This window comes from Lissotriton vulgaris, chromosome 2_1, assembly GCF_964263255.1.
Source record: "Lissotriton vulgaris chromosome 2_1, aLisVul1.2, whole genome shotgun sequence".
NCBI classification, from domain to species: domain Eukaryota; kingdom Metazoa; phylum Chordata; class Amphibia; order Caudata; family Salamandridae; genus Lissotriton; species Lissotriton vulgaris.
In genome coordinates this window covers 165,390,281-165,534,459 of record NC_141687.1, presented here as the reverse complement: position 1 = coordinate 165,534,459, position 144,179 = coordinate 165,390,281, and positions in this window count along the sequence as shown.

The following is a 144,179-nucleotide window of genomic DNA, read 5'->3' as shown; positions in this document are numbered from 1 at the left end:
GGAACAAGCAACGGCCTGGGAGGTAATGGTACAAGGCCTCAGGGATAGTGAGATAGAGGATGACGGGGAGGACCTAGACGTGGCAGGGGTCAGCATAGTACAATAATCTGGTGTTAAAAGGACCGATGGAGGTGAAAGCCTGGAACCCGAGGTTAGAGTTACACAACGGGAGATTCCCGAGCGGATGGTAGGGGGGGAGGGGGGAACAGCGGGGGGGGGTAAGGGGGTTTGGGGACTGAGGGGAAAGTTGGGGGGGGGAGTTCGGGGTTTCATTAAGGCGAGGACGGAAAAGTAGGCACACACACGAATCCGAGTCCATACTCCTAAGGATGAACAACCAGGCATGGGGGTGCGAATTTACTGCCGCCGCCCGGCCCCCGGGATGTGGGCCTGCAGGCTGTGTACACGAGAAATGGATGAACCTGACTATAGCACTGTGAATGATGCTGAATATGTGCAACTATTGGCCTGTGTAAAGTGTGTCTACAATAAAAATTACTTTAAAAAAAAAAAAAAAAGAGTCTCCCGATTACCTTAAATAATCATACGTGAACAAATCAAATGATTCATATGTATTAAAGGCATAATATGTACACACACATAAACAGAAATATATTTACACAATCAATACAAAAAACACATTACAAATGCAGTGCATAAATGATTACATATATAAATCACAGCACATTGACATAGACACAAAATAATCACATATTAAAATTATTAGGTTGTACAACGTCATATTCCTATAAGGCAGTCTTGTGTCAAATATAACAATTACATTCCACAATCTCCTATTCAACACTGACTACGAAGTTTCGTTTTTCATATACGTCGACGTTTCGACCCCTCCTGGTCACGCAAAATATTGATTTGTCAATATGGGGTCTTCATCAGGACTATACAAAGTGTGTGTAACCGTAGAATATCGATGTAGCATCTTGGATTGCCGATAAACCAAGGGACAGGGTCTAATAAATGAACTCCACGTTCAGTAACCTCCTGCGTCAATATGTCAGGCATCCAATTATTCATATACGGGGGCTCCAAGGAGACACACCTCCGTTATGTAAAGTCACTATCAAAATCTGGAAGGGAGCCTCCTTCCAGGCCACTAATTCCCAAAAACGTATAGGGATCCAGTGGTCAAGTCATTTCTAAACCTTCAATCCATCAAATTGCAGAAAACTCCAAAAACTGCGCAAAAGGAGCAGAGTTCACTGCCCAGACTTAATAAATAGGATATCCAAAAAGGCATTTGACACAAACTCGCATTACAATATTCAGATGCATTTATGCTACATCTCCAGGTAAATTATTGATTACCAAGTTAGGATTTTTTCAGGTGTTTGACTATGGATTATTATGATCATAATGGAACGTTTTAATATATTTATTTTAGATACCATAAATATGGGACAGGGGAAAATATTTATTAGAAGATAAGCGATTTTAACATTACAGTGGAATTTGTTTAACTGTGAAGTGTTTACTATAAAAGTATTATTAAGTGATTAACATTTTTTTGAACACAGAAATGAAAGTGTTAACATTGAATATTTTGGAACCAAACAAGTTTTCCAAAAAAATGTTACTCCACATTTTTAGAACTCCTGTTATGAGGAATCATAAAAGAGAAGGTGTTAATTTTAAATGAAATACTTGAAACTTTTAAACATGAGATGATATATGAAAATGATATATTAGGATATAATATTGGAACAATATTTGGATCGGATACCAATGTGATGATCATACTGAAATTTATAATGAGAAATGTTGGATAATGTATATTGTGATGCTTCAATTACACAAGTGTTCAATGTAAATTATGATTGACTTGGGGAATGGTCCTTATAAATATTTGTGAGTTACTTTTATTTATTTTTTTAGACTAGATTACAATGGTGGCATTTCCAGCTGTTGGTCCTGCTGTCGCACTTGTGCTGCCCTGTTACCTCAAATTTAGAACAGAATTTAAATTATGATTTCTTTTATTATAACATATGCTTTTAAGAAGCTCCAGTTCTGTTCCGGTTGGTGTGACCTCTTTGCAGGACACTGCCCATCAGCCAGACAATCTATATTTATGGAGCTTGAAGGAATACTTGTATCCTTTGCTTGCTGAGACACCAACTGTTGCAAAGTTATTTGAAGGAAACGACCTTTTTTTTACCAGTTCTTTAGGTATGGTTACTTTCTGTCTCGATGTATCTCAGTCATCTCCTATGAGAACTACTCAATGTGGGGTGCCAAAAGTTTATTTTGACTTAGAATAGCACAGGTAGCTGGCAGAGTAATTAACATGCATCAATATTGCCAAGTGACTGGCACACATTCAATCGCACTTGGAATGAAACCTGAGACTTGTCAGTCTCACATCCAGAAATTAAGTGCGCTAACCCACTATGCTCAATATTCCGACACCTTTACGTGTGTGGCCTCAAATAAATATATGTTGCAACAGCTTGATGAGTACACAGGAACCGTAGCTTTAGTCAACAGCTGGGGGCATCTTTCTGAAGATGTAATTTAAAAAATATTTCATAAACTGATTGTCATTTCTCAGAAAGAGTTTTCAGAGAATTGGTAAAAAGAGTACTTTCACGTCCTGACATAACTTTGCGCAAACTGGTTCTAAAGTGCTTTGCACTAAAATCTGTAGAAGCGGCTTTTAATTGAAAAATCACCCACTCCCCCTTTTTTAAAGATCTTTGTCAGTAGACTATAATTATTGTCAAAATCACTAAAGCATGTTTGTTCAATTATATAGAGTTTGGCCACTGTGTTTAAAATGCACCAGTTATGACACTCTTTTCTTATATTGGCTCTAAGGCAGTGCTTCCCAAACATTTTAGAACCAGGACCCAATTTATAGAAGGACAAACTTTTGTGACCCACCTAGCTTTAAGAGACATGAGGCAGGTTATTTTTCAATGTAAATAAGCATTGTGTGGTAGGACACTATCATTTATAGAAAGCACATTTTCCATTGTAGTGGCCACTAATATTTCACAATCACAAAGTTTTAGTGATAAAAACTATATTGCACACAGGCCCGGACTGGCCGTTGCGGGCGTCGGGCAATCCCCCGGTGCGCCGCAAAGGTGGGGCAGGTTTTGGGCCCCTGGGGGCCGTTTTTGTTAAAGTGACGTTTTTTCAGCATAGCTGCAAAATCGGCCCTGTAACAAAATCGTCCAAAAAGCGGCCCTGGCAAAGAGCTCAGTCGCTCCCCCAACACCCCCACCCCTTTGCCCACCCGGGGGGGCCAGCCGAGCACTTTGCCAGGGCCGGTTTTGGTTCACAGTCCGGCCCTGATTGCACACAAATGATAATGTATGGAAATCGGGTTTCAGTGAATATTTATCAGTCGTGCATCACCAAGTAAAGTGTCTTGATTTGTTTAGATACTATAAATATCTTTGTTTCCATCACACTTCCGAAATACAAAAAAATGTACTTCATTTGTGCCTCCCTAACTACTTAGGTGCTTATTTACAAGCCCATTGCTCTGCAGGTGCGTCACTGTTTTTTGACGTACCTGCGGCGCAGTGTGCCGGCCCATATTTACAATGCCACGTAAAGACACCCTGCGTGGCTTTTCATGACCTTGTAACTATGGCTCATATTTACGCCTTGCTGTGCATGAAAGGGGTGTACATGGGTTTTGCTAAGGGTGTTCCCACGCAACCTCCATGGAACCTGACGCATTTTCATATTTAAAAGGTTTTGTAAATCTGGAAATGCATAACATTCCCATGCTTCCCCAGGGGAGCCATAAGGGAGGTGCAATGAAGAGAAATACCTTTCTTTATCTTTGTTTTTCATTTTTCATGTGTGCTGCATTCTGCAACACACACAGAAAGAGGAAACACCTTTTGTGATTGTTTTGTGCAGGAAGGTGCTCCTTCCTGCACAAAAATAATCACCCCTACAAATCAGAAACCCTTGCACCCTGTCGCAAGGGTGCCTTCGTTGGCGCATGGCAGCCCATTGTGCATCAGCGTAGGGAAAAGGACAGGATATGCGCCATATCTTGTAGATACAGCGCATGCCTGCCCTTTTTTTTGTAGCGCAGCAGGAAGGCTTGCTGCGCTGCCGTGTGTCAAAATATTGTAAATTAGGCCCTGAGTGCATACAGTTATTTTACAGGTATTTACACTTTGTTATATGTTACAAAAATGACATCCTACAGCCTTTCCATTCACACATTCCCTGAATACTCTCAAGATTGTCACATAAATCCCTTTACTTTTTTTTCTGACTGCAAAGGGAGAGGAATTTGTAAAACACCAATTGCCTTGTTAAAAACATAAAGCAGTAATTTGTCTGAAGACATACCCTGACATTTGACCTCTGTGACAAGATAAATACATAATTTAAAGGCATCTTTATTCATTGCTTGGACTTTAACGATTCACCATAAATCAGCTCGCGACCGACGATTGCGACCCCCAGTTTGGTTAACACTGGTGTAATGATAGTTCTGCCCCATAGTGCCAATATCGGCCCCACTGACGAGCCCTACCGCAGCAACATACATGTAGCATAAATAAGCAGACAAGACAACTTTTTTGGTGGAGAAAGTAGCTGCAGGTCTATTAGCATACAACATGCCAACATGGTGGGTTATCTTACAGGCGATCCAAAGGCAAGCCGCCCCTCGCGGCCTACCACCTGATGGGCCAAACTTGCACCGTGGCCTTAGCCAATTGGTGCTTAGCGGTTGAGGTGAGGGGATAGCCACTTCCACTTCCGGTGAACCATCGGTCCACCCTCTTGCTCATGCCCCCCCTACGAGCGGCAGAGTGTTCAAGCGACCCCCGGTTGTACAGGTTTCCAACCGCCCGTAGGATAGACGGGGCGCCGTCGGACCCCAGGGTCCACCACATAGACTTCCTGGGGATATTAGGCCTCAGCACCCTTTGTGCTCCTGAAGAGGGTACCCCTGAGTACCTTTCCGCCTCTGGATCGCCCTGTAACTCTGCCTCACCTCCCCCAACAGAGCTCCATGCCAAGGGAGCAGGGGGTGAATTTCGATCACTAAGGTTCACCTGTCCCCAACTGTTTGCCAATTGCACCTTGTGGTCTTCTTCTAGGGTGCATTACTTTGCCCCATTGACCAGACAAGTCCACAGTTCTTGTCAACTGATCCCTGGCGAACATAGCATGGTGTCACAACTTGTTGGAGGTAATGAGTGTAAGGTGCCTGTTTATTAGACACTGCAATCTTTCGTGAAAAGCCAGCTTACGCAGCCTACCCTGCTTGCTGAACCTTCGACCGGTCACTGATGCCCGGTCCCTGCTATCCACCTGTGAGTGCCTTGATACTTCAACCAGAAAGGTGTCGAACTACCACATTCTGTGTCACCCGTTTCTCTGTAGTCCATTTTGTGGATCCGCTGGGATCCTTCTGTATCCCTGAAAATACTGCATCACGCACTATGGCCCTTTAATGCCCTTCCCCGTCCCTCAAGACATCTGACAGCCTGATGCACCCTCGCAGCTTTGGTGAAAGGCTTTGGGACCAGCACACCCAGTCAGTGTTTGTAACATTTATCTTCCTTAGAGTTACCTTATTGCCTGCAACCCACAAAAGCCTGGCTATAGGGCGGGTCTTTTGTCTGTCTTTGATGATCTCGAGGATCCATCTTTTGGCGCATGCTTGCTATCCTTAACATATTACATTGGTTGGACAGCCCACTGTCTGGTCGCAAGCTTCTCCATCATGAGTGTAAGGCCAGTTTGAGTTTTTCTTAGGCACCATCCCTTCTTACACTGGGTAGCATATCTCTTCGTGTTTAACACTTGTACAAGTCGTCCCTCTTTGCCTGGCACTCGTTGGACCCTATGAAGCTTTTAACACGCACCCTATACATCTGTATATACCTGTTGTGCAACTAAGGGAATTGGTACTTCATCACTTGTACTTCCTGGCGTCTGCAAACTGCAAAAGGAGACCCTACTTTAGTACCTGAATAACCATCAAATAAAATACTGTCTAGTTGAAAGCTTACCAGTGGACTTAGCCAAGGGCCCTCCACTGCATGTCGACCCAAATTGTTGACTTTTAAAATTTGCCTGTCCACCTCCGGATCCTTCAAGTAATCAGCCAAATCAATCGCTTACATGGCCATGAATGCACCAACCTGGTCCAGAGAGAATAGACAAGGTAGAGGCTTTATAGTTTCAGCCAGACCCGAGGCAGAGCCAGACTAAAAGGTCCTAGTGGGTCAGACTGGAGGAGGTATGTGTGGCTAAAGCAGGCCCAATAATTCTGTGCAAATGTATCACGCATCACCATAGTGCCAATGGGCCTGAGAATAAGAAACTAGTGTTGCTGTGATGCAACTTATGTGAATGTCTCAGCGTGGGCCAGAATGTAAGATGTATAAGTGTGGCTTACGCTGGCCCAACTAGTCCACAGGGCTACCCCGCGTGCTCAGGCAAAGTGCTGAAAATTGGCTTGTATTTCCCCACTCTAACATTGCCTCCCTTTACTTACTACCAAAGGAGCACTCCATCTACAACCAGCCCATCTGTTGGCTTATTCCATGCTTCTTAGTTGCATAACTTAAATAAGCTACCATCTAGCTTTCTTGCCTAGCCAATCGAGAGCTAGCCGCCCCCATTCATGGCTGCCAAGGTTTCAACTGCCATGTGTTACTTTTCATCCTTTCGGTGCACTATGAGTGACATTTAAGACTATGAATGACACTTTATTGCTCGCCATGAAACAATGAAGCTGAGGGAGACCCTTTTCCAGTAATTACGCCTATTTGACCCGCAAGAAACTCTAAGAAGTCCGCGGTTTAAGGCAGCTTTTATGAGATATTCCCGAGATTGGAGTGTGCATGTATGAGACAGACATATATATACGATATTTAGGGAGTCAAAGTGCCTGGTATGGTATGAGACTGACGTAGCTCAGGTGGAGCAGAGTATCACAAATAAACAGTCAGTCTGAACAGCCTGGTACCGTAAGTACAAGAGATGAGTGTGAGAAGTTGGCCTGATATATGATGCTCACTAGTTCTAGTGATCACCTTGTATCAGTCCAAACCACCCTTATGGTGATTGGTTGTAAGTCAACCTTATAGACCAGCAATCCTAATGGTAGCATGGACAAAGCAGGCTTAGGCTAAACTCTTTTGGCATGTGAAGCCAGCTGTTTTACCACATATAACCCCTTGAATACCAAATGAAAGGACACCACACAGGTTGTTATGAAAATAAACAATATATTTATTACTAACAAACACCTCTGAACTCTTTATGAGATCAGAGGGCTAAGCACATGACAAGACTCTTAAGAAAAATACGTTAAGTTCTACAAATTACAATGGTGCCCTAGGGGCACGACAAACCATATACTAAGTAAATGGTATAAGGAAATCGATAGAAGGAATGGAGCTGTCCAGAGGCTGTAGGATCGCTGGGACTACACTACCCTAACTTTAGGTAAGTAGCAGGAGGCCCACGGGACGCGTGTGCAGAGCGTGAACTCACACGCGAGATGCGGGACAAAGTCAATGGACAGTACAAATTATGAAAAGGTAAGTAATAGACAGTTCTGACTAGTTAGGACTAAAATGACTGGATACCTGGACACTAGGAGAGTCAATCTACCCTTGAGCACCGAAATGCTCTTGTTACCTCACCCACGGGCTGCGGGTGCATAGGTGTGAAAGTGTGTCGGGTTTCCGCGTTGAAGTCTATGGAGCCTTGAAGAAAGATGCTGAAGGCGACCAGGCGGAAGATGTCCAGAGTGATCCAAGGGTGGATCGAGGAAGATGAAGACCTGAAAGCAGAGGGGACAATGTTCACAATCACTAGCCAGTGACCGGAGTGGAACCAGGAAGAAACTGTTGCCGCGATCAGGTGAAGAGTGGACGCTTGACTCTGCAGCCACGTGGACCAGGTGGTGTCTTCGGCGACCAGGATGGAAGCATGAGCTTTTCCACACAGGCTCTCGCTGTCGGCAGTGTTGGTTCCGGATTCGGTGTCAACAAGCCTTGGCAAAGGCTACCCACACGGTGAGTAGAAAAGGCGTCTGGTGCGGACCAGGAGGGTCCGGGGTGCTTCTCCTTTGCAGGGAAGCAAAGGCCAGTCTGGAGCAACCAGACCAGCGATGTAGATTTCGTGTATCGTCGTCTAGGAGGTCACTAGCCAGCGGGCAAGTGACCAGACAATGCGTCTAGCAGCAATCAAGCAAAAGGGCCCCACGCAGATCTCGTGGATGCTGGAGGGCTGATCTTCTGTGCAGTAGCAGCTCGGGGCTGGGGCTTCTCAATCCCCAAAGCACTTTCTCGAGGATGCCTCTGAGGTTGTGCTGGAAGCGAAGTGCAGTTTCTCCAAGATGGCCGGTCCCACGTGTCTCGTCACACCCACTGATCTCAGCTGTGCTGCAGATGTAGGTAGAGGTCGAAGAGGTCTGGAAGCCCGGATCTCGTCGGGCTCTGAAGTCTGGTTCCAGCAAGAAGGACAACAAAGTGAACTGCTAGGATGCTTGATGGTGCCTGCTTGTGCAGGGTGGTCACTCCTCGGCCACAAGGGAGATTTCTTCAGTCTTCTGTGGAGCAGAACGTCGAAGTCCAGAGTTTCTTCTTGTAGATTCAATTCAGGATAATCTAATTTGGAATGGGACCAGCTTCTACCTTTATTCTCCTAAAGGGGGCTGTACTATGACTAGGTCCCTCCTATGGGTGGGACCAGGAAGGGGGGTGGTTACAACCCCTATCCTTTGTCTGGTTTCGCTCCAGAGCTGGGGCTGGAGTGCCCCAGCAACTGGTTTGAACCGGGGTATGCACAGGGACACCTTGTTTGCCCCAGGCATGTCTCATTCCTTTCAGCCTGTCCTACCTCAATACACAAAATCCTGTCTGGGGTGGTGCTAGCACCTCTCAAGGCAGGAAACCCTTTGTCCAAGCCTCCCTCGCTGGAAGGACTCCCAGCAGCAGGAGGTCAGACTTGTGTCTGTGGTGGCAGCATCCATTTTGTGATGCTGAGACTTGAGTTAACTTTAACCGGGGTTCACAGTTACATACATGTCGTGTCCCTCTAAAAGGGTGGAATGCTACCCCCGTCGCCAGAATTGGCGAGGGGGTAGTATTCCAATTCGTATGACACCTTACTCGACATGTTTTGATAATGCTATGCCAAAGTTAGCAATAACCGCAAGGATTATAATGCACTTTAGAGTATATGGTATAGCTTTATCATGGAAAAAGCTAAAGGACTTGGTTCCGAAAGCTGCAGACAGGCTCAGCTCATGCTAGAGTACCATCTCACATAATTCCAAGCACTCTGCCTCCAGGATTGTTAAGGCCTGCCATAGAAGTGACTTATAGGAGGATATGTGTCCATTTTAGGGTTAGATATAGGTATAGCTATAGGTTAGCGCCAAGAAACCTCTGGTGTTAGTGCGCTTAAAAAATTTCATTTAACATAGCATAACGTATACTATATCTAAAGCAAAGGGTGATTACACCACCTTGTCCCAGCTGTGTTACCAGCCAGTTGTGTCAGTTTTGGATGGCCAGCTAGGGGTGGCATAATACATGCTGCAGCCCCTGGTAGGCCTCGGGTGCACTTATGCCCTGGGTACCTATGGTACACTGTACAAGGACTTACAAGAGTGACCCAATACCAATTAGATATGTACCTAAGGTACATGGAGTCCATTTTAACAGAGAGAGCAGGAATCCTGGGGTCCTGGATAGCAGGATCCCAGGCCAACTATGTCGAAAACCAGCAAAACACTAGGCAAAAAGTTGGGGGTAACCAGAGTCAGTCACTCAGTCTGTCAAAACCACTTCATTCGATTAGTTAAAATCATAAAAGTATTCTAGACATTTGTAAAACTGTTAAAACATTTTTAAAAAATCAATTAATACAGTATTAAACATGGCAAAAGTTAAAACACAGTTTAAAAGGGTAATTACACAATTTCATTTCCGTTTGAGCCCAACAGTACATTAATCAAATACCTAATACAGAAATGGTTATCTTTCAACATTAAAAATCCAATCTTAATCTCAATCTCTTACTTCTTACAGATGCAGCCAGGAAACTGGCGGTACAATACATAGTTACAGGAGAATCCATCATTTGTAAATATAACAATGCGGGCTTATACTGCGTAAATCTCATCTCCTTGCATGGGGTCGACTCCTCAAGCCTACACCAATCTTTCTCGTCCCAAAGGACCATGTAGATTTGATTGAAACGGAACTTGGTCAGTAGCCATCTATGGAAGAAATTTGTAACCACTGACAAATAAGGAGCCAGCTCAAGGGATGTAGTTATCATTACATGCACCCTCACGGATGGTTTGCATAGCTCGACCGTTTCACGCTCAGCAGTACAAAGCCTAATAAAGTTAGTCTTCACCCACACTAGATCTACTTTACACAGGGATTCTGGACTGTCAAAAATCTCAGGGCGTCCTAGCTTCACAGCCAAGGACTCTACATAGGACAGCCACTGGATATCCCTCCTGTGGTCTAATTTAAGACAATCTTTTATGATCTTGTGGTTAAGGCTAAGATTCCGATTTAGCCAGAGCTTGATCCACATCAGGAGCGGGGCTAGATTTAACGTGTCTATGATATAACCAAGACCTAGCTCAAGGTGTAGGGAATAAGTTGCAGTTGACTGAGGTAGGCCCAGCAACGACCGCAGGAATTTGTTTTTCTCTGTTTGGATGCGGTCAGATTTTACAAAACCCCAAATTGCAGCCCCATATCTAGCAATAGCGGCTGTCTTGGCTTTGTAAATGGCCAAGATAGCCTCTATGGGTTTCCCCCCTAATCTTTTTGCGAATCCCAAAACTGTGGAGGCTGAACTTCTCACCGCGTTTGCTTTAGATGTTAACTGTGGTGTCCAAGTACCCCTATGGTCAAAAATTACACCCAAGTAGGTGAAAACCTTAACGCTAGAGATAACCTCTCCGTCACAGAAGAAGGTTTTTTCTTTATTTTTAGAGCAGCCCACTGACATTGTATGGGATTTACTGCTATTGATCACCAGGTCTAGACTGGACATGAAATTTCCAAAAGAATCAAGCAGCTTTTGCAGGGCAATTGGGGTCCTGGCTATCAACACCGCATCATCGGCATAGAGGAGCACCGGGATTGGTGCCCCCCCCATGCACGGGATATCCTGAGTGACAGCTGTTAAGTCATCCTCCAAAGAATTCACGTATAACGTGAATAACATTGGGGCCAGGATGCAGCCCTGGCGAACCCCTCTACTTGATCTAAAATTTGCCGTACATTTCCCCTCTGTTGTCATCCTAATGCAGGCTTTCAGATCTTTATGGAGCTCCGCTATGAAATGTACCAAGGAACAGTCAAGGCCCAACTTCAGGAGCATAGTCCACAGCCTTGATCTATTGACTAGATCAAAGGCTGTGGATAGGTCCATGAAGCCTAAAAATATCGATCCCCCTTTTGCCCTCGTATATTTGGAAATTATAAGGTGAAGATTGAGGCATTGGTCCTCTGTACTCCTCCCCAACCTGAAGCCATATTGTGCCTCGGACAGAATATTATTCCCTTTGGCCCAAGATGCTATTCTCTCCAGGACAACCTTCCCTAGAATTTTAACCGAGGAGTCCAACAGTGATATAGGCCTATAGCATCTAGGGTCTCCCCTCTGACCTTTTTTGAACACTGGGATTATAGTAGCTGAGGACCAGGAATTAGGGAATCCTACAGCTGCTGATGCATTAAAGACTTTGGTTAAAATGTTAGCCCAATACAACGGGTTAGCCTTGAACATATCAGCTGGGACCCCATCAGGGCCCGGGTTTTTTCGGCCCGCAGTGCCCTCGATTGCCCTGATCACTTCGGCTATATCAAAACTAACAGGCGCCAAGGGGAGTTCGGACGCAGGTACTACAAAGGGTTCCTGCTCCATGTTGCTACCGTAGATTTTTTCAAAATGGCTAAGCCAATCTACCTCGGATATGTTAAGTTCCAGCACAGTATTTTGGTCACAGGAGAACAGAGGGGTATTGATAATTGACCAAAACTTAGCACTGTTTTTTAAGGTGGCTTTATCCATGAGCTCGGCCCAGGCTTCACTCTTTAATTCATTTTTACGCGTTTTAATTGCCTAGTATAATCCTTTCTAAGCTGCACCACTAGGGCTTTGTCCCTCGGACGGGTATTAAGTGCTTTTTTAAGGAGGTTATGGGCTTTACTACAGTTGTTATCAAACCAGCCCGTCACCGGTTTATTTTTACCTCCCTGGCCTTTAGCTGTTAAATTTATGGCCACTGTCCGACAGACACCTTCAAAGGAAGATAAAACCTCCTCGCTCCTAGAGTGGGGATTGGCACAAACATTCAAATCTCCAGCAGCCGTAGATGTTAAGTTTAGGAAAAAGTCATCAGGAACTACCTTTCCCCATTTGATCCTTCTCCCCTGGTCTTTAACCTTGAGTGGCATTGTAGACTGGGGGGTGACAGATGATTTTAGCAGCGAAAAAACGTTTGCTAGCTCCATCCCCACGGGGTTATGATCACTCAACGGCATAGCAACAGCATTGTAGGAGATCACATATTTAAGGAGACCTGATGATAAAAAAAATAAAATCAATTATCGAATCACAGTCCCTTCCCGTGTATGTGGCAACCTGTGAACTATTATCATAAAACTCCGCCTCATACAGATCATTTCCAATTAATAGATTTTCAAGAACCTGTCCCTTCTGAGTATGTTCGAGATGAGGGGGGGAAACACTATCCGGCCCATCTGCGTCCGTTATAGCACAATTTAAACATAAGAGTACATCAAAATCACCCATCAAAATAAAATGACAATAAGTGGTTTGCTTTTCCTTATATGAAATTAAAAAATCTGTTAACCATAGTAAGTGCACATTTGCAGGGTAGCCTTGCGGTGAATTGTAACAGTTTACAAGAAGCATTTTACAACCATCATCCAAGGTTATCTCTACGACAAGAAAATTATGCGTGGCACCATCAACCTTTGTAATTTTTCCCTTTACATTCACAGAGACCAACGTCAGGAGGCCCCCTCTATTCCGACCTGCTGGGGAGGGCAGGGCAGGTACAAAAAAAGAAGTAAAGCCATCCAACCAATATTCACATTCCTTGTACCAAGTCTCTTGCATGGCGACAATGTCATAAGGCTTTACAAAATTTGTCCAGTTGGGGTCTCCCTTCTTTGACCGTAAACCGGCAATGTTCCAGCTTAACATCCTAACAGTGTCCCCTTTGCCAGGAATAACCACTACCGGTTTATAACCATCAACAGCAGAAGAAGGTACAGGAGCCATAGGGGTAAATTCCACTATAACTTCGTCAACTATACCCTCTCCGGCCCCCCGTCAGTCGCACAACTCGAGTCCTGAGAGTGCGTCAAACCTATTATGTGTTACAATGGGGGGTCCAAATCTGAAAAGATTCTCCCTTCCTGGTCCCTGACTTTCACACGTAGACCTAGGCCCAAATGGAGTAAAGGGACTCAATCCATGTCTAGGAGTAGACGCTACAGTAAGATGATTGAAGAAATATCCCAAAGGGCGCACTTGGATGCTGTTACCGTCATTCATCATCGATGCTGCCCGTAATAGGACTGTGGCCACGTGTTGTGGATAATTAAAATTTACTACCACGAAGTCCCCTCTACAGTTTTTAGGTCTCGCCTGTTGCCGATGCGCATGCGCATCGAGCAAAGCGAGACTATTGCGAGTTATCCACACTTTATCTGCACTGCAAGGAATCGTGGCGATTCCTTGCAGTGCCCGTGAGTTTTAAGGTCAATGCGCATGCGCATTAAGCTTATGCGCATGCGCATTGACCTTAAAAGTCAAATGCGCGTGCACGTCCGTCTCCTAACACACACACACACCCTCTCCCCCGCTCCGCCCCCTTCCCGCCGTGTCTGCCCCCTTCCCGCCGTCTCGCATTTCTCCTCCCCCCTCCCCTCTCTTCCCTCCGTCTTCCTGCCGTGTCGCACCTCTCCCCTCTCCGCCCCCTCCCCTGCCCGCCCCCTCCCCTGCCCGCCGTGTTACGGTGAAAGGCTTGTTTTTTAAAGTGTTGAGCTGTACAACAGAAGTTCAACAAAAATCTGCATTATATAAAAAGAAGTTGACAGAACATCGATCCAAGAAAGTCTGTGTTGGAGAATAAGAAAAATGCATTTATATTCTTGTTAGTATCCTCAGCACTACACACTTGTATTGGAATTTCCAAGTCCATTTTACGATGGGGCCACATGTGATCATGCAGTGGGGGCATACAAGTTCCAATTCGAACTGCTCTCGACATCTTCAGGTGTTTCCAAATGAGCTCACAGAAGAGTGATTAAATGCATCTGATAACAAGGCACACATTGCTGAAATTACTTACCGCCTCATTTTATGATTAATTAAACATGTAGATTAAAGTTGCAAAAGAATTTAGATTCATGAGCAAGTTAAGTCTTGCTGATATAAGTGAATTGGGAATTGGATGCTCCGTGGAACTTTATAAACATGCATTTTATAATGAGGAAGACAAGGCTACATGTTGAATCCTAGCCACTAGGGCCTTCGACGATGCAGTCTTTTTTAACATGGTTTGACAGCTTTCAAATAACATTGGAAGACTGCAGGCTTTAAACTTGGAGCAGCCCGGGAGTGCGCCCGACTGCAGGAGTGCATGTGTCGGGAGACAGACAATAGCCCGCCTCTCCCGGCTAATGACCCCGCTGCAGCAGCTGTTTGCAATAATTACCGGCTCAATTGTTCTATTAATCAGAGGGGGTGCTGTATTACAAATGGTTACGCAACTTGTAAAATGATATGATGGAACAATGCAAGTTCCATTGCGCAACTGTGCCCCGCTAATGCCGTAGAACAAGCAAAGCTGATAGGACGCTTTAGCCTGAGTCCAACAGCATAGAGGCAATGGCTTCATGACCACAGATACAGCCCATACCTTTGCTCCTCCTCCACAGGATCTGACTGCCTTCACCTCCCTCCAGTCCTCCAACGCCAGTGATTCTCACTCCGACCATTCCTCCTGCACATGCTGGTTGTGCTCATCACTTAGCTGCTAGGACCATTGGCATGACTGGGATCCATCTTCCAATGCTACCTCTATCTCAGGTTCTGAAGGCTTCTTGGCTTAGGTCCTAGCATGTTGGTAGCACCCCCCACCCCGATATGTCTTCTACTGTTACCAGATGTTACCCCTTCTGGAAGCTCCTGCCCCTGCCTGCACGACAAGCTCACCGATGTAAGAAAAGCTGATCCGGAGGTTGCAAAACACGCTGTTTGCTCGACATTTGTGGTGTCTGTTAACGAGGAGTTTTAACATGCAGGCTCAAAGCGCACAACTGCTCCTCATTACAGCTGGCCGCGTGCCTCCCCTACTCTCCTCCCCCCCCCTCCTCCTCCTCCAACTCTCCTCCCCCCCCCTCCTCCTCCAACTCTCCTCCCCTGCCTGCCTGCCTGCCGTGTCGCACCTCTCCCCTCTCCGCCCCCTCCCCGCCGTGTTACGGTGAAAGGCTTGTTAGATATAAGGAGACATTTGGGAACTTTCTGTGTTGATGATAATGTTTATGATTTACTGTTGTTTTTCTCACTTTAATTATTCAGTTGCGATGTGGTGTTCATTGAGTATTACAACCTGCAGTTTGGAATAAGTTAGCTTGGCTTTGTCCATTTTTAAAGGAAAACTGAAGACTTGCACGTTTTTTCTTTTAAATATTTTTTTCATGTTGGCAGGTTAATGTGCACTTAAAGCAAATGGCTTGGCTTCCAAATATGAACGGAAAAGGGTCTATTTATGATTGTGTTTGTGGCGTTCACAAATTGAGTGCACTCTCCTTGACTTGGCTGCCGACTGAGGAATGCTTTTACATTTCAAAGGTGTTTGTACGCTGCCTTGAAGTATGCTGGGCTGAAGAGCGGCAGCAACATAAAGATGGCATTGCCACTTATCCAGGCACATTGTACTGCAATTGAATAGAAAATAGAGTTCGTTTTCAATTTTTTGGATTTCTTAACAATATTTGACATTTTTTTTCTTCTTTTCCACCGGAGGTAGGTTAAAAAAATAAAGCATTGGCAAAACCATTATACCTCTCACCCAGCAGTTTTGTCATCCTTATTGTGAGTATTAACAAAGGGTGCGGCTTCTGATCCGTAGTGCAGGCTATTATCCTTAAGCGTTGAGGGATCTGTCTCTCCTAAGCGAAGGTATCTGTTTCTCCTCCCCCCCTCCCCTCTCTTCCCTCCGTCACTGTCGTCTCCCTCCCCTTGATCTTAGGGATCTGCCCCTGGGAGTTACGTCCTCGGCCCTCTAGTGCTGGTTGCCTCCCGTCCGTCTTTGTTTACCCGCTCCGCCCCCTCCCCTTCCCGCCGTGTCGCATTTCTCCTCCCCCCTCCCCTCTCTTCCCTCCGTCACTGTCGTCTCCCTCCCCTTGATTTTAGGGATCTGCCCCTGGGAGTTACGTCCTCGACCCTCTAGTGCTGGTTGCCTCCCCCTAATATTACGGATCTGTTCTCAAGTGTTGCTATTTTGTTGAAATGTGCATTGCATTTTACATGCATTGACTCACAGCTGCATTCTTTCAACAACTATCGTCCCTTCTTAATGTCAGGGATCTGCTCCTGCGTTTTATGTCTTCTGCCTCTAGGCACTAGCTGTGTCCTCTTAATGTTAGGGACCTGCCCATAAGTGTCACACCACCTGCCTTCGAGTGCTGACTGTCTTCCCTTAGTGTCGGGGCTCTGCCCTTAAATGTCACGTCATGTGCCCCATTGTGACGGCTGTCTCCCCTTATTGTGAGGAGTCTGCTCTTAAGCCTTGCTAACATTTCACTTGTGCATTGCAATTTCTATGCATTAACTCACAGCTGTAATCGTTGATTGATTGAAAATTGATTGTAATCGTTGTATCTCCGCTTCATGTTAGGAATCTGCCCCTACGTGTTACTGACTGTTCTTTGGAGCACCATGTCCCTCAGTGCTAAGACCTCATCGCCTTAGAAAGGCCTTCACACCTCTCTCCCACACTCTCTCCCATCCTGCCTGCTCTCTCCCATCGGGCCACCACCCTCACCCTCACTCACCCTCAACCCCTCACCCCCTCAACCCCTCAACCCCTCACCCTCTCACCCCCTCACCCTCAACCCCTCACCCTCACTCACCCTCAACCCCTCACCCTCACTCACTCACCCTCAACTCCTCACCCTCACTCACCCTCACTCACCCTCACTCTCACTCACCCTCACTCACTCTCACTCACCCTCACTCACCCTCAACCCCTCACCCTCACTCACCCTCAACCCCTCACCCTCACCCCCTCAACCCCTCACCCTCTCACCCCCTCACCCTCAACCCCTCACCCTCACTCACCCTCAACCCCTCACCCTCACTCACTCACCCTCAACTCCTCACCCTCACTCACCCTCACTCTCACTCACCCTCACTCTCACTCACCCTCACTCTCACTCACCCTCACTCTCACTCACCCTCACTCTCACTCACCCTCACTCTCACTCACCCTCACTCACCCTCACCCTCACTCTCACTCACCCTCACTCACCCTCACTCACCCTCACTCACCCTCACTCACCCTCAACTCATCCTCACTCACCCTCAACCCTCACCCACCCTCAACCCCTCACCCTCACTCACCCTCAACCCCTCACTCACCCTCACTCACCCTCAACCCCTCACTCACCCTCACTCACCCTCAACCCCTCACTCACCCTCAACCCCTCACTCACCCTCACTCACCCTCACTCACCCTCACCCTCAACACCTCACTCACCCTCACCCTCACTCACCCTCAACCCCTCACCCTCACCCACCCTCAACCCCTCACCCACCCTCAACCCCTCACCCTCACTCACCCTCAACCCCTCACTCACCCTCACTCACCCTCAACCCCTCACTCACCCTCAACCCCTCACTCACCCTCAACCCCTCACTCACCCTCACTCACCCTCACCCTCAACCCCTCACCCTCACTCACCCTCAACCTCATGCTAAAGATTTACAAAAAAACCCATAAACAATTCCAAAAGCACTAACTCTAATGCTGCGAGACCTATTGCATTTCTAATGCTTGTTTCGCATGGGACCAATCCAGTTTACCCTCCTGGTCGTGATAATTTCTCCGGCAAATTTTGTAGGGAAACCACAGTTTGAACTCAGCCAAGATACCACTTTATTTTTAAGAGAATCATGTGATTCCTCGTGTGACTCGGCTACATCCAGGTTTTGAGTCGGGACATTAGCCAGTACGATTACATAGGGGGCACAATCCGGGGGTAAGTTAATAAAATTGCTTCTCCTACTTGGGACGGCAATTGGGTCTTGAGCAGGCCCTGGCTTAGGGTGTACTATTGAGGTAACTAATGGCAAGGGGAATAGGGCTGAGTGAGCGGGGAAGTCAGTATCGACTCTATTAGCCTGTTGGGAGGTATAAGTTGGTTTGGCCACCTTGGTTACGTTTTTTTCAACAGACTCTGGGTGAACCGTACTAGTTAGAGGGGGGGTCGGAGGGTTAACCTTATCTAGGTGGGCTAGCTGTTGCTCTATCAGGCCTCCTAATCTTTTTATCTCTGCAGTAGCAGTATCCAGTTTGGCCACTAGAGATTTAAGGGATTCCTCGAATTTTAATTCAAGTTTGGCTTCTAGAGTTCGAATTAGCATGCCAAACTGCTCAAGGCTCAGGGTTATATTTGCCTCTTTATTACCCTCCAAGATTGAAGTTACCTCCGGGGAGGTATGGCTGTCAGGCAGATGGGTATCTACCCTTCTTTTGTGAACATTCCTACCTCCCCTTTTACTTTGCTGCTTTCTGCAGGTTCTGACGGGTCTAGTGTTTTTATGCACTGGTACCACCTCTTCCTCCGAGTCCGAAAGCGACTTGTCAAGAGTTACTATGTCCGGGGCCCGGTGGGTCAGTGCTTCTACTGCATTGACTACCTCCGACCCAGAATCAATGCCATTTTCGGTCTCTGGAGGAGCCTCCATTGGGGAAGACCCACTAAGGTTAGGTCATGATCTGATAGATTACCTTTACCCAGTGAGGCCCTTCTGTCATTGTTGATCTTATTAACCATTTTTACTCAAAAGTTGTCAATGGGACCTGCCCCCACAGAAGCCTTATCCTTCTTTGATCCCGACATGAGTGTAATTTATGCTTTAATCAGGGTTAACCGGATCACAAGTAAGCCAAAATACTCAGCTCCCAATGTTACAGTACATCACAATAGACCCTCAGCCCTTTCAGTCACTTTACCGTGCAGATGTTGTTCACCGAAAAGTTTGCACAGGGTCTCTGGCCCAGCCCAGCCTCTTCCTGCCTCTGACGGCCACAGACAGCCCCGCCCTTGTCCCGGGCTTCTCCCGGTCGCTCCCGCGCGCGACTCGCGGGGCGAGAGGGGGGTCAGCCTTTTTCTAGCCCCTCCGGGCGCTCCTGGCGCGTCACGGGCGCGCTGCCCCAGAGGCTGCTGGGGGCTGTGGTCCGGTAAGCCTCCCGACGTCCTTGTGCCTGCCAAGATCCGCCGTTTACCTCACGGCACCGACCGTTGGCGTCTCGGTAAGTTTTCAGTGCTCCTGGTGTTCCCCCACTGGGCTCACGGGGGGTCAGCCTTTTTCTAGCGCCTCCGGGCGCTCCTGGCACGTCACGGGCGCGCTGCCCCAGAGGCTGCTGGGGGCTGTGGTCCGGTAAACCTCCCGGCGTCCGTGTGCCTGCCAAGATCCGCCGTTCACCTCACGGCACCGCCCGTTGGCGTCTCGGTAAGTTTTCAGTGCTCCTGGTGTTCCCCCACTGGGCTCACGGGGGGTCAGCCTTTTTCTAGCGCCTCCGGGCGCTCCTGGCGCATCACGGGCGCGCTGCCCCAGAGGCTGCTGGGGGCTGTGGTCCGGTAAGCCTCCCGGCATCCGTGTGCCTGCCAAGATCCGCCGTTCACCTCACGGCACCGCCCGTTGGCGTCTCGGTAAGTTTTCAGTGCTCCTGGTGTTCCCATAGTCAGATATCCACCTTCCTACACAGAGCGCCTGCAAACTACACCTTGCGCGATGCACCACCCTTCTCTGACGGGGGAGCGGTCTCGTTCCGGCTTCACCTCATTCTGCGCCCGCCACTCACAGACCCATGTTTCATCAAAAGTTGCACCCCAAAGGTCCCCCAAGCAGCAACTGTACCTAGAGAGAGCCGTGCCCTACCCTACCCGGGGACGGTATGCCCGGAACTGGCCCTCATGCGCACAAGACACCATCCAGACGAACAGCCCCAATATGGCAAGGTGTAGTAGTAAACTGAAAACACAACGGATCTGGGGTGGTGGCACAACTGCATACGAAGAACCCAGTCCCTTATCACATTGGCGCCCCAAGTCCAATTCTCTAATTCTTCTTCTTAACCTGTTAAAGCAAAATTAACATCCATGGTTGCACCAACTGTAGGAAGGTGGCTACCTGACTATGGTTACCCTAGATTTTTTGCCTTGTGTTTAGCTGGTTTTCGACTTAGTTGGCCTGGTTCCCTGCTAATCAGGGCCCCAGGCTATCTGCTCTCTCTGTAAAATGGATTCCATGTACCCTAGGTGCATAACTAGATTGGCTTGGGTCACCTTATCAGCCCCTGTAGAGAGCACTATAGGTGCCCAGGGCACAGGTGCATCCAAGGCCTACCAGGGGCTGCAGCATATCTTTTGCCACCCCTGGCTGGCTATCTAAAATTGACACAACTGGCTGATCACTCAGCTGGGGCAAGGTGGTGTAATCACCCCTTGCTTAGATATAGTATGCCTATATCTAAACCTAACTGGACACATATATATCTATCAGTCACTCCTATGGCAGGCCTTAACAATCCTGGAGGCAGAGTGCTTGGTTTTATGTGAGATGGTGCTCTAGCATGAGCTGAGCCTGTCTGCAGCTCTCGGGACCAATTCCTAAGCTGTTCCGGGATAATGCCATACCATATACTATTAATTGCATTATAATCCTTGCGGTTATATGTTAACTTTGGTTTGGCTTTATCAAAACATGTCGTGTAAGGTGTCATACGATTTGGAATACTACCCCCTCGCCAGTCCTGGCGATGGGGGTAGCATTCCACCCCTCTAGAGGGAGACGACATGTTACTTTGCTAAAACGCAGTTGATTTTAAAAGAGCCTCAGATCCACAAAATGGATGCATCTGCCACAGACACGAGTCTGACCTCCTGCTGCTGACCGAAACTCAGCAGAGGAGGCCTGGACAAAGGCTTTTCTGTCGCAGGGCGGTGTTACACTACCCCAGACAGGAGATAGTGGATTGTAGCAGGGAGGTTTGAAGGAAATCAGACACTGCCTGGGGAGCACAAGGCTGCCCCTTGCATAATCCGGCCAAACTGGTTCTGGGGCACACCAGCCCCTGTCCCAGCACGGCCTGGATCAAAGGAAAGGGGTGTATCCACCCCCTTCCTGGGTCCCACCCATAGGAGGGGACCTAGCAGGTAATCCAGCCCCCTAGATTGGTATAAGAATGGGAGCAGTGCCAACGCACTCAGATTATCCTGATGAAACATTTGAAACGAAACTCTGGACCCTTCGACATCCTACTCAACCTAGAAGACTGAAGAATCTCCCTTGTGGTGAAGGAGTGACCACCCTGTGCAAATAGGCACCATCCAGCACCTCGACGTCTGCTTTGTTGCAGTTCCCACTGGAACTCGAGCAACAGAGATTGACGAGATCAAGCTTGCCTGCCTTCTTACAGCCCGATCCACAGTCCCTGTAGAGCTGAGACCCATGGAGGCGACCGGAAGCGTGGGGCACGCCATCTTGAAAAGACAACGAGACGCTGACCGTGCAGCCCACGAGTGACGCTCAAAGCTGTACACCGAGGTCTGAGAAGCCCCAACCCTGAGCCACTCTTGCATCGAAGCTCACCCCTCTACACTTGACGAGTGCTGCGTGGGGCCCTTCTGCTTTCTTTGGCTCAACGGGTTGGCCTGGTCACTTACCAGCTGGCTTGTGGCCCCTGTGCCGGCGCAAACCTAAATACGACTTGCGATTCTGGTTGCTCCAGACTTCCATCAGCTCCTCTGAAATGGAGCCCCCGCTCTGACCCTCCTGGTCCGAGTGAGAAGCAATCTTCCAGTCCTGCGTGGATTGCTCTTGCCAAGTGTTGTTTGCTCCGATCTTGAAGCCGACAGCGCCGACGGTGAGAGCCTGCGTGGGACAGCTCGTGACCCGCTCCTGGACATCGCAGATGCCCCAGAGCCCACGTGGCAGCGGAGAGAAGCTCCTCGACAACCACCTGATTGCGCCCGACATTGCCTGGTTCCGTCCTGGTTCCACCCTGGTCACTGCTGAGTGACCCAGACTCTGTCACCTCTGCTTTCAGGTACTTTACGACTCTGATCCACCCTTGGATCACACCGGACACTTCTCCTTCACATCGTCTGCAGCATCTTCAGCTTCAAGCACCAAGAACCTGCGTGACGAAACCCGACGCCACTTCGACCCTATGCACCCGCTTCCTGTGGGTCAGGTAACATTGCAACGCCGGTGTTCCCACACTGGTACACACCTCTAGGGCCTGTGTCTAAAGTTTTGTCCTTCTAGGTTCAGCGGAAGTGTCCTTAAACTCTATTTGTGTAACTTTTACGCACCATTGACTTAACATTGGTGCATGCGTGTGCTTTAAGCGCTGCACCCGAATCCCGCGGGCATTTCCCGACTTCAGCATTGCTTGTCCCGACTGCTCCCAGCTATTCCCTAGGCCCTAGGCTTAACCACTGTTCAATTGGTATCTCTTATACCACTTTCTTAATATATGGTTTGAGTGGCCACCCGCCCTCATCCATAATTGTGCAACTTTGTATGTTATACTGTGCTTTTGATTTAACGCTTGTGCCCCTTTGCTCATAAACAGTACTGGGGATTATTTTAGAAATAAATACATATATTTTTATAATATATACTTGTGTGGTGTCCTTTCATTTGATATTACAGGATTGTGATTGGTAAAACAGCTCGCATAACACTACCTCTTGAGTTTAGCCTTTAAGGCTGCTTAGTCTATGCTACCATTAAGATAGCTTGTCTATAAGGTTGACTTACAACCAGACACCATAAGGGATTGTTTGGACTGATACAAGGTGGTTCCAGAATTGGAAACATCATATACCAGGCCAACTTCTCACATTGGTGTGCCGCAGTGCGGATTTGAGCTTGCTGTTGTTTTACCATTGCAATCTTTTTATCAAATTGAAAGATCACATCAAGTACCTTAGGTACATATAAATCAAAAGCTTAGCATATTTAAGTTCTACTGAACTTAGTAGTTGTAGATGAAAGGGATTAGCACACCCTGACTACAACTCACTAGCAAGGTACAGAAGGAAAACACTTAGTGTAGGTAAGTGCACCACTTGCACCTCACTAGCAGTCATGTCTGACGCAGGTGGAGCCTCAGGCTCTGCTCCTGTGACAGTTGACCTTGCCAAGGCAACTTCCAGCTATGACAAACGTAGCCACAAAGACTTGAGTGCCTTGTGCATTGCAAGAGGGCTAAAAAGGGGCAGACACCCCACCATTCCTATCCTGATAGCCATCCTGGAAAAGGATGACTTAGATAAGGCGAGTGCAGCTCCCTTAGAGTTAGGAGATGGAGTGACCCACCCTGAGAATGAGACCACTCCAGAAGAGGAAGAAGAGGAGGAGGAGGAGGGCTCAGAAGTAGATGAACCTGAGGATCAGGATCAGCAGGGTAACCAGGTACATGTTGGCAGGCTTAACCAGACCAACTTAGACCTACATGGGAATGGAGAGGGCCAGCACCTCCACAGATCCGGCGGGGCAGGTTTCTGGACCAGGGTCAGCGGACTCGATAATTCTCTCGCCTCGGTGCCCACTCTGATCAGCGATCACACTCGGCAACTCTGGGCATTAGCTTGTCTCATCTTCACTAACGGCCCCACCAGACTGCCGGGGATGCCTGGTCTCACCCTGGAGATACCCATTAAGGGACCATCTCTCAGGGAAGCCAGGAAGGGTTTCGCAGCGGTCGAAGCGCCTTGGGACCCTCTGGGTAAGTAGTGCGCTATATAAATGCCTATACATACATACATACATACATACAGGCAATAGAAGGGTGAGATCTCCCTCAGGGGATTCTCACATTTCTAGTGTCTCCAGAAACTCTCAAAGGGGAATGACTTCCCCCCCAGAGAAGAGAGCATAAGGCCAGGATGAGAGCTGTAGAACTCCAGATAGAGAGGGAAGAGTTAGCCCTGGCCCAAGCTAAACTTGCTTTAGCAAGGGAACAGAAAATGTGTGGCTTAGATGCCACTGGTGGCAGCAATAATATTCTTAGAGAGAAAGACAGGTCCTATAATACTAGAAACCTGACAAAGATTGTGCCCCCTACACAGAAGGGGATGACATCCACAAGTGGATAACTGCTCTTGAGAGAGCCTGCATGGTACAGCAGGTTCCTGAGGAACAGTGGGCAGTAATCTTATGGTACACCTTGTCAGAGAAAGGGAGAGATAAGCTCCTCACTGTCAGACATGAGGATGCTAAAAACTACAAAGTCCTGAAGAGTGCTCTAATAGATGGGTTTGGCTTAACCACTGAACAGTACAGGTTGAAGTTCAGAGATACCCAGAAGACACAGACACAGGACTGGACTGATTTTGTAGATTGTGCTACTAAGGCTATGGAGGGTTGGCAACATGGCAGCAAAGTACATGACTTCACAGGATTGTATCATTTGATTATGAGGGAGCAGATCCTAAGTAATTGTCAGAACCAGCTCTTACACCAGCACCTGGTGGACTCAGATTTGACCTCTCCCCAAGAATTGGGAAAGAGGGCAGATAAATGGGTCAGAACCAGGATTAGGCCTAAGAATCAGGACAGTAACTAGAAGAAGGAGTCTACCAAGCCTCAAGAAAAGGGTGGGGATAAAAGTAAGGAAAAGACTTCCCCAGGGCCCCAAAACTCCAAGAATGGGGGTGGGTCCCAAGACACTTCTTCAACTCAGAAAAAGCCTTATTGCCATGCCTGTAAACAGGTTGGGCATTACAAAACAGACAACTGTTGTCCCAAGAATGGCAATAAAGAGAATATACCTCCAAAGCCAGCACCAACACCTCCTGTTACTGTCAGCAGTAATCCCCCAGGAAGTGGGAGCACACCCAGGAATCTGGGTGGGTTTACTTTTGGAGCACAGGTGGACCCTGGCCTATCCAGGTCCCCATCCCCAAATGATCTTGTTTATGAGACTGGCATGGGGTTTGCCAGCTTCTCTGATTGCCCAAATACCTTGAGCAAATATAGACAAGAACCCATCATCAATGGTTTGAAAGTTGAAGCCTTTAGAGACACAGGGGCTAGCATCACCATGGTGGCTGACTGTATAGTCCCCTCTAAGCAACTTTTACCAGGTGCCACATACCAGGTAACAAACATTGATGGAATCCAAACAAATCATCCCATGGCAGTAGTAAGTCTCAGCTGGGGAGGTGTCACTGGCCCAAAGAGAGTGGCAGTGTCATCAAACTTGCCTGTAGACTGCCTACTTGGTAATGATTTAGAAATCTCAGCCTGGGCCGAGGTTGAACAGGAAATCCATTCTAGAATGGTAAACTCCAATGGAAAGGTTAGTGGGGCTGTAATGGCTACAGTCCCAACTCAAGATGTCCTTCCTGAAAAGGTTGGTAGGGCTGAGCAACTCTTTGCCCCATCTTTAGCAGAAGCTCTTCCTAAACAGAATAGCAAAGCTGTTATGATAACAGCAGATACCCAAACTGAGTCTCCTCCTGAAAAGGTTGGTGGGGCTGTGATGGCCACAGCCCAAACTCAAACAGATATGTGTGTTGTGAAGCCTGAAATGATGGATCACTCCACCCAAACTGAGAGCATGGAGGAGGAAGAGAAGTCTTCCCCATCACCAGACATTAGGACAGTATCAGCCTCCTCAGGGAACTGATCTTACCCCTGATGAAGGAACTGCCCCAGAGGTTGTTAGGCCTGGCCTGACAGAGCCTCTGATGGCAGTGGACCCTTCTCAGGTGGGAAACAGTCTGGGACAGGTAACCTGCCCCTCTCTACCTTGCCTTAGTCAGCCCAGGGCTGCAGAGGACAAGAAGGACAGTGAGACCCAGAGGGCCCCCTGTCAAATAAAGCACCCCCATCAACAGATTAGGGGCACCAAATCTAGTAGCCCTAGTAAGGTGAACATTTTAAAAACTCCTGAGGGATCCCCCTTAAAAATAGTTAGGGACCTCCCACAGATGGATTCTGTTGGGCACAGCCAAACCTGGGACCAAAAGGGCCCAAACCTGAACTGTCCCTCCAGCAAGCCAAACAGAGGGACCCCAGCCTCCAGCTTTAGGTAGCCAGAGGTTGACCCTGAGAGCACAGTGCAACTCAGTTGAAGAAAGAAAGGCACACATGGTGGAAGATAATTGGAGGAAGCTGAGCCCTAAATTAGTGGAGTCTCACTTCAATACTCCATATCCAAACCAGCCTTTAACTTTGCATAAACACACCTAAGGTAGTGATTCCCTATGGTGCAGACCCTCTAATACCCCAAGGGTGAGGGACTGCTTAGTGGACCATGAGACAGGGGTTACCCATGCTAGTGCAGGTACTTCCTTATATGGCCACTGAGGCAATATAGGCTTACCTGGCCAAGGATAGCCTTACCTCCTTTCGTTTGGGGGGGGGGGGGGGGTTGGGTAGGAAGGTGGCTACCTGACTATGGTTACCCAAGATTTTTTGCCTTGTGTTTAGCTGGTTTTCGACTTAGTTGGCCTGGTTCCCTGCTAATCAGGGCCCCAGGCTATCTGCTCTCTCTGTAAAATGGATTCCATGTACCCTAGGTGCATAACTAGATTGGCTTGGGTCACCTTATCAGCCCCTGTACAGAGCACTATAAGTGCCCAGGGCATAGGTGCATCCAAGGCCTACCAGGGGCTACAGCATATCTTTTGCCACCCGTGGCTGGCTATCTAAAATTGACACAACTGGCTGATCACTCAGCTGGGGCAAGGTGTTGTAATCACCCCTTGCTTAGATATAGTATGCCTATATCTAAACCTAACTGGACACATATATACCTATCAGTCACTCCTATGGCAGGCCTTAACAATCCTGGAGGCAGAGTGCCTGGTTTTATGTGAGATGGTGCTATAGCATGAGCTGAGCCTGTCTGCAGCTGTCGGGACCAATTCCCTAAACTGTTTCGGGATAATGCCATACCATATACTATTAAGTGCATTATAATCCTCGCGGTTATATGTTAACTTTGGTTTGGCTTTATCAAAACATGTCGTGTAAGGTGTCATACAATTTGGAATACTACCCCCTCGCCAGTCCTGGCAATGGGGGTAGCATTCCACCCCTCTAGAGGGAGACGACATGTTACTTTGCTAAAACGCGGTTGATTTTAAAAGAGCCTCAGATCCACAAAATGGATGCTTCTGCCACAGACACGAGTCTGACCTCCTGCTGCTGACCGAAACTCAGCAGAGGAGGCCTGGACAAAGGCTTTTCTGTCGCAGGGCGGTGTTACACCACCCCAAACAGGAGATAGTGGATTGTAGCAGGGAGGTTTGAAAGAAACCAGGCACTGCCTGGGGAGCACAAGGCTGCCCCTTACATAATCCGGCCAAACCGGTTCTGGGGCACACCAGCCCCTGTCCCAGCGCGGCCTGGATCAAAGAAAAGGGGTGTATCCACCCCCTTCCTGGGTCCCACCCATAGGAGGGGACCTAGCAGGTAATCCAGCCCCCTAGATTGGTATAAGAATGGGAGCAGTGCCAACGCACTCAGATTATCCTGATTAAACATTTGAAACAAAACTCTGGACCCTTCGACATCCTACTCAATGTAGAAGACTGAAGAATCTCCCTTGTGGTCGAGGAGTGACCACCCTGTGCAAACAGGCACCATCCAGTACCTCGACGTCTGCTTTGTTGCAGTTCTTGCCGGAACTCGAGCGACAGAGATCGACGAGATCAAGCTTGCCTGCCTTCTTACAGCCCGATCCACAGTCCCTGCAGAGCTGAGACCCGTGGAGGCGACCGGAAGCGTGGGGCACGCCATCTTGAAAAGACCACGAGACGCTGACCGTGCAGCCCACGAGTGACCCTCGAAGCTGTACACCGGGGTCTGAGAAGCCTCAACCCTGACCCACTCTTGCACCGAAGCTCACCCCTCTACACTCGACGAGTGCTGCGTGGGGCCCTTCTGCTTTCTTTGGCTCAACGCGTAGGCCTGGTCACTTGCCAGCTGGCTTGTGGCCCCTGTGCCGGCGCAAACCTAAATACGACTTGCGATTCTGGTTGCTCCAGACTTGCACCAGCTCCTCTGAAAAGGAGCCCCCGCTCTGACCCTCCTGGTCCGAGTGAAAAGCAATCTTCCAGTCCTGCGTGGATTGCTCTTGCCAAGTGTTGTTTGCTCCGATCTTGAAGCCGACAGCGCTGACGGTGAGAGCCTGCGTGGGACAGCTCGTGACCCGCTCCTGGACGTCGCAAATGCCCCAGAGCCCACGTGGCAGCGGAGAGAAACTCCTCGACAACCACCTGATTGCGCCCGACATTGCCTGGTTCCGTCCTGGTTCCACCCTGGTCACTGCTGAGTGACCCAGACTCTGTCCCCTCTGCTTTCAGGTACTTTACGACTCTGATCCACCCTTGGATCACACCGGACACTTCTCCTTCTCATCGTCTGCAGCATCTTCAGCTTCAAGCACCAAGAACCTACGTGACGAAACCCGACGCCACTTCGACCCTATGCACCCGCTTCCTGTGGGTGAGGTAACATTGCAACGCCGGTGTTCCCACACTGGTACACACCTCTAGGGCCTGTGGCTAAAGTTTTGTCCTTCTAGGTTCAGCGGAAGTGTCCTTAAACTCTATTTGTGTAACTTTTACGCACCATTGACTTAACATTGGTGCATGCGTGTGCTTTAAGCGCTGCACCCGAATCCCGCGGGCTTTTCCCGACTTCAGCATTGCTTGTCCCGACTGCTCCCAGCGATTCCCTAGGCCCTAGGCCTAACCACTGTTCGATTGGTATCTCTTATACCACTTTCTTAATATATGGTTTGAGTGGCCACCCGCCCTCATCCATAATTGTGCAACTTTGTATGTTATACTGTGCTTTTGATTTAACGCTTGTGCCCCTTTGCTCATAAAGAGTACTGGGGATTATTTTAGAAATAAATACATATATTTTTATAATATATACTTGTGTGGTGTCCTTTCATTTGATATTACAGGATTGTGATTGGTAAAACAGCTCGCATAACACGACCTCTTGAGTTTAGCCTTTAAGGCTGCTTAGTCTATGCTACCATTAAGATAGCTTGTCTATAAGGTTGACTTACAACCAGACACCATAAGGGATTGTTTGGACTGATACAAGGTGGTTCCAGAATTGGAAACATCATATATCAGGCCAACTTCTCACACCAACGACCCACAGTGGTTTACCGGTAGATGCATCAACGTTTTAATGTGCGATTCCTTATTTGCGAAAAATAAGGAATCGCATATAAGGAATCGCAAATGGCTATGCATCATTTTTTTCGCAAAATTTTTGCGTTTCGGTAAAATTTGCATTTTTCACAAAATCGCATTATTTATGCGATTCCTTATTTGCGAAATCGCATTTTGCGATATCGCAAAATGCGATTTCACACACATGATGCATCTCATTGACTGCTCAACTGCCTAAAAGCCAGTACAGCAATTAGGCGCAGCTGCCCCTCAGTTTGAAGGTGTGGTGAGGCCGTTAACAGTGTGAGCTGTTCGTGGAGGTTGCTGTTGAGTCTGGGACTTGCCTTTGAAAATGGAAAATGAGAATCCCGTTGCAGAGGGGCCTGCTCGAAAACGCAAAATCAAGTTCTCTGATCAAGAACTGGAAATACTCATAGAGGAGGTGACTGCAAGACATGAGCAGCTGTTTGGAAAGCTGTCTCTTAAGGTTCCTGAGGCTGTGAAAAGGAACCTATGGATTGCAATACAATCGAAAGTAAATGCAGTCGGAGTGGCACATCGTGATATCAATAATCTCCAGAAAAGGTGGTATGACCTGCGCAGCCGTGCAAAAGAGAAGCTTGCCAAAAGAATGAAATCTTCAAATCTTACCGGAGGCGGAACACCCAGGGATACAGCAAACACTCCCCTAGAAGAAATGGTGGAAGCCACACTTTTGCCGGAGACTGTAGTCGGAGTTACAAACATCGACACATCGGAGATTCCAACTCCTACTGAAGGTAAGTGATTGCTATGTGGGTCAAAAAGTGTGACTTGAGTCCATGAATTACCAAGTAATGATGTGTGTGCTGCATTTTGATTAAAAACTGATGTGCCTGAGTCCCAAAGTGTCTCCCAGTCATGTTCAGAAAGACTTTGAAACAGTGCATTGTGGTAGTTGTAGGTCTTTTGTCGGAGTACACAATGATTAACATTTGCATCACATATAAACATAGCCACAAGCAAATAGTAAGTAAGACACAACATCATTTATAGTCAATGTATTCTTACACTTTAATATATCTTGTAATGTTAGTGCAAACCAAAAGTAACAAATGTCTTCTCATTTCTTTGATTCATAGAGCAATTACAAGATCTCATTGAGCATGACTTAAGGGATTTGCACCACCCAGAAGTGCTTGAAAATCAAAATGAAAATGCTGCCAGTACTTCTACTGCAAATTCACTGCCAAGTGAGAGAGAGAGAGTGCGTCAACTGCTCCAGACTGATTCAGAAACAGAGCAGAATGTAAATGTGACACCAAGCCAGCCACAAACCACTCCTGCAGTGTCAAATACAACGATGAGCAGGCGTAGGAGACTGCAACACTTCAGAATGAGTCGAAGTGCAGCGCGTGAAAGTGGTCAGGATGTTGATGGTACCTTCACAGGCAATCTTGTGGAGGACAAAATTTTAAAGGTGCAGCGTCTGCAAGGAAAAGACATTCGGATAATAAAAGGCAAAATGGGGCACATAAGCGAACAAATGGGCACTTTAGCAAGCAGTATGAATGCTATGATCAATGTGATGAAAACTGGCCATGAATCAACAGCATTGAAGCTTGACCGGATTGCAAACTCTTTGGAAATAATGTGCAATTTGATGCAGAAACAACAAAAGATTAGTGCCAAAAAACAGGAGAAACTCCTGAACAGCATGCAGACACATAACAAGGAAATAACTTCCCTTACTAATTGTACCCGCGCCCTCTGCAAGCAAACACTATCAACACAGGTACTTTTGATGAAAACTTTCAGACACATACAAAAAGGTGTGGGGGCATCCCTAGAGACATCTGCCGAAACACAGTCCAAGGCATCCACTGTAAATGTTATGGAAAATGAGGAGCGGGGTAACACCAGTGCTGAGAGTGGCACATCTCAGCATACCTTGTGTGGCACACGGAGAAGTATAAGGAAGCAGAGTGATGCCACTCATGCCAACATGCACACTGTGAAAAGTCCTGGAAAGGCATTAGGAGTGCGTGGCCACAAAAAATGACATGTCAAAGCATCTTGCAGGGTATGCATGTGTTCCATTTTTGATCAAGTACAGTTGTTCATTTGAACCTGCCTGGTTATTAGGGCCTCAATTTAATTTTCATTTCATGTTGAGTACAAGTAATGTAGCTATTCATTTTATTTAACCATTAAAATGCAAACAATTATCTAAACATATACTTTTCGGAGTTTTTCTTACCTCATTTAAAAATAATGCTGTGTAATCTCTGCCCTTCTCCTCCTGCCCTCTGCTGCCTCTGGTCCATGTGCTCTTGGTTGAGGTTGTGGAGGCTGAATTATGTTTGGAGGTAAAACATCGTCCTCATCAAGTTCGATTCCTCTTTCCGTTGCTAGATTATGTAGCATTGCACATGCAGCGACAATTTTGCAACAAATGTCTGGTTGGTACTGCAATGCTCCTCCAGTTTTATGTAGAATCCTGAAGCGTGATTTCATGACTCCAAAGGTCCGCTCTATGACATTCCTTGTTGATATGTGTGCCTGGTTGTAGTGCTGCTCTTTCCTTGTAGTTGGGTTTAGGTATGGAGTTAATATGTAAGACCTCACTGCATAGGCACTATCTCCTGAAATGAAAAGCAATGTCAATGTAATGTAAGCATACATGTGTGGAATTGAAAACTGAGTTTGTTGAGTCTAATGAAATTTTTAACTAGTAGGTATCCATCTCCAAATTCGCCGGAAAGCAATCTAGCATGAATGGCACTATGTCTAAATATGAATGAGTCATGGGCACTTCCAGGGTAACTAGCAACTAGGTCTGTAACTATGGTTTTTGCATTACAGATAGCTTGAATATTAAGGGAATGGAAGCATTTCCTATTGCGATAAATATATTCATTTTCAGAGGGAGGACAGATGGGGACATGTGTACCATCTACACAACCAATTACATGAGGAAATTGTGCCATGTTGTAGAAATCCAGTTTGGTCTTCATTAAATCCTGGGGTGTGGTTGGGAATTGGATATGTAACCTTATTCGTTGCAACATGGCATTTAAAAAGGAATTGAAAAATCTGGAAAGGGAACTCTGGGACACGCCACCAGCAATGGCCACTACCCCCTGAAATGACCCAGATGCAAGGAGGTGCAACGAACACAATACCTGCACATGGGTAGGTATGGCTTGTGTCCTGCGTGTTTGCCTCTGCAGGATTGGGTCCAATTCCTGGATTAAATCTAATATTAAAGTGGCATTCAGCCTATATTTCTTAAATATCTCTGCCTCAGTCTGCCCCAATAACGTTATGCGCACTCTGAAGATTCTCTCCTCTATGAGCCTTCTCCTCCAACCTGCAGCTGCTCTCAGCCTCTGTCTGCGTGCCAAAAAGTAAAGTGCAGCCATCTTGAAAGGCTGGGTCATGGTCTGAGAGGTCCTTATATGCAGTACAGGTGATTGACAGATCCAGTTCTGCCACTTGCTGAAATTAGCACCACGTTCAAGTTCTTCTAATTTTTGCAATTCCTAATAGCGATTTTTGACAAAATCGCAAATTGCTAATTTTGATGCATTGCATTTTTTCGCAAATTGACAAGGAATCGCAATTTTAGTGAACTTTTTAGAGAATCGCACTTGAAAATGCGATTCCAAAATATGCGAAACACTGCCAAATAATGATGCATTCCGATGACATGCATTGCATTCGCAAACGGCCGTATATAGCGATTCGCACCGTTTGCGAATGCAAATATCGTTGATGCATCTGGGCATTTGTTACAGAGCCCAGTAAACCTTCCTGCAACGCTTCATCCTGCGCCACGTGTTCCACCCCTACAACTTCTAAAAAGGTTTCTTTTTAGATCAAAAGAGGACCTCTTATATTCTAGATGGTAGAGCGCCTACTAATTACATTACCATTGAGGGCTGCTGCTGTGTTAACGTATTGCCAACACGTCACCATCCCTGAATCTTGAATGGAAAATATTTTAGAAATTGGAAGTAATGACCGTGCACAGTCTGTAACCCTTCCCAAAGTGGGCATGAAAGAGTTGGGCTCTATCAAATTGAAAGCTGTTCCACACCATGTCCCCAAGTCAGTTCCTACCAAGGGTAACAGATATTACTAGTGCATGTGCAGATGTGCGCGTAGTGTCAGTCACCGGCTACAAGCTTAGGCCCAAGTACATGATCCAAAAGTGGTGACAGCAAAATCAGCGTCCCTACAAGTACACCAACACCATCAAACAGCGCCACCCCGCGACACCGACCAAGGCGCACGTGCCCATTGCCCAGCACTAGAAAAACCATCGGCCCAACTTAAGCGATGTGAAAAACCGTTGCGGAAAATTGGATCTTTGTCTATCGTAGCTACAAAGCATATTCAAGAGGGGGCACTGACCACCGCTGGCCCCCTGTCACCCCAATAGCTTATGAGGGAAGGTCAAATGGCTGAGTCAGCAACAGGGACGGTCACTGCCAAATTCCACTGCAAACTCTGATAGGTTATGCACCCTTTGCATTTTCCTCGCCCTACACGACTAGCAGTATTACATTACCGACTGTCAATCAGAACTGACCCCAGAGGGTCTCAGGGTGCTGAAACCATGCAGATAAAAATTGGTGGACATCCTTTACTTGCCCCCGCTGCTCACTGTTTACTAATATCGACCATAGGGGGCGCACCGGCGCCCCCCAATGGTCCCGTTGGAAGTTCCAGTTGGAAGTCCAGTGTTGCTTTTACACCTTGTGTATTTCACCTAACAAGTCTGGAACTTAATGCCAGGTTCAGATCTGCACAGGGTGTATCCCTGTGCTTATATTGGCTGGGCTGACAGTGTTTAGAGTCCCTCCACTGCCATATACAAACCAATTGATACTACTTATATTGGACTGTAAATAAATGAAAGAAATAGTCATCCTAGTACCTCACAATGTACTCCATTTCAGAGGCCAGCGACATAGTTTCACTATATACCTTTATAATACTCTGAGTTATTGGTTTCTTGTTTTGTTTTTGCGTCGCTACGCGTACGGCATCCACATGCGTGCTAGTCTCAGCATTTTTGTCCACCACACTAGATGACCAGAGTCTATCACCAATTGACCTATTTGGTGAAACATTCTAATGAATTCATTATTGTTGGTTGCCCCATTGCACATTCTAAGCTGAGGAAATGTAGTAACAGTATGAAGTATATTCAGGATATCTGAAATATTCCCATTAACCTCTTTTGTGCTACTGCAGTGAAGAAGCAAGGGGCATATTATCAAGCCTGTGCGCTAAAATTATCGCCGCTTTATCGGCCGAAAACGGCCGATAAAGCGGCGATAATGGGCTTGATAATATGCTCTGTGGAATTCCAATCGAAGCCCATGTTAGATGTCTTCACATCTAACATGTGCTTCGATTGGAATTCGATAGAGCATATTATCAAGCCCATTATCGCCGCTTTATCGGCCGTTTTCGGCCGATAAAGCGGCGATAATTTTAGCGCACAGGCTTGATAATATGCCCCCAAGTTCTTCCTCAGTACCAGTCATACTGCCTGCGATACTCAATTTCTCTTTAAGCACTGGCTAGGGCAACACACCTAAAATGCATACCTTCACTGTGTGCCGTTTAAGCGCCGCGCCCTGTCAGCATTACCCCCGCCAAGTTATTATTCCCTCATTGTTCGGAAGACCGACCTTGTCCTTCCAACAATCCTGTGCATCAAAAGGCACCGAACATGATACAATGGCATCAAGTGGGGCCATAATTCCCTCACCTAACGCGCGCGGCTAAGATCTCAAGGAACAAGGTCGCACACGAGCCAGCGTTCTGCCGTTAAGACGATAGGATAACCTGACAAGATTGCAACAGTATTTTCCCAAGACCTTGGTACTATATTGGCGATAATGAGGGGGGCATACTTGCAAAGACCGCGCCTCGTAATATCCAATAAAGCTGTGCTGCGCAGCAAGGATTTTTTTTTTTATCAAACCGTTTTTATTGCAGATCCAATCACATAACATAACAATCAGGAGAAATATCATTCGCGTGTGATCCCCTTTTCCGTTACCATGTTCCCAGCTATTGCACACAGCCGTTCAGCCCACAACCCGGAGGTCGGGCGGCAAAAATCGCATCTCGGTGCAGTCCACTCAATCGGCAGTCACTATACGGTGCATGTAGGGGGATCCACTGTCTGCTTTTAATTTTTACCCCTGCCCACTCCCCTCCCTGTAATATCTATAAATGAAACATCTCGACTATACTACTGGTAAAAGAGTCCCTCTGCACCCCACCCCAACTTCCCCCACCCCCCCCCCCCAAGTGTCACCAATCGCTCTTGGTCAGAATTGTGGGTCTGTAAGGCTGCAAGCAGGAGTCAGTAATAGTTTACTGTGTGATTGTGTCTGGTACTGACGCTGTCACCCCATGGTCGCTGGTATCCGCCTCCGCCGAGTCCCTTTCATCCTCCTCCCCATCTAATGTACTATCTCGCAGTGCTTGTACCAAGAGTTCCCATTCCATAGCCGCCTCCAAGGCCCGCTCATCTGCTCTTCTTCGTGCTAATTGGTACCTAACCGTGCTCTCGCTTGTCGCCCATTTCAAAAACTCAGTCAGCCACCTCCGATGTGTTGGGCCCGTTTTCGATTTCCACCCTTTCGTCAGTTCCTGTTTAGCCAAGAGGAGGCCCATATCGATGAACCTGCTCGATATCTTATTTTTGGGTGTGTGCAGAAACCAGTGTAAAACGCTGATGGCCGTGGTATATTGAAGGTCTCTGTCTGCAGCTTCGTTCAGGGTGTTACCAATGTCCCTCCAGTATTCCTGCAGATGGGGGCATTCTCTGAGCATGTGTGTCAGATCCGCTCCTAAGGTATTACAGCGTGGGCAGGCGGCCTCCTCCGCCCCAAAGTATTTCTGTATTTTACTCGGAGTAAGATAGGCCCTGTGGAGAATATAAAAATGGATTAACTGGAAGCGTGCGTTCCTCGTACTCTTCCTAGCCCGTCCTACCAGTTGCATCCATGTGGCGTCAGGGATATCCAACTGTAGGTCTAATTCCCATTTGGCCTTCAAAGCAGTCAGCGGTTGTAGTGTCTCTCTTAGCATCCTCGAATAGAGGCATGTAACTGCCTTAAAGGTATCCGCCGACATCATAGTGTACTGGCAGGCCTGGGCTGTCGGTGGTTCCTCGAGCCCCGTACCCCAATGCTTCTGTACGGCTCGCACTACTGCCGCATGAAGTAAATAATCGCCTCGTGGGAGGTCAAAACGCTCTTGCAGCGCCTGAAACGGGATCAACCCTCCGTCTTCGAACAGGTCTCCCACCACCTGCAATCCTGCGTCCTCCCAGTTCTGTAGGTGCGACCAATCTCCTCCATGCGGGAGGGCCGTCACCATGCCCAGAGGGATCTCGAGCGCGTATGGGTGTTTAATCCCCGCCCGCCTCGATGAGCGGTTCCAGCACAGGGGGAGAGTCCTCTCTTCTAAGGATAGATCCCTGAGTGGCAATCTCTGTTGCAGGGCTATAAAGGCCAACACATGTCAGGGGATGCCGCTGTCCCGGTCTTGCTCCGGCCCGCGGTACACTCTCGCAATTTCTAGCGTCAGGGTCTGGAGCTGGGCCGCCAGGTAGTAGAGTTCAAAATCAGGGACAGCCAGACCTCCCTCGTCCTTCGGGCGGGTCAGCGTGTTCAGCGCGACTCTTCGTCTGCCTGTGCCCCACAAAAAGGAGATAACCATTGACCGTAGTTGTCGAAAAGTCGCAGCTGAGACCCAAACAGGCAAGGTCCGAAAGTAGTACAGCAACCGAGGTAAGGCTATCATCTTGAGCAGAGATATGCGGCCTGTTACTGATAACGGTAGAGTGGCCCAGAAGGACATATTGCCTTTAAAAGCACGGATACAGCGTCCGACGTTTCCCCCTAGCATGTCTGCCTCATCATGATAGATATGCACCCCTAGGTATTCCAGGCAGTCAGGCTCCCATCGGAGTAAGGGTCGGAGGAAGGGCTGGATCTCACGTTTACGTAGGGGAATAAAGGCAGGTCTTGGCCCAATTAACCCTCAGGCCAGACAACTCTCTGAAGCGCGCAAGGAGTCCTTCCGCTCCCGACACTGCCTCGTCAGCGTCTTCCAGGAAAAGGAGGAGGTCATCCGCGTATAGCGAAATAAAATGGCGAATTCCATTATGAGCCAGGCCTCCATAGTAAACGCCCCTCCTTGCCATTGCCGCAAGAGGTTCCACCGCTAAGGCGAGCAACAGCGGGGAGAGCGCGCAACCCTGCCTAGTGCCACTGAGCACTTCGAATTGGTCCGATATCAGAGTACCTACTCGCACTCTTGCTTTCGCCTCAGTATATAGCACTTTCGTCCATCGTATGTAGCCTTCTCCGAGCCCAAAACACCGCAGCACTCTATAGAGGTATTCCCATTCCAGGCTATCAAAAGCCTTCTCTATGTCCACTGCCAATACCAGGGGTGCTTTTGCCTCTGGTGGCGGGTTGCCCATTAGGCGGGTCAATCTCCTGATGTTATGGCTGATATTGCGCTTGGGAATGAACCCGGATTGGTCCTTATGGACCAGTGATTGCATGTGTTGCAATAATCTGTTTGCTAGCACCGTGCTCAGAATCTTATAGTCTGTGGTCAACATCGACAGCGGACGGTAGGACGCGGTGTCAGTACTCTTTCTCCGTGGTTTCAGTAGGTGAATCATTAAGGCTTCGCGCATGGAGCTTGGTAGCCGGCCCTTAATCTTAGCCTCAGCATAAACGGTTTGAAGCCGCGGGGCTAGTTGATCAATGTATCGGCAATAAAACTCAATCCGTAGTCCGTCCAGACCTGGGGTCTTATTACGGGCCATTTGCTTCACTGCACCTCTAATTTCCATTAGCTCTATCGGGCCACCCAAGGCTTTTGCCTGAGTCTGGTCCAGTCGCGGCAGCTGTAGGTCCTCTAGGAAGGCGGCTATATCCCCCTCTCTGTCACCGAGTGCGCTCTTATATAGTTGTTCATAGTAGGACCTGAAGCTATCTAGAATCGCCGACTGTGTGGTGTGCATGCGGCCTTCCCCCTCCGAAATGGCCAGAATCGGATGACTGCGTCTGGTGAGGTTGGCAAGCCAAGCCAATAGGGTCCCCGCTTTGTCCCCCTCGGCATGTGTTTTCACCAGGTAAGACTTATAATCATAACTGCGGAGGCATTCCAGCTCTACCGCCATCGCCTCTCTCGCCGCGCAGAGATCTCCCTGAAGGTCAGGACGGTCCGGGCGCGCTACTTCAGCTTCCCGCAGCTTGCGTTCCACTCTATCCAAGTCCTCTATCAACGTTTTGCGGGCTCCCGCGAATTTTCCGATGCAGTGCCCTCGTATCACCACCTTAAGGGCGTCCCATTCTGTGGCTCTGGAGTCAGTGGACCCTTCATTCTCCGTAAAGTATTGCTCAATTCTATCCCTTAGAGCCTCGCGGAATGGCGGGTCGTCTAATGTGTCTGGTCGGAGCTGCCATGTCGGGATTTTGAAGAGTTCAGTCATCCAGTCCAGCGATAATAGTAGGGGGTTATGATCCGAAATCGTGCGGGCCAGGTATTCGGTGTGCGCTACTGCGGAGAGCACAAGCGATGAGCACAAGAAGGCGTCTATACGAACGTGGAGGTCATGGAGGCTGGAGTGGAATGAGTAATCTCGCCCCAAAGGGTGCTGTGTATGCCAGGCATCAGTTAACCCCCATTGTTCCTGCCATTCCAATCTGCACTTCGCTAGTCTGCGTATTGGGGACGAGTGTAATGGAGGGTGTGACCTATCTAGGTCAACATCTGCCACCGAGTTAAAGTCACCCCCCAACAGAACAGGGCCTGCAAAATAGCTAGCCAGGTCCCCAGAAAGCCGCGCAAAGTATGCAGCCTGGTCTATATTGGGTGCGTATGCGCTGCAAAGCACTATGTGGCGCCCTCTGAGGGTTCCTTCTACTGCCAAAAACCTCCCTTCCGGCTCCACCACTTGCCACGTGATTTGGAACGGGGTACCCGCCCGTACCCAGATTAAGGTCCCCCTAGCGAAGGCCAAGTATGTAGTGTTAAACAAGTGTCCCCTCCATCTGCGCTGCAACGCTAGTCCCTCCCGCTTCGTCAGGTGCGTCTCCTGCAGCAGCGCTATATGAATCCCCCTACGAACTAGGTAAGCGTGTATTTTGTGACGTCTGGTCATGGTGTGCATCCCTCTCACATTCCAGGTCACACACTTTATCATTCCTGTTAGCCATTATCCCATGAAGTGTGGTATTGTACAACATAACTGAGTCCTCGGTCGCTCATGGTGACACATTCCCTCAATCCCGCAGAAACTACCTCCCTCCCCCCACCCTCAACTGTGCCTCGGGCTGCCCCAACTGCCTCAGGCCCCCCTTCCTCCCCCAGAACAGGACCTAACTGTGCTAGAGTCACTCCCATCCAAACCATATGCGGCAACTGTGCCCTGTTCCCCACTTAATCCGCAGTCTGCACTGCGGAGGCCTTATGGGCCCTAAGAGGCAAGAACTGGCTACGGGTACTTATACCTCAGTCCCGTTCCCCCGCCCCCAAAACAGTGTTACTCACAACATTATCGTCCAGGATCTGTCCGCTCCGGCCGCTACGTCGGCCAAGTCCTATCAGCAAGGGGTAGTCCTGGGTCGGCAGAGCACTCTCAGCCTTCGACAATTTCGAAGTTTGCGGCGTAATCTCCGGGCCTTTCGTGCTACCAAATTCTGACAGTTCTGTTTCTGAGTCCGTTGCCCGGGCCTCTGAGCCCGAGACCCGCTCCGATTGAGTTAGGACAGCGCCCGATAAGTCAATAACTGCTTGTAGTGCGGCCTTCCGTTCGCTCTCCGTCTGCGAGACCGTAGGTTTCCCAGTTTTGCGTTTCCGTCCTCGCACTCTCCGAGATCTTCTCAACGGTTGCTGCAGCCACTCTTTTTCCTCCCTCATCCGTGCCCCATCTGTTCCAGCTTTGTATGTGTCCCACCAGGCCCAGGCGTCCTCCGAGGTAGTAAAGAACAGGGATTTCTCATCCACGATCACCCTCAGCCTGGCCGGAAAGAGTAACGAGTACTGCAGGCCCTCCCTCCTCAGTTCCTTCTTGATGGATAAGAAAGAGGCTCGTAATTTCTGGGTCTCGTAGGTATAATCCGGGAATAACGTCACTCTACAATTGTCCACTTGGAAGGGGCCTGCCACTCTCGCTCTTTGTAGCAGCCAGTCCCTGTCCTTGTAGTGTAGCAGTTTGATTACTACTGGTCGAGGTGACTGTCCCGGACTGGGTGGCTTAGCTGGTACCCGGTGCGACCTCTCAATGGTGAAGAAAGGAGAAAATCCCTCCGGTGCCACTTCCGTCTGCAGCCAGGTGGTCAGATAGTCCACAATGTCAGGGCCCTCTTTTTTTCCGGAAGGCCCACGAGGCGTACATTGTTGCGTCTGCTGTGGTTTTCCGCATCCTCCGCCCGCCGCTCGAGGGTTTGTATTCGATCTAGTGCGTCCGTCAATCGGCCTTCCACGGATTTTTGCGCAGGAACCAGCTCTTTCAGGGTTGCTTCCGTAGTCTTGACCCTGCCCGACAATTTACTATGGTCCGCTCGCAGTAGACCCAGGCTCGTGGCCACTTGAGCTATGTCCTGGTGTAGGGCGTCTTTTGTGGTGGCGATAGCTTCCAGGATTCGGTCCTGCATTTGTTGTAGGTCTGGTGGGTTCTGTAGCGTATCGTCAGGAGCTTCCGAGCTAGTGCCACCTTCCCCCTTCGGACCTTTGGGTTTCCCCATTTTGCACTGTGACTCACAGTCCCGTGTCTGTTCCACATCAACGGCGGCAGTCGGCCTGCGTTCCTACAAGGTAAGCAGTTCGCAGCTAGCAGGGGGCGATAAGTCAGCGCACTTAGGAGTGGCGCAGTTTCCCGCTCAGGGCCCGACCCTATCGCAGTTCCTAGCTAACCAGGCCTCGGCGTCTTGACACTCTCCTCTTGGCTACGCCCAGCCCTCTCCTAATGCCTCGGCCCCTGGGCCCCTGGGGTCGCCAGGTGGTGTCTCCTCCATACCCCCACCAATGATGCGTGTCCAAGGCGGTAGTCGCGGGGGCAAGGCCGCGTTCCTGGTGTGTACGCAAATGCTCCCTTCGCGGTGGCCGCCGCGTGCAAGCACCGGGTGTCTGGGCCCGGAGGGGTCACCAGTTAGTCACTCACCGGTTGCGCCTCACCGCCAGTTCTGCCAGTCAGGGTTGGGCTCCTTCAGAAGCGGCCAAAGGAAACAGTGGTATCTGCGGGGGGCCCCGGCGCTTTACTGTTCGCAGTTCCCAAGCCGGGCCATCACTCAGGGCAATACTCCCCCCGGTGCCAGCCTGTCAGACGGGCGTCCTCTCTTCCATGCGGAGATGCGGGGGGCCCCCTCGCCCTGTGTGCGTCCTTTGTAGCGGAGCTCGCACTCGCTCGGTGGGGTCGTTAGGCCGGGGTCCACGCCATTTCCAGCCCCAAGTCACAGCAATGGGCAAGTAGATTTGAGGCCGCCCGTCCTCGCAGGTCTCTGTCCCAGAGGCCCGCGCCGGTGTCTCACTCCGCTGGGCCCGTTTTGAGGCCCCCCCACGGCCTCTCCCGCCTCTGGCCACCTCAGGCCTCTGGAAGCCGGGGGGTCAAGTCATTGGATGCCCGGGTAGTGAGGAGCAGTGTTGGCGCGTCCAGGGGGCGCGGCGCCCCGCTTCGGAACTGGAGCGTCGTCACAGGCGGGGGCCGCCACTTGCAGTCGGTGCCCCCGCAGCCCTTGCAGTACAGTGCTCCCCAGGCAGCCTGCGGACACAGGTAGAGCGGCCCCGCCCGATCCCCGGTACCTCCGGTCGTTGTAGGCCCTCCGAAGCCGGGATGTCGATTTATCCTCCTCCGAGTGGGGTGGAGCCTCACAAGAGCCGCAAAGCGGCGATGTGTTCAGGTCCGGGTCGGGGCTCCAGGGGCAGTCGCTTGCGCCTCCGGTCGTTGTTTAGTGCCGGATCAGCGCTCGTAGGCAGGGCTCAGGGGCGGACAGGCCAGCGGGGCAGCGAACATCGCAGTGCAGTCTTCGGGATCGCCGCCATTTCGCAATCCGGCGATCCGAGGCTCCGTCGCTGTTCTGACCCTTTCCAGCGATGGATGTAGTGCGCCGGCTCGACCAGAGCAGGCACCAGGGAAACTTCTGGGCTCCCCCCGATTTTGGCGGGGATCCCAGTGCCGTAACAGGATAAATGGACGGATTATCGGGCGGGGGGTCGGGAGCCTTGTTAGGCTGCGGCCATCTTCGCCAGCTGCAAGCCCCGCCTCTCGTGCAGCAACGATTTATACGGTAAAATTCAAAGATGTGCTATGGAGTGGAAAAAAGTGTAATGGAGCAATTAGTACAAACTTTTAACCCGTAAAACACCAGAAGCGAAAGAACAATACTGAAGAGCCTAGGCAAACCCTTTCCATGTAGGCCATATCTTATTACCGGTCCTATGGAAACCTCCTGTACTTCAATTCTCATACTTTGGCCTGAAGACTAGGACGAACAAAGCCTCATCGCGAAACAAGCTCCTTGGCCACCTCTGAACTCCCTTTCACGGACCCGGCCTATATTGCGACATCGCTGTAGGGACTACAGTGCACAGCCCGACTGCTCGAGAAATGTTCACTGGGCACCGCACAAGCCCTCAACAGACTCAGAATAATGTATCTGCCGAGATGCCAAGCAACTACAACGATATCAAGCCATCTCGGCTCCCTTTCACCATTACAAGTCCTCCCAGCAGCACCCCCCAGAGCCGAGTAATTAACACCAGCTGGTATGTAAACCACGCTTTGTGGCAAGGAGAAAAGTGTATTTTGTTTTATTTTCCACGTTTCTAAGCGTGTTGGGGGTGAATATTTGGACAATGAACGGCTTCTGCCGAACCCAGGATAGAACCGGGAACCTCTAGATCTTTAATCTAACGCTCTCCGAAAGGAGCTATCTCGGGCCTCTAATTAGCTTCCAAATATTGAGTAATTATATAGCACGAGCTCGACCCGAATGTCTTGACGCGCTTACATGGGCACCGGTTGCTTATACCAAAAGGCACAGGGGTATTACGATATTTACATACAGTTAATTCCCGATTTAAATGGCGCAAACAGGGGAGGCCTAAGGCATGTGCAAGCTGTGCACCTGCACAGGGCCACCAAACCCCAGGGGCCACCACGCCAATATATATCCTTAATATAATAATCCTCTGAGATTGGATATATATTTGCGTGGCGGCCCCTGGCAGGGATTTGGCGGGCTCCTGGTCTGTTCCACTTCCAAACACCCTGACCCCCCCCTCTTCACTGGCCTCCAAGCTCCGCCCCGCCCGGACCCCCTCTTTCGGGGCCCCCTACATACGCTCCCTGCCCAGGGCCGCCATGAGCCTAGAGCCGCCCATGGCGCGAAGTAGACAGGAAGTCCTTGGAGCGCTTTACATGAGCACCCGTTGCCTGCACCTTCAGGCGCGGGGGAAAAGTGTAGTTTTGATTGATTAATCACGCTTTCTCTTGTTTTATTATTCACGCTTTCTAAGCGTGTTAGGGATGAATATTAGCCCCCAAACTGCTACTGCCTACACCCGGGAACGAACCGGGAACCTTTAGTCATTAGGTTAACCCTCTCCTACTGAGCTTTTTTGGGCACTAAATTAGCATCCCAAGATTGTGTATAGCGCGAACTCACCTGAAGTTCTTGGAGCGCATTACATGCGCCTCTGTTGTTTCTACATTCATCTCTCACAGTATTGCAAGCAGCTATGAGTCCCCGTAATTCAGCCTGTGACCTCGTCCTTCATGAGGCAGCGGCGCTCATTACCCAGACTCTCGTCCTCGGTCAAACCCATGACCGCATCAGCCCTGCCCCCTGAACGCATGCTAATTTCCTAGGAATACAGGCGATTGGGGCCCGGGGCCTCCCACATGCTAAGTGCCTCTTCAGGCGTACCCCCCAAAAGTCAGCAACGCCGCTTATTCATGGCACAACTACCACCCTCCATTTGGGGGGGGTGGTAGTTGTGTACCCTCACCCACATATTACCCAATTTCAACCACTTAACACAAATTTTGTGGCACCACAACACAAATAAATGACGCGAGAAACGTAAGCGTCCCAACTATTCACATCCACAAACCACCGAAACAGCCTGCCTCTGCTCCTCTTGCACCTGGAGCCGAAACAAGGGCAGTAGTCCCGCGACCACCCCCACCCCGAGCTATGCCAGAAGCTGAAATTCTTTAACCTCCAGCGGTCCCACATGCCTCAAATCACTCCTGGGACCACTAGCGTGGGGACCTCAATGGGGGGATGCCGGGGCTTTGCGCATGCGACCCTGATTGTGGAGTGGTGTGGCTCACTGGTTAGAGGCGGCAGACCCGGAAGCAGAGAATGGCCCGGGACCTGGGTTCAATTCCCGACGCCGCAGGGTCGTGGACCAGGGTCAGCGGACTCGATAATTCTCGCCTCAATGCCTACTCTAACCAGGGATCACACTCGGCAACTCTGGGCATTGGCTTGCCTCATCTCTACAACGGCCCCCCACATTCGCCGGGGATGCCTGGTTTCACCTTGGAGATACCCAGTAGGGACCATCTCACAGGGATAGCCAGGACGGGTTCCCCAGCGGTCTACAGCGCCACGACGCCTCAGGGCAGCAGTGCGCTTTACAAGACACATACATTACATTACATTACATTGCCTGTGCTCTCACATCCACGGCCTCTCCGAGGAACCAAGACCATAAAGGCCCCCAGTACAACAAAGGTGGATCGACTTGTGCGACCCCACTTGCCCCCGAACATTACCGAGGTCGTGGCAGGGGCTTAGCGCACGCGACTATGCCTCTGCACCCCCACTGTCCCCTCCCCGAAAACGGCGATGAAATCAGAACCCATCCCCGAGAGGGGACGACTCACCGCAAGAGAAACCACCCGGCGACCGGAGGAAAAACAGCACACCGACGCCAGACCAGGCCTCTGGATGGAGCGACCAGGGGGCATACAAACGGCATCAGGGTGAGGGGACAAAGAGGCCGCCAGGTGGGCAGGGGAGGAAATTATACTTCTCCCTGCCCCCCACCCCGGCCGGAAGTGACGAGCAGGACCCTACAGGGGTCTCGGAACACTAGGCTGCTCCGTGTGCCATCCTGTGGCACTAAGGGCGCCGCCCTCTTATGAGGGTCCCCTGCGGGGACGAGTCGGTCAGCCTGCATTGTTTGAAGCGTTAACCCTGCCTTCATTGGTTGACCTGTTAACTGCCGATACCCGCTGTTCACCTCTCCCCCACCGAAGAGCATATGTAGCCACTGTTTGCAAAGGCTAGACACCCTTGTGATGCGTGAAACGGTTACTGAGTAAGATACCTGCTAGTAATGGAAATTTAGCCCGAGCGATGTGCTGCATTGGAAGCTGTTTTCCAAAATAAACCGGCTCATCTGGATTAGTACGGGTCAGTGATCACTAGCAGTGATGTAGCGAAACTTGAGGGTGTCTCCCTGCAAAGTACATGGAGGGGCCCCCATCCAAACTCACTCAGGAGCTCTCAGCCCAGGTTAGCTCGATCCCCCCTCCCCTCCCCTCCCCCGCATTGCGGGCCATGGGGGCCTTTGTTACGCCACTGTTCCTCAAGCCATTGTTGGGGTTGACCCTGGATGAAACCCAAGTCATTAAGGCTTATGATGGGGTGCCCAAGAACTGGGCTGTAATGGCAGTGATGGGAGTGTGGGGAGTGTCCCCTGAGGGTGTAATATCGAGAGATTCAGGCTGTATTTACAGTGAAGCATGAGAGAGACCCCATTGGTACTGTACAAGGGAAGGTCCCAAAGGAGTAGGCAGTGGGTAGTGCATGAGGGTTTGAGCCGCAGTGCTGCCCTCGCCAGGGCACTGGGTGTTATTGGAACTTCAGGAATGGCCTCGCTGGCATGGTTTGGCAATGCCACTTCAGCAGCATCCACAAATGGCGCACTGTGGGCCTTATTTATGAAGGCCTTGCGCCACCGGTGCGTGTCTTTTTCCCATTTTAAAAGTCACGTAAAAGTGGCGCAAGTGCTTCATAAATAAGGCCCTGTGGGCCTTATTTATGAAGGACTTGCGCCGCCGGTGCGTCACTTTTAACATGGGAAAAAGTGACGCATCGGCGGCGCAAGTCCTTCATAAATAAGGCCCTGTGTCTTTAAGGGTGCCCAGGCTCAAAGCCGGATTCACTGTCTCCCTTTTGCACTGAGCGAGTGCAGGCTGGGAGGGGAAGTGGCTGGGGGGCGAGATAAGAAGTATCTGACTGTGTCCCTGTGAATGCAGAAGTACATGATACAGCACTGGCAGGCGCCCGCCCCATAGGCACCCCGGCGGCCTCCTTAATTAAGATAGGAGGAGGGCAGAACACTGCCTGGGCGGCCCCCCGTTCACAGCGGGGAGTCTGTGAGTATGCACATACATCTAGCACTCACACACAACTGGGAGGCACGAAGTAACTAACTGCACTCCGGTGACAGCACACAAATACTTAGCTTTACCTTCAAATGTTGCTGCACCCTATAGTTGAATATTTCACAAATTAACAGGGGGATTGATAAAATGCGCCTGCTTACTTACACCTGACAGACACTAAGCCCGCTTCCGGCCGCGAGGCCGGCCAGGACAGTGTATTCTCTATACCCTTGCCCTTTCACTTGGTTGGAAATTCAACATCGGTAAATCCTCCACGAACCTAGACTGACTCCTTTCAGGCCCATGACCCACAGTATGTTCCCTTGTAGCAATGGGTGACCCTTGACTTTTAAACTTTGAACTAAACCCTTATGATTTTACTTGGGAAAGCTCACAGCGCCTGCGTCATTCAGCAGGATTAAAAGTCCCTGCCGGCGCCGGGTGGGCCTCTTTGTTGACGCGGCGGAAGGCTTTGAAACTTACTGAAGTATGTCTTTGGTGCTCATTCTGGCATTCATGTGGTCTCTTCCACCGCAGCGTGATGACGCCATCACCTAGTCCATGGAAGGAGCGGCGGCCAGGCGCGTCACTACCCTCACAGCTCCATGCACACTTCCCCAGCAGTTCAGCACCCAGACCAGCTTCTACATGTATTAACCTCTCTGGAGTATGCAGCACAGGCTTCTTGTAATGGTACCGCGCAGCATGCTTCGCGCAATAAATCCACTCCACGCTGTATGATTAGCGTAAAAGACCATTTATTAGGACAAGGTTATCAACACAATATTTAACCAAATATCCTTAAACTTATAACAATCCCAAACCTCGAACCTTGTATCCCCCATCCATTCCAACGCTCCTGTTACTCTCTCCCGTTTCACTCTGCGACCTCCTCCCTCATTCCATTCACTTCCTCTCTTATCTTTCAACCTCCTCTCCAGCATCTCCAGCCGTCGCACTCTTGCATCCTGCACCCCCATCGTGCACCTGTATCCACCGCCCCAGAAGGGTGAGTATGCCCGTCATTGACTCCCCACCCCTCCTAAGTACTGCTAACACATCCTAGCTACCTGTCCTAAACTGGCACGCCATAGCTGGGACGAAACCCCGTTACCCAACTCTTGAAACTTGCAGGGTGGGTGGGTGGGCCAACATTCTCTTCAGACCCTTCCCCAATGGTGCTGGGTGCAGAAAGAGGATGAAACCTCCTCCCCTGCACCCTATGACCCCTCGCCCTAAACCCCACCCCTAGCCCAACCCCCTGACCCCACCACACCTTGTCCTTCCTGTTACGCGCAAACACCCCGGGGGAAGACTGGTCTGTCGACCCTATATCCCCCGGGGCCGGCATTCCACATTCTGCAGCGGTGTACTGCAGGACCCTCAGGGATTCCACGGTCTGGCTTCACGCTCCAACATAGTCCTTCACGTGACAATTCAAATGTGCCTTTTATACACTGCAACACGTGGCCTTCAGGAGTACCATGCCCACCTTTCACACTTTGCAGCACAGGACACTTGGAAAGCTTATTGCTTCTACACTTCACAGCACAGGATTAACAGGCTTTTCTACACTGTGTCTGAAAGAGCCCTCCAAGAAGTCTATTTTCAATCATTGCAGAACTTAATCTTCCAGGCGTCTAATAACCAACCTCTCGCTTTCTGCACCTCAGAATTCCCTTAGCCCAGTTCCACAGCCTGTACCACGCAGCCACTGGAGCCCTAATGACACCCTTTAGCACTCTGCAGCAGAACACGTTTGAGTATACACAGGACACAAGTCCTCTAAAAAGAAGTGGGGGGACTGACCAAGTTAGGCAGTATGCAAGTGACATCATGACGTGTGCCAACGCAGCACGTGACATCACAACGCGTTACATCCCACATGTCATCACAGGAAGTGACCTCACTGGAAGAATCTGCATTAGGATGATTAGCGCTATAAAAGAAATAAAATAGCGCTATTTATAATGTTATTTGTGTAAATACTGAGACAGACCACCCCATATGACATTCTCACAGTGCGCGCACTTCTATACAGGGACTGAAAAAAGTAAATAGCATGCATCTCTTAAGTATCTGTGAAGAGATAACAAGCTGTGTGCTTTTTCCCTCTCCTGTGCATTTGCATGTAAGTGTGAGGTTCCAGGCCACCTCCCATCCGATACTCGATCAAAAGAAGGTCTGATGGCCCCTTAACTTCTGCCTTTATCTTTGGCACAGCTGAAGGTGTATAAAAAAGCCTCCTCGCTGCCTGCACGTTGCTGCTGAGAATGAAAAGCAGACAACGTGCAGGTGCTGCTGAACATGTCCTGGTGTCTGAAAATGACACTGGGACAAGTTCTTCTGTGGGGCCCAACTTCTTGGCAGAGGGGACGGCGTCCACCCTGTGAAAATAGTAGGTGGATGCCGTGTACCACCGACTATTGCCCTGCGTACACAAACTCTCACGTTCCAAACTCTATGTCCCAGGGCACAGGGGGTCCTATAACACACATTTCACAATCTATAACACTCTGCTACTTATGGAGCCCACAGCCATCTTCCCACAGTCTGTGGCACAACTGCCATGGGTCCACTAGCCTTTCACCCACACTTTGCAGCACAGACCTTCCCAGGGCCCTTAAGCTCGCCACCCAAACCCTGCAGCACCAGGCCTAGGGTGCCTAGATTTTGAGAGGCAAAAACTGGGACAGGTCAGGCATAAAGGTGTTACTAAAGCCTTTACTTTTTTTAATGCATATTTATATAGCGCTTATTCGACCCAAAGGTATTGGAGGGCTTCACATAAGCAGCAGTTACGTAGTGCCAATATTGGCCCGCACACCAACACCAACTCCCCAAATAAACATGTTGCACATAAATACATAAATAAACAGACAAGACAGCTTGTTGTTGGGAAAAAGTAGCTGCAGGTTTATTAGCATAACTTATGCCAAAACATGGTGGGTTATCTTACAGACGATCCAAAGGCAAGCCGCCCCTCGCAGCTTGTCACCTGATAGGCCAAGTAGCCCGCGGCCTAGGCCAGACAGTGCTTAGCTGTTGTGGTGAGAGGATAGCCTCTCCCATGTCCGGTGAACCATTGGTCCACCCTCTTGCTCAAACCCCCCCCCCCTACGAGTGGCGGAGCGTTCAAGCGACCCCCGGTTGTCCAGGTTACCAACCGCCCGTAGGATAACGGGGCGCCGTCGCACCCAGGGTCCACCGCACAGATCTCCCGGGGATATTGGGCCTCAGCACCCTTTGTGCTTCTGCATAGTGTACTCCTGAGTACCTTTCGCCTCTGGATCGTCCTGTAACTCCTCCTGCAACATAAATAATAAATATTACAAACATAGCTCCGCCCCGCCCCCTGAGATGTAGGGTAAGCGTCAGGGAGGGCAACATCGAGGGAAGAAGGCAACAAAGAGGCCACCTAGAAAGGAGGGGGAAGCCTAAATACCACAACCCCCCTCCCCATCCGCCGGAAGTGACGCGCCTGCAGCTGGCTGCACCCAGCTGGTACCTGAAAAGCTGGTGCACCTGCCATCAAACCCGTTGGAATCTGACTCCGGCTTCTACACACTCAGCCATAGCAACATCACCAATGCCCGAAGTCCTATCCGCAGAGAAGATAAAACAAGGGAGGGGGGTGGGGGGGTGGTGGCAAGCAACCCCTAGTCGCCAAGAATAAACTATGCATGGGCGGAAAATCCATTCCGCTTGCGGATTTTGTGGATTTTAGGTAAATTCGCAATCCGCGAGATTCGTGAATTTCCCGCAAAATCCACGAGCAGAACGGATTGGGTCAAAAGTTCAAGCTGACTTTTGTAACTCTTTTAGAATGGCGCCGGCAAGCTGCCAGAGCCATTCTAAAATAGTTACAAAAGTCAGCTTCAACAGGAAGCTCTAATAGATAAAGTAAAGCAGGTGCTGCTCAAATTTAGTTACACAATCATTAATCACCCCAAACTTGGGGTGATTAATGATTGTGTAACTTAATTTGACCTTCAACTCCAGCACCTGCTTTACTTTATCTATTAGTGCTTCCTGTTGAAGCTATTTGCAGCTATTTTAGAATGGCGCTGGCAGCTTGCCTGCACCATTCTATGTGGGGCTGAGGGCAGAAGGGCACAAAAGTGGGACAGAGGGCAGAAGGGGACAAAAAATGAGTGGGGCAGAGGGCAGAAGGGCACAGAAACAAGTGGTACAGAGGGCAGATGGGCATAAAAAACTAGAGGGTGGCAGTGATTAACCAGCAAAAAAAACCCCGCGAAAACGCAAAGCACCTCGCGAAGACCCGCGCACATGCAAAGTGCCCCGCGAACTCGCAAAAATAAAAAAATCCGCAAATTTGCGCGAATTCGCGAATTTTGCGGTTCGCGAATTCGTAAATCTGCAAATTCGCGGATTGCGAATTCGCAAAATTCGCCCATGCTTAGAATAAACCCCTACCTCCTCAAACTATCGAGACCCGTATCGAACGCATGCATCTTCCTAAAACGAACATCGAAACATGCACCCGTGCAGAAAAAGTACATTCCCTGAAATAAAACAAGCCCCGCTAGATACCTGAAGGGGAAGCACCCCGCAACGTGCCCAGCCCCAAAATAACATCCAAATACACATAAATCACACAAAAAACATCGTCTAGACATATACGTGCCCCAGCTTCAGCGGCCCGTCACTAAGCAGGCCGCCCGGCCCATCTTGACCCCCATAATGGGGGGAGCGAGCACAAAGGGGGAAAAGCAGCTCACCTCCGAGCCAGACGATCCTGGGCACGACCAACATTGAGGGCAGAAGGCAACAAAGAGGCCGCCTAGAGAGGAGGGGTAGCCTAAATACCACAAACCCCCCCTCTGCTCTCTGAGAAGGGTACTGGCTGCCTTATGGAAGGGCGAGACACGGTAGAAGAAGTGAGAACACGAGCTCACTACGTGTAGTGTAGTTCCTATTTTCCCAATAGGCCCTGCGCATTGGAATAACATAAACAGTAGTATCGACGTAGAAGTGCGGATCTTCCAGGCCTCTACTGACTATGCTAAACTTAATTGGGTTTGTTACCAACTAGCTCAGAGGTCACTGGAAACTTTCTTTACTGAATAGGAAGTGATCAGCTTCCCTGGCACAGCCAAGAAGGGATTCAGTTTTCCAACAACCGTGCAACATGACAACTTTGCTCCTCAGATAAGAGACAATCTCTAGAGTCGTGTGAAACAATAGACAGTTATTTTACTCAGTCAGTTGTTGTGCAGATTACTTTCACAATATGTAGAGAATAGAGAGACGGGCGTTTTCAATAAATAGTATTATTTATTGAACAGTCTTTCTTCTCGTACAAGAGAAATGAATTGCCACAATTGCAAGACTTGTTATTATAAAAAGTACGTACAGTAAAATGAGTATTGCGAAATAATACTGTAAAAGCATTGATATGGTTTCTTAGCCATACAATGGTTTAAAATTAATAAAACATATATACATTCATATATACATTAGGCTAACATACTCAACTAGTGCTTCTAACTACGCCTACTCCAGTGTACCTGACCTAGCCTAATACTTGGGAGGGGAGTAAGTAAGTAGCTTTAAGTTAAGTTGGTTTTGCCAAGGTTTGCTTCAAGAATTCTCTCTAAGGGTTTAGTCAACACCATACCTCTGGAATAGAATGTTGGAGGGCTGGTATCTCCTTCAGGGGACTCGATATCCCAGTCACTCGCAAGAGTAGGCTGGAAACGCCGGAGCTGGATTTTCTCGGCAGGAGAAAAGACAGCGTCTTTCTCAGCGCGTCGAGGAGGAGGAGGAGGGGCAGCGTCCGCAGGCAGCTTGCATCTGCTGGGCTTCACCACACCATCGTTCGCTCGTTAGCAGCGATAGCAGTAGCGATAGTATCAGCATCAGCGTGGCAGCGATAGCTTCAGCTTTAGCGAAACAGCATTTGCTTAAGGCAACGTTGGTAATATTTATACCTGAAAGGTGCCTTGTTTGACGTAAGTTTTTGGACATAAGACGTCAATAAAGATGTCACTAGGAAGTGATCGTCTCTCAGTGCTCATTAGAGTTCTATTACTAATCAAAACATAGCAAGCGGGGCTTTCCCAGGTTGCTGAGTTTTTATCTTGTTGAAGAACTCGGAGTGTTAATCTAGGAATCTTAGATAGTGGCTTCTGCTATGTCATTTGCACTAATGAGCTGCAAAGGAAGTTGCAGAGGAAGCGATTCTGAAATGTGGCTCTGTTCGTGTGAGGCCAGAGACGAGTTTCTGAATATTGCATTTGATCGGTTATGCCAATATAGGGAATAAATGGATTTATAGCCGTATAGGGGCATAAGGTCACAATATCAATCAGGATCCTAGATTAGAACGCGACACCCACTCCACGAATTTATGTCCATCAAATTACTAAAACTAGAGCAATAAGATGCATGTGTAACATTGCCCACCCCAAAATACATATTTGCATTTGAAATAGGCGTATTTGAAATACGTGAAAATATAGGTACTGTACGTCTTTAAGCATAGAAATCATTCAAAATTATAGCATATGCAATCAATGAACGATTTTGCAAAAGAATTACACATGAAATATCTCTTAATACAGAAAAGAAGGGCGAGATAATTTCATCACATATAAATGCATTTGTTATAAAATGTGCTAGAGGCTGGTGTTAAGGTATTATGTCTCTAGATTTACCTAAATAGAAGTAGAAGCTTCTGTTCTTTATGAATAGGTCTACTTTAAGCAAAGAATTCGTGCCAGAAAAAGGGAAAATATTATGAAGAAATAGTTCAATCCCAAAAATATTTTCTTGTGAACGGGGGAATAGAGTTCCAACGCTTTTAGCAGTTTTTGTTGATCAAAACCGAAATGCTTTTCAAAAGTTATTGTTTCTGTTCAGGGGAGAACATCATATCAGACAGGCTCTCAAAAAATTGGTCTACAAAATCAGGTGACAGTTCGACCAAATTCGATAGTGCTGTAACTTGGCAGGTGTGAGAATGATTGCTGTCATCAAAGTCTGGATCAGCAATGCTCACAGAAGGTCGTACCTGGGTGATGTTGCTTTTGTCACTCGCTCCACTGTTACCACCTAGTCGTGGTACAGGAGTCTCAACGAATGCCGTCATCAGGATTGGTAGCCGCTGGGGACAACACAATGCGTGAGCCGTTATCGGACTGAGCAAAGTATCGATATCCATTGGTACTGCTGATGGAAGTGCAAGACAGGTGTCCAACACGCACTCATCTCCGCATAGCATATATCGTAGCACAGGTAAGATGCAATTTTGCCATATAGGTCTGAATGAAAGGAACCAGGTCATGTTTATATCTCTCAGCCTGGCCAATCCAAGGACTCTAGTTATTCTGTCCCGGTAGCGCACTGCTAGGATTGTTTCTTCCATCCTTGTAGGAGTCATGTCTGAGCTTTGGCTTGCCATAACGGAGCAGGAGGGTCAAAAATAAAATGCCTGCTACAAGTCCCAAAAATAGGGGTATGCCGCCAAAGACTGAATGGACAAAATTAGGAATGATTCCCAGAATTGCTTTGAATGGTGTTAGCAGTCCCATAAAAATCGTCTTAAATATGCCTGGGATGCCTATGGCACTAGACATGTTAAGAATTTGGCTAAGCATTTCTACGAAATGCACGGGGCAATTTGTTCATAAAAGGTCATGAATCTCTGTAGCTGTCCTTGCAACTAGGAGATCATACATCTCTTTTGATGACGTGATGGGCACTGTTGTCTGCAAAAGCACAGACTTCATTCTGCTTAAAGTATCAATTCGTATAGAAGAGAAATTCAAACGAGGCCAGATGGGAGTCTCTATGTCTCCAGGGCCGCTCGGAAACAATGCTTGCATACAGCATTTGACCATGGAAGTTACGCTTACGAGATAGGCTTTCCCTGGCAAAAGGCCACAACAGCTGTGATCTGTTATTAGAATGTAACTCCCATTTGCGAGTTGCATAAAGAAAGGCTCTATCTGCGTTGCAGGTGTGACATGTTGGTGGCATGAAAGGTTGTTGGAATTACTTTCACAGGCTCCATGTAAATTAATACCTTGGCACAAAAGTATACCGCTTAGTGAACGTTTACAGTTTTCACCACTAAGAAATACATTTTTGTTGCTGTCACTATAGCATGTATGTGTGTATGGTAATTTCCATGTTGATTTAATGTACCCTTTACCCAGTCGTTCATACTGCCCAGTAGGTATGTATTCAAGGCAATTTTTAAATCGGAAAGTTGTTATCGGAATCGTGATAATCCCGTGTATTAACCATTCAATGACAGGACTTTCTGACATTGTCAATGGTAATCTCTCAAGTTTTTCGATGCTCAGGATTGTATAGTCTGCTCTTTTCTGTGCCAAGCTGATTTGTTTATCAGTAAGGTTAAAGATGGAAAACAATGACGTTGTGTTGATTAAACGCCAAGGCACATAGCCTGAACGAAGATTTTGCAGCGTCCAGCCTTACTGTACAATAGAACGTAATTGTGACTGGCCATGCTGTAACATTAGCAAGTCTCTGTCTATTATATCAAAGGCAGATGATACAATATTGTCCAACAAATATATTCTGGAGGACAGAGTCATTAACCCATTGTCCACTACAGAAAGTGATTTTTCCAAATTAATACGATCAATTTCTCATATTTTTTCTGCTGTTTCAATTTGTGTGAGTTTCCAAGCCTCGTTGTATACCGCATAGATACTGGTCGCTATGAAACGCTTTTGACGCTGTTTGCGAGGTCCCATAATAAAATCGCGCAAATTAGCACCCTCTTTAAGTAAAGACAAGTGTTGCTTAATTTCAGCCAGTGTGGATGATCCTAGCCATTCAAGGCAGAGTTTCCTTACACTGTATGTTGTTACTATCCCTGGATGTTGTCTCTGGGAGTATCTAGGGTCTTGTCTGGTCATTTTTAACCCCTGTGTTTTATTCAGGAATCTATCTTGACAGTTGTTTGTGTCAGTAGGCCAGATTAACCACTTTTTCCAATCAGGATGTGTTCTGTTTAAATGTAAAATTTTGGATCGGTCTATCTCAATATCTGTTGTTGTATTTTCAGGTATTGGCTTTGGAATAGACGGTTTGTTAAGGTCTTTAATCTTAGCTAGGCCAAGACAGGATGTTTGGTGAATTGTGTCATTTAAAAACATCATTTGCTCTGGGATCATGCAGGCTCAAAACAGTACTTCTAGGCCTTGTACCTGCCACTCTTTTGTACCCCAGATGGTTTTCGTTTCAATGTTATTTTTCCAATAATCAAAACCAAATGTCATCATTTTTTCATAAAATGCTTTTGAATATATCAATTTAGTATTTGTCAGCATTGTTTTCAATCCTGCTTTATCTAACAGTTTGTAATAAAACGTTTCTGCATCACTGGTGTTAAACCCTGAGAAGTACTTAAATTTCTCATAGAATGTTTTAGAACTGCTTTTAGGTGGTGTAGCACAATGTTCCCATTGATTATACTTAAAAACATTTCTAGGCTGTGCAGATTTATGCAAGTAATGATCACCATAATGTGTGAAGCAGAACATCTGTTCATAACTAGACGAACCTTGTAAATAATCATGATCTGTGAATCTAGCTGACATTACTAAATCAGACATCATGTTAATAATACTTTCAAAGTCCCAATCATCAGAGAATGTACTAGGTTTTACAAAGTCACTTAAGGAAACCTTGAATTGATGAGGATACTTCAGGATCTCGACCGGACCATAGATCTCATAGTCAGTTTTCTCCCATACTACCCCACCGGGTATTGGAATGGCTGTGACATTTACTGTTGACAGTTCTCTTTTCTTCACGTGGGATGATCTGTGTGGTTTGAGGACTAAGTTGATGTTCTGACTTGCTGTGTCCATTGTACTATATTTTCCCTCAATGAATTTTCCCAAACAAAGTACCATGATGAGCCAAAGCAGGAGGAAAAATATACCTAGACCAAACCAGAACTCTAACCATGGAGAAATAAGATAAATTTCCTTGAGTTGATGAAAGAGTTCTGTTGCTTTTTCTTTAAAAGTCTTTTTCATTTCTGGCATCACTTCGGGGTTACTTTGATCCTCAGAAAAGTTGTCGAAGTTGATGAAATAGCCAGAGGCAGTTCTGTCAATTGTTGGGATTGTTCTTTCAATTTGTCTTTCGGTAGCACATTCTGATGCCACATCATTGTAGACTGGTGTTTCTTGACGAACTGTTTCACTCTGTGTTTCAAGAGGCACGAGTTCCATGGCATTATTGCATAGTCCCTCTCTGTGCACTGCAGGCTGATCGAATGTGATTAGTCTTTCAGTTTGAACCTCTTGGATTGTTGCAAGTTTGGGTATTCTGTTGTTTCTTGGGAGTCCACTGGGCCTACTGTTGATTATAGGCCACATGCTTGTGGTTTTACCAGGTCGATTGATACAACTCTGTTCTCCTTTTTACCAGCAAGGGGCGGTAGTACTACTGATCTTGTTCCGTTGATTGCTAAGACAGGTACTGCTTTTCTGTAAGAAGGCCCAAATTCCTTCTTCACCGCTATTTTTTCTCTGACTAGATCCCCAATCTTTGGAATCCAGACAGGCCTTGCTGGGGCTGTTGCTGGTGGTGCCTCATCAGTGGTAGCTGGCTGTTGCTTTAACTTTATGTTGCTTAAGGATTTTCTTGTTTCATTCAAGTCCTGTAAAACAGCCAAACGGTCTTTGATGTCAAAGTCTGTTTTCTTATCTTGTACCACTGATACCTGACTATCTAAGTCCTGAATTCGCATTCTAGTTCCGAACAATAGTTCGTATCAGCTGAAACCTTTTAGAGAATTTCTTGGCAAGTTATTTAGGCTTAATTTGACACTTATTAAATGTTTGACCCACCCAGCACCCGAACCTAATACCTTCGCTGTTATAGATTGCTTTATGTCCCGGTTTTTTCTTTCTACCACACTGTTCCCTTCGGGGTGTGACGGACAAGAATACTGCAACCCAACTCCCATGCTGGCCATGGCCTCCTTACAAGCTCGAGAGCTAAAAGCAGGACCCTGGTCAGAATGGAACATGGCAATTGCGTATGTGCCGATAAAGACTCTCAGATCTTTTATAACCGTTCTGGCGTCAGCCGAGCGCTGGAGGCCTCATTTTTTTAAGTGGATTTAGCCTTCATGATGTACAATGGGACGCGTTTCTCTTGTTTGAATGCGTGGATCCTTATGCTTTCTATTAGGGCTTCTGACACTACACTGGCCGGTTCTCCACTGCGATCTCTGTTGCAGTCTTCACAATTTTTTGCAAAATCATGAATTCCTTCACTCATTTCCGGCCACCAGTACTCTGATTCTAATTCTCTCAGAGAATCCCTGATTGTTTGGTGTCTCAGACCCAACCCCATATGTGCTTCCTGTAACGGGAAACCTCTCCTGTTAATGTTTGGAATTACTCTATCCCCCACTCCAGGGATTCGAGCAAAAGGAACGGAGTTTGCATCGATTACGTATGCATAATTGAGTGGATAGTTCACGGGTAGTGCTGCACAGTCGCCTTTTACGGACGTTTTGACTGCCAGCATGGTTTCCCCGTCTATGTATTTTTCTGAACGCTTTTTTGTGGCTACGGAAGCCGGTTTAGTTGCTTCCGCTGTGGCTGTATTAGCCAATGAATTCCCTGCAACGTGAACGCCATCACGTTGAAGACTCTGTGCGTGTATCACGTGAGTCTTTTGTAGTTCTTTCTGTAAAAGAGCTACCTGTTTCCAGAGCAATTTATGCTTTATTGTGGCACCTGTGTCATCTTTGTAATCGTTTTCAATCCAGCTCTGCAACTTATTATTGTAAGAGTTGACGCATAAATGAGAATCGCACACGATAAGTGTCGGGAATTCACGTTCTGCATTTTCGAGCGCCATCTTTAAAGATCTGCTTTCAGCTCTCTGAGCCAAACAGTACTTCACTGATTCAGTTTTTGTTATTTTCGGTCTGAATTTACAGCACAGCCAACGACCTTTAACAATCGCATAGGCTGCATCGTAGGATTTGCTCTCTACGTTGAAATGCTGTACATATCTATCTGTATAGATTATACAGGCGTACTGTGGGAGAGGCAGAAGTTCGATCGGCAGAGGATATTCTTCTTCATATTCTAAATCATTCCGTTTTTTTAATTGCGGGGCGAAATAGTATTTCAAATCTTCCGCTCCAAGAGAATTTATACACTGTATCCATTTTGGATCCAGTGACACTGTAGGCAAGTTTACTGGGCTGAATAGTGCCTCGAAGGCGGATTCCGCTGTGGGGATATTAATCCTTTTGCCGTGTGCTAGTTCTCGTTCATTCGCTAATGCAGTTTCTACTGCTTTCACAGTTCTTTCTGTGGGACTGAATGTTTTTTCTGCTTGTGTGTACAAGTGAGATTTAATTGAAATTGGTACCTTTTCTCCCTCATTAGAGGTCAGGTACGTGAATCCGCATCTTCCTGGGATGACTCGGATTACAAGATTGCGTGTATTGTCACGTGTATCTAATTTTGTTTTTGCTAACATGTCTGTTTGCAGTGATCTCAAAATTTCTGTGTGTGTTTTTGAGTCCAATTGATTTGTTTAAAATCAGGTTTAATTAGTTCATAGAGAGGTTTAACCCTCTCAGCATAATTTAGAATGTAAGTTCTACCGAAATTCAGAAAGCCTAGAATCGATTGTAAATTCTTCAGCGTTTTTGGAGCTTGGAGTACAGCGCACTTCTCTAAGAAGTTGTCTGCTAGGATTTTTCCTTCACTTGATAATTCGTATCCTAAAAATAATACTGTCAGATGGGCAATTCTGGACTTTTTAAAGTTGAATTTGTAACCCTCTGCTGCGAACCCAAGTATAATGGTGTTCACTCTTTTCAAGTGAGTCTCCAAGTCGTCGTCTGTGAGATAGATATCATCTACGTAAGATAATGCCTCATCATCATATATTTGTAGTAACTCTGTTACTCTAGCTGAGAATAGTCCTGGGCTGTTCTTGAACCCCTGTGGGAGCCTACAGAAATTTTTCTGTGACCCCATTACTGAGAAAGCGGTCAAGTATCTGCTTTCTGGTGCAATGTTTTGACAAAAGAAACCATTGGCTATGTCTAATGTCGTTTTATATTTTTTCCTAACTATGTTATTCATTAGTGCAGTACTATGCGAATTTTGTACTGCAAATGTTTTGCAACATGCGTTAAGGTGTCTGTAGTCCAAAACTAGACGATATGAATTGTCTGGCTTGGAGACAGGAAACAAAGGATTGTTCATTTGAGAGGTGCATGTTTCAATCAACCCCTGGTATTCAAGTTGATCTAAAATCTCCCTGACTTGTTTTTTAGCTTCTTGCTTAATGGGATTCTGCCGTTGGGCAGTTGGTTCACTTTTTAATTGGATTTTGTGAGGAGGAGAGTCCTCATCCCATCCTACATGATTTTTATATAATGCCGGTGCCTGGGCTACTGCCCATTTCCTTGCATAAGTATATTTTTTGTGAATCGGAATGTGATTCGGGAAGGCAGGCATAATCATTTCTTCGCCACGAGGGCACTCCCTGACAAACTCTGGGGGCCAATCTTTTTCAGCTAACAGAAAATCATAGCCTTTTGAGAGTTTATCCCAAAATAGACCCCTTATTTTCCTAGTCTTAACACCCTCTATACGCAATGTTATTTCGTATATCTTATGGGGCTCGCTAAGTCTGGTGTCGGCAGTTTCAACCTGAATGTATTAATTTGTGTCCACTGTCTCCAGATGACTCATCAGGATCTTGCGGGCTATAGTGATTTCTGCTGCATTGTCTAACATTGTCTGTACCCACTCCGCGTTTTTCAACTTTGTCCTCAGTATTCTCGGCATGGTTGATTACTCTAATACTGGCTACCTTCTTTTTTGGAAATTGAGATTTTTTACTCTGAGCAGGTTCCTTGTTTTTGGACTTGGTGTGCTCTCCTGGGTCTGACCGTCCTCTTCTTTCCGATTTCTGCGAAAAAGATCGAGAGGGACGTGTATCAATACTTTGATATCTATCAGGTTTTTTCAGATTATCCCTATTTCTAAGGTTATATCTTTTCTCAGAGGGCTCCCTCTGGGGAGACTGGTGTTCTCGAGTCGGAGTTCTTTCCCTCCGTCGAGGAGACCTTCCTCTGGACTGGAAAACTTTTTCTTTGAGAGTGGATTGTTTATTTCCATCCCAGCTCTTTTTAGGAGTGTTTGAATTATTTTTAATAAATAATTTTTCAGGATTTTCGAGCAGTTGGGGCTTTACTGGTTTTCCACCCGAACTGTCTCTACCTAATTCTTCATAGCATTTTTCTATGATTCTGGCAAGCTCAATTGGTTGATCTGTAATATCTGTTTCCTTCAACTTCTGGCGGATCGCCACAGATGCTGCTTCTCCCTTAATATTGGCTAGTAATATAGCCGAGACCTGCTTGAAGTCTTTCAGTAATTTCATACCAAGAGTTAAAGCAGGTTCTGGACCGTATTCATTCTGAATCTGTTTTAGCACATCTGGTATTACCGCCATAGACGGAACACCATGTGTTTTTGTGTAAATGGAAGCAAAGACTGTACCCCAAGTGTCACAGTCTTCCACGTGTGGTGCGACCACCATAGGAAGGCAGATGGTCAGGATCCTATGTTTCTCAATAGGGGTAGTATACGGAAATACTGCCTCTATTTGAGTGATTTTCTGCGCTAACCAGAAAGGAATTTGTTCCCGTTTTATGGGTGTTTTACCAAGACATGACTGTATGTTCTGTGGTGTAATTTTATTAATGTTCCCCTGATGAGGGGTCAGCTGTGGTGTATTAACAGCTGTTTGGACTGTAGCAGTCCGCATTACATATTGGACTAATTGCCTATGTATTTTAATTAATGTTTTTAGCTGTGCTAACAGCTCTTCTCTATGTCCGGATGTGGTGTGTAGCTGGCTAAGACCGGCCACGTTGCCTACCTAGTGGACCGAGCCTGGTAATATGATCATTATCTTTTAGGGCGCCATTAAACCAGAGCAGGTGCTCTTGGAATTTTAATGGGATTTCAATCTCCTCGAAAGGAGCGTACTCTCCCGGGGGATCCTCTATTTTATAATAGTGGAACTCGTGTGTTGCGGCGTTTGCCGCTGGAAATTTTATCCATGAATAGAATACCTCTGTCTGCCGATATTCGTGTGACTCTATCACGAAGACGACTGTGCCACCTTGTGTGGTCAGTCCATTTTCTATAAGTTTTGACGTTATAGATTTTCTTAAATGTGCCGGGATGATTATTGCACCCGGTTCAGTATCCCTGTACTATCGGGACCCTGCTGAGTCGCATTCACTGCGGCATCAGTTCCGTTGTTTTCTACTGACATTTTATAAATGAAGGTTTTGCAGAGCAGGTCTCCAAGGAGATAAAGATTAGGTGCACAATATTTTGGAACACTGTATCCTTCAACGTTGAATAAACAGAGCTTTACATAGGAATCTCTTCCTACTGAGTTCGGGCGGATTTTAACCTTTCACCCACTCCAGACGTCTATTGGAGTATTTACGGGAGAAAGGGGTCTGTGTGAAAAATGCACGACTGAGTTACTCTAACGTCTTGCGTTAGTTTATCGCCTTACCAAACGTTTGGACGCCATGTAGTGTAGTTCCTATTTTCCCAATAGGCCCTGCGCATTGGAATAACATAAACAGTAGTATCGACGTAGAAGTGCGGATCTTCCAGGCCTCTACTGACTATGCTAAACTTAATTGGGTTTGTTACCAACTAGCTCAGAGGTCACTGGAATTCGCAAAATTCGCCCATGCTTAGAATAAACCCCTACCTCCTCAAACTATCAAGACCCGTATCGAACGCATGCATCTTCCTAAAAACGAACATCGAAACATGCACCCGTGCAGAAAAAGTACATTCCCTGAAATAAAACAAGCCCCGCTAGATACCTGAAGGGGAAGCACCCCGCAACGTGCCCAGCCCCAAAATAACATCCAAATACACATAAATCACACACCAAACATCGTCTAGACATATACGTGCCCCAGCTTCAGCGGCCCGTCACTAAGCAGGCCGCCCGGTCCATCTCGACCCCCATAATGGGGGGAGCGAGCACAAAGGGGGAAAAGCAGCTCACCTCCGAGCCAGACGATCCTGGGCACGACCAACATTGAGGGCAGAAGGCAACAAAGAGGCCGCCTAGAGAGGAGGGGTAGCCTAAATACCACAAACCCCCCCTCTGCTCTCTGAGAAGGTTACTGGCTGCCTTATGGAAGGGCGAGACACGGTAGAAGAAGTGAGAACACGAGCTCACTACGTGTAGTGTAGTTCCTATTTTCCCAATAGGCCCTGCGCATTGGAATAAAATAAACAGTAGTATCGACGTAGAAGTGCGGATCTTCCAGGCCTCTACTGACTATGCTAAACTTAATTGGGTTTGTTACCAACTAGCTCAGAGGTCACTGGAAACTTTCTTTACTGAATAGGAAGTGATCAGCTTCCCTGGCACAGCCAAGAAGGGATTCAGTTTTCCAACAACCGTGCAACATGACAACTTTGCTCCTCAGATAAGAGTCAATTTCTAGAGTCGTGTGAAACAATAGACAGTTATTTTACTCAGTCAGTTGTTGTGCAGATTACTTTCACAATATGTAGAGAATAGAGATACGGGCGTTTTCAATAAAAAGTATTATTTATTGAACAGTCTTTCTTCTCGTACAAGAGAAATGAATTGCCACAATTGCAAGACTTGTTATTATAAAAAGTACGTACAGTAAAATGAGTATTGCGAAATAATACTGTAAAAGCATTGATATGGTTCCTTAGCCATACAATGGTTTAAAATTAATAAAACATATATACATTCATATATACATTAGGCTAACATACTCAACTGGTGCTTCTAACTACGCCTACCCCAGTGTACCTGACCTAAGCCTAAAACTTGGGAGGGGAGTAAGTAAGTAGCTTTAAGTTAAGTTGGTTTTGACAAGGTTTGCTTCAAGAATTCTCTCTAAGGGTTTAGTCAACACCATACCTCTGGAATAGAATGTTGGAGGGCTGGTATCTCCTTCAGGGGACTCGATATCCTAGTCACTCGCATGAGTAGGCTGGAAACGCCGGAGCTGGATTTTCCCGGCAGGAGAAAAGACAGCATCTTTCTCAGCGCGTCGAGGAGGAGGAGGAGGGGCAGCGTCCGCGGGCAGCTTGCATCTGCTGGGCTCTTGCAGGGGGACGGCTGTTCAGCTCCTGTGTTCACCACACCATCGTTCGCTAGTTAGCAGCGATAGCAGTAGCGATAGTATCAGCATCAGCGTGGCAGCGATAGCTTCAGCTTCAGCGAAACAGCATTTGCTTAAGGCAACGTTGGTAATATTTATACCTGAAAGGTGCCTTGTTTGACGTAAGTTTTTGGACATAAGACGTCAATAAAGATGTCACTAGGAAGTGATCGTCTCTCAGTGCTCATTAGAGTTCTATTACTAATCAAAACATAGCAAGCGGGGCTTTCCCAGGTTGCTGAGTTTTAATCTTGTTGAAGAACTCGGAGTGTTAATCTAGGAATCTTAGATAGTGGCTTCTGCTATGTCATTTGCACTAATGAGCTGCAAAGGAAGTTGCAGAGGAAGCGATTCTGAAATGTGGCTCTGTTCGTGTGAGGCCAGAGACGAGTTTCTGAATATTGAATTTGATCGGTTATGCCAATATAGGGAATAAATGGATTTATAGCCGTATAGGGGCATAAGGTCACAGTATCGATCAGGGTCCTAGATTAGAACGCGACATACGAAATACATAATCGGGTGTAAAGAGATTGGACAAAGCCAACAATTTTTTCTCGAAACTATTTTTGAGACTTTTTTAAGTTAACAACCGCCATCCAATAAATTATCTTGAAGACAGCTTCATCTCGTTCAAGAAGTCCCCTTGTTTAAATTGGTTGCTGCTACATCAGTTAAGATGCACAGCTAAGCGCTATTGAAATTCATATGAGCTCCTTCAGTTCCGGGTTCTGAGGGTAACCCCGCTGCACTAGATTAGGGGTGTGAAACGAGCCGACCTTTGTGTGTCCAAACAAGTATTTTGAGTTTAGGTATTATTATTATTATTATATTTCTTATATAGCGCCTGAATCGACCCCCGAAGGGGTATCTCCGCGCTTGCCTTGGGAACCCGTCCTGGCTTTTCCCTGTGAGATAGCCCCTACAGGGCATCCCCAAGGTGAAAGCCAGGCATCCCGCCGCAGGGGGCCATTGTGGAGATTAAGCAAGCTTAATGCCCAGAGTTGCAGAGTGTGAACCCAAGATTAGGTCAGGCACCGAAGCGAGAATTATCGAGTGCATGGACATTTGAGCTCAAGACCCTGCCACGTCGGGAATTGAACCCTGGTCCCGGGTCTGACCTCTGCTTCAGGTCTGCCTGCTCTAACCAGTGAGCCACACACCAGGTATCAGGTATATATGAAAAATGAAAAATTAATTTGATGACCTGAATACGTCTCTGTTTGGTTAACACAATCTCAGGGTTGTGTTGTACTTTAGGAACTTCTAAAATGTTACCCTATTTTTTCAACCTTCCCTTGTGTTTCTTTTGTTTTCCTTTTTCTCTGTATCTATTCTATTCTTTTTTTAAACTTGATTTTTTGTACATCTCTGAAAGGGATTTAAAATGTGTAATGTAGTGTTATATGTGTAATTGTGAAGCAATTTTGTTATTCTGTCTGTAAGAATTTTTTGTGGTTCAAAAATTTGAAAAATGTTCATTAAAATAAAAGCAGGAACTCATTTTCCTAAAAAAAATCTACTTCAAAAAGAAAGAAAAAAAGACAAATAAATGAGTTACTTTTCCAATCACTGTGAGTGTCACTTGTGATTGCGGGTAGCGAATTGTTGACTAAGTATCAGTATTGGCATTTATTTTGTTGTTTAATGCTCTCAGAGAGGGGCATGGGAGGGGTTGTTAGCCACTCATAACTGCTCAATGACTGTTTAGTTGGCGCTCTAGGGCCGCCCAAACCAGCCATGCAAACTTTCCCTGTTCTTCATGCGGGCTGCATTACAGCCTGCGTGGAGAACAAGCCCAGACCCCCATTCCCTGGTTGAGCGTCGACCCACGACACTCAAAACCAATCACATTGCAGCATTGTTAATGTCCGGGGAGCTTGGGTGCTTACCAACCACAATGCTGCATTGCAGCATTGAGATTGGTCAGGGGAGGTAAACAACCCGGACCACAAAACCATGTTGTTACGACTTGCGGAGGGGGTAGAAGATGTTGGATTTAAAATCCAACACCTTCCCTACTGTCCCCACAGACGGGAGTTGGAATAGTAAATTATACTATTCCAACATCCAGCACCCCCCTCCGCAAGTCTTTGTTACGACTTGCGGGGTAATGGTATGCGTAGTTACAACGTGGTCGTTGTAACGTGCGGGGTGATGGGTAGCGGGAAAAAGAGGCATATTCATCAGGGGAGCCTTTTCTGTGATTCCTGTGCCTCGAAGAGCAGGAGCAGAGACGTGGGACCGGCACAGCAAGGTAAGTGTTTTATTCATTTTTTACCATTTCCTCCACCCCCCATCGTAATGCCCCCAAGCGCCCGCAACCGCTTGCCTCCCATGAACCATGCCGGCCACCTCCTCATATTGTTTCAATTCTAATTTGCAGGATGACTTGACTTTTGTTACAAAAAAACAAAACTGTCCAGGGGAATCCAGTATGTCAGGCCACCTTAACAAGGCCCCCATGTGTCCCCATCCCTCCTCTCACCGTGAGGCACAGAGCTCCAATGGTACCTTGGCTCTCTAACCATACTCTAGAGCACAAGGCCCCCCACGTGTTCCACAGCCCTCATCCGCGCTACTGCACAGATCTCCCATGGCCTTCCACCCACATTCTGCAGCAGAGGGCCCCCATGTGTCCCATAGCCCTCGTCCACACTGCGGCACAGAGCTGCCATGGGTCCCACAGCCCTCCTTCCACACTCTAAGGCACAGGGCTCCTATGGTTTTTGAGTCCCGCCACCCACACTATGCAGGACAGGCCCCTAATAAGTCCTTATGTTATGCAGATTTGTAGAGCGCACTATCATCCAGGAGGGTATGCTGGCGCTGAGCACATGTGAGTCTAGCCAACCCTAAGGCCTAATAGGAGTGTTAGTAAAATCCCAGGAGTTCAGCTTTTTGTTGAATTCAATAAGTGAGGAGGAGGCTTTTACATGCCGGTGGTTTCACGCTTTAAGAGCAGTGTAGGAGAAGGCTAAACCGGTGGATCTGGTTTTCCTTATGTGTGGGATGTGTACAAGTAGGATTCAGGATGAGCAGAGGTGTCTGTACTGTTTGTGAAAGAAGATGTAAATGTTGAGTTATGCTGGGCCAACCTTATGTAGCACCTTGAAAATATGGATGAGGAGTTTGATTTGGGCTTGTCTTTGTATGTGGAGCCAGTGGAGCTCCTTCAGGTGTGGTGTGATGTGAGTGTGGCATGGGAGAGTGAGAGTGATTCTGGCTGCTGAGCTCTGAATGGTCTGCAGCCTTTGACAGAGATGTATTGATCCCAGCTTAGAGGGTATTCTGCAGTCCAGCTAGCTTGTGGCGAGGGCATGCAGGAAGTTTTTCTGGGTGCTGATTAGGAGCCATTTTCAAAACATTTTTAGCATCTTCACGGCATGGCAGCATGAAGTGGTGATGGCATTCACTTATTTGGCCATGGCAGGTTTGCTGTCAATGACAAACCCGAAATTCTTGGCATGGCTGGTATGGATGAATGTAGGTCCTAGCTCAGTTAGCCACCTGGTGGAGTCCTCATGGTGAAGTGCTGTACCCGATGTTCACAATTTGGACAGGGGCTGTACCCTTACAGCTAGAGTGGTCGACCTCGAAGCTGGGGAACCAGGTTCGAGTCTCAGCAAAGACGCTCAACATCCTGTGATTCTGGGCAAATCACTTTATCTCCTCATGCCTAACAAAAATTAATATGTTTATCTGTAATGAAACTGGTGCTCATGTAAAGCTTTCTGATACCTGATATCTTTGGGTCTAGTTTGTGCTATATAAAACTCCCCCCCCAAAAATGTAAATCTGTTTTGCCAGTGTTCAGCTTCAGACGGTTGGTTTTCATCCAGTGTGTGATTTCAGTCATTAAACTTGATCCAGGTCATGAGCACCCTGTATGTGAGGGAGAGGATGAGATGTATGTTGTCAGCATAGTAGAGGACGTTGATGTCGTGAAAGTGGATGATGCTGGCTAGAGGGATCATGTATACACTGAAAAGGATTGGGCTCAGGGAGGATCCTTGCAGAATTCTGAAGAAGAGGTTGTGAGTTTCTTTGCTAGGCAAACGGACTGGGTCCACCCAGTCAGGAAGGAGCACAGACATCATAGTGTGTGTTTTGGATTTTGATGTTGTAAAGGCATTGGATCAGAATGTGTTGGAAGACCGTGCTAAATGTTGCAGAGAGGTCCAGGAGAATAAGGGTTGCTGTGTCTCCTTCATCCAGAGTCATGTAGATGTCATCCTTGGTGGAGATGAGGCTGTTTTCACGCTGAAATCAGACTAAGTGGTTTTGAGGAGTTGGAGGTCATTGAGGTATTCACAGAGTTATCTGTTGATGACTTTCTCTAAGACATTGGCCAGGATGGTAGCAGGGAGATCATCCTTCAGTTGACGAGCATTGAAGGGTCCAATGCATTTCTCCAGCAATGGGAGGATAGTTGCATTTTTCAAAAACAGCTGGGAAGATAGTGCAAGAGGTGGAGGCAGTCAGAAGGGGTGTTGGCATTGTGAGCATGGCACTGATAGGTTGCACAAAAAACTAACCATAGAGAAGGGTCTAAGGGGAAATTTTTTAAAGACCTGCTTGCATCCTATCCCCCAATCTAACTAGCAAAAAACACACAAAGGATGCTAAGGGTCTAGATAGAGCTAGAGATATCTGTACACTCAAAGGTAGTGTGTAGAGAAGAAGTTAATGTCTTATGAGAGAGAAAGTTGGAAAGAATGTTAGTGTTAGAAAAAATATACCCATCAGCCCACCCATTGGTGGAGTCTTGTCATCTGTTATTTTTTGTATGAACTGGTATCAACTAGATGCCTCACTGAATGTATAGTGAGGGGTTCTACTATAAGATCCACCAGTGAGAGAAAGCCAACAGGATATGGTGGTAATGCTGGAGGGAAAAAGTTGCAGTGCTCTGAAAGTGTGTGAAAAGAAATTAAGTGAAAAGTGATGTTTAAGATTGCCTGTTATGGTGCCAAATGTAAGACTTTATTAAGGGGATCATCATAACGGCAATATTAAAAGCAGAGTGATGATAGTGTGACAACAAATACTACTATCAGTAGATGGAACTATATGGTCGACTTGTTTCAGCCTAACAAGGCTTTCTTCAGGACCCGTAAGTATGACACTACTCAGACCCTGCAGCATTTCGCGATTTCGCGATTTGCAAAATAATCGCGAAATCAGCAGAGGAGCGCGATTCCCGCGATATTTACCCTTTTGGCCACGAAAAAGGTCTCCGGCAGACAGCAAAATAAATGATAACATCTTATTGGCTGTACGCGCATAGCGCATACGTCACTACGTGGCGCCTACACTGTAATACTTGCCTGCTTCTTACTGCGGCCGGCATTAGGGAATCATTTCCTTGTTCCTGCTTTTCACCGAACTTTGCTAAAGCTTACCACAAAAACACCATCGTGTATCCCGCACATAATCATTGTGTGCACCAGTGAACGGAAATAGAACCTAAAATTCTACAATGCGAGGTGCACAGCTCGGCAAATCGAGAGAAGGAAAGCAGGACACGTTTGGAAGTGACAGGCAGCAGAGCACGCGCCCTCCTTTCACTTATGAAGGGCAGGATTAGGAGGCGGCAGAGTCCACGGTGAGCTAAGACAGCCAGTTCTTCATCCCTTTTTTATGGATCCAACACTCTGCCTATTGTTCATTAATAAGTCGGCTTTCTTTATGGAACACTTTAAAAAAAAAACTCAAAATATAATCACACAACACCAGTCATGTCATATGCACAACTATTTTGTCTGTAATAGTGTTGAAGAACATTTTACTGCACAGGGGCATCTATGGTGTGTATTTTACCCGGAAAAACGAGACTGAGCACGAATACGTTTACGTAATGGAAAACAGTGCAAGATTGCTTGCCACGTGAACTGAATTGAATTAGTGATGGGTGAAAAAATTCTGCTATGTATCTCTATGTTTGATTTATCTGTCTGAAATAATCTCCCTACATTCTAGCTTATTTTCTTTTCTTATTATAGTCCCGTTCTAACATACACGCCTGTAATAAGAAATAAGGTGCATCAAGTCATCTGTAATAATAAGTTATTACAAGTGACTTGATACATCACAATGCTTTAGGAACAGGCCAGCTACCGTTAGTCAGTATAAAGGAGGTTGATGCAGGGGAGCCTGTGGCGTTGTGAGTTTGTAAGCCTACATGTCCCTTGGAACTTCTCAGTGACTTGCAATATCTATCAAAGGGGTACTTTATCTCATACATATACCTGGTCTACCCAAACAAACCAATGCAGCATGAGCTCCGAGAAAATGCTGCTAGACTGCTACATCGATTTTTAATAAATGTGATAAATTCGTAGTACAGCATGATTTAAATTATAAAAGGTTTTGGGAGCATATGGAATTCCAAAGTGTAGAAGGCATTGCACATGCCACTTCAACTACTAGCTTTTTACTCCTCTTGGCCCACAGGTGTAGCACATTCTTGAAGGGTCCAGGAGGCAGCGGTACCTCGGCAGGGGTGAATACAAGGGTGCTAGAACACCCCAGGGAGAAATAGGGACCTCTCTCACGAGGTGCAGATTGGAGCTGTGCTTCTGTAGAGCAACAAAGATTTTAAACGTGCCTATTTCACAGTGGAAAACTCTGCTAAATCAGTTGGCATTGATTTAAGGCTGAAAAGGAATGATTTCAAGTAAAATGAAGAGCCGCAAAAATGCCGCTAAATTTCCATTTTAGTGCCGCTAAATTTGCAAATCTATGCCGCAATATCCTGGGGGGGCTGACTACTGCAACAGTGAGAAGTAAATAAATTGGAACCAAGCAAAAATCGGGACCTACCGTAAGTAGAGTACTATATGGTAGTCTAAAATCATGGTTAGAAAAGTTCTCTCCTGTAACACAAGGAAAATACATCCAAACAGATATAGTAAATACCAAAGACAACAATAAATGAATGTATGTGTAGACGTATAATAACGTAGCAATCAGTGTTCATTCAGCATTTTGCAAAAAATGACTCACCCAAAAGGTTGTAGGGAGGAAGCCTCACCTCGCCTGGCACTCGCTCAGGTTTAAGAGGCCCCGCTCTAAGAAGATGGGGAGGGAAAAGTATATATAGTATAATGACAATCAGTATGCGTATGTCGTAATTCCTTAACTTCTTTCAATTCATGGAAGTCACTCTGGTGTAGGTAGGAAAGATGGCGACTTCTTTTTTTTTTTTCTTTTCACAAAGCAGAATCTCAAACAGAGTTACAAAAGAAAGAAAATTCAAGACCCCCCCCACCCTCCTTCCATCTCTCATATGTATTAAAGACCAGTAATACAGGTACACATAGACATACACAGTGAGCAAGAATAGAGATAAATAATATCATAACAAAGGAATATGGCAAAGAAGATATTATGGGTATCTAGTAACCCTGTTATGTCTCTGGGTCCCCTTGTCCTTGTTGGTCGATCCATTTAGGAAATACTCCCCAGATTTCAATCCCCATCCTCCTTTTCCTTCGTCCTTTCTTGGCATATACAGATTTCTCTAAATAATATGTAGCGACTAATCTAGCCAGCCATTGTGCGTAGGAGGGGGACTCAGAATCTAGCCTGCCGGAGGAGACACATATCCTCCATACAAAAATCAGCCCTTCCTCCTTTACTCTTAAAGAGTCCGTTTGTGTTCCTAAAAGAATGGTCGTGGGGTTTAGGAGTATAGATTGGTTAGTTAGTTCGCAGAGTAAATTCTGTATTCTGAGTAGGGTGGAACTGATAGTTGGACATGTTGCAAATATGTGTATAGAGTCTTCCCCTACTTCAGAGCAGTGTGGGCATAATGTTCCTCTCCCAGATCCCCATTTAATGATTTTGCTAGGTGTCATATACAGAAAGAATATAGTTTTGAAATGTTGTGCTGGGAATTTAGCAGAAATTAAGATATGTTGTGATAGCCGCAGGGAGTTGTAAAATATACTTTTGGGGGAATCAAGTTTAATATGCCATTTGGAAGCAATGGTTTATAAGTCATCTGGGGTTTCCTTATTTATTATTTGATAGATCCTAATGCGAACAGAGGTTACGTTCCGGAGAGTGTTCATAAGCTCAACCTCGGCAAATCCGTTGGCTCCTCCCACCTTCCTAGATAGGTAGTCGTGAATGGCCATGTATTTAAATAATTCTTGGCTTTTTAGTTTAAATCTAGTCTGTAAATTTGAAAAGGATTCGATCCCCCTGGTTGTTATAATATCCCCTAGTTTTGTTACCCCTGCTCTGTGCCATTCAAATAAATAAGAAGAACTAAATATAGCAGGTAAGTTGATGTTATTAGTTATAGGGGAGTAAAAGTTATTTCTACCAAGTCCCAAAATTCTCCGGACATGGCGAAAAACTTTGTATGAGTTCATTAGCGTCTTAAATTTAACGCAATTGTAGTATCATTAAGCTGTTTCTCGGAGTAGGCAGCCCCAATATTGTTCCCCTACCAGAGACCGAAAGGGTGAGGGTGAAGACGGTTCAGTTCCAAAGGTAGAATCTCTTAGCAGAACTGAACTATATTGCAGGACTGCCGCCCAGTAATATAGGGTAATGTTAGGAAAAGCCCATCCCCCTCTGTCTTTTGGTAATGTGAGATGTTTTAGTGCACATCTGGGCTGAGCGTATGCCCAAATGAATTGAGTAAAAATTTGTTGGAATTTAAGTAAGTCTTTTTTACTAAACTCAACGGGAATGCAACGAAAAAAATAAAGTAGTTTGGGAAAATAAGTCAATTTAATGACATTGCACCTACCGACCAACGTTAGATGTAAGTTATCGATTTGTTTTAATGCCTTCTTCGTCTGGACAGCAAGGGGAGCCAAATTGACTGCGACTATTTCCTCCAGTCTAGGTGAAACTAGTACGCCCAAGTATTTAGCCTCTGGTACAACTCTGGCGTCAGCCCAGATGATTTTACTATTTATTAGTATCTGTGTTTTGTTCTTATTTAGGGCGTATCCAGATAATCTCCCAAATTTGTAGGCTTCATCCTCTAGTGCCAGTGTGGAATTGACAGGGTCTGGAGTGGTAATAGAAAGGTCGTCAGCGTAAGCCAAGATTTTACAGCTGTTTTGAAAGTATGATACTGGAGAAATGTTGTGATTTTTCTCTATTTGTTTGATAAGGGGATCTAGGTAAAGGGCGAACAGTAACGGAGAGCAGGGGCATCCCTGCCTGGTGCCTCGTGATATTTTAAAGGGTTCAGTCAGTTGTCCATTTATGGTGACACTAGCAGTTGGATTATGATAAAGTGCCTGCGTCGCCTGCGTAAATCTACCACCGAACCCCATACTGTCCATTACCTTTCAAAGAAATCGCCATGAGACCCAGTCAAAAGCCTTCTCGGCATCGAGTAATATGAGTGACATCGGGTCTCCGGCTACTTGGGCAGCATCAAACAGAGTAATAACTCTCCTGACATGTTCGGTAGTCCCTTTCTTAAGTATAAAACCATGTTGCCATTTTGATACAAGGGGTTCCACTACTCGGGATATTCTGGAGGCTAATACCTTAGAGAATATTTTGGAAACGCAGTTGATAAGAGTTATTGGACTATAAGAACTCATTTCTAGTGGGGATTTATCCTTTTTTGGAAAGATAGAGATCCTAGCACTAGACCAAGAGGCTGGAGGGGAGGTGCCATTGAAGATGGATGTAATTACCTCTGTAAATATGACCTTGATTTGACTGGCAAAGATTTAAAAAAATTTAACGGGGATGCCATTAGGGCCAGAAGCCTTCCCATCTGGGAGGCTATTGAGGGCATCCAGGATTTCTTCCCATGTAGGAGTAAGATCTAACAGTTCGCTATCTCCTAGGCTCAATTTGCTTGGTTCTATCTCGCTGAGATATTCAGAGATCTCTCTGTCTAGAGCATCAGCCGTGCAGCAGATTTCTTCCTTGGATAGCCTAGCATAAAACTCCTGAAACTCATTCCAAATATGGCTAGGATCCGTAGCCTCTGTTCCTGAAGCAAGTCTGATTTTGTGGATTTCACTAGAGGTATTTTGTTGTCTCGTCCTGACAGCTAAATGATGTCCAATGCTGTCACTACACTCATACGTCTTCTCCCTTGCTGCTGCCCACTTAGCCGCGATTTTTCCCATAAACACCGCCCCTATTTCTGCCCTAACCAAAATTGCTTCTTGTTGAATTGGCTGACAATCTAGCCCTGCTTGAATTGTTTGGGTTAGCTTTATTTCTGTTTTTCTTAGTTTTTCTTGGAGATCTTTGATCTGGGTTTTTTCCGCTCTATTTTTTTGTACAGAGAACCTAAGGGTCTCGCCTCTGATCCCTGTCTTTAGGGTATCCCAGACTGTCATTTGGGAAGCGGAGCCAATGTTTATCTCTAAGTACACCTAGATCCATCGTTGCATGTGATTTATATAGCTAGGGTCGTATAATAAAGCTTTTTCAAAACTCCATCTGGAAGCCTCTCTGGATTGCCCAAACTCCCTTATGGTAAGAATAATAGGATTATGGTCGGACATAAAACGGGGTGCAATATCTATAGTGAGGCTGGGGACCAACGATGCAGAAACCAAAAAATAGTCTATTCTAACCAATACTTGGTGCGGGGCTGAGTAATAAGTGTACCCAGAAAGTGACGGGTTTTTGCTCGCCCAGCCATCTATCAGACCGTGAGTTTGAATAAGGTTAGTTAAAGCTTGAAAAACTTGGGGTTTCCTTCCTTTGTATCTCCAGGATGTATTGGCATCCCAGTTGCTAGGTAGATATATGTTAAAGTCTCCACATAGAACTATCGGGGTGGGCCAGTGTACTAATTCACTAGAAACTTGGTTAATGACCCCGGGATCATCAACATTGCTACCATATAGTGAGCAGAGAGTGAAAGAGATGTTATTAGGGAGTTGAATCTGAGTGATGACCCACCTTCCTAGTGAATCTGATTTGGTTCGTGGATTGCTAATAGCACATTTTCTATCAGTTAAGATTCCTACACCCTTTGTCTTAGCTCCTTGCGTAGTAGCACCCACTACTTTAAACCCTAATGTGTTTAGTAAATATGTTTCTGTCTGTTCTACATGGGTTTCCTGTAGGCATATGATGTTTCCCCGAAGTGTTCGTAGACCCATCGGCACTTTTTGTCTCTGTGACGCATCGTTCAAGCCACAAACATTAACAGAGAGGATACTTAATGGTTCTATCCTAGCCATCTAAAGGGTATAGCAGTACCCATCTACATTCCATAAAAAGAAAGAAGACAAAACTAGTCAACAAGATTTGATGTGTATGTGTAAGGTTAGTGCCTGTATGTGCCTTTTGTGACTGTACCCACCCCTCCCACCCTTCCCCCCAAGGTCCCCTCTCCACCCACCCACCCCCCCTTTGTGTGAGCAATCAGGCAGAGCCTGAATGATGGCGATCACTCATAAGCCACGGCCGTCAACCACGCCAGGCGCCTAAGAAGAATAAGTGTGCTTGATAAAAAATTCAAGTGATCGACTGTCTAGATTACAATCATTCCCCAGTTCCTTTCATCCCTTTTTCCCTCCTTTCCCCTCACCAACTAAATCATGTTCTAAGAGGTACTAGAGGATGAATGGAAAAGAAAAGACAGGAGAGAGTAATCAATTATCTTTCAGTAATTTTCTCTTTTTTTCCCCCTATCCCTCTATACGATAGAAAATAGCATCATTTTCCCCCCCATTTTTCAATTTGCTCCTCTATGTTCCCTCTTGACTCTGATCTCTTCCAGGTACTCTTTGGCTTTAATCTCAGATGTAAAGACCTTGGTGGTGCCGTGTAGAATAACCTTTAACCTAGCCGGGTTCATGAGATATACCTCTGCACCTAGTTGTTGTAAGGGAGAGATCAGCTGTTGCAGATGCCATCTGCGCTCAACAGTCTGATGGCAGAAATCCGGTTTGGGAAAAAAGGTAATTCCATGAGCCCCTTTTTTTGAGTTGGGGCGGGCCTTATCGTAAACCAGTTGTCTCAGGAGGAAATTGCCAAAGTATACAAGGAAGACCCGGGGCTGACCTTCAGTCAAATTACCATTTTTGTATTGGTTTTTTTGAAAGAAGGGAAACCTGTGAGCTCGCTGTACTTCGCGGTCCCAATCCCATTCAGTATTTTCCGGAAAAGAGTCTTGCAGAAGTTTGACAATGAACTGTCTAGGGTCTTCCCCCTCCTTTCCTTCTGGAATCCCCAGCAGGCGCAAGTTATTCCGGCGTTGTTGGTTTTCATTTTCTTCAATTTTCACCATTAAATCCATGAGGCAAGCAGAATTGGAGTCAGTGGCCTGTTTAGTTGCCACTGCTTCAGTTTCCAAATGTTCAGTCCTGGCCTCGACCATGCCCACTCTCTCACTGATGTCTGTACAGGTCTTGTTCAGTCATCTGAGACCACCCTGTAATTTTTTCGCTGCGTTTTTAGCTGCCCTATTTTCACCTCTCACCTCCTCCTGAAAGTCTTTGATCGAGGCGAGCAAGTGAGGGCTCTAATGTCTCGCTAGTTTTAGCTTGCAATCTTCTAGGGCTGCGTCCTTGTGGTATTGGTTGTGATGTGGTTGGTTCCTCTTCTTCTAGGTGATATGACATCTGCGAATCCGAATAATCCCATTTAAGCTGGCTCCTCCGTTTGGTCTTATTTCTTGATTTTTTAGGGCGAACAATTGTACCAGTGTTATCACGGGAAACCTCACTTTCCTCTTCACTGGTGCTGTTAGTATTGCCTTCATCTTCCTCAGTCTCCTCTTCCCCTGATGAGCTCGGAGTACTGTCTGATACCGAGTAGAAGGCCTCTTGACCAACTTCTGGGATCCAAGGGGCAGTAGAGCCAGAAGTGACTTCCAGGTTTCGGATGGCAGCTTCCGTCTTTGTGGGATAATCCCTGGTATTCAGGTTCTCAAAGTGGGTACATAAGGTATTGCCAGTGTTTCCTTCATCAGGTTCTAGGTGTTCACCCTCATTAGGGAGTGTGGTTAAAAGAGGATTAGGGGGCATAGAGGGGTCAAGTGTATAATCATGTTCTTCAATTGAAGTAGGCAATGGTAGAGAAGGTTCCGCTGAGTGTTCCAGATTGCAGGTCGAGGTGGGGATAACTTCTGGTCTAGAAGGGGCGTTACTGGCTTCCATACTAGCAGCGGGTACTCGATTGATATCGCCATTATCGCAATTCTGTTGAGAAGAGTCTTCAGCTCTATTAAGACATTGCGTGTTATTTGTGTTGTTTTTAGCATTGGTAGCCTGATTCTTGGCCACTAAAAATATTTTGGCTGGAAGGGGCTGTACTAGAGTAGCATTATTGTCTTTATTGTCTTTAAGGTCTTTGCTGGAGACCCCTGCCCCTGCCCCTACCCCTGTCTGACCAGTGTTTTTCTTTGCCCCAATAGCCCCACTGACCTGTCTGGACTTGATCTTGCCGGCATCATCTCCCGCCGAGGAATCCTTTCCTATGGTGGGTGTCTTTACCTTTAAGCCCTTTTTACCACGTTAGCTCATTTTTTTCCTTCTGATCCCTTCGCCTGAACCTTGTCTCTCCGATGCGCTTTGCTGCTCCCAAAGCTCGAAAAATATTAGATAAGTTGCCCACAACAGCGCTAGACGGTTAAGACTCCAAAAAAGCACTTCTTGTGTTTCCAGACGGTGCCTCTTCGTCCGATTCACGGAGTGCTCACCAGGTGTCCGTGCCTTGGCTCCGCGGCAAGAACAAGCAGAGACCTCAATCCGGAGAAATGAAAGTGTTTTAAGATTAGCCGCGGGAAAGGCAAACAGGACCGCAAGGCAAATCTCATTCCGTCTCTCCAGTATCCCGAGCGCGGCTCCGTTTGCGTTCCGCTGTAAACTCCGCTGTCTCGACACTCGGTGTGCGCAATGCTCCTGGGATCCCAGCATCACCGATTCACAGGGCAGGTAGCTGATCATCTGCGGCTCCGGTAGCTAGCGTGGCGTGCCGGCGGCCGCGTACACAGGCTTACGCTGACACCATCTTGCCCGTCCGGCAAGATGGCGACTGCTAACAGCCTAAACGCTCAGTGGTCTCCTGTTGGTAAATGAGACTCTATGGTTTATGTTATTATAATGTTTAAAAACAAGACAACATCCTTTATTTCAAGAATATCAGGAGCAGCGATTGTATGCCTCCATTATATTCAACGGTGTATCTATACATCAGCAGTCACAGGAGACTGTTAACTTCAAAACAAGAACACTACTCTCAAAAGGCAAAGTATGAAGATAAGGTGTACGTCTCCATTCACGAAAAAGCTCCCTGGGAGATTATGAATACAGGGGGGCTAGGTTAGAGAAAGCAAATCTCACAAACAGAGACGGCTTTGAACAAAGTTGCAAAGTCAAAAAGCGATATACGGCCGCTGGTGAGTCAAAACCTTTACATGCCTCATTCAAAAAAGCGGCCACCCACCTGTCCGTCGGTACCTCAGGCTACCATCTGAGCCGAGGGGAAGGTGACGGACAGTACGACCCGGCCAGCTAAATGCAATGTATGCTTACCAGAGAGGAGACAATAGAGAAACACTTCCTCTTATCCAATGATTGGTTAGTTGGAAGGACAGGAAACCGGAAACATTTAGTTCTGAAAGCTGTATGAACTAGAGTTAGCGTTTCACGGGCTCTATCCATTGTTTGGCTGTCTCCTTACACCAGGCTAGAAAGCGCCCAATACTGTATCTATTTTTACTCGGCCTGCTGAAATGAAATTGACGCGGACGAGAAAGGGGACAGCGAAGGGAACTTTGGGCTGTCTAATGATCATAGCGCCAAATCTGCCGTGCATAGCGATTCGCTGATTATTAAAGGTGGAAACAAAAGGGCGGAAAACAAAAAGACTTTGAGTTCTTGTCAATGTATCAAGAAAACAGTGTTATGCCAGAGAGTGCATCCACTGTAAAGAGCACTACAATCACTAGTTTACTGCATAAAATTACATCCGGTCAGTTGTTATGTGCGTCTGACTCTGAAAAAAAGCTCAGTAGGTGTACATTTTGATTGGAAGATCGGGCGCCCTACTGGCATCTGAGGCATGCAGCAGCAGACCAAGCAGGAGGTCTAGGTGTTAGCCGCATTTAGGAAGAAGACGTGGAAGGCAGCAAATTCAGGGCACTTCGCCAATAGATGTAATGAGTGCCACACAGGTACAAAAAAGTAGTTGAACTTGTTAATGCCCTAAAAGGCGTAAGTTACGGACTCAGGTGCCCATATAGTGGGATTTTACAATATCATCATCGACAGTGCTACACTATATATATATAGTGATGTTAAAGCTGGAGCTCTGCTCAGACCGATCGTAAATGACAAGAAGTCCAAAAAACTATAGGGAGGGCACTTTAAATGACCAAATGACGATTTCATCGTGGATCTCAGAGAATTATAACAACTGTTAAATCTGAATCCATGGAATTTCGTCATTCAACCCTGCTGTGTTACACTTCAATTTAAAAATCCATTTTGTTCTTTAATAAACAGATATCGGGATATGTCACTGACATGTTTGGGAATGAACGGTTGTTCAAGGACTAACCATTTCATATCTTCAGCAGTATGTCTCATTGTTAGAAAGTGATTGGTCAGTCGTGTAGCCTGTTTGTTGCGCCTGATAGTGCTTTTGTGCTCTTGGATTCTAAGCTTCACTTTTCTTGACGTCATGCCAACGTAGCGGAGGGAGCAAGGGCATGTTATTAAATAGATCACCCTCTGGCTATTACAGTTGGTATTTTGTTTTAGCACCCAGGGACGTGTTGTACCGATGTCAACTGTTAGAGTCTTTTCAGTCTGTGGGCACGCCGAGCAAGTCCCACAAGGATGGTGGCCCTGAACAGGCAGAAGGTTCCACAATGTAGTGGCAAGCTCTAGTGGAGAAGACCGAGGTCTGGTATGTACTAAGTCATCTCGTAAATTGGGACTTCTTTTGAAGGAAAAAAGTGGAGGTGGAATTTTCGCGCCGGCAGTATTACGGATGCGCCAGTTCTTTCGAATAATTTTCTGTACCTGTGTAGAAGCTGTACTAAAAGTGGTGACAAAGGTCAGTTTCTCTAGGGGAGGTTTAACAACCGGTGGAGCTAGTAAGGCCTCTCAATGGTTGTTAGAGGCCCTCTTGCGTGCTTTTCTTACCAAGGCTCCAGGGTACAGTCGTTGCCTTAGTTTAATGGAAAGATCTCTAGATTGAGCATCAAAATCAGTTTTTTCCTAACAATTTCTACGGACCCTTAAAAATTGTCCGAATGGCAAATTTTCTCTTAGGGAGCGCGGATGGTAGCTGTCAAATCGGAGCAAGGAATTCCTAGACATAGGCTTCCGATACAGTTTACTTGCTAGGTGGCCGTCTTTGGGGATGATGAGTAGGTCTAGGAAGGGAAGCTCTATCTCACTATATTCCACCGTGAATCTGAGAAATTGGTTCTGAGTGTTCAACCAATTTTGAAAAGCAAGTATGGAAGCAGTGTCCACTACTACTAGGACGTCGTCGATGTATCTCTTCCACAACACCATTTGATGGAAATATGGATTGTTGTGGTCGAGTACATGCTGTGTCTCAAAAAGGTGGACATATAAATTTGCCAAGCTCGGGGCAAAAATGCTCCCCATTGAGGTACCTAATATCTGAAGATAAATAGAGTCTTCAAATTGAAAGAAGTTTTCTGTCATGGCTAGCCTAGCCAGCTCCATGATGAAATGAACAGGTGTTATACTCTCATGGACTTGCGCTTCCAATAAGCCTCTTACAGCCAGTAAGGTTTCCTCCTGCGGGATACAAGTATACAGTGAATCAACATCGAAACTGACAAGAATGTCAGTCCAGATGTTGAAATCCACTTCAGGTAACAGACGAAGGACAGCTTTAGTATCCTGATGGTAGGTGGGCATAGTCCACACTAAAGGTCTCAAGAAAAAATCAACAAAAGATGAAAGGGGTTCCAAAAGAGACCCAATGCCTGAAATGATTGGTCGTCCTGGGGGTGGCCTTGCTGTTTTGTGGATTTTAGGCAAGGCATAAAAATACGGGGTCACGGGATGTGTGGTGACCAGAAATTGGGCTTCTTGAGATGTAATCCAGCCCTCCGCACTTGCCTCTTCCACTAAGTTCTTGATCTCGGTTGTTAACCTGTTTGTGGGATCTGTATTGAGTAATGTATAGGAGTAGGTGTTCCTTAATTGTCTCAGGCATTCAGCTCGATAAGTGGTGGTGTCTAGGATGACTATCGCACCACCCTTATTGGTGGGTTTGATCGTGATGTTCTTATCTTTGGACAATGTATCTATCGCCATTTTTTCGGCCCTAGACAAATTTTGAAAGATGTCATTTTTGGACAGACCCAGAGAACTGATCTCATGGACCACAGCTTTTTCAAAAGCACCGACCATCGGGGGTACCTGTTGGAGAAGGGGAGTAAATGTTGACTTCTTTTTAAGGCCCGTATTTCATCTCGATATCTGTCTGATTTTGATCTCTTGTATTGTTCGAGAAAAAGAAGTGGAGACAGACTTTTCGAAAGAATTTCTCAACTTCACCACGTAGTTGGAAATCATCCCCACTGTATGTTGGAACAAACCTGAGTCCTTTATTAAGGACTTGATGCTCAATTGGAGTCAATGTGCGTGAGCTCAGGCTGACTATAAGATCCTCATTGCTTCCTGGGGTAGTTGTTACTGACCCCGTCTTCTGCGAGTGTTTAGGGGATCTTGTTCGTCTTCCCACTGATGGGTTGCAGTCTTCTGGAGGAGGACTAGGGGTACAGGAATGCAATGGGACCCTGGAGTGAAGCACTTCATGGTGGTGCAGGTTAGCATTGGTTCTTTGGATAAGATTGGGAGGAGTTTGGCACGGTCTGTTTATTGGTTGAAGTTGCTGTAAATGGCAGTGATTATGTTGCAGAAGAGGGGTGAATGAATTGGTGTCGCCCATTGATGAGGTGAAATCCTTCATGATGGCAAATATTTATTTGCTTATGTTGGTGCAGGCATCAATGTGGTCATCCAGAACATTGTGTTTGGTAGTCCCGATCATTTTGTGGTAGCAGATTTGAAAGTGCTCCTGTTTGTATTGTCCTGGTTTATTCTCCATGTGCTCTAGTTGTTTGCAGTGGCATTTCATCAGCCTCAGTTCCACTGTGTACCAACTGACATGAGGAATAGATCTTGTTGTATTTCTGTGTGTGAGGGAGGCCAGGGAGTCAGTGCAGGAGGGGATCCAGTTGTTGAAATTCTTGATGGCTTTGGGGAGGCTGCTGCTGGGTTTGGGAATGTGAGTGGTGAGAGCAGTATTCCAGTTCTTGACAGTGATGCTGCTCCAGTTTTGGCGAGCTGGCCTGGCAGTGGCACATGTTTGTTAGACCGGAACAGGGATGCTGAACTTGATGCGGGTGTGATATGTCCACTGGTGTGGTCTCTTCACTTTGGATGTTGTTGAAGGTGGTGAAAATACTGTCCAGGAGGTGTCCGGAGTCTTGGGTAGGTTCCTATACTCGACTGAGGCCCAGGCTTCCAAGGTCTTCAATGAGAGTTTTTGAGTCAGTGTCGGCATGGTCCTCCAGGTGGAAGGTAAGGCTTCCAAGTAGGACGGAATTGCTAGCGTCAAAGGCAAGGGGTGATGCGAAGTTGGGGCATAGTCCTGGTGGTCTGTAGATGAGAGTGCCGATTAGGGTGAGGTTGGCTGTAACGTATGGTTGAATGACAGATGTTCGAAGTTGGACAGTGATGTGTCCGTGGAGGTAGGGCAGCCTATAGCGTTTTTGTGGATGGTGATGATTCCGCCTCTGGGCTTGTGCAGTCTGTCCTGCCTGGCAATCTTGTAAACTACTGTTTCTTACAGATATATTGTTACCGAAGGTAAGTAACTTGTGCATCTGAAAGAAACAGGTTAGTGTTAGATTCCTTACCTTAGAATAGATACCCCAGCAATACCAACCCCGGTGGTGGGTCTGCGAACCAAGATCACACCAGAAAGTCCTGGAGCACGGAATGACCAAAGAAGCCATCTCTCCGAACTTGGCTGACCAGGCAGTAGTGTATAGCGAACGCGTGCAGCGAGGCCCATGTAGCTGCCTGACAGATGTCCTGCAAGGGGACTCCCCGACCCAGGGCAGTAGTAGCCGCCGTGGCCCGAGTGGAGTGGGCACGCAGCCCCACCGGAGGCTCCTTCTTAGCCAGAGAATAACAGGCCTTAATGCACAAAACGACCCATCGAGAAGTGGTGCGTTTGTGCACTGCCTGTCCGTTCTTAGCGCCCACGTAACCAACAAAGAGCTGGTCGCACACCCGGAACTGGCATGTGCGGTCCAAATAAAATGAGCGCGCACGTTTTTGGTCCAGACGGTGGCGCCTCTCTTCCTCGTTTGAGGGATGCGGAGGCGGAAAGAAGGTGGGCAGGGTAATGGACTGCCCGATATGAAAGGCTGTAACCACCTTAAGCAGGAAAGAAGGACGTGTTTTTAAGACAACTTTGGGGCATATTACCAACAACTAGCGATAATTATCGCTATGTTGGTAATATTTTTATCGACGAGCTGCGGCGATTTTTATCGCTTAGGAACCTTGCTATTATCAAGGTTTATCTCCTAAGCGATAAAATTGGCCGAAATGCATGAATATCGCTGAAACGTCAGTGATATTCATGCATTACCGAGCTAATGCTCTTAGCCATGTTATCCACCTACCATTGGATAACATGGCTAAGAACTGCTCAGGGGCAGGTGTTAGCTTTAGGAGATAATCGCACTTAGCGCGAATACCTCCAAAAGTTGGTAATAGGAGATAGCGATGTTAGCGACTGTTTCCAGTCGCTAACATCTTGGCACGCCCACTTTGCATGTCATTAGTGATAAATATCACTGACATGCAAAGAGGGGCCCAAGATGGTCGCTATCTCCTACTAGCTGTCGCTAACTGGTGTTAGCGACAGCTAGGTAATACGGAGATAATTTTATCTCCGCTTTCTTGGCTTTTAAAGCTAAAAAAGCGGAGATAAACCCCCTTGATAATATACCCATATGTCCGGATGGACCGAAAGGAAAGGAGGCTTAGAAGAAAGGGCCTGGAGCTCGCTCACTCTCCTGGCAGAGGTGATGGCAACCAGGAATGCAGTCTTAAGAGTAAGAAGACGGAGAAGACAATTGTGAAGTGGCTCAAAGGGATCGCACATCAAATAAGTTAGAACAAGGTTCAAGTCCCAATGAGACATCACGAAAGGAACAGGAGGAAACATGTGAGTGATGCCCTTCAAGAATCTATTTACAACAGGGGACTTGAACAGAGAAGGCTGATCAGGAAGCCTTAAGAAGGCTGAAATGACAGAGAGGTAGGCCTCGATAGTGCCCAGAGCAGAGCCCTGCTGGGCAAGTGAAAGAAGAAAGAGGAAAACCTCTGAAAGAGGGGCAGAAAAGGGATCCACAGCCTTTGCTGTGCACCATGCCACAAATCTGTTCCACCTGCAGGCGTATACCGTTTTTGTGGAGGGACGCCTGGCTGCCAGAATGACATCACAGACTTCAGGAGGCAAGTCAAATGGCCTCAACTGCCGCCGCTCAATCTCCACGCATGGAGGTGGAGGTTGGACAGGTTCGGGTGGAAGACCGTCCCCTGCTGCTGCAACAGAAGGTCCTCCTGAAGAGGCAGACGAATCGGGTGATCGACTGACATGCTGAGTAGCTCAGGATACCAGTATCTTCGTGCCCAGTCCGGGCCACAAGGATGACTTGGGCCCGGTCGCACCTGATCTTCTTCAGCACTCTGGGCAGAAGTGGTATAGGCGGAAAGACATACAACAGACCACAACTCCACTCGCTACGAAAAGCGTCGCCGAGCTGGTGCCGCCTTGGAAATTCCAACGCGCAGAACTGATGACAATGCGCTTTCTCTTCTGTGGCGAATAGATCGAACCAAGGCTCTCCCCACTGCCGAAAGAGACCTTGCGCCACATCCGAGTTCAGACGCCATTCGTGATCCATCATGCATTGATGGCTGAGTTCATCCACCCTGGCGTTCAGGGAAGGCGTAACAAACGCCCCCGCAGCCCCCGCAGTGCGGGGGGGCCTCACTCTCTAAAGTTAATGAAGGGGGCCCCCAGGGGACCCCGGCCCCCTCAGTTCTTCGGAGGGCTGTGAGAGAGGCCTGCGCTGAAGCAAGCCTCTCTCCCTCTGTCTGAAGCAGGTGCAGCCTGCTCAGAGCCCCTCGCCCCCTCCCTCTGACTGAAAAGAAACAAAGTATCAATATACATTGTTTCACTTCAGTCAGAGCCAGAGGCAGTCCCGGAAAGAGGACTGGGGGCCCCAGAGACAGCAGTCTCCACTGCTCCTCTGAGGCAGCACAGAGCCCGGCCCCCACTCTCTCCTCTCGATAAGCAAAGCCCACCCCACAAGAGAAGAGACAGGGACACAGATGGGGTGGGGGCCCCACCCCACAAGAGAAGAGAAGAGACAGGGACAAGGGTGGGCCCCCCCCCCCACAAGAGAAGAGAAGAGACAGGGACAAGGATGGGGTGGGTGCCCCATCCCACAAGAGAAGAGACAGTGACAGGCCCCCACCCGAGAAGAGACAGGGACAAGGATGGGGTGGGGGCCCACCCCACAAGAGAAGAGAAGAGACAGGGACAAGGATGGGGTGGGTGCCCCATCCCACAAGAGAAGAGACAGTGACAGGCCCCCACCCGAGAAGAGACAGGGACAAGGATGGGGTGGGTGCTCCATGCCACAAGAGAAGAGACAGTGACAGGCCCCCACCCGAGAAGAGACAGGGACAAGGATGGGGTGGGGGCCCCACCCTACAAGAGAAGAGAAGAGACAGGGACAAGGATTGGGTGGGGGCCCCAACCCACAAGAGAAGAGACAGTGACAGGCCCCCACCCGAGAAGAGACAGGGACAAGGATGGGGTGGGGGCCCCATCCCACAAGAGAAGAGACAGGGACAGGCCCCCACCCGAGAAGAGACAGGGACAAGGATGGGCTGGGGGCCCCATCCCACAAGAGAAGAGAAGAGAAGAGACAGGGACAAGGATGGGGTGGGGTGTGGGCCCCAGAGACAGCGCTCTCCACTGCTCCTCTGAGGCAGCTCAGAGCCCGGCCCCCACTCTCTCCTCTCCATAAGCAAAGCCCACCCCACAAGAGAAGAGAAGAGACAGGGTGGGACAAGGATGGGGTGGGGGCCTCAGAGAGCAAGAGCAGGAGACAGCACAGAGCAGTGCTCTGGACCCTGACAAGGGTGGGAGTGGGGGCCCCTAGAGAGAGCATTCTCCAGGGCAAAGCTCACATGAGAAGGGATGAGGCAGCAAAATGGTGCCCTCAGGTAAGCCCTCTTGTTAGAACACACCATGGGCATCCGCAGGAGGGAAGGAGGGGGGCCGAGAAGGGTGCAAGGCAGAGGGGAAAAGGGTGTAAGGCAGAGGGGGGGAAGGATGCAAGGTAGAGAAGGGTGCAAGGGGGAGGGGAGAAGGGTGTAAGGCAGAGGGGAGAAGGGTGCAAGGCAGAGGGGAGAAGGGTGCAAGGCAGAGAGGAGAAGGGTGCAAGGCAGAGAGGAGAAGGGTGAAAGGCAAAGGGGAGAAGGGTGAAAGGCAAAGGGGAGAAGGGTGCAAGGCAAAGGGGAGAAGGGTGCAAGGCAAAGGGGAGAAGGGTGCAAGGCAGAGGGGAGAAGGGTGCAAGGCAGAGGGGGAGAAGGGTGCAAGGCAGAGAGGAAAAGGATGCAAGGTAGAGAAGGGTGCAAGGCGGAGGGGGAGAAGGGTGCAAGGTGGAGGGGGAGAAGGGTGCAAGGCAGAGGGGAGAAGGGTGCAAGGCAGAGGGGAGAAGGGTGCAAGGCAGAGAGGAGAATGGTGGAAAGAAGAGAGGAGAAGGGTGCAAGGTAGAGAAGGGTGCAAGGCGGAGGGGGGAAGGGGTGCAAGGCAGAGAGGAGAAGGGTCAAAGGTAGAGAAGGGTGCAAGGCGGGGTGGAATAGGGTGCAAGACAGAGAGGAGAAGGGTGCAAGGCAGAGGGGAGTAGGGTGCAAGGCAGAGGGGAGAAGGGTGCAAGGCAGAGGGGAGAAGGGTGCAAGGCAGAGGGGAGAAGGGTGCAAGGCAGAGGGGAGAAGGGTGCAAGGCAGAGGGAGAATGGTGCAAGGTAGAAAAGGGTGCAAGGTGGAGGTGGACTAGGGTACAAGGGGAAGAGGAGAAGGATGCAAGGGGGAGGGGGGAAAGGTGCAAGAAGGAGGGCAAGAAGGGTGCAAGGCAGAGGAGAGAAGGGTGCAAGGGGGGTGGTGATGAAGTTAAAAATGTGCCCCCCCTGGAAACATTTCTGCAGACAACCATGGAACGCACACTACTTTGTAAGGGAGAGTGGGAGAGAGTGGAGAGAGCGACAGTGGAGAGAAACAGTGGAGAGAGAGAGTAGCTAGAGAGAGAGAGAGTGGAGAGAGACAGTGGAGAGAGAGTAGACAGTGGAGAGAGAGTGGAGATAGACAGTGGAGAGAAAGAGAGTGGAGAGAGAGTGGAGAGAGAGAGAGAGTGGAGAGAGAGAGAGAGTGCAGAGAGAGAGAGTGTGGAGAGAGAGAGAGAGAGAGAGAGTGGAGAGAGTGGAGAGAGAGAGAGTGGAGAGAGAGAGAGAGTGGGTGGAGAGAGTCGAGAGAGAGAGAGAGAGTGTGGAGAGAGAGAGAGAGTGGCGAGAGAGTGGAGAGTGGAGAGAGAGTGGAGAGTGGAGAGACAGTGGAGGGAGACAGCAGAGAGAGAGTGAGTGGAGAGAGAGTGAGTGGAGAGAGAGAGAGAGTGGAGAGAGAGAGAGAGTGGAGAGAGAGAGAGTGTGGAGAGAGAGAGAGAGAGAGAGAGTGGAGAGAGAGAGAGTGGAGAGAGAGTGGGTGGAGAGAGAGAGAGAGGGTGGAGAGAGAGAGAGAGAGTCGAGAGAGAGAGAGAGAGAGAGTGGAGAGAGAGAGAGAGTGGAGAGAGAGAGAGTGTGGAGAGAGAGAGAGAGAGAGAGAGTGGAGAGAGAGAGAGTGGAGAGAGAGAGAGAGTGGGTGGAGAGAGAGAGAGAGAGTCGAGAGAGAGAGAGAGTGTGGAGAGAGAGTGGAGAGAGAGTGGAGAGTGGAGAGACAGTGGAGGGAGACAGCAGAGAGAGAGTGAGTGGAGAGAGAGTGAGTGGAGAGAGAGAGAGTGGAGAGAGAGAGAGTGGAGAGAGAGTGGAGAGAGAGAGAGTGGAGAGAGAGAGTGGAGAGAGAGAGTGGAGAGAGAGAGAGTGGAGAGAGAGAGTGGAGAGAAAGTAGAGAGAGAAGGGGGAGAGGGTGGAGAGAGAGAGTGGAGGGAGACAGTGGAAGGAGACAGTGGAGGGAGACAGTGGAGGGAGACAGTGGAGAGAGAAAGTGGAGAGAGAGACAGCAGAGATAGAGTGGACAGAGTTGAGAGAGAGAATGGAGAGAGAGTAGAGACTGACTGACTCAGACTGAATACTGACTGACCGAGAGACTGACTGACTGACTGAGAAACTGACTGAGAGAGAGAGTGACTGACTGACAGAGAGAGAGAGACTGATTGAGAGTGAGACTGACAGAGACTGACTAAGGTAGAGAGAAACTGACTGAGAAAGAGAGACTGAGAGAGAGAGGCAGAGACTGACTGACAGAGAGATAGACTGATTGACTGTGAGAGAGACTGACTGACTGAGAGAGAGTGACTGAGAGAGACTGACAGAGAGAGACTGACTTGGAGAGAGACTGACTTGGAGAGAGACTGACTTGGAGAGAGACTGACTGAGAGAGAGACTGACTGAGAGAGAGAGAGAGAGAGAGAGAGAGAGAGACTGACTGACTGGGGTAAAGAGAGAATGACTGACTGAGAGAGACTGACTGACTGACTGGGAGAGAGAGAGGCAGACTGGGAGAGAGAGACTGGCTGACAGAGAGAGATTGACTGACTGAGAGAGATAGACTGACTGACAAAGACTGACAGAGAGAGAAAGAGACTGAGAGACTGACAGAGAAAGAGAGACTGACTAACAGAGAGAGAGAGACTGACTGACAGAGACTGACTGAGAGAGAGAGACTCACAGAGAGAGACTGACTGACAGAGAGAGACTGACTGACTGACAGAGAGACTGACTGACAGAGAGAGAGACTGACTAAGAGAAAAACTGACAGACTGAGAGAGACTGATTCAGAGAGACTGACTGAGAGAGAGACTGACTGACAGAGAGAGAGACTGAGACTGACAGAGAGAGAGAGACTGACTGACAGAGAGAGAGACTGACTGAGAGAGACTGACTGAGAGAGACTGACTGAGAGAGACTGACTGAGAGAGACTGACAGAGAGAGACTGACTGACAGACAGAGAGAGAGCGAGAGACTGACTGACTGACTGAGAGAGACTGACTGAGAGAGACTGAATGACAGAGAGTAATAGACTGACTGACACAGAGAGAGACTGACTGACAGAGAGGGACTGACTGACTGACTGACAGAGAGAGACAGAGAGAGAGAGAGAGAGAGAGAGACTGACTGACTGAGAGTGACTGACTAAGAGAGACTGAATGACAGAGAGATAGACTGACTGACTGAAAGAGAGATACTGACTGACAGAGAGAGAGAGAGAGAGACTGTGATGGAATTGGGGTCAAAGTGTGTATGAACCTATGCAATGCCTCTCAAGATTGCTATTGTCTAATAAAAATAAAAATGTATTGGTCCTGCCCATCCCTTTCGGCTGATTTGAAACACATGCTATTTGAATGTCCTCCTATATTACGTTTCTGGCATTTAGTTTGGTCCCAATTACAGAAGATTTTCAATTTTACTGTTTCATTCTCCATTTCACATATTTTCTTAGGCTCCCTTTCTCCCAGTCTTACAGACTCCCATCACAACCACAAATTACTTGACCTTTGCATAGCTATTGCTTTCCACCATATTACATCACACTGGAAACAAGCTAATGATGTTTCTTTTACTGCCTGGTGGAATGCAGTCTGCTTTAATCACAGACTTGACACTAATTTTGTTTCTCCTATCTCCTTAGCAATCAAACGTGATCTCTTATGGCTTCCCCTCACTAACTATCTATCCAAAGTGGCTAGGCCTCCTCCGTCATTTCCGATACGTAACGTTGAAGTTTGTAAACCACCATGAATGCATTACCTTATTCGATTATTATGTTATCTATTACAACTACTGTTTTACTATATTATATATATAATTTCATAATTTAAGTTATTTTCCCATCCCCCTATGTTCCTCATATTCATTACCTATTTTTATATTTTATGCATAAGTTTTCCTTAACTAAATTTGCTAATATGTAAGATTGGTTTAATGTTTTCTCATAACTCTTGATTGTTTCTTCATTTTCTGTCCTTGTCTCTTTATATTTCAATAAACTTCAAACTTAAAAAAAAAAAAAAAAAACGTATTATCAAAATGTGCTCTTTGTGGTTACATCTGCTTTTGAAATACTGCATTGTCTAATGATTTTAAACGGAAACGAGAAGGAGCAGTGGATGCACTTTTGTCAAAACTGAACGATAAGTGGGCCCGGTGTTGTATATCATGACAGGAGTCTGCATCAGGAAACCCACCTAAAATTGGGCAAACCTCCCCGGCCTACTGATGGCAGGGGCCCTGTAAGGGATGGACCACCCCCTATGACAGCCTGCTGGCAGACTAAGCCCAACCTTTAACTCCACCATCCAGTGTTACTTATAACGGCTGCATTGGTGACAGTGGCGTAACAATCGCCCCGCTTCCGCTGCAGTATGGCGGGTCGCTAGCCTCAGAGCTCTAGACTGGCACGGAGGATGGGAGGGGGCCCCCTCCCTGTAGGTTGCAGGGGGGCCCCCTCATGTTTCGTTACGCCACTGGGGTGACGCCCTGGTGTTCCAGCCAGAGGTGCACAGCCTCCTGGCAAAGGGTCCAGGACCCCTCCCGCCCTGCTTGTTGCAGTACCACATGGCAGTGGTGTGGTCCGTGAACACCTGCACCACACTTCCCCGGACAGAGGGAAGGAATGCCTTCAGTGCAAGCCGGATTGCCCGCAGCTCCAGAAGATTGATGTGGAACCAGGACTCCGCCGGAGACCAGAGGCCTCTGATCTCCGCCTCTCCCATGTGGCCCCCAGCCCAGGAGGGACGCATCCGTCACAACTACGTGCTCCGGTTGGGGTAGGGAGAGGGATCTGCCGCTGACCCAATCGCGGTCCGTGAGCCACTACTGCAACTGTCTCGCAGTGCCCTCCGAGATCAGGACATGGTCAGACAGGTTGCCCTGATGCTGGGCCCACTGAAACTTCTGGTCCCACTACAGAGCCCGCATCCGCCACCTGGCGTGATGCACCAGAAGGATGCAGGAGGCCATCAGCCCCAGAAGCCGCAGCGTCAACCTGACCGTGACCCGGTAAAAAGGCTGAAAGATCGGAATCAGAGCCTGAATATCCCAAACCCGGTGTTCAGGAGGATAAACCCGAAACTGCGCCGAATCCAGAACCGCTCCGATGAAAAGGAGCTTTTGAGAGGGACACAGGTGTGACTTCGGCACATTGTTCGAAAACTCCAGCAAGTGCAGGAGGTCGGCCGTAGTCTGGAGGTGGCTGACGACTGTCTGGGGCGAGCCTGCCTTCAACAACCAGTCGTCGCGATAGTGGAAAAACTGACACCCCTAATCTGCGAAGCTGCGACCACCGCCATCACTTTCGTGAACACCCGTGGGGCGCTGGTCAGGCCAAAGGGGCACACGGTGAACTGAAAGTGCTCGTGGCCTACCGTGAGCCGCAGGTAACGCCGGTGGGCCGAGAGGACAGGGATGTGGAAATAAGCGGCCTGCAAGTCCAACGCTACCATCCAGTCTCCGGGGTCCAGGGCAGCAAGGACCTGAGCCAAAGTCAGCATCTTGAAATTCTCCTTCCGGAGGAAGCCATTGACGTTCCGCAGGTCCAAGAAAGGGCGTAGGCCCCCTTTGCCCTTCTTGGGGACCAGAAAGTAGTGGGAATAGCAACCACACCCTACTTCTGGCCCAGGAATGTGCTCAATGACCCCCTTGGCCAAGAGGGCCGATACTTCCTCTTGCAGAAGTTGCAAGTGATCCCCCGACACGCGGTGGTACTGTGGTGGCATGGCTGGAGGGATCACCTCAAAGGGGAGGGAGTAGCCCCTTCGGACGATTTGCAGCACCCACCTGTCCTAAGTGATGCCGCACCAGTGGAGGAGGTGATGGCGGTCTCTGCCCCCCACTGGCATCAAATGGGCCTGAAAGCTTGAACTAGAAGGGCTTTGAGGCAGATGCTGCGGGGGTGGATGTGGACTGGCCTCGCTGTTGTCCCCTGGCACCGCCACAGCGGTTACCACGTCCGCCGCCACGTTGGATGTTAGACTGCGGCCTGTGGCTGGCAGGACGTGAAGGGGCGCCCCTTCCTTAGCCACGAAAGGAGCGAAAGGCAGAAGATGGCTGACGCTGGCCCGACAGGCCCAAGGACTTGGCGTAGCCCTGGAGTCCTTGAAGCGTTGAAGCGTTCAAGCGCATGATCTGCCTTGCCACCAAAGAGGTGGCTGCCATCGAACAGGCATGAGGGTGTTCTGGACATCAGCCGAGAAGTTGGCGGACCTCAGCCATGTGTGGTGGCGAACCGCCACCGTCGTTGACATCGCCCTGCCCAGCGAGTCCGTGATATCCAGCCCACATCGAATGGAATACCGTTCTGCGTCTCATCCCTCCGCAAGGGCTTGAGCGAGCTTTGCCCGGGCCCCCTCTGGGCAGTCCAGCAGCACGGCCGCAACCGTATCCCATAGAGAGTGGGTGTAACGGCCCAAAAGGCAAGCAGTGTTGACTGACTGCAACCCCAAACTGAGGGAGGAGAACAGTTTCTTGCCAAACTCTTCATACCTTTTGGATTCCCGATCTAGAGGTGTAGTCGGGAATGCGGACTGGGAAGTAGAGGCCTGGATGACCAGGCTCTCAGGGGTGGGGTGGGTGGACAGAAAACTAGGTCACCCAGAGCCAGGCGGGGGCGCCTGGCGACGTTCCTATCTACAGGGAAAACTGTAGCGGGCCTGGACCAGGTGCCCAACAGGTTGTCCTCATTAAACGGGAGTTGAGGCTCCGGAGAGCCTGTCTGCGGTTTAAAGACCTCAGTGAGGATGTTAGACCTCACAGTCGCGACGAGGAGCTCAAGAGCCAAGGCCTTGGCAGCCTTCGTCAGCACTACACTATAAGCAGCCCCCTCCTCCGTAGCCACGGTAGGAGGGGAGACAAAGCCAGTGTCAGGTAAAGTGTTGAGCCCACTGGCTCCCCTAGCTCATCTGTCCAGTCCTGAAATGACTGACACGCCTGTGTCAGAGGGTCTTCAGACCCCTCCCAGTCACCCTCGCCCTCCATCTCCTGAAAATCAGGTGCAAAGGATGGAGCCGGATCATAGAAGAATTGCTCTTCTGCGTCGAATGTGGCGTCGAGCGACGCTGGTCCAATGCCGGATCCGGACAGTGGGAAGAACCAGGGATGGCGCCCTCCGGGTACAGTGCCAGGGACAAAACTATAGGGGTCGACGCCGGCGGGGTTGTAAGGTCGACCCGCGGCGACCCGGATCCGGAACCAAAGCACCCGACGGCACCGGGGCCGAAGCACCCAGCCGGCTTGGGCTCCCAGCTAGGACTGCGGGGCCCGAAGGCACTGCGGAACCCGACGGAGGAGAGAGCGACCTCATGGCCATGAGGAAGGCATCGATCTCCTCCGGCGTCGCGTTCGGCCCAGGGACCGGCGGGTATGGAGCAAGGAGCGATGCCTGCGGCGGAGCCGCGTGGGCGGTGTCGCCCGAACTCCCTACCGCATCGCGCGAGCGTTGGGGGGAGTCAGAAGAGGGATGTCGCCTCTTCAACTTCTTGTGCCTCTTACCTGAGGACTTGGAGCCCGACGAATGGTGACGACTCGCCGACCTTCGACGACTGTGGCCCCGCGACCGGTCCCTCGATCCTCTCCTGGACCGGGACCGTGAGCGGCACGGGGCCGACTGCCGGATCTCGAGGCGCTTACGGAACAGCTCCTGTCTAGCCTTCGACGTCAGGGCCTGGAAGTCGGGGCACGACTTGTCGTCGTGGTCGGCCGCAAGGCAATAGAGGCACCGGCTGTGGGGATCGGTAACCGACATCAGTCGGGTGAAGTCGGTACAGGGCTTGAACCCGGGCATCCCTACCGGCACCGAGAGTCGTAAAGACTCGAAAAGTGACTTCTTATGCTTCTTACCTGACGACTTGGACCCGGAGGAGTGGCGCCGACTCCCGGAGCTGTGACGGCTCCGTCCACGCGACCTGTCCCTCGACCTCCCGTGGGACCGGGACCTCACGCGGCGCAGGGCCGACTGCCGGAGTTCGAGCCGCCTGCAGGACCACTCCCACCTGGCTTTCCTCGAAAGGGCCCGACAGTCGGGGCAGGCCTAGTCGTCATGGTCGACGCCCAAACACGTCAGGCACAGGCGGTGGGGATCCGTGACCGACATGGTACGGTCGCACTCGTCGCAATGCTTGAAGCCGGGCATCCCTACGGCACCGTCGGAGTCGTAAAGATCACCAAAAACGTAGTCAAAAATTGACTAGGGTAACTGCTCTTTCCAGATCTGCGCTGGCTGGTGCGGAAAAAAGAAGAACTGACATCAGAGCGCGAGCGCAGCGTCTAAGTACACTGACGACGTCATCAAATCGCCAACGACGCGGACAACGGACGCGGAGCCGCAGGCGATGCCTACCGACGCGCAAGGGTACTGCTGCGCAAAACTTTCCAGATCCAATCTGATGCCTGGGGATATTCTAAGGTAAAGAATCTAACACTAACCTGTTGTTTCAGATCGGTAGATTAGTTGTGAATTGAATGGAGAGACCTGAAAGGATAAAGGGAGATATTGAGCTGTCTTATATAAAAGATACAACTGGCTTCAGTTCACTCCCTGAACTTTAATGTTGTTAAGACTCTGTAGAATCTTGGAATGAAGAACAGTTTCAAAGGCAAGGGAGAGTTAATGATATATACATGCGTGTACTCCAATGTCGATATTTGTCTTAAAGCAGATCTTTCAATCTTTCTATGTTTTCAGCTAAAACAGCCTGTTATTGGCCACACGTTAGAAGGATCTCTTGTTTCATGGCAGTTTTGTTTTAAAGAGGGTTTTATGTAAGACATTCATTTGGGCAGAGACCTATATTCAAGAAGTTGTTGGAACTTCTGGCTAGGTTGGCTGCAGAGCTATTCAAGAGGACATTCATTGGTCTTCTGTTGATTCTGCTGGTCTACATCGTTTGCAGAGTTGATTAAATCTTCTCTGGTTAAAGCCGATTAACTGCGGTTGTTTCTTTTCTGTTATCTGGTGAACTGAGTTGTGCTGCTGGAATTGCGGTTGAGCAGTGGAAAGGCAAGGAGAGAGACTGAAACAGGTGGGTGGGTAGTATGAATGAATGAATGAGGTAGTAATTCAGGTGTGCCTTCCAAACAACAAGGGTCGGTGGTGAGGAGGCTTTTTGATATGTTACCAAGAAACCAATATATACTACTGTACTACCCCTTCAGGTATTCTGGATGGCTGAGCCTTTTTCCTCTTAACTCTTCTAATGGGGCTGTTGCTTGATGCCCTTCACCAGGTCTACAAGATCCTCATCCGCTCTCCCTATTTAGATGTCTTCCTCCATGTTGTGGGCTAATGCCCACCGTCAGCTCTCCAGGTTGTGGCTCAGCTCTCTAGCACAGGGCTTCTCTTCCTGAATCAAGGCCAACATCAGTTTTTGTAATACATTAACGTAATCCACAAAACAACAGATTTACAGGAGTCAACTAAACATAGTATTTTAGAAAAAGGGTGGGGCGTGGCTTGACGCCCGAGGCGAATGGTGGCATTCATTTGAGTATCCGCGGGACGGGCGGAGCAGCCACATCTTGAGCCTTCCTCCATACGTCTGGTGAGAGGCTTTGGGCAGCAGAAGATGTGTTGACCTACATGTGCTTCATTTCGTGACCTTTTGTAGGTCCATACGACTGAGAACCGTCAATGTCGCACTCAGCGATTCTGATGCGCTGACTGCCATTTTGAATGCGGCTTCTCCCCTCTCAGCTGGAATCCCGGTGAGAGGAACCTTTCTCATATTTGTTCATGATAATATAACCTTCTCAGTAACTGGATTAAATTGCAAATGGGGGCCTTAACATCACATGGAACCTCATGATTGATTACTTCCCTGCGAATTTAGCTAAATACTCACGATTTTGTAATCCCGCTTTGCTCCTGTCAGGAAATTGCATAAGAGGCTGTTTGTGCAACTCTTTTATTTTTTCTGAGGTTGCACGTCACCTCCTTCTGTTGACCTATTGAGCATGTTGTTTGAACTACATCCTATTTAAAGTTCACTCAAATTATTTCTTCACTTGGCATGGTTTTGTATGTAAAGGAGAATAGCTACATTTATTCATCTTGTTTTTTCACAACTGAGCCTCATTACATCATCTCCTTTACTTTCTTATGGGAGGACTGTGAAAGCTAGGGCCCCCTGCATCACGTACCTTGCACACTTTTATTAAAAACTCTAGAATCTTCACTGGATTTTCTAAAATGGAAGAGTCATTAGTGTAGGAGAGTAGGGTCTGCAATCCTATGATCACCCCAGATTTTTGCTTTTTGCTTCACTGGTTTACGACTTCCCTGGCTGTGGGCCTGCTAATCAGACCCACAGCCTAGCTGTTCTCTCACTAAATTGACACGTGTACTTTAGGTGCATTTACCATTTGGTACTGGGCCACCTTATCAGACCCTGTAACTCAGGGCATAGGTGTACCCAGGGCCTACCAGGGGCTGCAGCATGTATTATGCCACCCCTGGATGGCCATCTAAATCTGACACAACTGGCTGCACGACAGCTGGGGCAAAGTGGTGTAATCACCCTTTGCTTTAGATATAGTATACCTATATCTACCCCTAAAATGGACACATGTATTCCTATCAGTCACTCCTATGGCAGGCCTTAACAATCCTGAAGGCAGAGTGCTTGGAATTATGTGAGATGGTGCTCTGGCATGAGCTGAGCCCGTCTGCAGCTTGCGGAACTAAGTCCTAATAGCTGTTCTATGATAACGCGTACCATATTCTCTTAAGTGCATCATAATCCTCACGGTTATTTGCCAACTCTGGTATCGCTTTATCAAAACATGTCGAGTAAGGTGTCATACGAATTGGAATACTAACCCCTCGCCAATTCTGGCGACGGGGTTAGCATTCCACCGTTCTAGAGGGACACGACATGTATGTAACTGTGAACCCCAGTTAAAGTTAACTCGAGCCTCAGCATCACAAAATGGATGCTGCCACCACAGACACAAGTCTGCCCTCCTGCTGCTGGGAGTCCTTCCAGCGAGGAGAGCTTGGACAAAGGGTATCCTGTCAGGGGCGGTGCTAGCACCATCCCAGACAGGGTTTTGTGTATCCTGGGTAGGCAGGGCTGAATAGGAAGTTGGCTGCAAGTGGCACCCCGGTGCTCACTATGCATCTGCCGGCTTGAACCAGTTCCAGGGGCACACCAGCCCCTGAGCTGGGAAAAGCCCGGACCGGGGAGAGGGGTGTAACCACCCCCCTTCCTGGTCCCACCCATCGGCAGGACCTAGTCCCGTACCAGCTCCTTTCTTTAGAATAAAGGTAGGAGCGGGGACCCTTCCAAATTAGATCATCTTTGAATCCTGAAACTACTTTCTACGAAAGGAACTCAAGACTTCTTCTCAAGATTTCTCCCTTGTGACTAAGGAGTAGTCACCCTGCAGCAGAAGGCACCAACTAAGTATCTTGCGGTTTGCTGAAACGTCCTTCCTCCAGAACGAGACCGACCAGCACGACGAGACCCGGACTCCCTGCCCTCTCTGACCTCTACCTGCCTCTACAGCACAGCTGAGAACCGTGGGTGCGACGAGACCAGAGGACCCGGCGACCATCAGAACCAGCACGACACTGACCCAGCACGACCGCCGAGGGACCCTCGAGTGGGTGCATTGGGGTAAAATAAGCCCCAACCCCAAGCAGCACGAGCACCGAAGACCAGCCCCCCAGCATCCACCAGATCTGTGTGGGGCCCTTTTGCTTTTGTGTCGCTTGCCACGTTGTCCGGTCACTTGCCCGTTGGCTAGTGACCCTCCAGACGACGACCTACATTTGTTTTACCGCTGGTCTAGCTCCTCTAGACTGGCCCTAGTCTCCTCCTGAAGGGGACCTTCCTCGGACCCTGTGTGTTGTGTTATAAATAAATATCCTTTTATTTTCATAACAACGTGTGTGGTGTCCTTTCACTTGGTGTTCAAAGGGTATATGTGATGGTATAACAGCTGGCTTAACACGCCCTCTAGAGTTTAGCCTAAAGACTGCTCTTGTCCATGCTACTAGGATAGCTGGTCTATAAGGTTGACTTACAACCAATCATCAATAAGGGTCGTTTGGACTGATACATAGTGATCACTAGAATAGTGAGCACTGCATATCAGGCCAACTTCTCACATTGGTGAGCAGCGGTTGGGATTTGAGCTTGCTGTTGTTTTACCACACGTATCCTAGGAATATCATTTGAAAGATCACATAAGTACCAAGGTAAATATAACTTAGCTTAGAATACTCTGAGTTCTACTGAACCAGCTGTTGTAGTTCAACAGGGCCTAGCACACCCTGACTACAACTCTTAGCAAGGGATCAGTAGGCAAACAAATAGTGTAGGTAAGTGCACCACTTACACCTCACTAGAAAAGCATGTCAGACAAAGGAGGGAACTCAGAGGCCCCCCCCCTTGTGTCAGTTGACCCTCCACAGGTCATATCAAGATATGCAGCTCTTAGCTTCCAGGAGATGAGACAAGTGTGTACCTCCAGGAAGCTAAAACAGGGTTCTAACCCTACCATCCCATTCCTGATTGGTCTCTTAGAGACTTATGATGCCAGGAGGGCTTCTAATACAGGCCCTTCTAATCCAGATGGGAGCATGCCCCCCGTAAAGGGAACCCTTGGGGACCCTGACCTCAACCTCAATGAAGCAGTTAGTGGTGGTGAGGAAGAGGATAAGGAGTTGTCAGGGGATGAGGCAGATAAGGGTCAGGTAGAAGTCAGTAGACTCACCAGGACCAACTTAAGTAGGCATGAGAATGGATTTGGGGGACCCCCAGGCCCACTCTCAGGCAGGCTTAACATTGGGAATGGACGAGTTAGGTCTCTATCCAGAGGTACTAACAGATCCATTCGAACCAATGGCTCTCAGACCTCTTCTCACAGAGGGATGACATCCCCTCAGAGAAGAGAGCATGAAGCTAAGATGAGGGAAGTCAATCTGAGGATTGAAAGGGAAGAACTTGCCCTGGCCAAAGAGAGACTTGCCTGTGCTAGAGAGCAGAAATTGAGTGGGGCAGACCCCACTGGTGGCAGCATTTTACCTAGAGAAAAGGACAGGAGTTTAGACACTAGACACCTGAGTAAGATAGTACCCCCTTTAAACAAGGGGATGATATCCACAAATGGATAACTGCTTTGGAGAGGGCCTGCACTGTCCAGTGCGTCCCCCAGAGTCAGTGGGCAGCTGTCTTGTGGCTCTCCTTTGAAGGCAAAAGTAGAGATAAGCTCCTCACTACTAGAGCTGGAGGATGCTAACAATTACCAAGTCCTGAAAAATACACTGATTGATGGGTTTGGTCTAACCACTGAGCAGTACAGTACAGTGCAGTGCTGTTGAGGGATACCCAGAAAACTCAGTCTCAGGATTGGTCTGACTTTGTGGATTGTGCCACTAAGGCTTTGGAGGGCTGGTTGCTGGGCAGTAAGGTTACTGATTACACAGGATTGTACAATCTGATCATGAGAGAACAAATTTTAAATAATTGTCAGAACCAGTTGTTGCATCAGCACCTTGTTGACTCAGATCTGACCTCTCCCCAAGAATTGGGAAAGAAGGCAGACAGATGGGTCAGAACAAGGGTTAAGCAGAACCAGACTCAGAACCAGGGTGGTCAGAAGAAAGCAGACCAAAAGGGTAATAATAAGAATGAGCAAAATGACCAGAAGTCTTCGACAGGCCCCCAACAAACCAAAGAGGGTGGGGGTCAGGCTTCACAGCAGAAAAAGAAGACTCAAGAAGGCCAGTCTAAAAGGTGGTGCCAATACTGTAAAAGTAAAACTCACTGGTTTAGTGAGTGCACCAAGAAAGGAGGGCAAACTCCTACCACTACAGCCCCTAAGGCACCTGCACCCCCTAGTACAGTCAGCAGTGGTAGTGCACCTCCCAAGGGATTAGTTGGGTTAACCTTGGGATCTGAGGGGTATGACAACTTAGTTGGCACACTCACCCAGGCTGTCCTTGTCTGTACAGGGGATGTGGATATATCCCCTGATGCAAGTCCCAATACTTTGGGCAAATAGAGACAGACACATTTTATAAATGGAAAAATGGCTCAGGCCTACAGGTACACTTGTGCCAGTGTCACAATGGTGACACCTAACTTTGTGGACCCTGGACAGATCATGCTAGGTACAGACTACCTAGTGACTAATGCCAGCAATGTCACTACCCACCTTAGTATGGCAATTGTTGTTTTCTCCTGGGGAGGGGTAAGTGGCCAAAAGAAAGTTGTGGTTAGTTCAGACCTCCCAGTTGAATGTTTGTTGGGCAATGATTTGGAGACATCCCTATGGTCAGAAGTGGAGCAGAGGACTCACATGGCTTGCTGTGACTAGGTCACAGGCCAGAAGATGCCCCACTGAACAGGTGCTGGATCCTGGAACAATGGACCAGACACCTTCCAAGAAGAAGAACAGTAGGGTTAAGGCATTGCCTTCCCCCTTGCCCCAGGTTGTGAATCAAGTCTCAGAGGAGACTGACCTCAAAGAGCTGAGTGAAACTGAGCCTAAAGAACTTGAACCTGATCAGGTTGAGTTTCTGGGTTCAGGGGGACCCTCCAGAGAAGACCTGGGGAAGGCACAGTTAGACTGCCCTTCTCTTGAACCCCTCAGACAGCAGGCTGCTGCTGAGGCTGCAGGGAACGCCACAGGTACCCACAAGGTATACTGGGATGATGGACTCCTGTACTCTGAAGCAAGAGACCCCAAACCTGGTGCAACGAGGAGGCTGGTCATCCCCTTGTCACAGAGAGGTTTCCTTCTTACCTTGGCCCATGAGATTCCCCTTGCAGGACACTTAGGCCAGACAAAGACTTGGGACAGGCTTGTCTCACACTTTCACTGGCCTCACATGAATGAAGATACCAAGGAGTTTTGTCGCTCCTGTGTCACTTACCAAGCCAGTGCTAAGTCAGGTGGCACAACAAAGGCCCCACTTATACCACTACCTGTGGTGGGGGTACCCTTTGAAAGAGTGGGGATTGACATTGTTGGTCCAATGGAACCCCAGACAGCATCAGGGCACAAGTTTATACTGGTGGTGGTAGACCATGCCACCAGGTATCCTGAAGCTATTCCCCTTAGGACCACTACAGCACCTGTTGTGGCAAGAGCCCTAGTTGGAGTGTTCTCCAGAGTGGGCTTCCCTAAGGAGGTTGTCTCTGACAGAGGTGCAAACTTCATGTCAGGATATCTGACTGCTATGTGGAAGGAATGTGGTGTCAACTACAAGTTCACCACACCCTATCATCCACAGTGCAATGGGCTTGTTGAAAGGTTCAACAGGACCCTAAACTGGATGATTCATGGACTACCTGAAAAGCTCAGGCGTAGATGGGATGTCCTGATACCCTGCCTTTTGTTTGCTTATAGAGAAGTCCCACAGAAGGGGGTTGGCTACAGCCCTTTTGAACTTTTGTATGGACATCCTGTAAGAGGACCCCTGTGTTTGGTGAAGGAAGGATGGGAGAGACCTCTCAAAAAGCCTGCAACCAACATAGTGGACTATGTACTTGGTCTCCGCTCCAGGATGGCTGAGTATATGGAAAAGGCTTCTAAAAACCTTGAGGCAAGCCAAGAACTCCAAAAAGCTTGGCATGACCAAAAGGCTGTCCTGGCTGTGCACAAGCCTGGACATGGACAGAAGGTGTGGGTGTTGGAGCCAGTGGCCCCAGCAGCACTCAAAGACAAATGGTCTGGGCCCCACACAATCATTGAGCAAAAGGGAGAGGTCACCTACCTGGTGGACCTTGGAACTCCCAGGAGCCCCCTCAGGGTGCTCCATGTGAATAGGCTCAAGGCATATGTCGACAGGAAGGACATGAGCTTGCTCATGGCCACAGATGAGGGACAGGAGGAGGAGAGTGACCCTCTCCCAGACCTGCTCACTCAGAACCCTGATGATGGGTCAGTAGATGGTGTTGTCTTTTGTGGCAGCCTCTCTGAACATCAACTAAAGGATTGCAAACAAGTTCTTAAATCCTTTAGACATATGTTCTCTCTGACACCCAGTCAGACCAATTGGTGCACCCATGAGGTTGACACTGGGGACAGTCTGCCAGTTAAGAGTAAAATCTACAGGCAGCCTGATCATGTCAGAGACTGCATTAAATCAGAAGTCCAGAAAATGTTGGAGCTGGGAGTCATTGAGCCCTCAGATAGCCCTTGGGCTAGTCCAGTAGTTCTAGTGCCAAAGCGTCACACCCAGGGTGGTAAGAAAGAGATGAGGTTTTGCATAGACTACAGAGGCCTCAATGCAGTCACTAAGACTGATGCCCACCCAATATCAAGGTCAGATGAACTTATAGATAGATTGGCTTCTGCCAACTACTTAAGCACATTTGACCTGACAGCTGGGTATTGGCAAATCAGGTTAGCTGAGGAAGCCAAGCCCAAGACAGCATTTTCTACCCCTGGTGGGCATTATCAATTTGTGGTAATGCCCTTTGGTTTGAAAAATGCACCTGCCACCTTCCAAAGGCTGGTGAATCAAGTTCTCACTGGGCTGGATGACTTCTGTGCAGCATATCTTGATGATATAGCTGTCTTTAGTTCCACCTGGGAGGATCACCTGGTCCACCTGAGGAAAGTGTTAGAGGCACTGCAAGCAGCAGCTCTCACTATCAAGGCCACAAAGTGCCAGATAGGGCAGACACAGGTTGTATACCTGGGCCACCTTGTAGGTGGAGGCCAGGTCAGCCACTGGAGAGCAAGATACAGTCCATCAAGGACTGGGCTCCTCCAACCACCCAGACTCAGGTTCGATCTTTCTTGGGCCGGACTGGTTATTACAGGAAATTTGTCAGAAATTATGGATCAATTGTGACTCCACTTAATGACCTGACAAGTAAAAAGATGCCAATGAAAGTTCAGTGGACAGCAGGCTGTCAAAAAGCATTCGATGACCTAAAGCAGGCCATGTGCACAGCACTTATCCTAAAGAGTCCAGACTACTCCAAATCATTCATTGTCCAAACAGATGCTTCTGAGTTGGGTGTGGGAGCTGTTCTATCTCAGCTGAATTTTGATGGTCATGACCAGCCCATTGCTTTTATTAGCAGAAGGCTGACCCCCAGAGAGAAAAATTGGTCAGCTATTGAGAGGGAGGCCTTTGCTGTGGTTTGGGCCCTGAAGAAACTGATGCCATACTTGTTTGGCACTCATTTCAAGATTCAGACCGACCATAAGCCCCTCTTGTGGCTAAATCAGATGAAGGGTGAAAACCCCAAACTGCTTAGGTGGTCCATTTCCCTACAGGGGATGGATTTTACAGTGGAGCATAGACCTGGCACTGATCGTGGCAATGCAGATGGGCTCTCTTGGTGTTTCCACTTAGAGCAAGAAGACTCACCTGGTCAAGGTTAGTTTATTGTCCCAAAGTTTGGGGGGGAGTCATGTAGGAGAGTAGGGTCTGCAATCCTATGATCACCCCAGATTTTTGCTTTTTGCTTCACTGGTTTACGACTTCCCTGGCTGTGGGCCTGCTAATCAGACCCACAGCCTAGCTGTTCTCTCACTAAATTGACAAATGTCCTTTAGGTGCATTTACCAATTGGTACTGGGCCACCTTATCAGACCCTGCAACTCAGGGCATAGGTGTACCCAAGGCCTACCAGGGGCTGCAGCATGTATTATGCCACCCCTGGCTGGCTATCTAAATCTGACACAACTGGCTGCACGACAGCTGGGGCAAAGTGGTGTAGTCACCCTTTGCTTTAGATATAGTATACCTATATCTACCCCTAAAATGGACACATGTATTCCTATCAGTCACTCCTATGGCAGGCCAATCCTGAAGGCAGAGTGCTTGGAGTTATGTGAGATGGTGCTCTGGCATGAGCTGAGCCCGTCTGCAGCTTGCGGAACCAAGTCCTAATAGCTGTTCTATGATAACGCGTACCATAAACTCTTAAGTGCATTATAATCCTCGCGGTTATTTGTCAACTCTGGTATCGCTTTATCAAAACATGTCGAGTAAGGTGTCATACGAATTGGAATACTAACCCCTCGCCAATTCTGGCGACGTGGTTAGCATTCCACCCTTCTAGAGGGACACAACATGTATGTAACTGTGAACACCGGTTAAAGTTAACTCGAGCCTCAGCATCACAAAATGGATGCTGCCACCACAGACACAAGTCTGACCTCCTGCTGCTGGGAGTCCTTCCAGCGAGGAGAGCTTGGACAAAGGGTCTCCTGTCAGGGGCGGTGCTAGCACCATCCCAGACAGGGTTTTGTGTATCCTGGGTAGGCAGGGCTGAATAGGAAGGTGACTGCAAGTGGCACCCCGGTGCTCACTATGCATCTGCCGGCTTGAACTAGTTCCAGGGGCACACCAGCCCCTGACCTGGGGAAAGTCCGGACAGGGGAGAGGGGTGTAACCACCCCCCTTCCTGGTCCCACCCATGGGCAGGACCTAGTCCCGTACCAGCCGCTTTCTTTAGAATAAAGGTAGGAGCGGGGACCCTTCCAAATTAGATCATCTTTGAATCCTGAAACTACTTTCTACGAAAGGAACTCAAGACTTCTTCTCAAGATTTCTCCCTTGTGACTAAGGAGTAGTCACCCTGCAGCAGGAGGCACCAACTAAGTATCTTGCGGTTTGTTGAAACGTCCTTCCTCCGGAACCAGACCGACCAGCACGACGAGACCCGGACTCCCTGCCCTCTCTGACCTCTACCTGCCTCTACAGCACAGCTGAGAACCGTGGGTGCGATGAGACCAGAGGACCCGGCGACCATCAGAAACAGCACAACATTGACCCAGCACGACCGCCGAGGGACCCTCGAGTGGGTGCATTGGGGTAAGAGAAGCCCCAACCCCAAGCAGCACGAGCACCGAAGACCAGCCCCCCAGCATCCACCAGATCTGCGTGGGGCCCTTTTGCTTCTGTGTCGCTTGCCACGTTGTCCGGTCACTTGCCCGTTGGCTAGTGACAGTCCAGACGACGACCTACGTTTGTTTTACCGCTGGTCTAGCTCCTCTAGACAGGCCCTAGTCTCCTCCTGAAGGGGACCTTCCTCGGACCCTCCTGGTCCACTCAAGACGCCATTTTGTGTCGGAGCAGAACCAGACTCAGAACCAGGGTGGTCAGAAGAAAGCAGACCAAAAGGGTAATAATAAGAATGAGCAAAATGACCAGAAGTCTTCGACAGGCCCCCAACAAACCAAAGAGGGTGGGGGTCAGGCTTCACAGCAGACAAAAAAGACTCAAGAAGGCCAGTCTAAAAGGTGGTGACAATACTGTAAAAGTAAAACTCACTGGTTTAGTGAGTGCTCCAAGAAATGAGGGCAAACTCCTACCACTACAGCCCCTAAGGCACCTGTTCCCCCTAGTACAGTCAGTAGTGGTAGTGCACCTCCCAAGGGATTAGTTGGGTTAACCTTGGGATCTGAGGGGTATGACAACTTAGTTGGCACACTCACCCAGGCTGTCCTTGTCTGTACAGGGTATGTGGATATATCCCCTGATGCAAGTCCCAATACTTTGGGCAAATACAGACAGACACCTTTTATAAATGGAAAAATGGCTCAGGCCTACAGGGACACTTGTGCCAGTGTCACAATGGTGACACCTAACTTTGTGGACCCTGGACAGATCATGCTAGGTACAGACTACCTAGTGACCAATGCCAGCAATGTCACTACCCACCATAGTATGGCAATTGTTGTTTTCTCCTGGGGAGGGGTCAGTGGCCAAAAGAAAGTTGTGGTTAGTTCAGAACTCCAGTTGAATGTTTGTTGGGCAATGATTTGGAGACATCCCTATGGTCAGAAGTGGAGCAGAGGACTCACATGGAAATGTTAGGCTTGCCAGCACATGTGCTTGCTGTGACTAGGTCACAGGCCAGAAGATGCCCCACTGAACAGGTGCTGGATCCTGGAACAATGGACCAGACACCTTCCAAGAAGAAGAGCAGTAGGGTTAAGGCATTGCCTTCCCCCTTGCCCCAGGTTGTGGATCAAGTCTCAGAGGAGACTGACCTCAAAGAGCTGAGGGAAACTGAGCCTAAAGAACTTGAACCTGATCAGGTTGAGTTTCTGGGTTCAGGGGGACCCTCCAGAGAAGACCTGGGGAAGGCACAGTTAGACTGCCCTTCTCTTGAACCCCTCAGACAGCAGGCTGCTGCTGAGGCTGCAGGGAATGCCACAGGTACCCACAAGGTATACTGGGATGATGGACTCCTGTACTCTGAAGCAAGAGACCCCAAACCTGGTGCAACCAGGAGGCTGGTCATCCCCTTGTCACAGAGAGGTTTCCTTCTTACCTTGGCCCATGAGATTCCCCTTGCAGGACACTTAGGCCAGACAAAGATTGAGACAGGCTTGTATCACACTTTCACTGGCCTCACATGAATGAAGATACCAAGGAGTTTTGTCGCTCCTGTGTCACTTGCCAAGCCAGTGGTAAGTCAGGTGGCACAATAAAGGCCCCCCTTATACCACTACCTGTGGTGGGGGTACCCTTTGAAAGAGTGGGGTTTGACATTGTTGGTCCAATGGAACCCCAGACAGCATCAGGGCACAAGTTTATACTGGTGGTGGTGGACCATGCCACCAGGTATCCTGAAGCTATTCCCCTTAGAACCACTACAGCACCTGTTGTGGCAAGAGCCCTAGTTGGAGTGTTCTCCAGAGTGGGCTTCCCTAAGGAGGTTGTCTCTGACAGAGGTGCAAACTTCATGTCAGGATATCTGACTGCTATGTGGAAGGAATGTGGTGTCAACTACAAGTTCACCACACCCTATCATCCACAGTGCAATGGGCTTGTTGAAAGGTTCAACAGGACCCTAAAAGGGATGATTCATGGACTACCTGAAAAGCTCAGGCGTAGATGGGATGTCCTGATACCCTGCCTTTTGTTTGCTTATAGAGAAGTCCCACAGAAGGGGGTTGGCTACAGCCCTTTTGAACTTTTGTATGGACATCCTGTAAGAGGACCCCTGTGTTTGGTGAAGGAAGGATGGGAGAGACCTCTAAAAAAGCCTGCAACCAACATAGTGGACTATGTACTTGGTCTCCGCTCCAGGATGGCTGATATGGAAAAGGCTTCTAAAAACCTTGAGGCAAGCCAAGAACTCCAAAAAGCTTGGCATGACCAAAAGGCTGTCCTGACTGTGTACAAGCATGGACAGACGGTGTGGGTGTTGGAGCCAGTGGCCCCAGCAGCACTCAAACACAAATGGTCTGGGCCCCACACAATCATTGAGCAAAAGGGAGAGGTCACCTACCTGGTGGACCTTGGAACTCTCAGGAGCCCCCTCAAGGTGCTCCATTTGAATAGGCTCAAGGCATATGTCGACAGGAAGGACATGAGCTTGCTCATGGCCACAGATGAGGGACAGGAGGAGGAGAGTGACCCTCTCCCAGACCTGCTCACTCAGAACCCTGATGATGGGTCAGTAGATGGTGTTGTCTTTTGTGGCAGCCTCTCTGAACATCAGCTAAAGGATTGCAAACAAGTTCTTCAATCCTTTAGACATATATTCTCTCTGACACCCAGTCAGACCAATTGGTGCACCCATGAGGTTGACACTGGGGACAGTCTGCCAGTTAAGAGTAAAATCTACAGGCAGCCTGATCATGTCAGAGACTGCATTATATCAGAAGTGCAGAAAATGTTGGAGCTGGGAATCATTGAGCCCTCAGATAGCCCTTGGGCTAGTCCAGTAGTTCTAGTGCCAAAGCCTCACACCCAGGGTGGTAAGAAAGAGATGAGGTTTTGCGTAGACTATAGAGGCCTCAATGCAGTCACTAAGACTGATGCCCACCCAATACCAAGGGCAGATGAACTTATAGATAGATTGGCTTCTGCCAACTACTTAAGTACATTTGACCTGACAGCTGGGTATTGGCAAATCAGGTTAGCTGAGGAAGCCAAGCCCAAGACAGCATTTTCTACCCCTGGTGGGCATTATCAATTTGTGGTAATGCCTTTTGGTTTGAAAAATGCACCTGCCACCTTCCAAAGGCTGGTGAATCAAGTTCTCACTGGGCTGGATGACTTCTGTGCAGCATATCTTGATATAGCTGTCTTTAGTTCCACCTGGGAGGATCACCTGGTCCACCTGAGGAAAGTGTTAGAGGCACTGCAAGCAGCAGGTCTCACTATCAAGGCCACAAAGTGCCAGATAGAGCAGACACAGGTTGTATACCTGGGCCACCTTCTAGGTGGAGGCCAGGTTCAGCCACTGGAGAGCAAGATACAGTCCATCAAGGACTGGGCTCCTCCAACCACCCAGACTCAGGTTCAAGCTTTCTTGGGCCGGACTGGTTATTACAGGAAATTTGTCAGAAATTATGGATCAATTGTGACTCCACTTAATGACCTGACAAGTAAAAAGATGCCAATGAAAGTTCAGTGGTCACCATTGATGGAAATGATGACTCCAAAACTAGATTGACGAACTGTTTGACTGAATTGGCAACTTGGATGCAGGACCACTGTCTTAGACTAAACGCCGACAAATCCGAAATCCTACTGTTCGGCAGAGGTACACAGGCCTGGGACAACAGCTGGTGGCCAAGTGACTTGGGTTTGCCTCCCAATCCCACTGCTAAAGCAAAAAACTTAGGAATAACACTGGATAGGGACTTATCCATGAAATCCCATGTTTCTATAACTTGTGGAAGGAGCTTTGGACTTTTGAAGTTGCTTAGACGTGTCTTCCCCTGGGTGCCAACGGATAGCAGGAAAACCTTAGTCCAGTCACTACTGATGAGTAGGCTGGACTACGGTAACTCTTTGTTTGTAGGAATGGCGGATTATCTCTTTTCTAAATTACAGTTGGTTCAGAATGCCGCTGCCAAAGCCATCTGCAATAAAAGAAAATATGATTCAGCTAAAAGTTGCATGCGTGAGCTTCATTGGCTCCCAATGCGGCAACGAGCCATTTTTAAGCTGTTGTGTATTTCTCATAAGGTACTCCACGGCTCAGGCCCCACCATCCTACACGACAGGGTCAGATTTCATAAACCCTCTAGACACCTACGATCTATGACGTTAGGAAGAGCAGTTATCACCCGAGCTCGTACTGTCAGGATGGGAGAGCGGGCCTTCTCTCACATTGCGGCAACAAAGTGGAACGAGCTACCCCCTAAAATTAGAACAAATGACTGCTTTGTCTCATTTAAGAAACAACTGAAAACATTCCTTTTTCCCAGGCTAGATCAATAATCTTCAATCAGAGCTGATGTCAAATCACTTGCAACTTTCTTCAGCGCCGTGATGTCCTTTCAGGATGAATGTTAGCGCTTTACAAATAAATAAATACAAATACAGTGGACAGCAGGCTGTAAAAAAGCATTTGATGACCTAAAGCAGGCCATGTGCACAGCACCTATCCTAAAGAGTCCAGACTACTCCAAACCATTCATTGTCCAAACAGATGCTTCTGAGTTGGGTGTGGGAGTTGTTCTATCTTAGCTGAATTTTGATGGTCATGACCAGCCCATTGCTTTTATTAGCAGAAGGCTGACCCCCAGAGAGAAAAATTGGTCAGCTATTGAGAAGGGAGGCCTTTGCTGTGGTTTGGGCCCTGAAGAAACTGAGGCCATACTTGTTTGGCACTCATTTCAAGATTCAGACCGACCATAAGCCCCTCTTGTGGCTAAATCAGATGAAGGGTGAAAACCCCAAACTGCTTAGGAGGTTCATTTCCCTACAGGGGATGGATTTTACAGTGGAGCATAGACCTGGCACTGATCATGGCAATGCAGATGGGCTCTCCTGGTATTTCCACTTAGAGCAAGAAGACTCACCTGGTCAAGGTTAGTTTATTGTCCCAAAGTTTGGGGGGGGGGGGGTCATGTAGGAGAGTAGGGTCTGCAATCCTATGATCACCCCAGATTTTTGCTTTTTGCTTCACTGGTTTACGACTTCCCTGGCTGTGGGCCTGCTAATCAGACCCACAGCCTAGCTGTTCTCTCACTAAATTGACATGTGTACCTTAGGTGCATTTACCAATTGGTACTGGGCCACCTTATCAGACCCTGTAACTCAGGGCATAGGTGTACCCAGGTCCTACCAGGGGCTGCAGCATGTATTATGCCACCCCTGGCTGGCCATCTAAATCTGACACAACTGGCTGCACGACAGCTGGGGCAAAGTGGTGTAATCACCCTTTGCTTTAGATATAGTATACCTATATCTACCCCTAAAATGGACACATGTATTCCTATCAGTCAATCCTATGGCAGGCCAATCCTGAAGGCAGAGTGCTTGGAATTATGTGAGATGGTGCTCTGGCATGAGCTGAGCCCGTCTGCAGCTTGCGGAACCAAGTAGTCCCATCTACTTGGGAGCCCCTGAAGGCACCCTGAACTCGCTGCAGAAAGTCCAAAACGCCGCCGCCCGCCTACTCACGGGCACACCAGGAAGATCCTCCGCCAGGCCGGCCCTTAAATCCCTCCACTGGCTCCCAGTCAGAGAAAGGGTCGTCTTCAAGGCCCTTTGTCTGGCCCATAAAACCCTCAACAATAACGCCCCCCCCCTTCTTAAAGAACTCCTAATCCCATACAAAGCGGAGAGAGACCTCCGGTCTAACGTAGAAAATCTTATCGTAGTCCCTAGAGTCATAAAAGCCAAGACCGGTGGCCGTCGCTTCTCGGTTCACACGGCCAAATGTTGGAACTATCTACCACGAAGACTCAGGACAGAACCGAACTACCTCCAGTTCAGAAAAATCTTAAAGACCCTCCTTTTCCCGCAGATATAATTTCATCAGACGGCTGAAACCCTTGGAGAAGCAGGTCAGCGCTGGGATGCTCTTTGAGTTACTACGCGCTTTATAAAACCATTAAATAAAAGTCCTAATAGCTGTTCTATGATAACGCGTACCATACACTCTTAAGTGCATTATAATCCTTGCGGTTATTTGCCAACTCTGGTATCGCTTTATCAAAACATGTCGAGTAAGGTGTCATACGAATTGGAATACTCACCCCTCGCCAATTCTGGCGACCGGGTTAGCATTCCACCCTTCTAGAGGGACACGACATGTACGTAACTGTGAACACCGGTTAAAGTTAACTCGAGCCTCAGCATCACAAAATGGATGCTGCCACCACAGACACAAGTCTGACCTCCTGCTGCTGGGAGTCCTTCCAGCGAGGAGAGCTTGGACAAAGGGTTTCCTGTCAGGGGCGGTGCTAGCACCATCCCAGACAGGGTTTTGTGTATCCTGGGTAGGCAGGGCTGAATTGGAAGGTGACTGCAAATGGCACCCCTGTGCTCACTATGCATCTGTCGGCTTGAACCAGTTCCAGAGGCACACCAGCCCCTGAGCTGGGGAAAGTCCGGACAGGGGAGAGGGGTGTAACCACCCCCCTTCCTGGTCCCACCCATGGGCAGGACCTAGTCCCGTACCAGCCTCTTTCTTTAGAATAAAGATAGGAGCGGGGACCCTTCTAAATTAGATCATCTTTGAATCCTGAAACTACTTTCTACGAAAGGAACTCAAGACTTCTTCTCAAGATTTCTCCCTTGTGACTAAGGAGTAGTCACCCTACAGCAGCAGGCACCAACTAAGTATCTTGCGGTTTGCTGAAACGTCCTTCCTCCGGAACCAGACCGACCAGCACGACGAGACCCGAACTCCCTGCCCTCTCTGACCTCTACCTGCCTCTACAGCACAGCTGAGAACCGTGGGTGTGACGAGACCAGAGGACCCGGCGACCATCAGAACCAGCACGACACTGACCCAGCACGACCGCCGAGGGACCCTCGAGTGGGTGCATTGGGGTAAGAGAAGCCCCAACCCCAAGCAACACGAGCACCGAAGACCAGCCTCCCAGCATCCACCAGATCTGCGTGGGGCCCTTTTGCTTCTGTGTCGCTTGCCACATTGTCCGGTCACTTGCCCGTTGGCTAGTGACCCTCCAGACGACGACCTACGTTTGATTTACCGCTGGTCTAGCTCCTATAGACTGGCCCTAGTCTCCTCCTGAAGGGGACCTTCCTCGGACCCTCCTTGTCCACTCAAGACGCCATTTTGTGTCGCCACGTGGGCTTGCCGTAGCCAAGGCTTGTTGCCTTCTTCACCGGATCCAGCATCGCCAGCAGCAGACATCCGACGTGGGACAGCTCGCAGACCTCCAGCCTGGTCAACATCAGCACCCCTGGTCCGTGCAGCAGCAGAATCCAGTGTCACCTCTTCACCTGGCTGAGTGACCTCCTCCGGTGCCATCCTGGTGCCCACCTAATCACTGGCTAGTGATTCAGAACTTGGTCTCCTCTGCTTACAGGTACTCTTCTTCACTGATCCGTCCCTGGATCAGCCCGGAACATCTTCACTGGTCGCCTGCCAGCAACTTCCACTTCAGGCTCCTGGTTCGTCAACAAGGATTGCCGACGACACTTGAACCCTATGCAGCCGCAGCCCCTGGGCTAGGTAAACCGAGTACCACGGTGCTCCAGCGTAGATCCACTTTCTAAGTGTCTAGATCCACTTTCGTTTTTGCTCTACCTAGTCGGGTTCGCCCGAGAACACTAACTTTGCATTTGCTAGCATCCATAGACTTTGTCCCGCATTGCGCGTGAGAGTTCCCACTCTGCACACGGCGCCCCTAGGCCTCCTGCTTCTAATCTAAGGGTTCAATATATTAGGCCTAGCAATTCTAAAGTCTCTGAGAACTGTTACTTACCTGCTAGTAATTCGCATTCCACTTCCATAATTTATGGTTTTCGTGCCCCTCGGGCATTTGCGTAAATTGTGCGACTTTCAGTATTTCTTTAAGAGTTTTGTATTGTGCTTAGCACACTGTCCTCATAAAGAGTCCAGGGTTGTTGTGTTACAAATAAATATCCTTTTATTTTCATAAGAACTTGTGTGGTGTCCTTTCACTTGGTGTTCAAGGGGTATATGTGATGGTATAACAGCTGGCTTAACACGCCCTCTAGAGTTTAGCCTAAAGACTGCTCTTGTCCATGCTACTAGGATAGCTGGTCTATAAGGTTGACTTACAACCAATCATCAATAAGGGTCGTTTGGACTGATACATAGTGATCACTAGAATAGTGAGCACTGCATATCAGGCCAACTTCTCACAATTAGCCTCTATTTTAAATCCTCCTCTTCTTCAAACACAGGCGCTTCTGCTGCTGGAAAAGCCACTAACAAAAGACTGAAGAAGGATCCACCTTCTCCACCAAAACCCTCTTCACCTGTATCTTTAGATATGCTATTGGAGGAGATACGGGCACTTCGTCCCATCATGGAAGATACGGCTACCAAACTGCAATTCTTAATGGAAAATTTGTCCCAGATGAACAAACTCCTTACCACGGTGGAGCACAGTGTTTCCTTCTTTGCTCACACGAATGAGAGTTAACACTCTTCAGTCTCAGATTTCATTATTGCAGCAACAGATTGAGGATTTGGAAAATAGAAATAGAAGAAATAATCTTTATATTTATGGCCTACTGGAAGGCACAGAGGGCTCAGACCCTCTATCTTTCTTCAAATCATAAAAGCACAATTTAATACAGCATAAAATTGAGTTCAAAACTCAGGTATAAAACATAAAAAGGATAAGTTACGAGAGTCTTTATACTGATCGGAAGTAACTATCAGAAATAAGTCAGTTCATGGACGCTCTGCACCTTACTACAAATTTCAAGAAACTGGCAGCTGCAGTTATCGTGGGTTCATCCTCAAGCATGTATAGTTTGAGTAAGGCTGGCCTGCATTGTCTTAGGCCCCATAACTTCAGGAGTGGGAGTAGATGTTTCCTTCTTCCCCAGTCATAGAATTTGCAGAACAAAACAACGTGTATGTTGGACTGCTTAGAAACGTTGTCGCAAGGACAAACCACCAAGTCGGCAGACCAATCGTTTATGGTGGGAAATGTTAAAAGACGGTATAAGCAGTCCGTCCTCAACCTTGTTGACATCATTCTCGTGTAGGTCGAGAGAATCAGGGGAAAGATAGAGGGGAATGTCTGCATCATGGAGTAAAAGATTATGGTGGACAATCGTTGATTTGTTTCCTTCAAGGTAGGAACGCCTATCCTCGAGCAGGCCTAGACAACGGGCCTTGAGATCCTTTTTCGAGATTGTTAGACACGAAGTAGGATTATCATACAGATCAGCTAGGCCCAGTGATGTTAGAAATTTCTTGACATAGACAAGCCAGGGTATTTTCCTTGAGTCTGTTAAAGCCATACAGTCCTTGATCACATCTCGATTGAGGACTGTCTTTTCCGAGGACCATATTTTGTGCCATAGCAGAATTGGTGTAGACTTGACTATGTCAGAAATGTGTGCCCGGGCAAGCTCGTTGTGGCAGACTGTGGTAGAGATGGAGCGAGGGACAGCCAGCAGATATCTCATGAATGCGTTCTCGCTGGTTTGTATCTCTCGGCAGTCCGCCACGCCCCAGATTCCAGCACCATATGTTGCTGTGGAAACGCATTTGGCTGCATAAATGTCCAGCAAAATCCCAACCGGTTTCCCACTTAGTTTTGTTGCAAATTTCTTTAAGGCTCCAATTTGTCTGATGAAAGCCAGGTTGCGAGTATGAATGGCTGTATTCCATGACCCTTTGTTGTTAAAAAGTACACCCAAATAGCTAAAGGTTTTCGTAAGGCTTATCTTTGTTGCATTTATAAAGGTATTACATGAAATGTTCTTTTTGTCACTGCAGCACATTGTAAAAGTTTTGATCACGTTAATCTTAAGGCCTCTCGAGCCCATGAATGTAGAAAAGGCTGACAACGCTTTTTGTAATCCTAGTTGGGTCCTGGACATAATGACAGCGTCGTCCGCGTATAAGAGGATTGGGACTGCCTGGCCATTTATTTTAGGATAGTCGACGTCCAATTTCGCCAGACAATCAGCAACACTGTTAATATAAAGATTAAAAAGAAAAGGGGAGAGGATGCAACCCTGCCTGACCCCCTTTCTGATAGGAAATGTTTGTGTACAGGTTCCGTCCTTTCCATAACGGACCTTGGCCCCGGCTCCTCGATACAGTTCCATTATGAAGGCAAGTATATTTGGTTCGACTCCCAGGTCTGTGAGGGTAGACCAAAGTATGCTATGGTTAAGACAGTAAAAAGCAGAGCTTAAGTCTACAAAGGTCATATATATATTACTCTTCTTCGCCATTAAATATTTGTCAGTAATCAGGGCTAAATTAAGGCATTGCTCCACTGTCCCAAGGCCAGAAACGAAACCATATTGAAATTTGGACAAAACGTCATTTTCCTGGGCCCATGCTTGCAGTTGGTTCAACAAGACTCTCCCAGCCACCTTCATCATAGAGTCCAATAAAGAAATCGGTCTATAGCATTTTGGGTCCATTCTTTCACCTTTTTTGAAGATAGGTATTATTATTGCTTCTTGCCATGTTGCAGGGAAACCTTCGAGAGCATAGGAATTAAGAACGTTTGTGATGATTGGAGCCCAGAGTTGAATGTTGTCTTTGAATAAGTCAATGGGAATTCCGCCCGGGCCTGGAGCTTTAGCATTAGAGCTTTCAAGAATGGCCAATTCTACATCTGAATAGTTAAAATGAGTGAGAAGTGGAAAGGACTCTGTCTGGCTTCTGTATGAGTCGTTTCTCTCCACTGGCAGTATTTCAAGGTTAGGTGGTTCAATCTGCTCATCTAGTTTATACAATTCAGTGAAATAGTTTGTCCAGGCTTCCTCCGTGATGGCGATTTCTCTGAGGTCAGACGTCCTATCCTTAAAAAAGGGGGCGTTGACCTCCCTCCAAAAGGCCGTGTTGTCCCTTAGGGTGCTTGCTTTTATCAATGCCTCCCAGGCGGCATTTTTCAGTTCCCTTTTCCTGTTTTTGATTGCCTGTCTGTAAGCAGCACGAGCAGATCTTATTTCCAATACGTTTTTAGGAGATTTTTTGAATATAACCTTTAGGATGTTATGTGTTTTTGAACATTTGTGGTCAAACCAGCCTGGGCTCTTGGTCACAGTACTTTCTTTATGTTTTCTGGTTAGATTTTTCCTAATTTGTATAGCAATATGGTCAGAGGCAAGTATAATTGCTCGTGGATTAGGAGGGTGTTCAAGACAAGTCTGAAATAGATCAGGGTCAGACATTATCAGTTTTTCCAGGAACTTAATTGTGTCAACTTTAGCCCATTTTATGGAGTATCCATTTCTCGATGATAAAGATATGGAATGTGAGTAAAGATTTTCTGTTATGCCCCCGGATTTATTCCCACTGGAGGGAGTGTATATTTTGGCACTAATCGGATAGTGGTCGCTCATAACAAAGTCTTCTCTCCTAGCTTCTAGAGCGTCGCCATGGTGACTATTGGACATCAGGATGAAGTCTATTGTCGTGAACGACCCCCTTCCGTGAAATGTAGGTAAAAAGTCAGTCGAGGGCACAGTTAGATTATTAAAGAAGCCCAAATCCCACTCGTGTAGTAAGTTGTTCAATTGGTTCCCAACAGTTGTGTGCTCGAAGTGGGTGATATAGTCGCCATTGGGGGCTCTTAAATCACAGACCCTTGTTCCGCTGTATGGGCATAGATGGCAATTAAAGTCTCCTAGAATCACTATACGACTATCCGATCCGACCGCTCCCATTCCCTTCTTTAAGAGTTTAAACAGATACTCTGTAAATTGGAGTTGGGCATCCCTCGGAACATTGTTATATAAGTTGATAATGAGGGAACTAACAACCTCTTTCCCAGTCAGTCGAAAAGCCTGTAGGGAGGGACCAATTTTGTTGGTGCTGAGATCAGATGAAGAGAGCTCTACACTTTCTAGAGATACATTGAACCTATTTGAGACATATAGACAAAGTCCTCCCGAAGGTCTGCCTTTACTGGACTGAATGGCTGGGGTAAAGTGTGTGCTAAAGCCATCTAGATTGGTAGGTGTCAGATCCCAACATTCCTGCAGCGCTATTATATCAAAGGTGTTTATAAAATTCAGGAAGATTGGGTCGCTTGCTTTTTTAGAAAGACCAGCGATGTTCCAGGTTAAAAGGGACATGTTTTGATTTGGCTCAGAATTGTTCGATGGAGAGTTGGAATGAGTTTGACCAGGGACTGAGTTCGGAGGGAGGGCTGAAGATCCATCAGATAGAACATTCATGCACCCAGAAATGGACATGTTAGAAAGGCCCACAGTGGAAAATTCCGCAGAAGGTTCGCTGGCTTGGCTTGGGGATAACCCTGGGTTTGCAGATGGCAGAGGAATTTTTGACTTGTTCTTAGAAGATGTTTCATTACTTGATGGTCAATCAACCATTTCTAGGACTGAAAAGTGATTACTGGTCGGTGCCCCTCTCCAACCCTCTAAATAAGGTTGCTCTCTTCTAGGGTTCCAAGGGTAAGGTTCCCATTCCCTTCTTCTACTGCGTGTATCTACTTGGGACCAGCTCCACCCAGGGGATTGATTCCAACTAAAATCTTGTTCATAAGGAAACCTTGGAGGGTAAAAAAAGGACAGACGATTAGCATCTATACCTCCCTTTTTCTCCAAAGTTGTCCAAGAACATATATATCTTACTGTCTCTGGATCATCAAAGTTGATGATGATGCAGTCCCCCTGTGTTCTTTTTCTTGTATCCCCAATCCAAGGGACCCTGCGTACCATGGAGAATCTACTGTTACAGTTTGAAGCAAGGGGTCTATTGATGTTAAGCCATTGCGTTACTTTGTTCGTTAAAGACCAGGTAGATTCTCTCATGTTTTCCTCTAATTCTGGGACCCCCGTGAGGATCACTGTATAGGGGCTTGCCTCTGGGGGTAGGTGGATAGGCCTCTTAGGTCTTGCTGTTTTTTTGGCTGTATCTCCACCCTGCTGGAAATCTAGGGTTTTGGGGGGGGGAAGGCTTGGGTTTGGTTTTTTGGAGGTCGGCGGGTATACCGGTCTTCCCCTGTGGTTGCTGGGTAGTATCCTTGGTCTCTTTTGGATTCTCTTGCGAGTTGGTAGGGATCGTGGAGGTTTTTGATGTTAGTGGTGGAGGTGCAGGTTTCTGTGCAGTAGCTGCCTTGGTGTTGTTTACTTTAGTGGGGGCTGGAGGAGCTAGGGTGCTGCTAATAGGTTTTTGGTGGCTTGAGAGGTTATTAAGCCTGGCAATTTGTTTCTCGATGTTGATTAAGGATCGTTCAATTGGTATTAATTGGGTCTTTATAAGATCCTTAATAGTGGCTAACACTTGCGCGTTTAGTTCAAAGTGGTTTTTATTGTGGTTTTTATTACCAGCAACGGACCCCCTCTCGACGGCGTCCGAAAATGCGGCTGCTGCAGAGAGTTCGTCCATATTTGCAGGTAGGGAGTTTGTAGAATTATTTTTTGGAGAGGTACGGGGAGATTTTCTAGATCTTTTATGCTTTGGAGGGCAGTGTTGTTTATTTTTTTCTGTTGGCCTGGTGCCATTTTGTTTAGGGATTGTTCCCTCCCTTGTCCCCTTGTCTGTTATAATCCGGGGATCTACTAAGGTTTGCGGGTCTACCAAGGTTTGCGGGACCATTTGAGTGGGGCTAATCACCATGATCGGTGTTTTCTCCAGGTCTTCCATGGTGACTTCGCCCAGAGAGAGACAAGTGGCAGATAAATCAACACTCATTGGAATGGTATGTATGTCTACACAAGCTTCATGCAATAATGGGGCATATGGCCGAGATACCCGCCACCCCCTCTCAACACAATCCCCAAGGATGGGAAACCGGAAACAGTTCTGAACTTTTTGGAAGACGGGAGGGAGTGACCCTCCCGGCCGTATTTATTAAAATATGAAACAAAATTAAAACATTAAAATAACAGTTTCATATTATGTACAATTTCATTACCACATTGCGATGTTTGGCTAACCTTAACATATTCTCTAATACAAAGGTTCTCCTAGCCGAACTAACATCCTACAAAAACATCTAACTTGAAATTTTGAAATTGTACATCCTAACGTTTAAGGGCCAACGGCAAGGTCGTAACCGGTGTCAAGATCCCTAACCAGAAATATCCCTCTCACTTGTGAGGGGCGACCGCACAGAGGTGTACCTCGAGTGCAACTACCAATTTCCCTTGACTTGACGGGGGCCCCAATAAACTCGACGCCACTTAAAGGTTGTCCGAGGACTCGTGTGAGGAATCTAGAAGGTAGCGTAGACCCCCCCCCCCAAACCCCACACATCTTACCACATCTGCCGTCGCAGATGTCTTGGCCCCGGGAAATTCTCCGGGAGGGGGCTGTAGCCCCCCCTACCCAGGAAGGGGCCTTGACCGCCTTTCCTTTCCTTTCGGCGTCCCATCCTTAGAAGGGACCGCCTTCCCCGTTGAGGGGCCAATGGCCACCTCCTTCGAGCGCTCCCATCCGTAATGGGTGACGCCCACTCATAGGGATCTTCCAATTAGTGCTCACCGATCATGACCTTACCGCCCGACCAAAATAAATACGACAGTTCTAAGCTAAATGAATTCTAAACTAAATGACTAAATTACTTAAAAGACAGTTAAAAGCAACAATTTTATTAAAACATGCTACTGATCAACACTAGAGCAAGATCACTTTATTTGCAAAACATACCACAAATTGACCATTTCTTTATTGCATATTCAAGGTTATCACGATAATAATCCGACCTGCAAATAAAAGAGTTACCACATCAAACTTTATTCAAAACACTCGCTGTCTTCAGGGGCTGGCGGGTGGGTCAAAATTGGCTCTTCGTTCCGTCTCGAGCTCACGTGCAGCGAGGTGGTGCAGCTTCAGAGCACAGGAACAAGAGGATGCTTCCTTGGCTTGTTGCTCCTTTTATCCGTCTTCAGGGCGGGCGTAAACCCGCCCCGGCCTGCCCCGAGGGCGTGGCCCGGCCGCGTCAGTGTCTAGGCCAGCCCACTCCAGGGCGGGAAAAAGGCGCGCCCCGGCTACGCCGCTTCGGGCATACCAGCCGAGACTCGCCTCCCGCCCAAGATGGCTTCCCGGGGGGATCGTGGTACTCGGCCATACGTTCGGGGGGACCGAATGGTCGCCCCTTTCCATATGGCCGAGATACCCGCCACCCCCTCTCAACACAATCCCCAAGGATGGGAAACCGGAAACAGTTCTGAACTTTTTGGAAGACGGGAGGGAGTGACCCTCCCGGCCGTATTTATTAAAATATGAAACAAAATTAAAACATTAAAATAACAGTTTCATATTATGTACAATTTCATTACCACATTGCGATGTTTGGCTAACCTTAACATATTCTCTAATACAAAGGTTCTCCTAGCCGAACTAACATCCTACAAAAACATCTAACTTGAAATTTTGAAATTGTACATCCTAACGTTTAAGGGCCAACGGCAAGGTCGTAACCGGTGTCAAGATCCCTAACCAGAAATATCCCCCTCACTTGTGAGGGGCGACCGCACAGAGGTGTACCTCGAGTGCAACTACCAATTTCCCTTGACTTGACGGGGGCCCCAATAAACTCGACGCCACTTAAAGGTCGTCCGAGGACTCGTGTGAGGAATCTAGAAGGTAGCGTAGACCCCCCCCCAAACCCCACACATCTTACCACATCTGCCGTCGCAGATGTCTTGGCCCCGGGAAATTCTCCGGGAGGGGGCTGTAGCCCCCCCTACCCAGGAAGGGGCCTTGACCGCCTTTCCTTTCCTTTCGGCATCCCATCCTTAGAAGGGACCGCCTTCCCCGTTGAGGGGCCAATGGCCACCTCCTTCGAGCGCTCCCATCCGTAATGGGTGACGCCCACTCATAGGGATCTTCCAATTAGTGCTCACCGATCATGACCTTACCGCCACAGGCCGGATAGTTGACCGGCTATCCGGACCCCCCACAACACTCCTACCTAAAGGTCATGACTTAAAGTCTTTAGCCAAGCTATACAGTCTCCTATGAGTAACTCGTTCCCCACCCGGGACAAATGAACACCATCCCCCAAATACATACTGTCACCAGTAATACAACCATGCGAAATAGAATGCAGTGTCTTGGAACGGAATAATCTACTCACTTTGTTATTAATTTTCCTTACTGAATGGTTTAAAGCAGAAACAGAAACAGCCCCCCGCCATACTTTTCGCGGGATCATATGGGACCATGCAATCGTGCACCCTGGAACTCTCCTCGCCAACCAACTTACGGTGGAAAGCATCGCCTCAAGAAGAAGTCGTCTACCAGTGGTGACCAAATCATTGCCCCCAAGATGTACTATGACTATAGACGGCGGTGACCTCGTCCGCCCTAGCAAACCCTCAAAAAATGATTGAAACTGGTCAATACAGAGTCCGCCCTTTCCGTAGAAGGACACACTGTACCCGTATTCCCCAGCCACGTGATTCATGTCACCTGCTTTGAATACGTCCGCGGCTCGCCTCACGTATGAGTGGCCCACGACCCACACCTCCTTTTTCACAGCCGGTGAAGTATGACCGCTGGCCCGGTGTTGGGTCGACTGCATAGTCGGCCCCGCCTCGTAAGCTTGCGCAACTGAAACCAAACAAAAACAAGAAGCGTGAGTACATCGTTACAGCTTCACAACATGTGCAACCACACATACCTCTTATAACAATTGGAGGACCAACGCCCCACACGTTTAATTTGTTCAACATTCAGACCCCTGGCCGTAGCCTCTGTAGCGGCCCCTATCCGAAAGGAATGGGTCCCAAACTCGCTCGGGTTCAAGCCCGCAGCCGTAATCGACATCGCAAGCACCCGCTGAAACTGAAACCTCGTCAGTGGGGTGGCGTCAGCGTGTCTCAACAATGTCCCCCCCCATGATGCCACCCTCTGTGCTAAATACTCCTCTACACAATTCACCGGGCACATGGATGACCCGGGGATCCTTCGTATCATTATGCAGTCCCCCATTGAACCCTGATCGGTCTTGGACTTGACAAATGAGACAGTCATTGTCTCCCCCCTGATTCGGACATGCTCTCGGCACAGTCCCCCCCTGGTATCCTGCTTGTTCCTTGCCACTAATTCGCTTACCCGCATAGCCCCATGGAATGCTAGCACAAAAGCGGCTCGGAATAACACTGCTTCATACTGGGATGAACATGTTGCAGGAAGTACAGATAACAACAAAGCCAACCTATCCAGACCTATCGGGCGCCTATCATCTACTCTGCGACCCTCAAGGCGTTGCCACCCACGTAGCGCTTTTTGCACAACGAAAGACGCTGTCGGGTCCTGGATCCCATGAGCCCTAGCCACGAAGGAAATGGCGGCCCGATGCCTCTGGGCCGTAGCCACTGATTTGCCTGCATGACGTAAAGATAGCAGGAATTTCACTACCAACTCCTCCTGGCCCCAAAGCTCCCCCCTAGCTGCCCCCAAAAAGGCCCAATAGGAACGGAACGCCCCTTCATATGCCTTCCTCGTCCTGGGTGCTAAACTCTCTCCCACGAGGTTCTGTAGTTCGGGGCACCGAGAGACCAGAGAGCTTCGGGAAAGGGTGCTGCCACCGGGTCCGCTGTGGGCAGAAAACCCCAGAAGGCCTGCATGCGAAAACGAGAAAGCGCATCAGCCGCCTGGTTCATCACCCCCGGGACATGTCTTGCCTTAAATACTACATTCAACTGCATACATAATAACACAATTTCTTTGAGCAATCTCAGGATCCACTTGCATCGTGCTGCCTGGCTATTGATACACTCAACAACGGTCATGTTATCAGACCAGAATACCACACAGTGATCTCTGAACCCCTCGGGCCAAGTTCTCAGGGCCACCAGAATGGGAAAAAGTTCAAGGAAAGCAATGTTACTTGTCAGATCACTCTCATGCCACCATGACGGCCATTTTTGTGCTGACCACTGAGTGCCGAATATGGCGCCAAAACCAATGCTCCCTGCTGAATCCGTCCACAGCCCCAGCTCCTCGGAGGACACGGCCGGTTTGTTCCAGACAATTCGGCCATTGAAATCCGCCAGAAATGCCAACCAAATGCGCATGTCCTGGCGAACCTCTGCCGAGAGCCGTGTGCGATGATGACCCTCCTTCAGGCCAACCATGGCTTGAGCGATCGAGCGAGAAAAGGGGCGGGCCATCGGTATAACTCTTAGGGCAAAATTCAACTGTCCCACCAATTGCTGTAATTGATGTAGCCTAACCTTAGACTCACTTATACACATTTGCAGGGATGCCCTGAATTTTAACACTTTGTCCCCTGGTAAACGAAAACAACCTTCCTCGGAATCCAGCTCGATCCCCAGAAACTCGAGGCAAGTCGAGGGACCCACAGTCTTACCTGGTGCCAATGGCACGCCAAAATGATTCATCAGAACACAAAATGCAGTCAAAGCCTGTCCACATTCGGGATCCCCGGCTGCCCCCAGAAACAAAAAGTCATCGAGATAATGCATCACATTTTGAAACCCCGTTTTCCTCGTGAAGACCCATTGCAGGAAGCAACTGAACTTTTCAAAATAGGCACAAGATATAGAGCACCCCATCGGCATACACCTATCCATGTAATAATGACCCTGAAACATGAAACCAAGGAGACGCTGATCGTCTGGATGTACCGGGAGCAACCGGAACGCTGACTCGATATCAGATTTTGCCATCAGCGCACCGGGCCCCAGGCGATTCAAAATGGCTACGGCCTCATCGAAGGATGCGTACCGCACCGAACACACTTCCGGGTCTATCGCTTCGTTCACTGAAAGACCACGTGGGGCTGATAAATTGTGTATCAGCCGAAACTCACCCGGGTCCTTCTTGGGGACCACCCCTAAAGGGGAACAAACAAAGTTAGCAACTGGTGGCACATTAAATGGACCGGCGACTCGACCTCGAGCCACCTCCTTCCTGATCTTTTCCTGTACCACGGTCGTATGCTGTAAGACCGATATCTGATTTTTACATCGTGGTATACCCTGAAACTCTCCCACTGGGATGTGGAAACCATATGAAAATCCGTTGCGCAACACCCCAGCGGAAGCGTGATCCGGGTATTCGCTGAGCCAAGGAATCATTGCCATGGTATCAATCGGGGTAGGTAAAGGCGCCCCTCGGACTATGTCAGACCTGTTTGGCGCCTCCTCTACCCCCGTTATCACCCGTTTTGGCTCTGCACATGGACTCAGGATGGGATGATTGCCCACACCCCCCACATTCGTGCCTAAATTTGCATGACCCCTGGGGCCTAGTACATTTCCCCCTGTTAAAGTTCCAACAAACCCCCCTTTTATTTGCGTTGCCGGCTGGCCTCGAGTGATTGTCGTTACTTGTACCTGATCGAAAGGGCGTCCCCGCATATTGGCGGGAGGATTCACCAACGTTACTTCCTATCAATGGCACCTTCAACATACCGGAGTCCTCCATTTTGGACCAAGACACAGAATCATAACAATCCCAAGTTAAGTTTTTATCATGCTCCTTCGCTTATCTGAAAACATTGTCGTAACAAAACCAATGATTGCCCTCGTGAGATACGGAGTACCCCATGATCCGTGACTGATAAATCGGCAATTCGGGCAGCAATTCGGGCCTACGTTCACCCAAGATGGATGTAAAACCCCCCCCATGCCTTGCCCCAATTACCAATGTTTTCATTTACCTTAAAGGCGGCCATCTTTGCGCGCCAAACACTTGGATGCATGAGCTCTTTCTGGCTCTTAACATGCTCCATTTCATAATGATCGGTAAGCAACGAGAAGATGTTTATATATTCCCCTGCCCATATCTTCTCTTTATTCGCCAGAGGGACATGTTGACCCAATTTTTCCCGCCGAGAGGGTGCTGACTCATCCCTCGCAATCGGCAATGGCCGCTTACCTGAACCGGAAGCTGTATCTGCGACTGGAACTGATGGCGATGGTGCCGTCGTCGCTTCCCTTGTTTCCCGCAGCTGCCTCATCAACACCTGCGCGTCGTCAGCCGTGGCGCCCTTGCTACCTTTTCCCAACCACGCTGCTAATTGAGCTGCCAGCTCGGGCGGCATATCCTCCCCGGACACAGGGGTGACCACTACGGGAATCGGATTCCCTTCCTCCGGCACAGGAGTGGGTGCTTCGAGTGGGGTACAGGGAACTGGGTTGTCTCCCCCAGCTGCTCCCCTTCTGGGCCTCTTGCCTTTTCCTCCTGGAGCTGCTCCTGCCAGAGGACGTTTCGGCCCCCCTTCCTCGTCTTTCTCCGCCATTCGCTTCTTTAAGTCGGTCACCTCTTTCATGAGAACACGCAGCATCTGGTCGGTAGTCATTCGCTTTCCCACCTTCTTAGGCATTCTCACGATAGAGTATCTGAAAAACAAACAAGAAAGATTACAACGCTCAAAATTGGCTCTTCGTTCCGTCTCGAGCTCACGTGCAGCGAGGTGGTGCAGCTTCAGAGAACAGGAACAAGAGGATGCTTCCTTGGCTTGTTGCTCCTTTTATCCGTCTTCAGGGCGGGCGTAAACCCGCCCCGGCCTGCCCCGAGGGCGTGGCCCGGCCGCGTCAGTGTCTAGGCCAGCACACTCCAGGGCGGGAAAAAGGCGCGCCCCGGCTACGCCGCTTCGGGCATACCAGCCGAGACTCGCCTCCCGCCCAAGATGGCTTCCCGGGGGGATCGTGGTACTCGGCCATACGTTCGGGGGGACCGAATGGTCGCCCCTTTCCATTTGTTCCTGTCTGAATAGGTGTTGTAGCTAGAGCCAGAAGGCCCATTGAAGATCTTCGCGCCGCAGCAAGGTCCTGCGAAACGCGTCTTTCTAGAAGTACAATCCCCTGGTTGATTGCATCATTAGCTTTGGTGATGAATTGGTCAATTGGACCGGTGACCTGGCCCAAGCCCTGAGCCGTCTTGCTCCTGCTACCCCTTGTGGACATGGTATCGCTTTAGTAGCATCTTAGCAGGCGGAGATGACGGAAATAACTGAAGATCAGCTACCAGGGTGTAGAAGGGATGTCGAAGAGCAAGAATGAAAAGGGGTAGGCCCAGACCAGTCTTGCACAGGCTTGAACGGGCTTAAACGGGCCCGCCCTTTGCCCGGGCTTCGCCCCGGGCTGCGACCCGCGCGCGTCCCGCGTTGCGCGTTAGCAGATTTGCTTAAGTACCTATTGGGTAAGAGGGGGCGTGGCACTGGGAGGGGGCGCGGCTCACGCGGGAAGAGGACACAGCTGATGGTGTGGAATGCTGGTCCTCGCAGTCCCGGGGCCGCGCCTCTCACCTCCTCTGCAGCCTCGCCGGTGGTTTCCTCCTCACGCCGGGGTTCAAGAATGGCAGGATAAACTGTCTGGCTAGTCCTGTAGCAAGGGCAATGTTCTCGCAGGAAAAACCTCAATACGAGCGGCTCCCGCGAAGCGGGGGCCGCGAGAGGTGAAGAGCGCTTTGATGGGGGCGTGGCACTGGGAGGGGGCGCGGCTCACGCGGGAAGAGGACACAGCTGATGGTGTGGAATGCTGGTCCTCGCAGTCCCGGGGCGCGCCTCTCACCTCCTCTGCGGCCTCGCCAGTGGTTTCCTCCTCACGCCGGGGTTCAAGAATGGCAGGATAAACTGTCTGGCTACTCCTGTAGCAAGGGCAATGTTCTCGCAGGAAAAACCTCAATACGAGCGGCACCCTTCAACTCCTTACTTCCTAAACTATTGTACCTACCTGAAGGAACTTCGCTCAACAGTCAATGTGCTCGCAGACTTAGTCATCAACTCACAGACCCCTTTTCCTCTCGAAGACCAAGAGGGGTCATCATGTATTTTCCTCGAATACACAGTTCTTCTCAAAGTGCTTTCAGTGGCTAAATCTATTCAACTTATTTCGTGGTCCGGCTCTACATTATTTTTTGCTCAAGACTACGCCAAATCCACTGCAAATAGATGCAAAGAATTTCTGAACAGGAGACCTGATCTACGCGGTATGAGAGCCCGATACGGCCTCTTTCACCCCTGCCTTCCTTTTCAAGGTCTATAAAAACAAAACAACTACTTATGAGGATCCTGTTAAATTGCAGAGTTTCATAAATTCTTGCAAAGCTGACTCTATGGATTTTTCTGGAGATTCATCTTCTCAAAATGTTTGATTGGTTATTCCATTTAATATAGCGATTTCTCATTTTGAGTTTATTGTTTTTAGATCCTAACATTTATTACATCAATTTAAAGTATTTGTTTATTAATCACAGTGTGTTTAGTCAGTTTATCTTTATCTTGTTTTGTTATTGTATTTTGTATTCCCTATTTCTTTGTTATGATGACCGTTTTTCTTCTCTTCTTTACAGGTTAATTGATGTTAGTACCCATTATGTACCCTCACCTAATGTGAAGTACTGTGGTTTGTTCTCATCTTCGTTCCATTGAGTTTTGACAAACCATTCATTCCACATGGCCTCACCCCCCACCTCCTTATGATGTCTTTAGATTAAGGTATGTTGTATCTTTTTTATTGTTGTTTTTTTCTCTTCTCTTGCTTTCTTTCTTTGTCTCACCTCTCTTACTTTCACTCTATGTAAATCTTTCTTTTCGTCATCAGGTTTAATGCTATACACTTGCTCTCATACTTATTCTTCTCAGATCCCCTTTCCTGCATTATTTCTTGCTCTCATGTTTGGCTTGTCATTTATTCTGCTTTATACTAGTTCATTGTTTGTTTAGTGCCACATTTGTTTGTTTTCTCAATGTTATTTATATCACTTTGAAGATTGTTTCATGGAATGTCAGAGGTTAGAATTCCCCCATCAAAAAACAAGTGTCCTAACCCATCTCTCTAAACTGGGACCCTACATCTCTATTATACAGGAATCTCATTTAATGACCACTGTATCTATGAAATTGAAGAGAGGTTGTGTTGGAGATGTTTTCTTCTCACGTGGAGATGGTAAACGTAATGGTGTAATAACACTTTGTCACAAATCACTTAATGTTAAATTGCTTTCCCAACTCTCTGAAGAGGATGGGAGATGGCTATATACTAAATTGCGGATTGGAAATGCTCCAGTTTCTTTATTTAATATTTACGCTCCTACTATTGGTGATCCTTCATTTTGGTTATCCCTTTCCCAACAACTCACATTGTGCATTGATGATAATTTTATCTTAGCTGGGGGCTGTAATCAAATTGTAGATCCATTTATAGATCGTCATTCGTCAGTTTCTTTTAAGCCACACAAAATGCATAACATGTTCTTCCAAACCCTCCAGCAATATAAACCCATAGTTGCTTAGAGACTTTGTAATCCCACTACAAGAGAATATAGTTTTTACTCTCCAACTCATCAGACTCAATCCCGAATTGATTATTTTTTGTTTTCTCATGTCATTTCCCAATCATTAAGAGGTGTGGTTCATGCTCCCATCTTCATTCAATTTGATATAACACCTAAACTCAACGTCCCCAGGATATGGTGTTTTCATAACTCACTCCTTTTAGCCCACAAATTTGCTTCTTGTTTTTCCTCCTTCTTCCATTTATATTTTTCATTAAACCAGTGTGATACGCTTCCCTTTGAAGTAATTTGGGATGCTTTCAAAGCAGCCGCAAGAGATTTTATAATTGGCTTTGTTTCTAGGAAATGCAAAAATTCACACAAAGCCACTGATGATCTGTTAGCTGAGATACAGAGAGTGGAGCATTCTTATTACACTTCAAAATCCAAGCAATGTCTGTCTCAACTTGTTGAGACAAAGTTCCACTTTAATAAGGAATCAACTGAAAATGCATCACTTTATCTGGTAAAATCAAGTGCTAAGTTGTATGGTGGACAGATAAAGGCAGGTAAGATTCAAGCAAACTATTTAAAAGTTAAACATAATAAGTTTGATATTGATTGTATTATGGCTGAACAGAACACATTGCGAGCAAATGATACAGAAATATTAAATGAATTGCTTCTCTTCTACAAGTCACTCTACTCACCTGAAAAGGTTCCTTCACATTCTCATTTAAAACAGTTGTTGACAACACTCATCGTACCCATGACACTCAAATAGATTTTACTCTTCTTACTGCTTTTCTCTCTCTAAAGAAAGATAAAGCTCAAGAATCGGATAGTTTCACAATGGAATTTTTTGCACACTTTGCTTCATTACTCCTTCCCGAATTACTCACCCTCCTTAATTCATTTTCACATTCAGATGAATCTTCTGGATCCTTTCTGGAGGCTCTAATATGTCTAATTCCTAAGGATGGCAAAGATTTAAAATACTGTAAAAATGATAGACCTATCTCCCTTGTCATCATAGATTACAAAATTTTCTCTAAGGCATTGACTTTGCATTTGGAGCTTTTCCTTCTCATATTGCTTGGTGCGGAACTATCTGGATTTGTAAAAGGTCGTCATATTTTGGATAACACTCGCTTACTTTTGGACTTCCTTTCTAAATCCTCTCAATTATCCCAATCCTTAGCTGCTGTAGCTTTAGATGCAGAGAAAGCTTTTGATAGAGTCCATTGGTCGTACCTCTTCCAAACGCTTAAATGGTTCTGTTTCGACCCAAAGATCATCTCTTTGATTTTGATTCTTTATTCCAACCCTGTGCAGTCATCTTTGTAAACGGCACACATCTTCGTACTTCGATCTGAAGAGGGGTGTGCGTCAGGGATGCCCTTTATCTCCATTCCTTTGTAACTTAGCTTTGGAGCCTTTTTTGTCCAGATTGCGTCAAAATAATAATATAAAGGGTTTTGAAGTGAATGACACCCAAGTTAAGCTGGCTGCCTATGCCAATGATATTTTATTATTCATTTCGAACCCACTATCCTCTATCCCAGCCTTTTTACGTGAAGTGGACCTTTTGCTTCTGTCTCCGGTTACAGACTTTAACTAAATATACTTTTAAAGATGATTTTCTTTTTTTTATTTTTTCCTGGACTTCTCAACATATTAAATATTTGGGACTCTTTTTCACCCCTTTACTTTCAACTACAATCTCTTTGTGTATGGATTAATGCATACAAAAAATCTCCACGCTGAAAACCAGGTGGCATCCCTAATATCTTTCCTGGTAGGGGGCGCTTGGATTCTATTAAAATGATGCTCTCTCCTATTATTTTATACACCCTCTCTAATATTCTAGTTCCTATTCATTTAAAATTCTGTAAAAAAAAAAAATCTGTACTTTCCATATTCTTGTGGAATAAAAAAATATCACATGTCACTGTATCAATAAATAAAGCCCAAATCAGAAGGTGGAGTAAATTATCCTGATTTTCTTACTTATCACTAATCCTTCTTACTACGTCAAGCTTCCAGATGGCTCGATGACTCTCTGTTGGATTGCCCTCTGTGGGGAGACCTTGAAGAACGTACATTCCTTTCTCCTTTTTCATTTAAAGAGTACCTTTCTTTCACAAGTAGACCACAATCTTTATCTACCCCTATTATTAAACACACCTATAAACTTCTAGACTCTGGTTCATCATCACCTCCTACCAATCCAACCTCCTTTCTTAATTTCTCTTTATGGCATAGCAAAGCTATACTAATTTGTGGGAAACCTATTTACTGAACGTCTTGTAGACAAAAAGACCTAATTTGGGTACGTCAACTTTTTTTTCAGGATACTATCATATCTTTCTTCAGTGCTAGCATACTCTTTGACTTACCTCCGTCTTTTCATTCTCAATTTAACCTTCTTAGGCATGTTCTACTCAATGCTCATACTCAAGTTTCTTCCCACTTTCCTTCCAGTTCCTCTCCCATCAACAAATTACATAATCTCTTATATTCCTTCTCGGAGCCTCTACTATTTACCATCATCTACGCTTTTCACCTTCGGTTAGACAAAAAACGAAGGCGGAACTCGCCTGGGAAGTGGACTTTGAGGCAGATTGGTCTATTCTTATGTGGAATAAAATTTGGACTAAGATTAGAAAGTCCTCTAGACCCGCGAGCACTACTCAAACATTATTTTTTATTTATAAAAGGCTTTTATTTCACCGGTCCTGTTGCATAAGAGACACATTGACATGCCTGACATTTGTTGGTCTTGCTCTTCCCCAAATGTTGATTTGAAACACCTTCTTTTCACCTGCACACTTGTACACACCTTTTGGAAACTCGTTTGGTCCCAGATCAACTCAATTTTTGGTTCTAATTTCTCTTTTTCCAATATTCATTTATTTCTAAGACGTTTATCACCTATTTGGGAAGACTATACTCACAACGTAAAGATTATTGATTTATTGTTAGAGGGATCAGGACAAGGAGACAAGCTGTCCTAGCATGGTTTGAGCCTTCATCACCACAACTGAACACTAGGCTAGTTAAATTTCTCGAAGCAGCTCGCTCAAAAATGCTAAACTGATTATTACTTTGTAGACAATCTCTGTTTGGGGGATATCTCCCTAAGTAACCGGAAAAACTCCACAGCGGACCGTTTTTTTCAATAGGCAGTAAAGACAAAATTAGCCGGGACATTAAAACTGCAATGACACAGAAACGGCTTTCTGCAGCTTACGCTGCGTTGTTCATAAGGGATCACGTATTTTGTACAATATGGAACATTTTTAACAGGGTTGTATATTTGTATGTATTGCATTGGTATTAAGTAATTATGCAAATAAAGTTTTACTTACTTACTTACTTACCTATTTGAGAAGACTATACTCCCAACGTAAAGATTATTGATTTATTGTTAGCTGTTGCATTACAACAGATCACTAAACATTGGACGGATTTGAATCAATTATCATTTCAGGCTTGGTGGTATGTCATGTGTTGCAATGATACCTTGACACAGCTTTTGTTCACCTTATTCATTTTGCTGTAAAGCGTTTGAATCTATGATCACCAGTTACATTGTTTATTGATGCTAGTGCTATGCGCTCTTTTTCCCTAACACCTATTCAGCAAGAAGTTGCCTAACCTCCGTGATATTCCTTCTTTTAATATCACATTGTCATATCTGTTTATTTAATTTTCATATGACTTGCAGATATACTACCTTATTGCTTATAATGCTATCTTGTTGTATTGCCACTCCGCTACAGACCATGTGAATGAATACCCACTTCAGTGGTGCAGGGACTCCACTAAATACCATGGTATCATGATTCACAGGGATAACGACCAGGTGTTTCATCTGAATTACGGTTCGGCCATCAAAAAACTCACATTCCATGTTCAACGGTGGTTGTGCCTCCCGCTTTCCATGGTGGGTCGGATAGCCATTATCAAAATGTTTGTCCAGCCCTGCTTCCTTTAAGTCTTCTTTAACATCCCATTGCCCTTCACCAACACCTTGTTCCATACCCTCTGGTGTTTGTTGCTGTGCATCATCTGGCCTGAATGCAGACCCCGGATTCAGTGGGATACACTTGTCCTACACTTGTTCTTCCTTATGACAGGGGCTGACTTTCAACTATATAACTTAACGGTGCATTGTCAATTCACAACACACTGGTTCCACTCAGATACCAGGCTACCTTATTCCATTCCCACGCATTTACAGGCAGAGGATATCCCTTTGTCATCATCCTACCGAAAGGAATTAAACTTAACACCGCTGGTATACAAACTTTGTCCGAAATAAGCTGGGCGAAAACTCAACCTCCTCCTGGGGACAGGTCCCTTGTACTCTCCTTTACTACCACTGGTTAACAAACCCTGGGTCCCACCAACACGGGAATAATTGGTACCGCATACACTCATCAAATTTGATTTGCAATACGATGGGAGATGCCATTCCTAAAGGTCATGTTATCTCACATACAGATGACACCAGATTTTTACATGCCACACAGATAGACCTCTTCCTGGTAAGCCAGCTCAGTGCTGCTCTTCCTGCCTGTGTCCCTTCTTATCCCATAGCTCGTGATGAATTTTCCCTATTGCCATTATTAATTTCAGACTCCAATGGGGAGGAGGGGTGGATTGATCTCTAAACTTTACAAAGCCTGTGTTTGCCTGAAACGTGTTCAGGGCGGGAAGATGCGGGGAAAATGGGGTGCAGACCTGGGTCGGGCAGTATCAGACAAATAACGGCTTTACTGCTGTGTGCAAATTAAACTACTATCCCTAAACCACTGACATAAGCTGCTTCATTTTAAATTTCTGCACAGGGCATACGTCGCCCCTATCTCACTTGCCAGAATTGGTCCTGCCAGGTTTTCTACCTGTCTGAAATACAATAGACCTGATGCAGACTTTGCACGCCTCACTTGGACCTGTATGCATATTGATATGTACTGGAGCAAAATATTTAAATATCTCTTATTAATGACTGGCATTGAACTTCTCCCAGACCCCTTCAAGGCTCTTCTTGGCTATGTGGCAGATGTTCCCAAATACGTGTGCAGGTATACTGCCATGGCGTTCTTAGTGGCTAAAAGGGAGATAGTGTTCCACTGTGGTAGTGGCATCAGACCAACTGTCAAAGCTTGGCTTACCAGTCTAATTTCCTGTGACCGTACTAGTGAAGTGTATGTCATGCTACAACCACCTACTTCCATGCCAAAAGATATTTGGCAACCTCTCAGGGACTACCTCTTAGTAACTGACCACAATGCCACTTCCTAATTTTCAACATATAAGAATGAGAGCCTCACAATAATATGCATTTTATGCTTGATTGTGCCAACTGACAATTCCGTATTATTATATACGTTTGATCCGTCCCGAATGTCGTGCTTTGCTTAATGTATCTGCAAGCATTGTCTTTACATTTTGACCTTTCCAACTGTACTACTGGATAATGGAATATCTACTCATATGTATGGGCCTTTGTTTGGTATTTCTTTTTGTTTTGTAAAATTGATAAATAAAGATTAATAACATTTTTTTTAAATAAATTAAAAAAAGATACCAACAGTGTTGGAAAATGGGTGGCACTGAGGAACTGTTTCAGACAAAATAAAAGATTGAGGTCTCAACTCTGACAATAAATACAAGAAACATTCACCTTGCCTAGCATGCTGACTATCAAAAAAAGGTGACTTTTGCGGGATAGCCTCTGAGGCTCCCTAGTGACTACTCAGCTAGGACATGTAAAATAGGTAATATTCCATATTTCTGTCAGTGGCAGGGCACTCAAGCTATCTTTTTACGCTTTTCACTAGTTTACCATGGGCCATATGCTTTACTAAGGTTCTGATGTAGTCTCTTACCCTCTGTGACAGCTGCTTCAACATCTGCACCATGAATTCAGCAGGATTCTTAATCAATTGCGGCTTTTGCTAAACTGCCTTCTTGCGCAAAAGTGAATCCATACGGGCGGGCTCCCCTTCCTTTGACTGCAGTCGGAATCGAGTACCAATCAGGTCCGATGGTGGCTCACCAAAAATGTTGCTTGAACATGAAATACTTTGACAAAACAAGAGGCGTTTGGCAAAATAGGAACAGTTCATTTAATTAAACAGTATGGCCGGGAGCACAGTCACAAGCGTAGGGTCTGAGGACTGTCTCAATTTACAATCGGTCTAACATATACTTTTATACAGTTCATTGGATGCAATAAAATAGTTCAGGCCAGTCCTTTTTTGGAAAGGAATGCAGACTGCTGTCTTTGGAGCCATACATTTATGTATTGGATTAAGAATACATGTGGGCCTCTGCCTTGCGTGGACACAATGGGGGCAATAGGTAATGTATCCAGATGTCCAGTGTGGTGAGCTTGTGATCACTGAGTGTACTGTGTGTGCTGTGTCCTGATTTGCTAAGTGTACCTAACTTCATGTGGCATCTGACTTTATGGTGTTTTAGAAACGCGGGCAACCCTCAGGCAATGTGTGCCTTATTGGGGCCAATCTCCCTGGACCATTGCGGTGTTGCTGCGCCTATCTGTAGGACTGATCTGGGATTTCCTGTTTGTGTGTTTATCTGCTGGCTATGTGCTACCTCATTTGTGATCTGTCAATCAGTAACCTCAGGCGGGGGTCTGAGGGCATGCCTAACTATGTATTTCTGAGTAGGGCTTGACGTGGAGTTCACACGGGTGAGTTTGTCAATAAAGCTGCAATTTTGTTTTTGTACGTCAATGTAGCGTTATTCACATTGACTTTATCTTTTTCAATATTAACACCTCCTATATGAACACTTCCTGTGGAAAATGGGCATAATCCTGACCCAGAGTTCTTAGTTTCACCAAAACGGTAAAAACACTTCCTTGGTTGTCCCCTTCAGGTGTCCCATAGGGGTGTGCCTAGCCTGAAAGTGCAACACACCTACTGATTATCTCATTTCCTGCGTGCTCTTGTACCAAATGGGCCCATGGGCAGGGGATGGCATTCCCCAAGTCTGGGGTGAAGCAGCTGTCGCATTTGAAATGCAGCAAAGGCTTTAAAGTATCTGGTCTTGATTTGCTAAATCACTAGCCATCCTGCTGGAGGAGGTGTTACCCCCTTCCTCCGGAGCAGTCATTGTGTTTGGCCTCTGAGAGCACATGCTCTCACCTACAGGGGGACAGAAATGTGTCTAAGGGGTCCGGCTGGACAATACCAGTCAGCAAACAAGCTAGATGACTAGTAGGTTTTCATGGGGCACCTCTAAGGTACCCTCTCATGCATATTGCAATAAATCTGATGCTGGCATCCGTAAAGAGTTATTGAGATGAGTTTTTTGATAATGAGCACCATTATTTTCAGTGAAGCCAGTCGTAATGAGCAGTGTCCAGCACATATACTTAAGATGGCTACCTGATCACTTGCAATGTCTTAGTAAGGGAACTAGACATCACAGGGGCATATGTGCTTGTGCAGATGTGCTCCCACATGTAATACAATGCACCATGCCTTAGAGCTCTAAGGCCTGCTGTAGGGGTAACTTACATATGAGACATGGAGTTTACCTGGGCATTTCACACAGGGAGTGTGCAATGTTTTATTTTCAGATGGCCTTGTGTCCTTTCACGCATCCTACAATGGTAGTCTGCATGCTTTTTTTGGGGGTGGGTCCTTTCGGGTGGCATAATACATGCTGCAGCCCAAAGGGACCCTCCATAGTACCCATACTCTGGGTTCCATAGATACCATTTACCAGTGTGTCAAAAACATCTTGACTGCTCACTGTCCAGTTTACTTTCTTTGGTTGCTTTTTGGAGGTCAATTCGGTGAGGGGTGCCACAATAGTACCATGCCCCTTCACACACCTCCTGAGGTACCCAGTCAGGCCAAGCAAGGCTGGTTTGTTGCAGCCTACCAGTCCAGAATAGTATGGATCTTGAGCTGTAAGGGTTGAACTTGGCCTCCACCAACAATGTGGCCCAACTGAACCCTGCCCTTTCTGGCACTTGATTGCCTTGATAGTGAGTCCTGCCTTCTGCAGGGCCTCAAAGACCTTTCCAAGGTGGATCAGGTGATCCTGCCAAATGGACCTATAGAAATCAATATCATCATGATATGCTGCACTAAAAGACTCCAGCCCAGCCATGTCTAGTTCACCAGCATTTGGAAGGTTGCAGGGGCATTCTTTGAACCAAAGGGCATTACAGTAAACTGATAATGCTCATCTGGGGTGGAGAATGCTGATTTCTCTTTGGCTCTGTGTAGCCAACACAAAGCCTCAGCTCTGGTTTATCTCCCTTGGAATGAAGTTTGTAGACTAAGACTACTGGGATGGCCCATGGACCCTCGGAGGGTTCAATCACTCCTAACTACAGCATCTTGTTGACTTCAGCTCTGATTCTTTTCTTAACTTGATCAGACTGCCTGTAAATGTTGTTTATGACAGATAGGCTTTCCTCATGTCCACCTCATGTGTGCACCAGTGTAAAGATTGTAAGCAGCGCAAGAATCGCATGCGCCACTAACCTGAATCCTATGCCCAGCAGGAACGACGGGATGACTGTCCTCACAACCTCACACCGCACTTCACCCAACCGCGGGTCAACCACCGCAATTGGTGCGAACACAGTCGGAGGTCGCAAGGGGGAATCTGGGGATGAATGAAGGGGTCTTCTAAGCTTCTCAAGACGAGATTCGGATTCAGCAGCTTTACTGGGAAGACCTCCCTGAAGGTGGGCGAAAAGATGTACAAAGGATATTGTATTTTTGCCTTGACGTGAATATCCCCACCTCCCCAGGGCTCCGGAACTTACCACAGGTGTCTGTGTTCTTTCCGTGTAGAAAATCAGGGGTCACTAGAAATACAGGAAGTCTATACACCAGCTGGTGAAAGTTAATGCACTTTCTTCTCAAGCTCCTGTAACAAGTTCCGAAGGTGTAACTCTCTCCGGTAATCTTTTTGCACATGTACTGAGTACCAGAATCCCAAAATACTTCTTTTGGGATTGACGTGGATCAGGAGTCGATAATCCCCGTAATACAGGAAACCAAAAAGCAAAACAAATTAGGAGTGTGTGCGAACCGCACTCTACCTTAAACCAGGTGATAAACTCTGAGACTGCAAACAAGAGATGCAGAAGAGAGCGAGCCCGCTCTCCGCAATCTTTTCTCCACAAGCGCGGCTTTGTTGTACTCACAGAGACGCGCTGGAAGGTGATGTGTTGGCCACGCAGGCACTTCGTCGTCGCGGCGGGTGTTTGCTCAACTGGCCACGCAGGCACTTCGTCGTCGCGGCGGGTGTTTGCTCAACTGGCCACGCAGGCACTTCGTCGTCGCGGCGATCAAAACACAGGCTAGTCAAAATACTCCAGGACAGGAACTCCGAAGCAGGAAACAACATGGAAACAAACCAGGAACGGGATTGACAAGCCCCGTTGTGTTCAAAAGGAGGAGCTTAAGTAATATCCTCCCATTGTGCAGCCTCCTGGCGACGCTTGGCCTTCTGGGACTGGTAGTCTTTCTGCCCGCACCTCACAATGTAGTGTTTGCGGCATCTTGCCGCTCTGCCAAGGGCGTTCACTACAACCAGGTTGTCTGACCAGGGGTTAATAAAAAGAGCTCAGCATAGGGCCTTAGGATTTGCCTGCAGTCAGTTTGCTGTTGGGCTGTGAGGGTGTCCGAAAAGACAACTTCTTCAACAGACCCATATTTAGGGTTGTTAGAGAGGAGGCTAGGGAGAGGTTTACTCTCTTCTTCCTTATCCTCATCAGTGACCATGAGCATGGTAACATCAGCCTTGCCATAAAAGGGTTTAGGGAGGTTAACACAGATGACGCTGTGATAGCTTCTGGAAGTACCAAGATCCACCAAGTTTGTGACCTCCCCTTTTCTGTCAAGGATAGGGTATGGCCCACTCCATTTCTCCTGAAGGGCCCTAGGTGCCACAGGCTCCAAACCCCATACCTTTTGCCCTGGATGCAAATCAACCATTGTAGCCTTCTGGTCAAACCATTACTTCTGGAGCTCTGGGCGTGCCTCAAGATTGTGGGATGCTTTCGCTGTGCACTCAGCCATCATTGAACGAAGGTCAAGCACAAAGTTTACTATGCCCAGCTTGGGTTCTTTGAGAGGCTTCTCCATGCCTTCCCTTACCAGACTCAGTGAACCTCTAATAGGATTGCCAAACAGAAGCTCAAATTGACTAAAGCCCCCTGCTTTTATTGGCACCTCTCTGTAGGCGAAGAGCAGGCATGACAACAGGGCATCCCATCTACTTCTGAGTTTTTCGGTGAGTTCCATGATCATACCTTTCATGGTCTTGTTAAGCCTTTCAACAAGGCCATTGGTTTGTGGGTGATATGGAGTGGTGAACTTGCATGTCACACCACATCCAACCCACATGGCTTTCAGGTACGCAGACATTCAGTTACTACCACTATCAGAAACCGCCTCCTTAAGGAATCTTACTCTTGTAAAAAATACTTAAGAGGACCCTGGCAACTGCAGGAGCAGTGACAGTCCTAAAGGTAATTGCCTCAGGATACCTGGTGGCATAATCAACTGCTACCAAAATAAATCTGTTTCCTGATGTTGTTTTAGGGTCAAGCAGACCAACAATGTCAACCCCTACCCTTTCAGTAGAATTAAGGGGGGCTTTTGTTTGCTACCTATCTTGCCACTGGCTTAACAGGTAACCCAGGAGTTACAAATCTCCTTCACTTTCTGGGACATATTGGGCCAGTAGAAGTGGAATACCAACCTAGTCCCTGTTTTCATCTGGCCAATATGCCCAGCTAGGGGGATGTCCTAGGCCAAAGTGAGTAAGAACTCTGTATACTGCTGAGGCACTACCACTCTCCTAGTGGCACCAGGTTTGGCCTCAGTGTATAGAGTCCCTCCTCCCAATAGGTCATGTGAGAACCACTGACATCCCCACTTTCCTGTGCAGCAACTTGCTGTCTCAGGCTCTTAAGAGTGGGACAGGTTTTATGACACTGGCAAGGGTCTTCACTAGAGGGTTCCCTGGTCCAAGCATTGCAGGGATTCTGCTTAGAAACAGAACTATGCCTAGGACCACAGAACATTAGTATACAGGAACTGAGTAACCTTACTATATCAGGACCTATGGGCCCAAATCCAGAGTAAATTACAGCTGTACAGGGTTTTTAAAAAAAAATTCAGATAGTTAGGGCGCTCTGCCTAAAATTCAACGTTATGGAGTACTTGGTGGTTTGGTAAATGTGTGGTGCGTAAAGAGCGAAAGGAAAAGCCCTTAACCGTTCAGAAGAAAATCAAAGGACTTTCACATTACATAAAGAAAGCAACGCTCTCGCACACACAACAAGGTGTAAAACTGATAGTTAATGTGTAACACAACAGAACGCATATATAACAAAAGTAAACAGATGCAGATTCTTGGGTGTGTTTCTTTAAGGTGGGTTGTTTAATGAATCCACAACCGTAGGAACGGTCCACAGTCAGCCGACACGTGTTTCGTCGTGCGAGGGTAAGTCACCACGACTCTTCAGGGCTTGTGGCACAACCTGCGTATTGGCAGGTCAAAATTGGAAAAAGTTTTTCTTGGGTAGAATGTTCCGTTGTTAGATGTTGTCAATAATTGGCAAAAAGTGTAGCATTCTGCTTCGGTCCTGAGAACATGGGTGTGTTCCTCTGTAAATAGTAAACCCACCAGGTAGAGCGGGCGCTCACAATGTTTTGGCTTAATACGTGTATGTATTAAGACGGTACCGGGGGGATCCACCTCTTGACACAGCAAACCAGTTACGTTTACCATTCAGACGAATTCTTCAGATAAGTGGTATCCCTCCACTTGTGTTTCCCGGTCGCCGTTTTCCGAGGTCCGTCCCTCGGAAAACGGCGACCGGGAAACACAAGAGGAGGGATACCACTTATCTGAAGAATTCGTCTGGATGGTAAACGTAACTGGTTTGCTGTGTCAAGAGGTGGATCCCCCCCGGTACCGTCTTAATACATACACATATTAAGCCAAAACATTGTGAGCGCCCGCTCTACCTGGTGGGTTTACTATTTACAGAGGAACACACCCATGTTCTCAGGACCGAAGCAGAATGCTTCACTTTTTGCCAATTATTGACAACATCTAACAACGGAACATTCTACCCAAGAAAAACTTTTTCCAATTTTGACCTGCCAATACGCAGGTTGTGCCACAAGCCCTGAAGAGTCGTGGTGACTTACCATCACACGACGAAACACGTGTCGGCTGACTGTGGACCGTTCCTATGGTTGTGGATTCATTAAACAACCCACCTTAAAGAAACACACCCAAGAATCTGCATCTGTCTACTTTTGTTATATATGGGTTCTGTTGTGTTACACATTAACTATCAGTTTTACACCTTGTTGTGTGTGCGAGAGCGTTGCTGTCTTTACCAAATCCAGAGTAGCTCATAGTGCCTTTCTTGCTCTCCTAACCTTTCCAGAGGAACAAGTAGATTGGAACCCCAGAACACAACACTCTAGATCCTCAGGGATCACGGTAGCAGGCTATGACCTTTCGTTCTCTCACTCCAACGTATCCACAATAAACAGAAAAGAGACACAAAAAAGCTAACACTGCAATCAAAACACATATACTGGTCAAGAATATGGTTATCATAATCAAAGACTGCACACAATGAAAAGCCCTGTTATATTGAAAGACAGATCTGCCTAAGACTACCCTCACTATTATTATTGTTATATTATAGATCTCTGGGATTAGTGAAGGACCCAATACCTGGTAGTTGTTCTACATCTGAGGAAGTGGAGCGCGCTCTCATTGTGGAACCTTCAATCTGTGAGAATGTGTCCTCTCTGTTTTCAAAACGTCAAGTCCCAGCCTATATGATACGAATTGCATGTTTAAAACAGCAGTTAGATGTTTCTATTATGTCTAGGTGTTGGTGTCCAGCCACAGGGAAAACAGAGTGCAGTGTTTTTGGCCTTGTATGAAATGTTCCATCTGAATCCAAGTAGAAGAACTAAATCATAAACCATGTGCAGCCTATTTGAAAAATAAATGTGTGGTACAAAAAAAGTTTGTTCTTTTGTAACGTGTGCAAAGCAAATGCTGGCTATTACTTGCAGTTAGGCTAACATAAGGTAGAAAACAAAGTGGACCTATAAGAAGTACACAACGCTAGAAGCTTGGCCGTGTAAGGCCCAAGCTTCTGAGATTCAGTTTCCTCAAAGGCTGACAGGTCTTCTCCCTGAGGAGAGGGGACCCGAGCGTGTGTCTCTTCAGAAGCAGTCTTCCTGCCTTTTCTCTTGGAGGTTTGATCCATTATTCCAGGCTCCAATATCTCTTTTTTACCATGAGCTTTGCTTTGTGCTCGTTTTTACACACACCCATTCAGGCATTTTCAGCATGGCTGCATGGATCCTCATCGCTACTTCAGCCCATACTAAAGTCTCCAGATCATTACTTAGCAGACATTCTACTGGAATTGCAGAGAGCACGGCCACCTTCTTTTGGCCAAAACCACTCCCCATTCCAAAGTCACCATAGCCATGGGATAAAGCTTGATATTGTTATCAGCAGTGATAATTGGATATGTCTGTCCAGTTAAGTTCTGTTCTGAAGTTATCAGTTTTTCAGTCACAGAGGTGACACTTGGACCTGTATCCCTCAGTGCCTCTACTTCAACCCTCATTGATATGTGGCTTTTGTCTGTATTTCTGTATTGTCTGTCCCTCTGAGATTAAAGAAGCTTCAGTGTGCTCTCTGACTTGGTCAGGACACACCACGAATCCCATCTGGAGATTAGCAACCCCTGTGTGGTGCTGGACTAGTGAAAACCCTGTTAAGGCAGGAAGAGTCCCAAGTTCAGTGTCCGTTCTGCTTACGGAGATGGCACTAAGCCTTATTTGGGTTCCCAGTTTTTACCCTGGTACCCACCATTGGATTGGGCAGTGTCGCTGGGCCCACCCTCCTGAACAGGTTTTTGGGAAGCTTTAGAAGATTCTTTAGGTTTTTCCCCTTTAGGCCCCACATCTTTCCCTTGGGTGGGAGCAGTAACCCCTTTCTTTTGGTAAACCCCACCTTGATTTTTTCTGGACTCTTGGGGACAAGCTAACTAGGTCCACAATGCACTGATGCACATATTCATATGTACAATTACTTAATAAATTATAGAGACTTTCATAATCTTGCACCTAGCTGCCTTTTATCGAGCCTCCCAATGTTTTGACTGAGAAGTCATCAAATCTACACAGAACTTACTTGAAGTTTTGTGAGTCTATCTGTACTTAATCCTGTACTTCCCAGTGGTGAGTCCAAAGCCCTCAATAAAGGTATCCTTCATGAGGTCAAAGGACTTTCTAACACCCTGGTGGCATATAGGCAGTTTGTCACAATTGGGAAGAATGCCCCAAATCTACCTCTGGGGCGGGTGGGGGGTGGAGGGGGTTAGAAAGCCCACCTGCCACCAAGGAATATGCCTTTGGGCCAAAAGACGGAGGTGTGGGAGTTGCACTTTGGCATTGGCAACATCCCTACTCCTAAAGGAGACAAGCCAGTTGTATTGCCCTCCCCCTTTACCTTGGGCAGAGGTTTGCCTCCAATTTGCCCCTGGGGGAGCAGAAAGCCCACTGTATGGCAGGATATGCTCACCATTTTCTAATTGTTCTGGCATTCAATGGTGTCCTATGGGATTATGAGCTGAGAATACAAAGATGTAAAAAAGGACAGCTCGAGAAGAATGATGGCCCCCACTTGCAGCACGATTTTGGTTGCTTAATTCAAGATAACACCATATGGAAAATTTCTCTACATAACATGAAAGCTTGATTTGGAATTTTTTTGAACAACCATTTAGTGTTTCACAGTTGTAAGCCCCGAGGAGAACTCCTTAAATGGTGTGGGGCTCAAAACATGTTGGCTTTGAACCATAACCAAGTAGTGCTTTGGAGAGACGATTTTGATGCATGGGGAAGAAGTCAAAACAATGGGCCATATGTATAAAAAAAGAGTTTTGCGATTCTCAAATTGCGATTTTTAGCAAATCGCAATTAGAGAATCGCAAAATGCGATGTGTAGGAGAGTAGGGTCTGCAATCCTATGATCACCCAGATTTTTTGCTTTTGTTTCACTGGTTTACGACTTTCTCTGGCTGTGGGCCTGCTAATCAGACCCACAGCCTGGCTGTTCTCTTTCTAAATTACGATATGTACCCTAGGTGCATTTACCAATTGGTACTGGGCCACCTTATCAGACCCCGTAACGCAGGGCATAGGTGTACCCAGGGCCGCCAGGGGCTGAAGCATGTATTATGCCACCCCTGGCTGGCCTCCTAAATTTGACACAACTGGCTGCACGACAGCTGGGGCGAAGACGTGTACCCACCCTTCGCTGTAGGTATAGTAGCTCTATATCTAACCATACAATGGACACCCGAGTTCCTATCAGTCACTCCTATGGCAGGCCTTAACGATCCTGAAGGCAGAGTGCGTGGGCTCGTGTGAGCTAGGTTCAGGCCCGAGCCGAGCCCGGTTGCAGCTTGCGGAATCAAGACCCAATAGCTGTTCCATGATAACGCGTACCATATCGGTAACTCCGGTGTCGCGTTATCAAGGCATGTCGAGTAAGGTGTCATACGAATCGGGGTGCTGC